This window comes from Odocoileus virginianus, chromosome 5, assembly GCF_023699985.2.
Source record: "Odocoileus virginianus isolate 20LAN1187 ecotype Illinois chromosome 5, Ovbor_1.2, whole genome shotgun sequence".
NCBI lineage: Eukaryota > Metazoa > Chordata > Mammalia > Artiodactyla > Cervidae > Odocoileus > Odocoileus virginianus.
The window spans coordinates 70,572,841-70,717,019 of record NC_069678.1 but is presented as its reverse complement, the minus strand read 5'-3'; the positions used below and the strand labels follow the sequence as shown (position 1 = coordinate 70,717,019).

Genomic DNA, 144,179 nt, shown 5'->3' with positions numbered 1-144,179 from the left:
TCAATTACAATACACAAAGCCATTAATTTGATTAATTAAATTTAAAATGCAGACATCTTTTAGCCCTAAAGTTCCTCTTCTTCTTTTTTTGGCCACACCTCACAGTGTGCAGAATCTTAGTTTCCTGACCGGGGATGAAACCCATGCCCCCTGCAGTGGAAGCATGCAGTTTAGCCACTGGATCACCAGGGAAAGCCCCTAAATTTCCTTCCCTTATCCTAAGAAAATATTAAAATCTACACAAAGATTTATGTTCTACACTGTGTATCATTTCCAAAAATTGAAAAGAATTTAAGTTTCATCAATAAGGAATTGAGGAAATGATGGTATACTCTTACAATGGAAGAGTTATATAGTCAGGAAAAAGAATACAGTAGATTTTTTATGCATTGACAGGGAAAAAATAAATATATATATATAATATTAAGTGGAAAGGTGTATCATTTAGAAATTGTGTCTAGGCACCAGTCATAGAAGACCTCATCACAGTGGCTTAAAATCACAGGGAGTTATTCTCCAAAGTTAAAGAAGCCCAGAACAGGATGATGGGGAGTGGTATGGCTATTCCTTTAAGTTATTGATGTCTCAGCTCTTCTCTTCTGGTCCCCAGTGTGCAACTTCCATCCTTAGAGTCCCTTCATGGCCCAAGATGACTATGAAACTCTACCTTCATATCTGTTTGTAGCTAAGAAGGAGTCATGCATGCAGGTCAAGAAGCAACAGTTAGAACTGGACATAGAACAACAGACTGGTTCCAAATCAGGAAAGAAGTACGTCAAGGCTGTGTATTGTCACCCTGCTTACTTAACTTATATGCAGAGTACATCATGCAAAATGCCAGGCTGGGTGAAACACAAGCTGGAATCAAGATTGCTGGGAGAAATATCAATAACCTCAGATATGCTGATGACACCACATTTATGGCAGAAAGCAAAGAGGAACTGAAGAGCCTCTTGATGAAAGTTGAAATAAGAGAGTGAAAAAGTTTGCTTAAAACTCAACATTTAGAAAACTAAGATCATGGCATCCAGTCCCAGCACTTCATGGCAAATAGATGGTGAAACAATGGAAACAGTGAGAGACTTTATTTTCTTGGGCTCCAAAATCACTGCAGATGGTGACTGCAGCCATGAAATTAAAAGACACTTGCTCCTTGGAAGAAAAGCTATGACAAACCTAGACAGCATATTAAGAAGCAGAAACATTACTTTACCAACAAAGGTCAGTCTAGTCAAAGCTATGGTTTTTGCAGTAGACATGTATGGATGTGAGAGTTGGACTATAAAGAAAGCTGAACACTGAAGAATTGATGCTTTTGAATTGTGGTGTTGGAAAAGACTCTTGAGAATCCCTCGGACTGCAAAGAGATTCAACCAGTCCATCCTAAAGGAAATCAGTGCTGAATATTCATTGGAAGGACTGATGTTGAAGCTACAATCCTTTGGCCACCTGATGCAAAGAACCAACTCACTGGAAAAGACTCTGATGCTGGGAAAGATTGAAGGCAGAAGGAGACAGAACGGGTCAACAGAGCATGACATGGTTGGATGGCATCACCGACATGATGGACATGAGTTTGAGTAGGCTCTGGGAGTTGTTGATGGACAGGGAAGCCTGGTGTGCTGCAGTCCTTGGGGTCACAAAGAGTTGAACACAACTGAGCAACTTAACTGAACTGAAAGAGTCAGGGAAAAGGCTGAAGAGACATGCCTCCCACCTGCATCAGCCTCTCTTAAGCAACCTTCTGGGTGCTGTACAACCTATCTGCTTATATGCTATTGGCTAGAACTTAATCCCCTGCACACATCTTGCTAGAACAAAAGCTGGGCAATATAGTCTTTATTCTAGGTGGAAGTGTGCTCAGCTAGAGATCAAAATTCTGCACTAGGGGTGTGTGTGTGTGTGTGTGTGTGTGTGTGTGTGTGTGTGTGTAGACTGCAACATATAGGTTTATAAGCATATAGAATAAACTCTAGAAGCATATACACACTAAAAAATGGTTATGTCTGAAAAGTCAAATTAGAGAGAATTCTTTTCCTTGCTTCTCCATATCATCCCGAATTAATAAAATTATTTTCAACCAATATTTATTATTTTTGAAATCAGGAAAGCAACCATAAATATATCTCAATTTTGAAGAAAAAAGAGATAATGACGTTAAAGTCCCATAAGGTAAACTGCAGCAAGCATTGTGTATTGGCAACAATACTGTATGCCAGGGTTTGAGTATATGCATTTATGCTCATGCAGTTGTTAAGCAGTCTTAAAACTTTCAGACCATAGTAGGTATTGAACAAAAGAAAGGCCAAATACAGAAGACATGAAAACCTCTTTTCTGATCTAAAGAAACTAGAAATCTACTGATGACACTTTTATCATGATTCAGTGAAGACTGCCTTTTACAAACATTTCATCTCCCCATGAGATTCACCCAATGAACATTAATTGAGAGCCCACCATGAGCCAGGCAATTTATTAGGCCCTTTCAACCTTTCTCATATAATCACTCACAAAAAGTCTAGCAGGCAGACACTTTTGTCCTGTTTCAGAGATGAGGAAGACAAGCCTCAGAGAGATGAAAGAAGTTGGGGTTTTTTGTTTGGTTGCTTTTTAAATGTTCACTTATTTAGTTTTTGGGCCTCAAGTTTTCTCTAGTTGCAGTGCATGGGCTTCTCCTCGCAGTGGCTTCTCCTATTGTAGAGCATGGGATCTAGGGCGCACGGGCTTCAGTAGTTGTGGCTTGCAGGCTTACAGTGCAGACTCAGTAGTTATGGTACACAGGCTTAGCTGCTCCATTGCTTTTGGGATCCTACTTCCCCGACCAGGGATCCAATCCATGTGCTCTGCATCAGCAGGTGGATTCTTAAGCACTGGACCACCAGGGAAGTTTCATTACTTTTTTTTTAATACCTGGAGACCCGTGTTTCTTGGACTGAGAATTACCATGTTGGGCGTCAGTGTTTTCTACAAGGGTTAGGTCCTGAAACTTTTGAAAGGACCATTCACCTTCCAGGCAAGCATTTCTGAACTGTAAATCACCAACCATTTCTTCTTGGATATCATTATGTTTGTTGATTGGAGCTATCCTTTAAGTTGATGCACCTCTGGATCCAGATAAAACATTAAACTGTCTTCCTTCTCCATCAAGTGTACAGTGTTTAAGCTATTATTGGCATTTCAAGTCTTCTGGAAACAGTATGGCAGCATATGCATGGCCCATAGCACAGTACAAGCTGCATCTAATAACAGTTTTCATTGCAGAATGTTTTCAGATTCTTAAATAAATTAGATCTTTGGTTGAGACCCTACTGATGATCCCTGGAAAGCCTTTCCCACCTCATCTCTGGTATTGACCATTGCTACTCAACCCTAGTTCTCCCTGACTTCTAAGCTCATCCTTTTACTACCCCACTGGAGGATGTCTCCAAGCTGGATCATCCCCAAGTCCTCCTGCAGAGGCCAAGGGATGATAAATGGCAAATATTCCTCACCCAAACTCCCTGTCCCATACCTTAGGAGCCTCAGAGTCTGAGGCTTTCTAAAATTAGGTCAATCACTTCCTTCCTTACCTCCAGCCAGTTTTAACTATAAGCTCTCTTATCCATCTTCCTTACTGGCTGAATTTTCCTCTGTACTTTCAAGCACTACCATAACTCAGCAGTAATTTTCCTATTGCCCTCTTAACTTCCCCTGGGAGTCTGACTTGTTACTCATTTTGGACCTGGTGCCTTGTGAACTTGATAATGGTCTTCCTTACCTTACTCAGCTCTGACGCAGTTTTAGTCACTCCTTAGAGATGGGGCTCTGGATGTCATGCCACCCCTCCACTGTATGTCCAGTGATTTTCCCGGATGCAGAGGGAGTGGTGGAGAGAACTTGGGCTTTGGACTGAGACAGACTTAGGTTTGAATTGTAGCTATACAATAATTCTGAGTCATGATTTCCTTATTTCTAAAATGTAGGTGATAAATGCATTTTTTCCAGACTGCATGTGAGGGTTAATCAATATAAGTATTTTGTTGCCTAGCACCTAGGAAACATTTAATAACTTGTGATTTATCTTACCTCCAGTATTCTTGATTGAAAATGCCCTAAATTCTCATCATATAACTAAAGGACACTAATATCAATTATAATTAGGCCAAGAGTTACACAGCATAACCATTAAAACATGGGCTCCAGGACAGACGGCCTGAGTGTGAATCTCAGTTTCACTGCTTAGTAACTATGTGACCTTGGGCATTTACTTAAACCCTCTGAACATCAGTTTTCTCAACTGCAAAATGAGTTTTATGATTGTACCCACTTCACGGGGCCAAATCACTTAGAATAATGCCTTGACCATTATAAGCACTTAATTTGTATGTGATATTACAGTTGTTACCATGCATTGAAATCTTGTTAAATTCCAGGCTCTATGTTAAATTCTTATTCATCCTCTAGCATTTTCACAATGACTGGTCATAGGATCCCTGCCTTTGAGCTAGGGAAACTGAGGTTCAAGTGGGAGGATGACTTACGCCCTGATTCTAGAGCGAGTAGGTGGCAGAGGCTGGATTCACGACAGGCAGTCACCACCCTTTTCACTCTGCTCTGAGGTTATCTCCCTCTGACTCCGGCTTATTCTCTAAGGAGCCCCCTTGGCTCCTTCCCAACTTCCTATCCTGATATCTCAAGGACATTTCCACATTAATCTTGGTTTCCTTTGCTATTTATGTCCTGTTACCTTTCCCAAGCTTTATCACAAGGGTTGATTAATCAGAAACTGTTTCTCAGCGGTTATGACCCTAAAGGAAATATATTAGAGCCTCTGTAACCATTCCTGATCTCAGCTCATGAATGATGGGCTGTTTATCAGAGAGCAGAAGGCAGCCCTTTGTTGGGACGTAAAGAAAAGGTGACCAGGTTAGAAGGCCTCATATAAGACATGGGTCTCTGGGACCTGCTGAGTAATCTGATGTGCCTATGGTTCTTGGTAAACAGGATATTTTCTTGGGCTCCAAAATCACTGCAGATGGTGACCCCAGCCACAAAACTAAGACACTTGCTCCTTAGAAGAAAAGTTAAAACAAACCCAGGCAGCATATTAAAAAGCAGAGACATTACTCTGAGACAAAGGCCCATATAGTCAAAGCTATGGTTTTTCCAGTAGTCATGTATGGATGTGAGAGTTCTACCATGAAGAAGACTGAGTGACAAAGAATTAATGCTTTTGAACTGGGGTGCTATAGAAGACTCTTGAGAGTCCCTTGGACAGCAAGGAGATCAAACCAGCCAATCCTAAAGAAATCAACCCTGAATATTTACTGGAAGGACCAATGCTGAAGCTGAAACTCCAATTCTTTGGCCACTTGATGCGAAGAGCTGACTTACTGGAAAAGACCCTTATGCTGGGAAAGATTGAGGGCAGAAGCAGAAGAGGATGACAGAGGATGAGATGGTTGGATGGCATCATTGACTCAATGCACGTGAGTTTGAGCAAACTCTGGAAGACAGTGAAGGACAAGGAAGCCTGCCATGCTTCAGTCCATGGGGTTGCAAAATGTTTGACATGACTTAGTCACTGAACAACAATAATCAGGATGGTGTTGGCCCAAACTGCTAATACTCATCTCTGCCATGATGTGAAAGAGGTCTTCTAAGAGCAGAGATGCATAGCCACAGAGATGGACCTGCATTCCACCTAACAACCAGTAGAAATTAGAATGGTAGCAGCTACCTCTGATTGGAGGCTTCTTGTGTACTAAAGAGCAGGTACACATACCTCCTGGGTGTCAGTGCTTACCAGGCCCTGACTTGCCCTTGAAGCTTCAAGAATCTCAAACAACCCAGAGCCCCCAAGAGGCACCATGGTAATTCTTGCCTCTTTATCCATATATTCCTTCATTGACATTTATATCCTAACTATCTATTATGGGTCTTTGGTGGGGGGAATTGTGTCCCCCTTCCCAAAATTCATATCTTAAAATCCTAACCTCCAATACCTTGGAATGTGACCTGATTTGGAAATAGGGTCATTGCAGATGTAATTAATTAAGAGGAAGTCACACTGGAATAGGATGAATTGTGTCCTTATAAACAGGGACAATTTGCACACATACACACAGGGGTAATGCCACAGGAAGATGAAGGTAGAGAACAAGGGCATATGTCTACAAGATGAGAACCACCAAAGACTGCCAGCAAACCACCAGGAGCTAGGAGAAAGACATGAAGTAGATTCTTTCTCATAGCCCTCAGAAGGAACCAAGTCTGCAGTCCCCTTGATCTCAGATCTCTAGCCTCCAAAAATGTGAGAAAATAAATTTCTGTTGCTTTAGTCACCCAGCCTATAACACCTTGTTACAGCAATACTGACAAACTAATACAGCATCAGACATGAAGTTATGGGAATCAGCACTGAGCAACTCAGATGAGGTCCCGGGCCACACTGAGTTTACCTCTCAGTAGAGAATACCCTAAGAATACAAAATCAAATACACTACAACTTCAGGTCATGATAAGTGATGTGAAGGAGACTAAAGCAGGATAAAGGGATGGACAGTGAACAAGGTGCTCAGAGAAAGTATCTGTGAGGAGGGGATATTTTGAGTAGAGGCCTGAAAGACGTGAGGGAGTAAGTCATGTGAAGTTGTGAAGATAGAATATTCTATGTTGGCCCCTTTGTCTGAATGGTGGTCCCCCTTGCCAGCACCCTCTCCTAACCCTCCCAGCACCAGCTAACTCATTCTAGTCTCAGCTTAGATGCCCTCTCTTCCAAAGAGAATTGACTGACCCCCAAGCTAAGCTAAATGCTGCCCTTCTATGGACTCCCAAACACCTAGAGTACAAGTATCCCTGAACAACTTGTTTTATAATTTTTTTTGTTAGTTTTGTGTCTTTCTACCTAAATTGTGCTTTCACAGAGGACAGGACCATGTCCTATTCATTTCTGTGTCCCCAGATGTCAGCAAAGAATCTGCTGAACGACAGGTGTGATAAGTTTGTTATACAGATGGTTGGATGGGTGGATGGATGGACTGACAGACAGATGAATGGGTAGAAGAAGTGAATGGAATTATGTTATTTATTCCTCACTACAACCTTGTGGGATAGTTATTTTTGTACCTATTATACAGATGAGGAAATCTTGGTCTCACTAAGGAGGGATCTGGGCTATTTACACTATTCATACTGACAATGTTCTAGGGCACAATTCAACTGGCCCAAATTGTTGAAGGACCCAGATGAGCAAAGTCACCCATTGGACCCAAGTTCCTTGAAGGGCACAGCCCTTTACAAATTAGTCTGACATTTCCATTTGTTCCTCCCAATAGCCTGGAAATATATAAACAGGATAACTGTCTTTATTTGACAGACAGGAAAATCCTGATTCAGGGGGGTGAACTGAATTGCCCAGGCTCTCACAGCTAGCAAGCAGAGCAAGGACTTCTGACTCCCTGTTTTTCCATTCGTGGTGCTGCTGCCCCAACTCACTGACCCTTGGAACCATAACTTAGATGCTTAGAGCTAGGAGGACCTGGACTTCATCTAGGCCAGCCTCTTATAGATGAGGAAGGAGAGGCTCAGAGCTGGCAACCCCATGCTCACCATCCTTCCTTCAGACTGACCCCATTTCACTTGCTCTAAGAAAGTACCACAGGGATGCTACTCTGTTCAAAGACAACAGGAAGCACCTGCCCTTTGTAATAAAATGAACAAAAAGCAAAACAAAGAAAGAGAAAAGGAAACCGTCATCTAGACAGAACCCTAAAACTCATTTTTCCCTGAGAATGGCAAGCTCTTCTTCAGCACCCCTTTCCCTTTAAGACCATAACTTTTCTGGAGGATTAAATTGGAGGAGGACAGAGTGATGATAAATCCACCAACCACAGCAGACCCTCCATCAGCCCTTTAATGAGAAACATGTGAAGAACTGATGCTTTTGAACTGTGGTGTTGGGGAAGACTCTTGAGAGTCCCTTGAACTGCAAGGAAATCCAACCAGTCCATCCTAAAGAAGATCAAGCCTGGGTGTTCATTGGAAGGACTTATGCTGAAGCTGAAACACCAATACTTTGGCCACCTCATGTGAAGAGTTGACTCATTGGAAAAGACCCTGATGCTGGGAAAGATTGAGGGCAGGAGGAGAAGGGGATGACAGTGGATGAGATGGTTGGATGACATCACCAACTCAATGGACATGAGTTTGGGTGGACTCCGGGAGTTGGTGATGGACAAGGAGGCCTGGCATGCTGCAGTTCATAGGGTCGCAAAGAGTTGGAAACGACTGAGCAACTGAACTGAACTGAACTGTGGAGGCAGAGGGGCATGGCGGCAGGGATGGACAGGTTTCATGGAGTTTCTCCCTCTCTGGAATGGATGGGGACGGCTGCATTTCTGCAGGGACCCAGCATTCCTAGTGGGAAATGGAGGGGAGCAGGAGCCCCACCACAGTCAGCAGTCTGCGGGGCAGCAAAGGTGACTGTGACTTCACTCCCACCATCCACATGGCCCAGCAGCCCTCTGCTCTGTCCTGGATCTCTGTGCCCAGCTCAAGGTTATGGATTACCCCCGAGAGGTCAAGGTCAGATCCAGGAGCTGCAGAATGCCCCCATTCCCCATGAACAGGGGGAAACTCAAGCATGCAACACATTTGGGGATATAATATCTCAAATCTGGTCTAAAGTTGAAGGTTTTTATGCTGGAAGCCTGCTTCCACTCCTGTGTTCCAAAAACACGAGCAATATTCACCTCTCATTCAAGGATGAAACCTCAGTCCCTTCTTTCTATCCTGGGATCATACCCACAGTCAAATGATGAGTAAGGCAGCTCACCCAACTTGAGAACTGTCTCCCCAGCATCACTGTCTCTCCACCCCTAGAGCACCTACCTCAGGTCTGACCTCATCACCTCTTGCATGACCTTCTTATTGTAGCAGACCCTCCCTCCCCTGACAACCTACCCCACCTGTTGACATGCTCTTCCTGCACAATTAACCTGATCAGGTCAGTTCCCAGCTCCAAATGCCAGGTTCCTGTTTCCCTTGTTGTTGTTGTTGTTGTTGTTGTTGTTGTTCAGTCACTAAGTCATGTCTGACTCTTTCTGACCCCATGGACTGCAGCACACCAGGCTTTCTTGTTCTTCACTATCTCCTGGAGTTTGCTCAAACTCATGTCCATTGAGTCAATGATGCCATCCAAACATCTCATCCTCTGTTGCCCCCTTCTCCTCCTGCCCTCAATCTTTCCCAGCATCAAGGTCTTTTCCAATAAGTCAGCTCTTCACATCAGGTGGACCAAGTATTTGGAGCTTCAGCATCAGTCCTTCTGATGAATATTCAAGGTTGATTTCCTTTAGGTTTGACTGGTTTGATCTCCTTGATGTCCAAGGCACTCTCAAGAGTTTCCCTTGATATATGCCCAAATTCTTCATCAGGCTCTATATAACCCAACCAGCTCCTTATCTCTTACCACCTCTGGCTCCCATTCTTCTCCCCAGCAGCTCTCAGCTGCTTGCAGTTACAGCCACATTGTGCCATGTATCATCTCCATTCACTTCCCCTTGTGATCCTTCTTCCTGGAACAACTCCCTCCCCTCGCCATCTCCCACCTCTTATTGCACTGCCCAAATGCTACTCAGTCTTTGAGACCCAGAAGAGGCATCATCTCCTGAAGAGGCTTTGCCAGATGTCCCTCATACCAGCCCAGCCACCGAGCTGGGACAGGGGCCTTCACTTTGCACCTACAGCCCTGTCTTGCTACACCCACAGTGACAGCCAGCTAACCATGTCCCTTTCTTCTGACTCCTTCTCAAGGGTCAGGGCTGTGTTTTACTCATTTCCACATCCCCAGATGCTGGTCAGATCTCTGAAAAATCATAAGAACTCCATAAGTGCCTAATGGGTGAATGAATGCATGGTTGGTGGAATTGATTTGAAGAGTCAGACACAACTGAGTGACTGAACAACAACAAACGAGGGATAGTAAAGAGTCTAGGAGAGTTCCAGGTATTGACACTTTTCATAAGACTGGAAACACACAACAAATGAAGGTTTAGGGAGCAGATGACTGCCCCATTGGGTAGAGATATCCCATAGGCAGTTAGATCTATGTACCTATATGGAGTTCAGAAAAGACTGCATCTGGATGAGGGATATCATTTGGGGAGTCACTGCAGTAGCAAAATTGCTCAGAGAAGGATCTAGAGTGAGAAAAACAGGGGCTGAAACCTGAGGAACACTGTCATTAAAGCATGGGCAAAAGAAGATAGTTCCATGTAAATAACAGAGGCTGCTGCTGCTGCTAAGTCACTTCAGTCATGTCCGACTCTGTGAGACCCCATAAATGGCAGCCCAGCAGGCTCCCCCGTCCCTGGGATTCTCCAAGCAAGAACACTGGAGTGGGTTGCCATTTCCTTCTCCAGTGCATGAAAGTGAAAAGTGAAAGTGAAGTCGCTCAGTCGTGTCCGATTCGTAGCGACCCCATGGACTGCAGCCTACCAGGCTCCTCCGTCCATGGGATTTACCAGGCAAGAGTACTGAAGTGGGGTGCCAGTGCCTTCTCTGAAATAACAGAGGCGATGTGGCCAAAGAGGTAGGAGCCACTCCATCAGAACGTGATGCCACCCAAATCAAGGGATGAGAGCACTCCAAGGGGACCAGTGTTTCCAAAGGCAGCCGTCACTTCTTTTATTTATTTGTTCACTTGGCTGTGCTGGGTCTTAGCTGTGGTATGGGAACTCTTAGTTGCAGCATGTAGGATCAGTTCCCCAACCAGGGATCGGACCTGGGCTCCCTGCATTTGGGGTGCAGAGTCTTAACCACTGGACCACCAAGAAAGTCCTCCAGCAGTCACTTCTTAAACAATGAGCAAGGCCTTTATAATCTAGTCCTTACCTAGATTTTCTACCTCATCCCCTCACACTGTAAATTTCAGCCCTTCTGCATATCTTAGGGTTCTCTCAATCTTCTGTGACATTCTACCTTTCCATTCATTTGTTCATTCATTTCCTCTCCTGTAAGGTCCACACATTCCTGTGTGGTTCCACAGAACCCACCAGAAATTGTCATCATTAATCAAATGCCATCTTGAACTTTTCCTCCAGTAAAGCTTGCCTAACCTCTTAACCACTCCTTCCTCTAGCCTTCCACTTTTCTATCAACTTGACTCTTACACATCACCTGCAAGACTATGTTTCTATTTCCATGCCTCTCTTCCCCATAAGATTGTCTTGTCTAGGGGCATAGGCTATTTATTTATCTTTACAATGTCAAGAGCAGACACATGATGTGGCATGGTCAGCAGTTTATATGTTTTATTGAATGAGAAAGAGTGAACAAAAGACTTTGCACATCAACATCACTCAGAGAACAAATCAATGGCAGTGTAAAAATCAAAATAGAGTTGAGAATTTTCCTTTGCTGGGTTTTGATTAACTGAGGTTTCCCTAGGTTAATGCCTGGATTGATACTATACAGAATACATTGAGGTTTGCCTTGGCCTATATGAGCTCCTGAATGTAGTTGCAAATGAACTAATCTGGGTGGGAGGGATCACCTTTGTATGGTTATATAGAAACATCCGTTTGTGTTGAGACTGCCAAACTGGCTTTCCTTTAGCCCCACTGCACCAAGGGTGTCTCATAAATGTTAAATAATCATAATGACCACACTCAAGGGGGTATCAGTGGTCATAAAAGCTGGCTTTTATGGATGCTTGTCTGCATCTCCTGGTAGCTGGCTACAACTTACACAGGCCTGATGGCCAGAGGGCACCACACAGGCTGCATCTGGGAGACCTCTACGCTTGGGTGGCTTGGATTCAATCACAAGTTGGGACGCCCAACCATTGATTGATTGAGGAAGGCCACCCACACTGAGCCTTCTGGAATCCATTGGTAAGTCACGGGCCAAAGGATTATGTCTTCAATATGGGCCATCAGGCCTGATACCAAAGCATTTCCTGCTTACAGCTTAGGGGAGCTGTCATTAATGAGGGTGATGACCTGTGGGTCCAAGAAATAGCCAGATGAGAGGAAAACCATAGTCATTTACACCTCATGGGACATGGCTTCCTAAGCTTTTCTGTTTGATTCTATATTCTCCAGAAAACCTCATTTTACACTCATCCTATCATTTATCCTTGTATTCATTCATTTCATGGACATTAATTGAGCATGTGGGCTAGACATTGGAAGTACAGAGATGAATAAGACACAATTCCTACCCTTTTGGGTTTATTGTAGACAAAGAAGAAACCATTCCCACGTAATGTGTTATGTATCAATGGCCATTGCATGCATGAGTGCCCAGTCACTCAGTTATGTCCAACTCTTTGCGACCCCGTGGACTGTAGCCTACCAGGATCCTCTGTCCATGGAATTTTTCAGGCAAGAACACTGGAGTGGGCTGCCTTTTCCTTCTCCAGGGGATCTTCCTGACCCAGGGATCAAACCCATGTCTCCTGCATCTCCAGCATTGGCAGGCAGATTCGTTGCCAGTGAACCACCTGGGAAGTCCCATATATGGCCATAGGGGTATGTAAAAAGGGAAGAAAGGAGACCACAGAAGTCATATTTGTACTGAGTTTTAAAGGATGAATAGGATTCCAATGGGCAAGGAAAAGGGAAGAAGAGAGGTGCTGTGTATCCAGGGGGGTGAGGAGGCATTTTAAACAACTAGATACACAGAATGCGAGGAGTGCAAAGTAGGGGGTCAAGAGCAGGATCTCTGCCTCCATAATTTCAGGGGTACCACTCACATCAGAGTCTACAAAGTCATGCAGTGCATAACCTGGTGGTTATATGCCCCTCATGGCCCTCTTTGGGAGACTTGGGTTCAATTCCTGACTCTGCTATTCACCAGCTGTATGACCTTGGGTGATGCTCTTGCTGTTCCTCATTCCCTTTAAGTGTGGAATAAAGAAACTGAACTAGATGGTATCCAAATAATCTCTTCTCCCCAGCGTCCTCTATGAGTCCAGCCAAGGTGAAATGATAAAGGAGTTAAAGCTTGTTATTTTGGGACTGAATTAGGTATTGCCCTTGGAAATAAAACCCTAATGTTCCCCCAAATTCTTGATTTATGAACACTTTTAAACATAATGTTGGTTAAACAGTGATATATAGAATGTGAGCACTAAAACAGAATTTAAAGGTCATTTAACCCAAATGGTTCAATTTTGAGAAGGTGAGACTGAGACCTAGAGACAGTAAATGATCCACCCAAAGGTACACAGTAAGTTAGGTCAAGATCAGAACTCTATCAGACGCTTTGTCCTAAGCCAAGCAGTTACCAAGTTTGACACTGACTACAATATTGCAACCTCCTTGGCCCTCATCCTATCAAGAAGCATAATGCTGCTATTGAAGGCTGCCTGTAGATCCACTCATATGCCTCCTGGACACCCTATTCCCACTCTGTTAGCTTCCAAACAGCACAGCATCCAGCTGACCAAATCTGCAAATCTCAGACCATAGCATACCTCCACCTTATATTTCTTTGAAATATAAAAACTCCAAACCCTTTTTCTCATAATTAAATTAAGTCTATATACATACACAAGTCACTTTCAATGTGGCCAAAATATCCCAAGCACCAGACATCCAAGTGAGAAACTCAAGTGTGATTCTTGCTCCTCCTCCTCTCTCCCATTCCCTCCTCCCAGTTCCAAACCACGTCCTTGTCTCCAACTCCACTGGCCTACTTTAGAGCTATACCCTTTCTTACCAGAGCTATTACAGTAGTCGCCTGACTGGTGTCCCTCCCACCCACCCATCTCCTGCCACCATGATGGTTTTGGCTCTGCCCTGCTCAAGGGCAAGCCAGGGGCACTCCCACATCTATCAGTAAAACCCAGTCTTGAGCCTGGCATCTCACACGTTTTCGATTTTCCCCCACCCACCTGCCATTGCTGGTCTCTGCCTCTGTACTCCGTAAGTAAGCGTAATCACCATTTATGCTTCCACAGGCATGTTGGGGCTTCCCAGGTGACTCAGTGGTAAAGACTCCACCTGCCGATACAGGAGACACAGGAGAGGCCAGTTCCATCCCTGGGTCGGGAAGATCCCCTGGAGGAGGAAGTGGCAACCCACTCCAGTATTCTTGCCTGGGAAATCCCATGGACAGAGGAGCCTGGTGCACTACAGCTCACGGGATCTCAAAGAGTCAGACACAACTTAGTGACTGAATACACACGCACACATGCATGCCCTGGGGACAGGTAAGCTGTGCCTTCTCAGGCCTCCACACCTTTTACTCAGCTGTTTTCTTTGCCTGGAATGCTTTCCCATCCTCAAATCCATCTCCCTTGTACATCCATCCTATACAAGTCTGCTCAGGGATACCACAGCAAAATTCCACAGACTGGGTGGTGTAAACAATGAAAATGTATTTCCTCGGAGTTCTGGAGGCTAGAATCCATGACCAAGATGTCAGCAAGCTCAGCTTCTGGTGAGAGCTCTCTTTCTGGCTTACAGACCACTGCCTTCTCTCTGAGTGTTCACATGGGCTTTGCCCTGTGTGTGCACCCTGAGAGATAGCTCTCTGCTGTCTCTTCTTCTCCTCATAAAAAGCCCCACCCTTATGAACTCCTTTAACTTTAATTGCCCCCCTAAAAGCCCTATCTCTAAATACAGTCATCACATTGAGGGTTAGAGTCTCAACATATGAATTTGAAGGGCACAATTTAGTCCATAACACCTCCATTATAGCGCTTATCTCTATGTATTACAATGTTTTCTTTTCATGTCTTTCTCCTCCATTGGCTTCTGAGTTCTCGAAGAAAACTAGAAGTCTGTGAATCCTCATGTCAGTGAAGACTGGTCCAGGTTTTGTGAAGCCCAAGGCTTATAAAATGTGAAGGGCCCTCACTAAGGAAGGGATTAAAACTTAGGTTCTAAGAGACCTGAGGAAGGGCCTATGCAAGTGAAGAGCTCTGGAGCTTCAGTTTCATAGTTTCACAGTTTACTGCCCCTGGGCTCATAATAAAAAGTTTCATTGGGTCCTACAAAGACCACTGGGCTGGGGCGCATTCAAACTTCTCATCTGATTTTGGACAGATAATTTCATTATCCACACCTCAGTGTTTATGCATGTGTAAAATGAACTTATAATACCTGCCATGAGGTTGTTTTGAAGATGTAATTAAATAACCTGAAAATATAGTAAATATTTGTTTACTTGCTATTGTCTGCTTCCAACTACAATGTAAGATCCATTAGGAAAAGAGACTGCCTTGATTGTGGCTGAATCTTTTCCATGATGGAGCCTGGAAAAGGTTGGATGCTTCATAAATATTTGTTGAGTGAAAGAATGTAGTGCCTTATAGGACCTGAAAGAATGGTGCTTGGTATCCATTGTTAAGTTCTCCCAGTTCTAACTATCGTTACTATTAATGAATCTTTAGTTACATGAATAAGGAAGAGACAGAAGATACTAACGATCAGAAGACATAAAAATCACTGTAAACTAGACTCTGGAGAGCATTATCATTCAAATCTCTTATTCTCCTAAATGTTTTGAAACTTAGAATAAGAAAATATCTGGAAGGAAGAAAGAAAGTTGAGAGAGGGAAGAAGAGAAGGAGGAGAGGAGGCAGAGAAGAAAAGAAAAAGAGATAGACAAAACATAACAAAAGAACATTGAAAACTGTCCAGGCAATGGAGAGAGGCAAAAAGGAAAGCCCCAGAAATTTGACATCGTTTCTTCGAGGACCAAGACAGCTTATTCATTATTCATTGTTCATCAGCTCCCCTTGTGCTCTCCAGCGAGGAGGGAGTGTGGCTGGGTGCAGAATGCTCTCTCATCAGCCTTCAAAAAGGGCAGACAACCTCAAGTCATGTCAGGCCCCAGTCTCTTCCATCTTGGAGCTGAAAAGCTAGTCTTCCAATTTAGCTCTGAACTCCTCACCCCAATCAATTAAGAGAAATCTCATCAAAAACCCCAAATAAGTTTAGTTGGCCTGACCTAGCTAAAGAGGCATGGTTCCTCCTGGAAGAATCTATCATGTTTAAATGGCTCACACTGATGGTTGAGGAATTCAGGGAGAGAGGCTGCAGCCCACACACAAGAGCTGAGAGAGACCCCCACACTTACAGAGGGCCCCCTTCATGACAGATGGGGAAACTGAGGTTCCAAGACAGCCAGCGACTTTGTCAAGGTCACAGAACTTTTTATTACTATTGTTAAAAGGAATCCCTGAGACAGATCTGGCTTCCTACACAGTCCATTTAATTCTCACACTTGACTGTGTCAGTAACTCTGACTTGTGGTTCAAGGTTCAAGGCTCTTATGAGCCTGACCTCAGCTTCACAGACCTTGTTTCCGCTTCTCATTTTGCTTCCTATGTGCTATGGGAACTTGGACAAGTGACAGCACCTTTCTGGGCCTCAATCTTATCCTTTGTAATCTGTCTCACATATGTGCTGTTAAGATTAAGTAAGACAGCATGTTTTTAAAAGCTGGTACTTTTTGTGCTTAATAAATGCTGATTTCCCACCTTCTCCCTTCCTCCTTCTGGCTTCACTGGTGGTTCAGGCAGTAAAGAATCTGCCTGCAATGCAGGAGACTCGAGTTCAATCCCTAGATCAGGAAGATCCCCTGGAGAAGGGAGAGGCTACCCACACCAGTATTCTTGCCTGGAGAATCCCATGGTCAGAGGAGCCTGGTAGGCTATATAGTCCATGGGCTCACAGAGTAGGACAGTAACTGAGCAACTAGCATTTTCACTTTCCAACCTCCCCGCTTCTCCCCCGGCCTTCCTTCTTTCCCTTTCCCTTCACTCCTCTTTTCTTCCTTTGTTCTTCACATAACAAAGGATGAATTCAAAGAAGTAGAACACAGGGTCCTCACTCAGAGGAAGTTCATCTCCAATCAGGCTTCTGTTCTCACTTCTGTAAGACATAAAGGTGGGGGTACACAGCTGTCAGTCCCTGGCCTCAAGGAGCTCATAGAGAAGCAGAGCTACATACAAGGGAGAGAAAACGCCACAGAAAGCATGACATTTTCAAGCATTCAAAAACACACAGAAGAAAGGAAGAGATTACCAAGTTAGGGTACAGCGATAAGGTATCAGAGGGGGAAACCCAAGAGGTAGTGAAGTTCTCTTTGTCTGATTCAGAAAGAAAAAAAAACTGGTAAAGGGAACTAGAAGTTCACCCATCAGGGCAACTATTTCTGGGCACCAGAGAATCTAAGCCCTTTGGGTCCTCTGACTAATGAACCTGGTGGGAAAAAATATGTTAAAATTACACGAAACTGAAACAAGAGGAAGAAAGTGAAAGGAGAAGGGTAAAGAAGAAGGAAGAAAGGTAGGAAATGACCACTGGTTTTCACTTATAAGTCCTAAGTCCCAGACCAGATTCCTTTATATATTCATTCTGTGAGTGAAAAAAAGAAAAGAGGAAAGGGGACAGGGCAGTGAGAAAGGGTGGAAGGAAGAAGGAATGGTGGGAAGAAAACTTGGAGATGGATACTCTCTTCTTTTTAAACAAGAGGAAACTAAAGTCAAGAGAAAAATGCCTTGCCCACAGCAACACAGTCATAAAACGCAAACTACTATTGAAAGCCAGCTATGTGTGACTGCAAAGCTCGGGGTCCCTCAGTACATCCCAGTCCCCTGATCAGAGTTCACATTATCCCCCAAAGTATAGCATCAGCGGTAAGGTATGGTCTGAAGAGCTAGGATGTCATGGGAAGAGGAATAAAAAGCACAGAGAAAAGGGCCCTTTCAGGTGCTCAGGGAATCCCACCATTCCTGTGATTATCTCTACAACATGAATTTCTCCTTGGGCTACTGACAAAGTCAACCCTGGGCAGGTCACCTAATCTCTCTGCTGCCTTATCTGTAAAATGGGTTCATAATATCATCATCATTTGATGAAAGAGACTGAATTAGCTGAAATCTTGAGCACCTGTCCAGGTTGAAGTTTTTAGATGCTACTTACACCACAGAATTTCACATCTAAAAAAAGTGTAAAACTTCATGCAAAAGAAATGGCTAGACTCTTGGTAGAGATTTCCACTTGGCCCATCTGTCCTCTTCTTTTGCATAATGACAGAATTTTTATCTAGTCACAAGACTACCCAGTTAAAGTGATTTCTTGGCCTTACTTAAAGGTAAGGGTAACCATATGATCAAATTATAGGTAGTAGAATGTGAAAAAAAGTGATATATGCAACTTCTTCCCTGAAAAAGAAATGGTTAGCTCGCCCCAGTTCCTCTTTTCCTCTTCCTGTTGGATGAAATGCACACTTGATGGCAGGAACTGCCATCCTGGATCATAGGATGGAAGGCACATGATGAGGACCATAAGGCAGCGATGGGAAGAACTTGGGTTCTTCTATCATTCTATACGGAATCTAGAAAGGTGGTACTGATGAATTAACTTGCAGGGCAGCAGTGAAGAAACATAGAGAACAGACCTATGGATGTGGTAGTGGGGGAGGGGAGGGGGAAAGGGTGAGATGTATGTGTCTGGAGAGAGCAACAAGGAAACTTACATTACCATATGCAAAATAGAGAGCCAATGGGAATTTGCTGTATGGCTCAGGAAACTCAAACAGGGGCTCTGTGACAATCTAGAAGGGTGCGATGGGGTGGGAGATGAGAGGGAGGTTTGGGAGGGAGGAGATACGGGGGTACCTATGGCTGATTCTTGTTGCTGTATGACAGATGGAAAACCGCAAAATTCTGTAAAGCAATTATCCTTCAATTAAAAAATAAATAAAGTGGGGAAAAAAAGAAGCCATCATTCTATCCCTTGATAATCTATCTGAACTTCATATGTGAGAGAGAAATAAATTCATATCTTGTTGATGCTGCTGGCCTCTAGCAAATACATCCCTTTTATGGAAAAAAAAAATCACAGATTGTCCAATTTGGGAAATATGCTGCATGGAAAGTGAAATGGGAAACATTTTAGACACATTTATGGTATTGTCACAGTCATAAATACAAAGTCAAATGGGGTCAATGAAACTTCATGTCTATGCATGGAAATAGAGGGTCCCCTAGATAATTCAAATTATCTTTATATCGAATAGAAAGAGGGTTGGATAACCATTTTCATGTATACACAAAATTGTAGAAGTTATCACAAGACTTTTTAATTGCCCTCACCCCCTACCCTGAGCCTAGAGGCCAGAAGACCCAGTTAGAATGAAAATTATATAATCCATTTATTTTTAAACCAAATTCCACTATGACCGCAGAACAATAGTGGGAGAAGTCTGTCCAGGGGGGATGAGACAGGATGAGGTGAGGTCAGCAGACCTCCAGGAACCTGCCTCAACTGCACCTTCATTTCTCTTATCTGCTTTATATACCGAGGTTCCCCAGAAAAGTTCAAATAATTCTGTGGTCAAGCCTGAGTAAGTCCAACTTCCTGGTTAATAGAGGAAAGAACTAGCACCAGAAAGGGGAATTGACTTCCCTACAGTCACACAGTGAGGGAGAGGACAAGTTCCCAGGCCTAGGAATCAGCCTCTTTCCATGAACCAGACCTATTTATTGATCAGGACAGACACAACTGCTAGCCCCAGGACAACCCTCTCTTAGCACAGAGACAGAGTTTCCCTTTGTGATTTTTAAGTGACTCTCTCATCTGCATGGGTGCTTCAGCCAGAAGGGAAAGAACCTTTGCCCACAGCAGGTGCTCACAGCCTGAGAACGAGCCAGTGAATTCCTATACTGGCCCCAGGACGTCACATGCTGTCCAGCCTGCTCAGCTGACCCACAGGGGGATGGATCTCTCCTGGTCAGAATGGGTCTTGAGAGCAGAGCAAAGGAAGGCATCACATTTCCTGTAACATCATGACCACAACCAAAGATGTCTTCTTCCCAGAAGGGAGGATCAGGTGGGTGCCAGGAACAGGTCCCCAAATCCCTGAGCACCAGTATTGGTCACTCAGATTAATATTAAAAGTGATTGGGGGGAATTCTCTGGTGATCCAGGGGTGCAGATTCAATCCCTGGTGGTAGCTAAGATCTCACATGCATCTTGGCAAAAAAAAAAAAAACATGAAATAGAAGCAATATTGTAACAAATTCAATAAAGACTTTTAATATGGGGTAGAGGGGAGAAGTGATTGGAAATTCCCTGGTAGTCCAGTGGTTAGGATTTGATGCTTTCACTGCCATGGCCTGGGTTCAATTCCTGATCAGAGAATCAGAGAACTAAGATCCTATACGGTGTACAGCACACACCAAAAAAAGAAAACATTAAAAGTGATTATGCATTGGAATGATCCGGAAGTTCCCACTTCCCAAAGGCCTTTTACATACATTATCTCAGTGGGAGGTTCTTTCAGTGCTAGAGGGGAAGTGGGTCAGAAATCAATATGACTTCCTGATACGGTCAGAGACACTGGAGGCCCATCAGGGTCTCACTAGAATGTGAATTTCCCCAGGGAAAGGGATTAGGTTGATTTTTGTCCACTATTTCCCTAGTGTTTAAATACTACACTTGAACCGATGCCCACTATTTGCTTCATAAGTGAAGAAACAGCCTCTGCCAATCTTCCCAACTTCATCTCTCTTCAACACCCCTAATAAGACACAACCCACTCAGCCTTCCAGACAGTGAAGCACAGGCAGGTCCCCAAGCTGAGGCAGCTCTCTCTCCAGCCAGCAGGGTTGGTGCATGCTCTTTCCTCAGCCTGAAACGGCCTCTGCCAACCTTTCCTCTCCAGGACCTGTCTATCTCAGTCAACATTCAGGGCTGCCGTGTTCAGATAAGCAAGTTGTTCATCAGGCAAGAATGATCTGGAAACTTAACACAATATTATAAAGTGACTACATTCCAAGATAAAATAAAAATTATATTAAAAAAAAAAAAAAGAGTGATCAGCCCAGGAGGCAACTGGGGACACAAAGATCTGCCTGGGCTCTGCTTCTCAAGCTTTACAGACAGGTTAGGGGCTGCATTTATCTAGAAAAAGGGGACAACTTTTTAAATTATCATGCAGCTTCCATAAAGGCTAGGGTCCTATTGATATCAGGTCCTCCAGGGCTCCTTGGGCCATAGCCCAGAGCAGCATAGAATCCACTCACAATCTCTGGCCTTGCTCATTTCCCCACAGAAGCCATAGGATCTTCCACTGCAGCAGCTCTCTTGTTAGAAGTTGTCTCAAGCATTACAACAGTGCCAGGCCCACAGGAGCATTTCTAGAAATGTGAATGAATAATGATGGGCTTAGAGAGGTGAATTGCCTTTCCAGGGTGACACAGTCAGCCATTGTCAGAACTGGCTCAAGCCTCCCAAACCTCCTGGGGTCTGGTCTAGAGCTTCCTTCTACAGTAGAAACCCTCCTTCCAAACACCCCTTCTGGAAGCCAGGCCCTCAGAGATACCTTATTTAGCAGTGAAGACAAGCCAGATGAGCCCATTAATTTTGAACCCTTGCATGCAGCTTGTTCACTCAGTCAGTGAAGGTTACTCATGAACAGAAATATTGGAGAAGACTGATTTTTCCACCCCCAATTCATAATTCGGTCTACTTGTCACTCTTCACTCAGATTTAAGAGGTACTAGTGAACTTCAAGTAGGCCTTATGCCTCCAGCACAACTGTCCTGACCAGGCTTTGTCCCCTGATGCTTATCCTGCAAACATAAACCAAAGGGGCTTGACCAAGTGGCTTCTGCAAAGGGTTGTGGAGCTAAAAGCATCTCACACTTTGGCATTTGGGGTATAATGTGACCCAGACCCCCTGATAACAAAGCTGTGCAAGAAAAAGTGAGGAGGAATGCAGAAAATCACCACATTGGCAGCTGGGAGAACTGGGTCACTCTCCTGTTAGCATAGTATTAATAACTCCTCATTGGAAAGTGAGATTTAACTAAAGCCACTTTGCCTAAAGAGGACAGCATTCCCAAGGCAGAGCTGCGTGGAAGATTTGAAGATGAACAAGAGACAAGGGGCTTTAACTGCTTCTCTATGCAAGACGGGGGCTGTGCTAAGAGTAGAGAACCCAGGAATGGTCTCACACTTTGGTCTTTGGGTATAATGTGATCCAGACCACTGCCTACTCCACCGCTTTATTGCTCTGTGACCTTGGGCAAGTCACTGACTGTTTCTGAACCTTGGTTCAAATCTTTTTTATCCAGAAACCTTGGATAAAAATATATACGTTGAAAGGGGTTTTTTGGGTCACACTCTTCTTTCTCTATCTGCTTATAACTACTAGAGCCTGGGCTCCTGGCTTAGACTTGCAGTGTGACTCTGAGCAAGTTACTTCTCTCAGTCTCTTTCTTTCTTGTAAAATACTGTCCACCTCAGAGTTTGTCCCAAGGCTAAAAGAAAAGAATGCATATAACATACTCATTTAGTAACTGCCAAACAAGTGTGAATAACTCTTACATTTTGTCTGACTACTAAGTTACTAATAAAAACAGACCATAGATTAGCTCAGTGGTAAAGAATCTACCTGCCAATGCAGGACATGTGGGTTTGACCTCTGGGTTGAGAAGATTCCCCTGGAGGAGATGGCAACCCACTCCAGTATTCTTGCCTGGGAAATGCCATGAATAGAGGAGCCTGGCGGGCTACAGCCTGTAGTGTCACAAAGAGTTGGACACAACTGAGCAACTAAACAACAATGACCCAGAGTTTCAGCTCCAGTTTGGGCACTCCTGTTTCCGGATCTTAAATAATTAAATACCCTCTCTGGTCCTCCACTTATTCCCTCAGTAAAATGAAGGGATGGGGCCCCCCTAAGGCCTTTCCCTCATTACATTCTGTGGGTACCCGAATCTCTGCCCCTTTGAACTCTTCAGGGTCTGAAATGTCCATTGTCCGCACGTGGAACTCCCTGCCCATCATGTAGGGCCAGGTTAAACGGACTTCCTCCAAGCATACTTCCATGACAAGCACAGAAAAAAAGCAAACAATCAAAGTAAGTCACAGTACTTTCTCTGCTTTTATTTTTCCCTCATGTTTATATAGTGACTTTATTACTATCTCCATTAATTCTGTGCCACAACCTATCATACCCCACTGTACACAGTGGCACTGAGATATAGCAATAAGTATCTTGCCCTTCATAACACATTTAGTTATGATAAAGGCAGGTCTAGTCCCAAACCCTCTTAACCCATACAATCACTGTTTCTACTGGGTCATACTGACAACATCCCGGATTACTCTCCAGTGTGAAAGGATGGGGAAAGCCGTATTGTCCAGTGTGATCTGAAGAGAAGATGAAAATCATCTTCTTTTTCCTGCTTTTAACAGTCACCTGGATTCAGCACTTCTGACTTATTCTTTTTTTTCTCTCCCACTCAGCAAACCCAGTAGCCCTGAAGAACATGGCTCCAGCAGAATAATAGATAGTACTTGGGCTTTAAAGGCAGATCTGGGCCAAACCAAATTCTGTCCCGCCCGCCTATCTAGATGATATTGATAAGTCACTTCAACTCTCTAAGACCCTACTGCCTCATCTGGAAAATGGGAGACTAATGTCGACATCACAGGCTGACAGTATTCAGTGCAGGGACCACCAAGAGCTGGGACTTGAGAATTAGAGAGAGTCACTGGAACGAGCTGGAAGTTGCCTCTCTCTTTGGAAACATCCCAAGGATGTGGCACAAAGGAAGCAGGAAATAAAGTGTTGGTGGATGGCACTCTGTGTATAAGAGAGCTGCTTGGAAGTCCAAATCGTCCAGCCGCCAGGCCTCCCGATAGATAAACTGCCGCCACAAAGAGTTAATGTTCAACTGCCCTTCTGACCCTGTGTCCTTCAAAAGGAGTACTGGCAGGAAGCCCTGGGCTGCCCCCATTGGGCCGTGCCTGCCCCCCCGAAGAAGCTGGCGGAGAAGGGGGCAAGCCAAACAAAAACCTTTAACTGTGATGTCATCACAAACTCTCCCAGATAAATGCCCAGCTACCAAAGTATCTGCATTGCATGCCAAAACGTCCAGTTGGGCAGAAAACAAGGAATCAGATCCCAGGCGGTCCGTGCAGTCCCGTCCCGGGCGCCTGCCTCTCTGACCCGGGACCTCGGGATCGCGAGAGACCAGCGGCCCAGGAAGCACCCGGGCTGGCTCTTCTCTAGGCCGCCCTCTCTGCCCCGGACGACAAGCCCCGCCCCGGTTCGCAGGGCAACCAATCAGCGCTTCCTTCTTTCCCAGACCCTGAAGGGACCGCCCCGATGCGCTGCGGCGGGAAGAAAGCCCCGGATCAAAACAAACTGAAAAGTGAGTTCCGAGATAATGCACAAGGCTGGCCAATCGGGCAACAGAAGTAACGCTGCCAGAAACCGCAACCGACTTCCTTCAAGATGTTAGAAGATATTCCACCTGTGAAAACGGCGGCAGAAGTATTGAGGAAGGAAGAGGAGAATCGGAGAGTCATTGCACTTAGGAAAAAGAAAATAAGACGGCTGACGTTTTAAAAAGAGTCCTAACTCCAAATGCATTAGTTGACCGCCCCCCCAACAGGGAATTAATAATTCATGGATTGTATCACCCGTCCTTATGCCGTCCCTTCCCTCCCGCAACTTCAAGTCCAGACCCCATCATTTTAATGACTCGGCCTCAGCTTCCTTGCCCTCTCACGCATCAGTGTGAGCACCTGCCAAACCGGTTAAATGCAGTTTTCCCGTCCGTCCTCACGTGCGACCACCCGGCTGACTCCTCTCAACAAATTCCAGAAACCAAGCAGAAGTCCTAATACACTTCCCGAGTGGACTCCATCCCACTTCTCTAAACGACCATTCGACGTCTCTCTCGTGTCATCCCCAGCACCTCTCCCCCACCCTTCCTCACAGCTGCTAATCTTGCTTCGGTTTTATTGAGGAAATAGACTGGATCCCAGCACAGCTTCCTCCAGCCACCACCTGCTCTCCGCCAGCCCGTATGGACATCCGCGCTTGCCCTTCGCGCTTCCTCTCTGCCCCCGCGACGAGGCTGCCATGTCGCTCTGCCTTGCCCTTTCAAGGGCCTCACCTCTTTTGGTGCTCCGTGCCCACCTCTTTTACTGCCTCAAACCACCTTCCGGCACCCTCACTTTTCCCTTCCTGTTGAAATCATGTTCCTCCGCGCACAGAAATTGTGCATTTTCTCTCATCTTTAGAAACAAGAGGAAACACAAATCAAGCGTCTCTTTAGGTTCCATATTTTCCTCTGGCTACCTACCCGTTTCTGAGTATCCTTTACAGTACCACTTACCAAGGACAGTCTGTGCCAGCGGTTTTCAAACTGGTTTGGTTTACATACCCACAAAAGAATTTTGAAAACTATGTACTCTAACACACATTTCAAACTGACATCTAAAATTGTTCATTGTAAGTTTCATCGTTGAAAAGAGGTAATTTATGACAATTTGTAAATACTGAAAATTTGAAATGAAGATACCAAGTCCCTCTTTTAAAAAATCTAATTCGATGTGAATTCTGATATTTACATTTACTTTAAAAGTATTAGCATATGAAAGAGGTGCTTTTAACAATCAGAAATTTGTTTCTTTTATTTCTTGAACTCATATTTTCATTCTATTTACCTCTCCTCTAAAATCTTAATCTAACACAGATTGCAAGATTGAAAATCTCTAATTGATCATGTCATCTATCTCTAACAAAATGTGTATAAATGGAAATGTAAAATGTTTTCTTTCCTCAAACCATATGGTTGTAAACATTAAAAAATTCCATCTGCATTGAGTTATCATGATTGATCAAAATAGCAAATATGGTTTTTTAGAAATAATTCCCAAACATATAAAGTGTTATAGGAAATTATCTCATAATGAGATATCTGAAATTTTTCTTTAATTAGTTTATGTGTCCATTAATATGGGCTTCCTTGGTGGCTCAGTGGTAAAAAGACATGAGTTTGATCTCTGGGTTGGGAAGATTCCCTAGAGAAGGAAATGGCAACTCATTCCAATATTCTTGCCTGGGAAATCCCATGTGCAGAGGAGCCTGGCAAGCTGCAGTTCATGGAGTCGAAAAAGAGTCAGACACGACTTAGTGACTAAACAATATGCAACATCCACTGGTATATAATATTTATTGCTACAGTGACAGAGGATTAAGCATCAATTCTAGTCCTATTTTTCTTATTTACAGATGTTAGCACTGAGAGCAATTAGTGTCAAAAATCAGTTTACTGGAAAAGAGTTTTGTTTATAGAAATATGACTTCATTCTTTGAACTCTTTTTAAGTTATATGCCAAAAATCACATAGTGAACTGTCATCAAAAGTTATTTTTAAGGGGGCTTCCCCGGTGGCTTAGTGGTGAAGAATCTGCCTGCCAATGCAGAAGACGCAGGCTTGATCCCTGGTCCAGGAAGATCCCACATGCTGCAGAACAACTAAGCCCATGAGCCACACTATTGGGCCTGTACTCTAGAGAGCAGGAACTGCAGCTACTGAAGTCTGTGTGCCCAAGAGCTGGTGCTCCACCAGAGGAGAGGCCAGTGCCCTGAGAAGCCCGAGCACTGCAGCTAGTGAGTAGCCCCCACTCACTGTACCTTGAAAAATGCCCTCATACGGCAATGAAGACCCAGCACAGCCAAAAATAAATAATATTTTAAAATATTTTTTAAAATATACTATCTGATAACTACTAAATCAGAGCTCCACATAGCTATTTGCAAGGTGCCTATTAGACTTTCATGCAGAAATGTCAAGATACATATGTCCTAGGAAAGAATAGGGGTGCCCCAGGAAGGATCAGGATGTGAGAGGTAGCTGCAGAGACTACCCCTGACTTGGGTTCTAGTGAAGGGACCAGCGCTGCTGACAGTGTGACCTGGGACAAATGATAAAACCTTTCTGAGCTTTAGTTTCCCATTGCCCCTTTCATGCATGTTCACACATTCTGAAAGCAAGAGGAACTCTCGCTAGGAACGCAGAATTTTTGAATTCTTTAACTTAGAATAACACAGATTCAGATGCAACTGAATCACTAGTCACACTCTGATTTTTACCTGTTCTATTTTTTTTTTTTAATTTTTAAGTGCAGTAAAATACAGAAAACATAAAATTTGCCATCTTAACCAGTTCTACCAGTGTACACTTCGGTAGCATTAAGTATAGTCACACTCTTGTGCAACCAATTGCCAGAACTTTTTCATCTTGCAAAACTGAAATTCTATACCCATTAAACAACTATTCATTCCCCGCTCCCTGTAGTCCCTGGCAGCCACTATTCTACTTCCTACTTTTATTTCTTTAACTATTCCAGGTACCTCATATATGTGAAGTTATGCAGTATTTGTCTTTTTGTGACTGGCTTACTTCATTTAGTAAAATGTCCTCAATATTCATCCATGTTGCAGCCTGTGTTGGAATTTCCTTCCTTGTTAGGCTGAATGAGATTCCATTTTCCATTCCATATTCACCAACTGTGAATTGTATTCCACATTGAAATGACACTTCTGTTTATTCAAAAATATTTATCGAGCACCTACTATGTTTGTGTATATACATCTGGATGTGTTGTACATGTGAGTCAAACAGATATAATGACTAGGTGACTAATACTTTCACCTTCATAGTCTAGTGTAGATGAAAGTGGATTCAGTCTCCTGTCCTACCTTTTAATCCATCAGTCAACCTTTTGGGTCAGAATAGCAAGATGGCATCATAATGCCAGTATTCTAGTTTGAGCCCTGAGACCACCTAGTTCCATCCTCCACACATGCAGCACATCTCCAGACCCTTCCTCACACCAACCCAAACCTCTGCCCCCATCTTTATTCACTCCCTTATAATAGCTGTGTAAGCGTCTGTATCTCTGATGAGATTATAAACCTGTTTGCAAATAAGAAGCAAGTAAGGTTTAGTTATGTATCCCCAGGACTTTAATGAAGTCTTTGCACATAGGAATGTTCAATAGTTTTTTTTTTTTTTAATTTACTGATAAAGCTGGAAAATCCTTTATTTGTTCTAAACTATTCAAATAATTGAAATTCAAAATAATTCAGGGATACTTGCCTGAGTCTCACTGTGGTTGCAGACTCTGGAGTGCTATTCTTGGCTGATTCTGTATAAACCCATTTTTACTGGGAAAAAAGAATTTCAAAAAGTACTGCTTGTTTGCTATGTGCCAAAGTCTGTTCCAGGAGATAGGACTATGGCAAAGAACAAGGCAAACTTTATTCACTCCTAACACATTCTGGTTAGGGAGTGAGAGAATCAACAGTGAGTGAAACACAGTGAAAGAAACAGCAGGCAAGGGCTAGGGTTTATACTGCTTTATCCTGGAGGGTCAGGGACATCTTCTCTGCAGGAGTGTTAGTGGGTCAGAGATCTGATGAGAAGAAAGAGCCCATCAGGGAAACGTCATGGGGAAGAACATTCTGGACAGAAGGAACAGAGAACGCAGAGGTCCTGAAGCAAGAAAGTAATACTGATGCAGGTTAAAGCTGTATTATTTCTAGTTTAGAGATAAGACCATCAAATCTAAGATTCAGTGACTTGTCCACCACTCACCAAAGTGGTAGCTAGACTGGAAATTAGGTACAGTCAGAAAGTAATTATGTTTAAGTGGTGTGCAGACATTTTCCAAAGCAGTTCAATCCTCTAAGCCATAGAAAAGAAATATCCTGACTTAACTTGATCCAAAATAAGCCACGCTTCTCATTTGACACTCTCCCACTGGGTCATCTATCTCGTCCACTTCTTGTGTCTTTCTCCACCTCTACCATATCCAGGTTGTTGACTCCTGAAAGTCTGCCTCCAGACCAGATGTCTGTTATGTCTATTCTGAGCTACAGATCCTTGTCCCCAACTGGAATGCAAGCTCTCCAAAACCAAAGCATTGTCTGTACCCAGCTCTCCAAAACCAAAGCATTATCTGTACCCAGCTCTCCAAAACCAAAGCATTGTCTGTACCCAGCTCTCCAAAAACCAAAGCATTGTCTTACACACAGCAGTTACTGAATAAACATTTGTTGACTGAATGAATGAGCAACTAAATGAACTGTCTATCCAGCTATTAACTGGACACATCCATCTCAACATCTCACAAACACCTGAAATTCAGCACATCCCAGGATTCCTCATCTCTGCTACTCTCTCCTCCCAACTGCCCTTTTCATGTTTCCTCCCCCACTGAGGTCAGTGACATTCCAGTGCCCAAGTCAGAAATCTGGGCACCGTGTTTGATTTCTTTTCTCTATTTTTACCCATATCTAATAGGCAATGAAGTCTTCTCAATTCTAACTCTTTATTGTTCTAGAATTTGTCCCCTACTTCTACATTCTTCCTGGGTTTGCCTTGGTTGAAAATTTTATCATTTCTCTCGTGAATTATTGTAGGAGTCAACTAATTGTCTCATTTCTTTCTGTCTCTCTTACATAAGACTCTGTTCTACAAGTGATCATTTAAAAATATATTTTAAATTGTAAAAGCTGCATTTTCATTCTAAACATATGGAAAGTACAGAAAAAACTCGAAAAAGAGAATAGAAATCACCAATAATTCCACTATGCAGAGATAACTATACTTATTTTTTGGTTTTGGTACAGTTCCTCCTGGTTTTGCTGTGCACATATTTATTTGTCTATTTTAAATCAAAACCTGAATCATGCATTCTTCTTTTGGGCTTGGCATTTTATTATTCATGTGTCCCTATACCTTGAAATATTGCCAGATGACTTGAATGCTTTAAAATATCACATCAGTTGCATATAGTATAATTTGTTTAATCATTTTCTATTTATTCAGCATTTAGATTCTTTCCAGTTTCACTAATGTGTCTTCAGTGCACATTCTTGGACATAAATTTTTTTCTTTATTTCTGATTATTCCCTTATGACAAATTCCTAGAAATAAAATTATGAGAGCAAATTATATGGCCATGCTTAAGGCTTCTAACACAAGTCAAGTTACCTTAGAGAAACTTTTTCAAAACATGAATTTAATCATGTTATTCCCTTTTGAAAATCTCTAAAGACAGTACTCAGAAATTAGTTCACACCTCTTGGGTAGATTTATAAGACTACATGGTTTGGCCTCAACTTACCTCTCTGACTTCATCCGCCACTGCTCCCACATGTAACCCCTTTATTTCAACCACAACATACTATATATTAATATCAGCTCATGAAATATGTCAGTCCTTTGGACATGGTTGTACTGTCTGCCCAGAACATCATGTTCCCTTTTCTTCATCTAGCCTTCTTCTATTTGTTGATTCAAAATTTAACTTTAAGCATCATATATATAAGATAGAAAATATCTTCCATTTAAATGCTTGCTGTGAGTCAGGCTCTAAGCTAAAGAAAAAAATTCATTTCATTTAATAGTCACAACCGTTTTATCTAAGTATTTCCAACATCAACTGAAGAAACAGGCTCGAGGAGTGACAGGCTTCTGTAGTTAAGTGGCAGAGTGGAGATTTACACCCAGGTCTATCTGACTCTAAGCCCATGTTCTTTTATCAATGTGTCTAAAATTTGTCTCTTCTCTGATCTTCCTGCCATTTCAGTTCAGTTCGGTCACTCTGTCATGTCTGATTCTTTGAGACACCATGGACTGCAGCACGCCAGGCCTCCCTGTCCATTACAAACTCCCGGAGTTTACTCAACTCATGTCCATTGAGTCAGTGATGCCATCCAACCATCTCATCCTCTGTCATCCCCTTCTCCTCCCACCTTCAATCTTTCCCAGCATCAGGGTCTTTTCCAGTGAGTCAGTGCTTCGCATCAGGTGGCCAAAGCATTGAAGTTTCAGCTTCAACATCAGTCCTTCCAATGAATATTCAGGACTGATTTCCTTTAGGGTGGACCGGTTGGGTCTCGAAGTCCAAGGGACTCTCAAGAGTCTTCTCCAACACCACAGTTCAAAAGCATCAATTCTTTGGCACTCAGCTTTCTTTATAGTCCAACTCTCATATCCATACATCACTACAGGAAAAACCATAGCTTTGACTAGATGGACCTTTGTTGGCAAAGTAATGTCTCTGCTTTTTAATATGCTGTCTAGGATGGTCATAAGTTTTCTTCTAAGGAGCAAGTGTCTTTTAATTTCATGGCTGCAGTCACCATCTACAGTGATTCTGGAGCCCCAGAAAAATAGTCTGTCACTATTTCCCCTGTTTCCCCATCCTGCCATTTAGATTCCTCTTTTATAGGTTTTCAGAATACCCTAGGCTTCCCTTTGTCTTTCTCTTTGTCCATCCAGTCAGCCTTCCTTGTTAGACTGGAAATTCCATGAGGGCAGGAACTATGTCTAATTCACAGTGTAGGAACAAAGTGAATAGTCACTGAATGAATGAGGAATGAATAAACAAACACTGGTTGTACTCTTATAACTCTGACCTCAGTTTTCCTTAATTTCCTTTGCTGTCACCGATGATGACTTTATGAGCTTGTCTCCTCGAGGGATCACCACTCATTTCCTCTGATGTCTTGATTCATGCTGGGGTTCACCAACTGAGCAGAGGTGACATCATGGTCATAGAACTCCTCTGCCAATCAAGGTGGACCCCAGACAGCATCATGTGAATCCGGCAGAAAGAGAAAGATGTCGATTGGGAGTGCCGGTAGAAAGTTTGTTTGCCCACACATGCCAGAGTAATGAGAGGAAAGGAAACAAAAAATAGAAAACAGAGGCTTAATGGGATGGAAAGAGGCTCCAGTGTGAGGCAGGAACTGCCCCTAAAAGATTGAAAAGAAAAGGAAAATTGAAAATTTGGCACAAAGCTCCAATTGGCATCAATGAGATCAGGTCCATATTATTTGTCCTCTGAGGCTGTCCCACTGATGTCAAAACTCCTCCCAACCCTTCCTCTCAAACCCATGATTTCAAAAGCAATGTAATGTTTACTTAGGTACATTGAATTCCACCCCCACCCCCATAAAAGTTACCCTCCATGGGATGAGTTTCTGAGAGCTGCTTGGACCACATATTCCACAGTTTGGTCTCCAAAGTGGCAATTATCCTTTATTTCCTCTTTCCACTGTCACCGCAAACATCTTAGCATCCCCACAAATGCCACCTAAGAGTTCGTGTCACCCAGTCAGAAGTAGCAGAGCAAATATATGCATACATGCATACACTCAGACACACATACACTTGCATGCATGTTCAGAGATACACAACCATGTGTTTGCATTTATATGTACATCCTTGCATATAATTAACACATAACCATGCTTTCACATATACTAAAAAAGGCACCCTCTAAGCATCTATTTAGTCAAAAAATCATTAATTGAGTACTTATTCTGTATTAGCCACTATGCTCCATCCTAAAGAAAAGAAAGGTAAGACTTTGTCATTGCCTGCAGGAGTTCACAGACAATAGGTAAAATAGATAGACATCTAGTCAACTGCAGAGCCACAAGACAGTGGAAGTTCAGCAAAGCCATCCTGCCCAACTCTGAGCTAAGAGTTTTTCCAGGGAGGTAGAGGCAGGTCTGATCCTTGGCAATGACTAGGAAAAGGTAGCTGCATATACAAAAGCAAAGTGACATGAGTTTGGGAGAACTGCAAGCAGAATTGCATAGCTGGATTTTAGAGGACAAGGGGAAAGATAGCTGAATCACAAAAAAAATAGGGGTAGAGGGATAGGGCAATACGAACTCATGAAAGGAATTCCATGCTGCAAATCCAAATCTAGCAACATGGCAGACTTCATTAACATAGAACTGCCGTCCCAGAAAAAAAAAAAGCACACACACAGAAATACTGAATAAAATATAATAGCTCCCTCCACTGAATACAGATCAAATGAACTCTGATGCATGGATCAGACATTCCATATATCAGAAATAAAAGGAGAGTATAAAATCAAGGTAATAAACTTCTAAGCTGAAGTTGAAGCCAAATCATGCAGTCCTACATATCCATCCAAAGAAACTGGACTATTTTCTGAAGGCTTTCTGTAGAAAGTTTAAAAAGAGAGTAATAAAATTAGATTTGCATAGCCTAGGACCCATGAACCCCCTGGGATTCCTTCCTAGCAGCACAAAGACAAAACGGCTTTCTAGAGACCAGGGTGCATGGGATTCCCACAGAAAACATAAGCCCTGCTATAGATAAGCTCACAATAAAAAAAAATATAGACTACACAAGCTTAACCTATCTGGTATGCAAAATGAAGATAAAAATTCAAAGGGATTTTACATATTCATACTTACCAGATTGTTAAAATTTAAAATTCTAACAATACCAGTTGTTGGGGGTGGAAATCAATTGCAAAATTTCATATGCTGCTATTAATAATAACGGCACAAATTTCTTACAACTACTTCTGAGAGCACGTTGGCAATAATATCTGTTAAAGTGGAGGTATAATATATTCCTACCATTTAGCATTTCCATTTCTTTGTATACTGGAACTAAAGGAAGAAATACGTAAAGGAGTCCATTTCTGCATTGTTTGTAATAGCAAACAGCTGAAAATATCTAAATGTTCACCAACTTTATAATAGATCAGTAACAACAGAATGGGAAAGACTAGAGGTCTCTTCAAGAAAATTAGAGATACCAAGGGAACATTTCATGCAAAGATGGGCTCAATAAAGGACAGAAATGCTATGGACCTAACAGAAGCAGAAGATATTAAGAAGATGCAGCAAGAATACACAGAAGAACTGTACAAAAAAGATCTTCATGACCCAGATAATCACAATGGTGTGATCACTCACCTAGAGCCAGACATCCTGGAATGTGAAGTCAAGTGGGCCTTAGAAAGCATCACTACAAACAAAGTTAGTGGAAGTGATGAAATTCCAGTTGAGCTATTTCAAATCCTGAAAGGTGATGCTGTGAAAGTGCTGCACTCAATATGCCAGTAAATTTGGAAAAGTCAGCAGTGGCCACAGGACTGGAAAAGGTCAATTTTCATTCCAATCCCAAAGAAAGGCAATGCCAAAGAATGCTCAAACTACCGCACAATTGCACTCATCTCACATGCTAGTAAAGTAATGCTCAAAATTCTCTATGCCAGGTTTCAGCAATACGTGAACCATGAACTTCCAGATATTCAAGCTGGTTTTAGAAAAGGCAGAGAAACCAGAGATCAAATTGTCAACATACACTGGATCATCAAAAAAGCAAGAGAGTTCCAGAGAAACATCTATTTCTGCTTTATTGACTATGCCAAAGCCTTTGACTGTGTGGATCACAATAAACGGTGGGAAATTCTGAAAGACATGGGAATACCACACCACCTCACCTGCCTCTTAAGAAACCTATATGCAGGTCAGGAAGCAACAGTTAGAACTGGACATGGAACAACAGACTGGTTCCAAATCGGGAAAGGAGTACACCAAGGCTGTATATTGTCACCCTGCTTATTTAACTTATATGCAGAGTACATCATGAGAAACGCTGGGCTGGAAGAAGCACAAACTGGAATCAAGATTGCCGGGAGAAATATCAATAACCTCAGATATGCCAATGACACCACCTTTATGGCAGAAAGTGAAGAGGAACTAAAAAGCCTCTTGATGAAAGTGAAAGAGGAGAGTGAAAAAGTTGGCTTCAAACTCAACATTCAGAAAACTAAGATCATGGCATCTGGTCCAATCTCTTCATGGGAAATAGATGGGGAAACAGTGGAAACAGTATCAGACTTTATTTTTTGGGGCTCCAAAATCACTGTGGATGGTGATTGCAGCCATGAAATTAAAAGATGCTTACTCTTGGAAAGAAAGTTATGACCAACCTAAACAGCATATTAAAAAGTAGAGACATTACTTTGCCAACAAAGGTCTGCCTAGTCAAGGCTATGGTTTTTCCAGTGGTCATGTATAGATGTGAGAGTTGGACTATGAAGAAAGCCGAGTGCCGAAGAATTGATGCTTTTGAACTGTGGTGTTGGAGAAGACTCTTGAGAGTCCCTTGGACTGCAAGGAGATCCAACCAGTCCATCCTAAAGGAGACCAGTCCTGAATATTCATTAGAAGAACTGATGCTGAAGCTGAAACTCCAATAATTTGGCCATCTCATGCGAAGAGTTGACTCATTGGAAAAGACCCTGATGCTGGGAGGGATTGGGGGCAGGAGGAGAAGGGGACGACAGAGGATGAAATGGCTTGATGGCATCACCGACTTGATGGGCATGAGTTTGGGTAAACTCCGGGAGTTTGTGATGGACAGGGAGGCCTGGCGTGCTGCGATTCATTGCAAAGAGTCAGACACGATTGAGTGACTGAACTAAACTGAAGGTATGGTTTACCCATACAGTGATGCTATAGCATGTTAAATGAATATTGTAGATCTATATGCCCTCAGGTATAAATTGTAAAAACACAATGTTAAGTGATCAGAACAGGTTATATAAAAAACAAACAACTTTGATACTATTTACATATATACATATTTTAAACTCACAAAATAGTTATGCAGAGTTCATGGATGTATACTTATGTTGGGTTAATAAGAAAACCTGATTCGAAAAGATACACACCAAATTCAGGATAAAGGAGAGGGACTGAGTGGAATTAAGGGACAGGGCTGAAGGTGTATCTTAACTGCTTCTTTCTTAGCAACAATATTTGATTGGAACAAATAGGGCAATATGCTAATCTCTTACAGTTGAGTGGTAGGCACATAGTTCTTGGTTATTCTCTGTATATATTACATTTTTGAAGTGAATTCAAATTTAAAAAGAAGAATAAATACTATATGAAGGATTGTATTCCCTGAGAAGGTGAGTGCCATGGTCAGATTGCTGTTTGAAAGGCTCCCTTTAGCCCTGATGCAGAAGAGTTCTTACCAGGATGTAGACTCGGGCAGGGAAAACCTGATTACCAGAGGCTATTGGAGTTGGTTAAAAGAGACTTAATGAGGGACTTCCCAGGTGGCCCAGTGGTTAAAATCCACCTTGAAATGCAGGCGATGCACAGATTCAGGGAACTAAGATCCCACATGCCACAGAGCAACTAAGCCCAGACCACAATTACTGAGCCCAAGCACTCTGGAGCCTGCACACCACAACTAGAGAGAAGACCTGGCACAGCCAAATGAATAAATAAATAATATTTTGAAGAGTTAATGAGGCCTCAAATAAAGGGAATAAAGGGGAGGGTTGAGTCTGAAAGCTATTTATGAAGTAAAAATTGCCAATATATTGTCAATTTTTTCCTTTGGTATTGAGGTTTGTTTTGTTTTGTTTTTTAATAAACTTTGCTCTTTTCCCTTTTTCACTTGAAGTATGACACAGCAAGAGACAAATACATGAATCAAAGTACACTGCTTAATAAATTTTCACAAAGTGAACAACACCCACATTAAGTCCTCTCCCAGTCAATATGTTCCTAAAGGTCATCACAAACCTGACATTTATCATTATAAATTTTCTGTGTTTGTTTAAAATATTGATTTGAATTTATTCAAGTAACAGAGGCATTTAGTTATCACGGCTTGCCAGGTGGCAGAGTGGTAAAGAATCCGCCTGCGAATGCAGGAGACGCAGGAGATGCAGGTTTGATCCTTGGGTTGGGAAGATCCCCTGGAGGAGAAAATGGCAACCCACTCCAGTATTCTTGCCTGGAGAATCCCATGGACAGAGAAACCTGGTGGGCTACAGTCCATGGGTTCACAAAGTGCTGGACACGACAGACCTCACACACACACAGTAGTTATCACACATAATGAGTCGTCTAGATGCCAGTTGGTTCCAGAGCTAATTCACCCAGGGCAATGGGTCAATGACTCTGTGAGGTTCTGACTTTTCCTTTATGGTTGGCAAGATGGCTGCCACAGCTCCAAACATCATAACCTCTCAACAAAATGTTGAAGGAAGGACGCAGCAATAACCAGGCTACTGAGACATCTCAAGTGCTTTCCTGTTTTCTCAAATACATACATTTCTCAGAGGCTGGAAATGTCAGTGATCCCCGTTTTGAGAATCTGTGATGGGAAATGAGTAGAAAAAACAAGGCTGGGTATCATTATGACAGTCAAATAATTTCCTTGGTTTCCTACCAGGCCCACTCAATACTAGGAATCAAGTAGCACAAATATTTACTTTTGGTTCAAGTGTAAAGTTTTTCTGACCAATGTGTCATCATTGCTTTGGAATTTTCTGTTCTTACATAACTCTTTGTTTTTACTTGCTTGTTTGGGGTTTTTTTCTTTTTATTCAGTTTTATTGAGATATAGTTGACATACAGCACTATATACATTTAAGGTGTAAAGTATAATGTTTGACTTACATATATTGGGAAGTGTTTACCACAATGAGTTTAGTCAATATTCATCACCTCTTGTAATACAAAAAAATAAGATTAAGAAAAATATATTTTCCTTGTGATGAGAACTCTTAGGATTTACTCTCTTAACAACTTCCATGTATACCATACAGCACCATTAACTACATCATCATGCTGTACATTACATCCTAGTTCTTATCTTGTAACTGGAAGTCTGTACCTTTTGACCACCTTCATCCAATTCCACCTCCCTACAGCCCCTGCCTCCAGTTACCACAAATCTGATCTCTTTTTCTTTGAGCTTGGTTTTTTTTTTTTAAGATAAAATCACAAGCTGTCTTAAACAAATGAACTTACAATCCCTATGGAGTTGGAGTATGCAATAAAATAAGGGTGACAGTTAAATTTAAAATTTTATATACATTTTCCAGCCAACATATTTGAGAGAGACATTATCCTTAAATCAAAATTATGTATATTAAAATCCTTGTTCCCCCTGATTTCTGCTATAAAATTTAAAATTCCCAGGATATAATAAATATCAGCAAAGAATGGGCAAGCATTAACATTTCTCTAAAGATTATCTTTTCTGGTAAAGTAGTGATAATCATTCTTAAATTTGTCATAAAATGTGAATATCATGTTGAAAGAGTCATTTTAGTTCTTGCCAAAATAACTTAGTTCTAAAAATGAAAATGTCAGTTTAACTAAACCACCTCTTAGCATCATTCTAAACCCACATTGTTTTGGTAATTTATAACTCTGTTTGTCATATATTATTTCATTTATAAAAGATGTGTATCTTAAAAATAAATTGGTTTATTGGGGCATAAAAGAAATTGAAACAAGCAAATAGCCACTCTTGAAAATGTATTTTTCAGTGACCAATGGAGGAGTCTAAACCTGAAACCCCCAGTGAAAGAAACTGACTTTTCATATAGTTTTACCATTTTCATAATTATACTAATTCCTAGATAACCCAGACTTAGAGGATATAAAATGTAAAGAAGAGGGATTAGACCTCAATATTTGGAGGGATCTTCTAGTAGGTGATGAGAGGAACTGGAGAAAGCTTATAACAATCCCTTTTTGTGTCACTCATGACATGTTTGTTCTTTTGGGATTTAGTAACCCAATCTATTTAGTTGGGCTTCACAGGTGGCACAGTGGTAAAGTACTGGCCTGCCAGTGCAGGAGATGAAAGAGACATGGGTTTGATCCCTGGGTTGGGAAGATCCTCTGTAGAAGGAAATGGCAACCCACTCCAAAATTCCTGCCTGGAAAATCCCATGGATAGAGAAACCTGGTGGGCCACAACCACAGGGTCACAAAGAGTCAGACACAACTAAGCAACTGAGCACAAACAATCTAGATTTAGTTATTTTGACTCTACTGTATTCCATTAATCACCAACCACTTATCTTGCATCATTTTCCCTCTTAGCACATAAGAGTTTGGTTTTTGTTTTTTATGTTTCACATGTAAGTGAGATCACACAACATTTGCCTTCTTCTGTCTGACTTATTTCACTTCATATAATGCCTTTCAGTTACATACACACTGTTGCAAATGTTAGAATTTCTTTTTTATACTGGAATAATACTCCATTACATGTATAATATATTCCATAACTTCTTTATCCATTCATCTGTTGATGGACACTTAGGTTATTTCCATGTCTTGGCTATTGTAAATAATGCTGTTAAAAACATGGGGGGTGCAGATATCTCAACACAAAGTTTTCACTCTCTCCAGATATATACCCAGAGGTGGAATGGCTGGATCATATAATTCTATCTTTTTTTTTGAGGAACCTCCATATTGTTTTTCCATAGTGGCTGTATCAGCTTACATACCACCACTCGCACAAGGGTTCCCTATACTTCACATTTTTACCAGCAATTATTATATCTTGTTTTTTGATATTAGTCATTCTAACAGGATGAAGTGATATCTCATTATGGTTTTGATTAGCATTCCCTAGTGATTAGTAATGTAGAGCATCTTTTCAAGTACCTGTTGGTCATCCATATACTTTGGAAAAATGTCTACTTAGGACCATTATCCATTTTTTAATTGGATTATTTGTTCTTTGCTATTGAGTTGTATGATTTCTTTATATTTTGGGGGTATTAATGCCTTATTGGATATAAAGTCTGCAGATATTTATCTTCCCTTTTAGGTAGATTGTCCTTTTGTTGATTGTTTCTTTTGCTGTGAGTTTGCTTATTTTGAACTTCATAAAAACGAACTCATACTATATGTATTTTGTTGTGCCTGTTTCCATTCACTCAATATCTTTTATGTGAAATTTACTTGTATTGTTGTGCATTGAAGGGGTTTGTTCATTTTCATTGCTAAATGCTATCCTCATGTGAATGTTTAATTTCATTATTTAATGATCGGCTCAATCGTTGATGTGGATTTGAGTTGTTTCAAGTTTTGGTGAGAATATATACATCCCTCTGTTGGGTGTATATTTGGGTAGGAGTGGAGTTTCGGGGGTATGGGGTATGCATATTATTAGCTTTAGTAGATACTCCCAACGTTTTCTAAACTGGCTGAACCAATTTACATCCCTGCTTGCAGTGAATGAGAGTTCAGTTGTTTTACCTCTTCAACAACATTTAGTACTACCAGTTTTTTTTTTTTAATTAGACAAGGGTGTCACAAGTATGAAGCAATATCTCACTGTAATTTTAATTTGCATTTTCCTATGACTAATAAAGCTGAGCACACTTCTATGTTTATCTCCCATTTGTATACCCTCTGTTCAGTTCAGTTCAGCCACTCAGTCACATCCAACTCTTTGCAGCCTCATGGACTGCAGTATGCCAGGCCTCCTTGTCCATCACAAACTCCCAGAGTTTATTCAAACTCATGTCCATTGAATTGGTGATGCCATCCAACCATCTCATCCTCTATCATCCCCTTCTCCTCCCACCTTCAATCTTTCCCAGCATCAGGGTCTTTTCAAATGAGTACGTTCTTCACATCAGGTGGCCAAAGCATTGGAGTTTCAGCTTCAGCATCAGTCCTTCCAATGAATATTCAGGACTGATTTTCTTTAGGATGGACTGGTTGGATCTCCTTGCAGTCTAAGGGACTCTCAAGAATCTTCTCCAACACCACAGTTCAAAAGCATCAATTCTTCGGCACTCAGCTTTCTTTATAGTCCAGCTCTCACATCCATACATGACCACTGGAAAAACCATAGCTTTGACTAGGCGGACCTTTGTTGGCCTAGTAATGTCTCTGCTTTTTAATATGCTCTCTAGGTTGGTCATAACTTTCCTTCCAAGGAGTAAGCATCTTTTAATTTCATGGCTGCAATCACCATCTACCGTGATTTTGGAGCCCAGAAAAATAAAGTCTGATACTGTTTCCACTGTTTCCCCATCTATTTCTCATGAAGTGATGGGACCAGATGCCATGATCTTAGTTTTCTGAATGTTGAGTTTGAAGCCAACTTCTTCACTCTCCTCTTTCACTTTCATCAAGAGGCTTTTTAGTTCCTCTTCACTGTCTGCCATAAAGGTGGTGTCATCTGCATGTCTAAGGTTATTGATATTTCTCCCAGCAATCTTGATTCCAGCTTGTGCTTCATCCAGTGCAGCATTTCTCATGATGTACTCTGCATATAAGTTAAATAAGCATGGTGACAGTATACAGCCCTGGAGCGGGGGCTGTGCGGCACTAGAGTGACTTTGAGGAGATAGCACATGTCCAAGGCCAGAGAAGCCCCACCAAGACAGTGGGCACTGGAGTGGTGGCTGGGCAGTGCTGGAGCAACTTTGAGGAGATACCCTCTGTTAGAAAGTTCTAAAAATGGATTGTCTCTCTTTTTCTTACTCATCATTCTGATATCAAAAGAAAACTACCAAAACCTCCCTGATTCTAACATTCACCTCTGATATCTTGGGCCATTCATGCCTTGTCTTCTCTTCAAAGGAGGTGAGGAGAATCAAAATGTGATGTGTGCATTCAAGTTTTCCAAAGACTACAGTGGGCTGTTGCAGGCAAAGTGAGCGTCATTGGAAGGGTTCATCCAGAAGCTGGAATTTTTTTTCTGGGTTGGATATTCTAGAATAGATGCTTACCAGAGATGGGGAGAGGGTCCACAGGGAGGACATCGAAGTCTAACTAATTCTACTCATTACGCTCCTGCAACACTTCACACAGGTTCCTCCGCCCATTAGCATACTACCATAATCTCTTACTCACTCAGTTGTCTCTTCTCCTAGACCTACATCTTGCAGAGCCCTTTCCATTCATGTCATTGGTGTGGATACTGTAAATAGGCTTTGGCCCTTGGTAGATCTCAGAAAAGCAACCATCAGACAGGATAGGTCCTCCAGCTATTATCTCTCTTAACTTCCTGTATTCTTTCTTTGTAACACTCATCTTAGTTCTTAATTACCTAGTTAAATTTGACTTTTTGCATCCTTCTCTAACTCATAAGTCTCTTGAAGCTGTGATCTTGTCCCTTTTACCCACTGTTCTTCATGGATTTACCAGTGCCTGGTACAGAGTACTTAATGAGTATTAATCAACAAATAACTGAAATAATTTGAATCTGAATCCCAGAGCTGCCCTATATTATGGTGTGGCTTCATCTTTGCTTAAGTGAACGTGTTATTCGCTCAGTCATGTCTGAGTCTTTGAAACCTCATGGAATTCTCCAGGCAAGAATGCTGGGTAGGGTAGCCATTCCCTTCTCCAGGGGATCTTCCCGACCCAGAGATCAGACCTGGGTCTCCTCCATTGCAGCAGATTCTTTACCAACTGAGCCATAAAGGAAGCCCCTCTTTCCTTAAGTACCCATGAAATGGTGCTATTTTTTATTAAGACTAGTTTAATTCATCAAGTACTATTAGATAAGTATAAGGGGAAGACAGGGAGACTAGTAGTATGCATGGACTTGATCTCCACAGCTCCTCCACTAACTTGCTGTGTATCCCTCTCCTCCTGCCAGCAAGTTATTTTATCTATCTGGACCTTTGTTCCCCTAGATTTGAAGGGAACACTTCAGACTCTGGCCTTAAGAATCTCCCTCTCTGCATTGTGGGACCCAAAGTCATGTCCACTCATAGGAAAATGCCGAGAAAATGCTGAATTAGGACAGGTATCTGAGTGGATATACCAAATGGAGTTTGCCTGGCTGGATTTTAAAATTACTTGAGACCAGTGACTCCTTTTTTCCCTTCCATTTTCTCTTTTGAATAGCAGATGACTTATCTCTTAAGTTTCACAGATTCCTAGATTCACAGATGGAGAGTAATTGTGTCTCAGGATGGATTAAACCCAGAACCTCATTCTTACCTTTCTTAGATGATGTAGTTTGGATGATGAGATTTGAGATTTTGAACTGATGTTATAAAGTGTTGAGACTTTGGGGAATGTTGGGATAGGATGAATGTACTTTGAATATAGGATGGATGTAAATCTTTGGGAGCCAGAGGTAGGCAGAATAATGGTCCCCTCAAAGATGTCCACATCCTAATCCCTAGGACCTGTGAAACATGACAAAGTGGGAATTAAGTAGCAGATGGAATTAAGGCTGCTAGTCAGCTGACTGTAACTTGGGTAGATTATCCTGGACTATCTGAGTGGATCCACTGTCATCATCAGGGCCCTAAATGTGGAAGGGGTGGCAGAAGAGAATCAGCGAGATGACAGAATGAGAAGGACTCAGCCCAACACTGCTGGCTTTGAAGAGAGGAAACAAACCAAAGAAAGTGGATGACCTCCATAAGTTGGAAAAGACCAGGAAACAGCACCTCTAGAGCCTCCAGAACTAGGAGGTAATACACTTGTGCTGTTTTAAGTCACAAGTTACTGGGTAATTTTTTACAGCAGCAATAGGAAAGGAATCCAAGTTCTGGCCTGTGGTTTACTCCTCCACAATCTTAAACATCATCTTTGCATTCCTTCATATTCCTTATTTCTCAAAATCAGAACTCCTGGAAGGATCAAAAGTGAGAAACAGGCTGTAGTGCCTGGCACACGGGTGCTTAAACGATGTCCGGCTTCCCCTGCTCCTCCAGGTTGGGGAAACACAGAGAAGAAAGTGAGTGAGTGAAATTCGCTCAGCTGTGTCCAGCTCTTTGCAACCCCATGGACTGTAGCCCACCAGGCTTCCCTGTCTGTGGCATTCTCCAGGCAAAAATACTGGAGTGGATAGCCGTTCCCTTCTCCAGGGGATCAGAGAGGAAAAGCAGGAGCCAGATGCCATTCTTAGCAGTGCACCCTCCTGCCTTTGATGTCGCTGGCTGTGTAAAGGATTGCTTCAGTGAACTTCCCAAGCACAACTTATCATCAACAGCCTGCTCCTTATCTGCCTTTGGGGGACCCACAACTCCCCCCTCCCTGGGGAAACCCCCCTTTAGAATACAAAAGCTCTTTAGAAGAGGAGAGCTCTCCGAGAGGAGAGCAGGACCAGAGCGTCACTCTGCAAACAGGCTCTTGGAGATGAAAGAGCTCAGGGCATCAGTATCTACACCACAGCCACTATATTTCCCAGGGACAGAATCCCACAGTGGTGCCCTGTGGGGGAAGGGAGCCCCTGGAGGAGTATGGCCTCCTCCCATCCCCCCAACCACCAAGACCAACCCCCCTCAACCATTCCAAGTCTCCAGCTCCCTCCTTAGTTGTTATGAGCTTTTATTTAAAAAGCACATTTAATACAAGTATAGTTTCGCAGATACAAGTTTTCACTTTGTATTCTACAAAAGTCTTTGAATATTATTCTCTTTACAAAATGGAACCTTACAAAAATACTGGCAATTTAATGTTTTTATACAATTTTCTCTAGTTGCAGTTATTTCTTTCATTGTAAAAACATCTACCACAGAACTACGGTATTTTAGTTGATATTAAAAAAAAAATTCCATGCTTTTTTAAGCAGCTAATGTAAATAACACAGGTCGAGACACAGTTTATAATCATAGTGGATATAGCTAAAATTGTTTCAGAAATAATATTTTACATAGTTAACTTTTAATGTTTTATACATTATTTATATAATATTTATATATAAAAATCATAGCTTGCTATAAGTTGAAATGACAGGACGGCTTCTGTAGTAAGGCTGTGCATGTGGTTGACCCATGTGGTTACATTTAGCCCTTTGAAAGGTGTGCATCCGAGATCTGAAAGCATTTCTTCCTTCCTCCTTTCCTCAAAGGTTCAGTAGAAGCGGTCCCTGACTGCTGCCTCAAGTGGGACCTTGCTTGGAAGGACACTTATGGAGAGAGGATGAGGAAACTCTACGGAGATTTAACCCACGTGTTCTGCCCAGCAGAACCTACCAAGAACTGCCCTAGAGATCAACCCCAAGACAATAGTGCTTTACACAGCTTAGCAAGAGCGGCTCCCCCAGAGACCCTGCCCCTGTCAACTCGGTTATCTGGAAGGGCCGCCTCTGGGATGTGAGACCGTCTGCTACTCTGGCTCATTCAGACTGTGAGTAGCCAAAGGGTTGCTTCATTTTTCATTCTGCCCCCTTCCTTCCTCCATCTCTTGCATGGAAGGCTGCTTTCCATCAGCTGATGGCAGACCACCTCTGTGCTCGTCTCCGGGCCCTCAGAGGCCATCCCGGTGGGCACCCAGCAAGGGTTTCCAGGGAGAAAGCAGTAGCCGAAGCTAATCATCACTACTTGAGTGTGCCAGTGCCCGGGTGATTGCTGTACACAACATCAGCATCCTGTAATCGACATTTCAGCATCACAGGATGGTGCGTCAAGAGAAGACACGGAAGGGCCCGAACCCTCCAGCTCTTCCAAAATTGTGCTATTTGTGAAATTCACTCATCCACAAAGAGTCACCTAATCACTATAAGTGAGGGACTGTGGTTGCTGGCCTATGGGCTGAGGAAGTGAGTGATGAGGCCTCATGACTGGGAATCTGGATTCAGGATTTGACCGCTGGACTGAGCAAACCTGCTCTTTTCTTATATTTAAAAGCAGAAACAAACAAACAAATAAGGTTCCTGAACCAAAGTCACAGTAGAGAATTGAGTGGTGTGGACAGAGACACGAGAGGGGAGCCCCCAATGGCTAGTTTGCTGATTCAGTGCTATTTCTGGCATCATGTGCTACAAGGTGAATGTGAGCTTTCCCAACAGGCCTGGGATTCCTCGGGTCACAAAGGTGACCAGCAGACTCTACTCAGATCATCTTAGTGTTTGTTCCAGAACAAGCCCGTGTTCACTAGAACATGAACACTTAAACCAACTGCATATCCAGGATTCCTGCATTTGCTGTTAGTTTGCTGTTGTTTCCATATAGGTGAACACTACCTATTTTGGAAGGCCACAAGGTAAGACTTTTTTTGTTTTTTTTTTTTTTTTTCTTTTTAAAAATCAGTCGGGCAAAAAGTTTTTCCCTACATTCTACTGTCTGATGAGATCGGAGAGCAGCAAAAACTTGCTGTCAGCAGTCATTTTCCAAAAACAGCTCAGGAGGTGGGTGACACCTACACCATGTTGTGGTGATTGTTCCTGTCGATAATGTCCACAGGTGAAAGGATGTCCTTCCTGATGGCAGAAGGAGGCAGGGAGAGTGTTGTCTTGGTCTTGAAGAGGTCAGACACGAAGAAAACCTAGAAGCATAAAATCAGAGATCCCAATCAGCCATTAGCATTTGGGCCTTGGGGACAGGCAAAGGGAAGATCCTAGGGGTGTGGACTTTAGGGAAAGGGGCCCCCAAACTTTGAATAGGGAAGGACCATGAAGACTATGGGCTTCCCCAAAGGCTACGCAGGTAAAGAATCTGCCTGCAACGCAAGAGACACAGGAGACGTGGGTTGGATCCCTGAGTCAGGACGATTCCCTGGAGGAGGAAAATGCAACCCATTCCGGTATTCTTGCCTGAAAAACCACATGGACAGAGGCAACTAGGGGGCTACAGTCCAAAGGGTTGCAAAGAGTCGGACACGACTGAGCAACTAAATACACAACAACATGGAGACCACAGAGTCCAATTCTTATTGTGCAGAGAGGGAAACTGAGGCCCAGAGAAGGGTGGTGACAGGCCCAAAGTTGCACAGCCAGGGCAGCAGCAGACCTCATATGCATGGGCTCTCAGTCCAGTGCTCCCTATCTACATGCCCCACTTCCTTATTTCTCAAGGTAAATGAGCAGCAGTGAAAGATAAGTTCTCAAACAAAGGAAGCATTAGTCACCGTCACTAGTCCTCAATACTTTCCCTTTCCTCACAAAGGAATCTAGGGTGTAACCAGAAGAGATCAGCCAATATGAATTCCTATCAGCAGGCACTGGAGCAAGGAAGCAGTCATGATCGCTTTTTCCTGAAAGCCCAGTGATGTCAACAAGCTGATGGAGGTCACGAAGCCAGGGTCTCTTGGCTGAAGGAGTCAGCAACTAACCCAGAGGAAAGGTCAATGAAAACTCTCCTATCACTCATCCACAACCTCCTTCCTCCTTCTGAGCATATGACCTCACTGAGTTGTCTTAGAATCATTGAGGAACATTTACTGAGTGCTTACTGGCAAGTGTATAAGGATGGCTCAGGCAGAGTTTCTGCCTCAATTAGCTTATCATGAAAGATTCAAGAACTTGCTCAGTTACCCAAAGAAGAGAAATCTATGCTTTGTATTAGGTGGGAAAATAAATACACAGATCCCCATTTGAGCAAGTTAGCAACAGGAGTTTGTACTAAGTAACTGTAAGAGGCAGCTGTCAGTCATGTAATTTAATAGGAAACATATGGCTGGGTTTTGAAATGGGGACTAAAACACTTCAAAGTTCCTATGTCTAACAGCTTTCTGGATGAAGAGTCTTTGTCCAGATGGTAATTCATTCACTAATAAGGACAGCCCTGTGACTTCATTCTGGACACATTACAGGCAAAAAAAAAAAAAAAATGAAGTTCTTAGTAAGACTGCACCAACACCAAGACTCTAACAGCCAAAGCCTGGCCACAGAAAGGACTTGTATCCTTTGTTGAACCGATTTCCACAGTGTTCTCTCTAGTGATACAGTCATTAGCAAAATGCAACCAAAATCACTGGACGCTGGTTACCCTGGGAGAACTCAGTGACTAGAAGGCCAAAGGAAACATTGGCTTACTAGCCACCACAAAATCCTTTGTACCTTTTGAGTTTTTGTACCCATTTCATAGATGACCTACTCAAATATCTTCTTATTACTCCTTTGTTGAAAAATAAGAAGGGCCAGGCAATTTCTAAGTTCTAAGAAAGTGGAAAAAAAATAGAAAAGTGAAATGTTAGTCAAGAAATGGAACATTTGAAAACAGTTACAGTCTGAGTGCAATTGAATGGACCCTTTGCAAAGAAAAAAAATTAAACCTTTTGTCTCATTTTCTAAGGAGGTGTGAACAGTGAGAACTGTGACACAGGAAGGTTTTTCTCATCGCCAGGGACAAGTTGAGACTCGGGAGAAAAGGTCTGTTCAGTCCTGCTAGGAGGCCCGAGGCTGCCCTGCCTGGGAACTCTTTACCAACAAGTAGGGAGTGGGTTTCAGATGCCTCAGTATAAGGAAATCTGAACAAACACAGCTAAATGTAGAGATCAACAAAACTTTTCAAGTCTTCTCTGACAGGTGCAGAACATATGTCCTCATCGCTACCTGGAAATTACCTTCTCCTTCCTCCTTTGCTCTGTCCCCAAGGAAGAGGTTTCAGTCAGTCCCTCCATTGCTGGCTCTCAACTCCACTTCCTCTAGCCCAGCAGCGAGCCCCACCAAATAAAGGCTCTTACTGATCTCATTTCTTAGAGATCTTTCTCCCAGCCTGCATGCCATCTAATGAGGGCAAAGAGAGCAGAGGACACCCTCAAACAAACATCCCTCCCTTCAAGATCCTGACACCACCTCTGTCTACTGGCTGATTTCCCAATTTAATTTCCTGAGCTCACACCCAATACATATTAAGAATTTCCGTTTCCCAACTGCGAGATAAGAATGAAATGAAGGTTAAAGGTGAGAAAGTACTTGATAAGAATTCTAAACCTATGTCTGGCACATAGTTCAATAAAAGGCGTACCTTGTTTGGGAACCAAAGTCATGTCTGGGCCTAGAGTAAGCCATGTGCTCTCGTGTCTGCAAAACTTTGCCCATCAGCCTTTCTTCTGATGGGATCAGGTCCCATCCTTCTTCTTAAGGATGGAGTCCAATTCTGATCATCCTGCATCACCTACACACTTTGCATTAAACCTTGCACATACTTGGAGCTTATAAAATGTTTGGTGTTGAAATTCTACATTTCTCTCTACTGGAAGCAGGCACTCTGGCCTTGGATCTTATCACCATGTAGAACTCTTACAGACCTCAGGGGGATCGAATCCTGCCACACCAACTGCACACAGCCCCACAGCGAGATGAAAAGTAGACTCTGGTCCAACAGGATGCCCCTGTAAGCTATATTTCACCTTCCGCGTGGCTTGAAGTAACACAAACACTTTTTGGGGATCGTGAAACATGATCCTGTTGAGACTCAAACAGGCCTCTGTCTTCTTCATGCTTGAACAGCAGAACACAAAAAGAGCTAAAAAAAACTGAAAACTTTTTTTTCCCGGAGCAATTCTATTTTCCACAAAAGATGATTTCCACCCAGAAAGAAAACCCAGAAGCCCAGGTTGTGAAGGGTCTGTACAAATTAGGTGACTACCCCAGGTATGTGGGACAAACCCCACCCCCGCCCACTCCAGCCCATAGCCTACTGCACAGAATTTCTCTGCCATGGGAAAGAACCAGCAGGCAACAGTCTCAGCAAACACAAAATCTATGTGCTCCACTAAGAGTTCTAAGATCTCTCGCCCTGAGCATGTACTTTCAATTTCTATTCTCCTCTTCTCTGCATTTCATAAATTGCCTTTTTGAAAAGCACAATCAGTAAACACTTATTGAACACTTACTGCCCTGTTCCAAGCCCTGAGATGATAAAGATAACTATACAGAAGACAGAATTCTTTGCCCTCTAAGAGCTCATAGGTCAATGAGGTCATACCTCATAGCTCAGGTAAATAGAGCAATACAATAGCGTGGTTTAGGATTATGATAGAGGGAAGCCAGGGTGTTAAAGCAGTACAGAGAACACGGCATCTAACCCAGGATGAAGGGGAGGGAAGAGGGCCTGAGAAAGCTTCCCCCAGAGGAGGTCTATTTGAGTTTAGCTTTGAAGGATAAGTAGGAGGGAGCCAGGTGGTGAATGCCAGGAATGTTGTTCTAGGCAAAGGGAGTGAGGGGGCCCAGCAAGTCCAGGAGCTGCGGGAAGCTCAGTGTGGGGAAGGCCGAGCGGCGAGGGGGGCTAGTAGGGGTGAGCCAGATCTTGAGAAGGAGGAAGACACAGCCTGAGAAACCACGGTCCAGGCTGAAGCAGGAAAGCAGCATGGTGGGGAGACCTGCTTTAAGATCACAATTATCTAAGAAGAAGGCATCAGAAAGGGAGCTGGGCGCCTGAAGGCAGGGGTGCTGGTCAGGACACTGCTGCAGAAGAGGAGACAATGAGCCCTGTGCAACCATCACGCAGTGAAGACAAAGAAGACGAGATGGGTTTCTGACAGGTTGAGGCCAGAACTGCAGTTGAGAGAGCTGTGCATATGTATGAGGGTGGATGTGTGCGCAGGGGGACCTGTGTTTCTTTCTAGTCTTGTTTTCAACTCTAGAAATCTTGCACTTGTTCCCATCAAAACTCTGTTTGGGTAATTATCCTGGGCGGGGGAGCGGAATTTATAGTTCTGCTTCCCTCTGCCTTCTAATATTCTGGCTCCCTCCGACATTGGCTTAGAGATATGGTTCTGACCTCCTGAGTCACAGAGGATCTGTAACCTGAGGGTACAGTGATCTGATTCAGGCAAGCCGTCAGGAGAATGTAGTCCTTCCATCCAGAGCAAGGCTACACACAAACATGACAACTCCAGGCTGGAGGAATCCCACTGGAGGTGATGAGATGAGAAATGTACAGGAGTCTCCTTATATAAGTGGTGACTCTTATCACTGTGCCAATGGGTCACCATCTCCCGCTCCCATCCTACACACGCAGCACCAGTGACAGGCTTTGCTCTGGGGAGTAGGGCAAAACTGTCTTCAAATTCAAGTTCTGCCACTTTCCGAAAAACACCTAAATGAGGGATACAATACCTCAGGCTTACTTAAGGAATACGTGGTGTCACAAAAGGCACACGTGGGGCTTGATAGCAAACAGCCATGATCACTGGCTTGTGTGTTCAATGCCTGCCCACATCCAGTCACCTCTTCCCCAGCCTCTTGTGTAGAAAGAAAAGAAACAAGAGAAGAAAGTAGAAAGAAGAAAAATTAGAGGGAAACAGAAATGATCAAGAATATGAACGAATAGGTGAAAGCCTGTATCGATTCAAGTGAGACACGAAGACCATATGAAATGGGAGTTTTACATAGGACACATAGGATCTGCTCTCTAAGGCCAATAATTTCTGGGGCTTTTGGGGGGAATGAGTCAGCCAATCAAAAAGAAAGCTGCTTCCAGTGTCATGTTGTCAGCATTCACCAGCTCTGATATGCCACTCCCCAAAGCACACAGCCCAACGCAGCTGAGGAGCTGCCTGCCTACAACTCACCAATCTCCAGATGATCATATGGGCTGCTAGACCTGCCATTCAATGGCTTGTGTGTCTTAGACATCTTGTAATCTCTTTGAGAGCAACTCCCCTATCTGTACACTGGGGCTCCACGAGCCCTTCCTTGAGCTGCTCTTACCCGTTCTCTTCAGTACCCATACTGAACTTTTAATGACCTTCCATATTAGTATGAGGCCTAGACTTCAGTGCAGATGCAGTGCTTTAAATGTGACATCATGATTTCCCTTTAGACAACAAGCTACTCAAGGGAATGAACTGGGCTCAGAGCCCAGCATGCATAACCCTCAGTAAATCTAGTCCACTCACTCCTCTTGTGAGGGCAGAAACCATGGGCTGTCCCTGTTGCATACCGCACCCCCACCCAATGCCTTGGTCTTGAGATATCCTTCAGGCATCCTGCTCTACCATAAGAAACAATCTCACCGATTACAGAGTAATTTTCCTTGCCTTGGGTCTTGGCTCACCCTTACACCTTAAGTCCACCTGCCAATGCAGGACACGAGAGTTTGATCCCTGGGTCCACAAGTTCCCCTGGAGGAGGAAATGGCAACCCATTCCAGTATTCTTGTTTGGAAAATCCCATGGACAGAAGAGTCTAACGGGCTACAGTCCATGGGGTCACAAAAGAGTCTGACACGACTGAGTGACTGAGCACACATGCAAAGAAGAGTCATCTTTGGCAGCCCTGTCTTTTGACTAAATAGGAGTTACTTTATTACAATACTTATTTTCTGACCTTAATAAGGCCAGTGTCAGTGACAGTTTGGCCCTGGGAAACTACCAGTGTCCATACTGAGTAATTTCCTTGTGTATCTGAGTGGGAACTTGATGAGGTAGAAAGAGTGTCACACAAGAAGTCAGGATACAGGATCTAGTCCCCAAATTGTGACTGCTGTGTGACCCAGGCCAATGCACACTCTTGTCTAGGCTTGCACTTGTGCAAGATGAAGAGGTTTGTGATTTCAGATGATGCGTCTGCCCTTCATTTGTGTGCTGTGGCTATTTAAAAATCTACCTTCCTACGGTTTATGTAAGGCTTAAATGGAAGGATTCATGTAAAAACGCTTCTTACCTATGAAAGGCTCTTCAAATACTCAGTCATCATCCTTCATGACCATCATCAATACCGAGGGTCATGAAGGAAGTTAGTCCCATGAAAAGAAGGGGGGGGGTTGGAGCAGCAGAGGAAAGTCATGGGCAATTCTGAAGGAGAACAGGCATCTGAACTCTGCAAAGAGCCTCACAGGAGGGCACTTCTCAGTTAATATGGAGGAGGGTGGCTGGTAAGGAGGACCCAGAGAGCAGACACTCGGTCACTAGGATGCTAGATCCAGCATCAGCCAGAGTTCAGGAACATGGTACCCAAGAATTATAGAGACTGGAGGAAGCAGGAGACCACTTCCAGAAATCCCACCTTTTGAAGTTGAAAGGGTAAAGGAGGCTACTATAACCGACTTCTCCCAAGCATCCCACATGTTCCATCATTTTGAAATTTTTAGGGTCACAAGTCATGCCATATACACATCCATCCCCATGTCTTTGTGTTATTCCTCCTACATGAAATGTGCTTTCTTATCTTTTGTATCTCAGAGAAAATACCCATACATTGCTCAATATTCTCCTACTCTAAGAATTCTTTCCAGACTTCCATCACCTTCAAGAAAAAGGAGCACTCCCCTTCTCTTGGCCCCACTCTCCCCAGAACAGGAGCCCATCCTAATGGCTGTGCCTGTCTATTGCACTTGTGTGTTTCATGTCCTTCCCGCTAGAGCAGCGTTTATCAAACTGTACGGTGCAAGTCATTAATAAGCTATAATATCAATTTATTAGGTGGTCACTACCAGCATTTTAAAGGTTGAATTTAAAACATTAGACTGTATCACCTACAGTAAGTGCAAGTCTTATTTTGTGAAATATTTTAGTTATGTGTCGGTACCTCTATTAGGTTTCCCAGGTGGCTCAGTGATAAAGAATCTGCCTGCCAATGAAGAAGACGAGACGTGGGTTCAACCCCCGGGTCAGGAAGATCCCCTGAAGGAGGGAATGGCTACCCACTCCAGTATTCTTGTCTGGAAAATTCCATGGACAGAAGAGCCTGGTGGGCTACAGTCCATGGGCTCACAAACAGTCAGACACACAACTGAGCATGCATGCACAGTTGCCTCTAATGGGTTATGATGCACGGTGTATTTCTTATTATGGACTGTGGTTGGGAAACCACTGAACCATAAGCTCTTTAAGTACCAACTCTTTTTAGCTTGTGAATGTTTAAAATGAAGCATCATACTTAACACGGAACACACATTCAATCAATGTGCTGCATGTGCCAAGCATGACACAACTTTAATTCATTGACTCCTCAATCCAAAGATGAGGTTGTGTGTTAAGACGTATCATCCCCACCTGATGGGATGGGAAAAGGCAACTGAGAGGAAGTAACTTGGCCAATACATCTAAGTAAGTGGTGGGAATACAACTCCCCCCTTCTGAGTCGGCCTTGCATCCATCCCATCCATCTCAGCAGGGGAACAAGAAAGGAGATTTTATCTTATGGGAAAACGTGAATGAACACATTAGCCAACCTGATAGAATGCCTCTGCAAATTGTCACGATCTACTGAGGGGCAGAGCTTACCTCTGACTCTGCTTTCTTCTCTCTCTCACACTCATGCTCCTGTCACCCCTGCCCATCTGAGAATGGGGACCCAGAGTGGCGAGGTCATCCCAGAGCTCCTGGACAAACAGCCAGGCTATTGCAGGGCCAGAGAGATTCGGGAGGTTATTTCACCCATTCCCTGTGCCTGGGCAGCAGTGGAACAAATCCAGTGGAAAGAGAGGGGAATCTCCCAGTACAGGAGGAGATCATCCCACAAATTCATGGTATAGATTGCACATGGTTGGGGTTTCCTAGTTTAATCTTATAAGATCAGATCAGGAGAGCCAGGATCTGGTTCCTACTCTGCCACCATGTGCCCTTAGGTGTGTCTCACTGTCTCTCTGCACCCCAGTTTCCTCTTGGGGGGCTGTCATCGCTGAACTCTTCTCCCATTCACAACCTCGTTTGTCTCCTCCCTCAAGGTAACCTCTCTGGGGCAGAGACAAAGAACACCCCCGCCCTTCCCTACATCCTGGAGGAAGACAGCAGCACACAAAAGAGCGACGGCTGGCTGAGCCACACCCCCACGAGAGGAAAACCAGGAAAGACTCTGCCGTGTGTTTATGACATTCACGAGCAGCTGCTTCCGCTGCTGCACCAGTGCAATGGCGGCCTGGCCCTGCCCTGACCCCTCCCAGGGCCCCGTAATTTGCCATCTGTTGGAGGGTCAGGGAGGAGGTGGCCAGATAGGCAAGTTGTCACCAGACAGGAAACAAACCCACTGTCTGTCGCTTCATCCGGGTCCCTGGGTTACTCCAAGGGTGGGAATGCTGAGCCCAGCTGTAGAGTTCAAATCTTGGGAGGGGTGACTGTGTGTGTGTGTGTGGGGGGGCGGTTATGGTGAGTATGTGCCTGTGTTTGCCTTGGCTTGTCTGTGTATCCGTGGTTCTGAGAGCTGGTGACAGAAAGAGGATGGGTGACTGTACAACTGGGTCTGACCATGTGCCTCTGTGCCATGCACCTGCATCCACATGTGTGAAGGTGTACATCAGTGTGCCTGCCCTTCGGACCCCATGTGACCGTATCTCCGTGTTGAGTCCATGATGCCGTGTAGGTTCTTTGTCTGTGTTGGGCACCATTGCCTCCCTCCTCTGGAAAGAGTTCAACTATCAAGCAGTGGGGGAGGGAACCGAACCCTCTCCTGTTTGGCATGTGATTTTTGTCTAGACACATCTTTTTGCTGTGACAGAACTTACTCTCAAGACCCAGGTCAAAGTGCTTGGCTGTCATAGCCTATTGCCGAAGGCAGTGGCTGAGCCAACATTCTGGAGTGATGTGTTGTAACCCTTGGGGACTTCTAAGATATGCCGTGGTCCCCAGAAGAGGCCACTTACATAGACATTGCAGAGAGATGGTTCTGTCTGAGAAGGCAGGTTTCTCTCTGCATGTGTGCTCAGTCATGTCCAACTCTGAGACCCCATGGACTGCAGCCCCTCAGGCTCCTTTGCCCATGAAATATTCTAGGCACGAATACTGAAGTGGGTTGCCATGGCCATTCTCCAGGGGATCTTCCTGACCCAGGGACAGAACTCACATCTCCTGCGTCTCCTGCATTGGCAAGTGGATTCTTTACCACGGAGCCACCTGGGAAGCCCCGAGAAGGCAAATCCAGCTCAGTTACTACAAAGCCCAAAGTTGGCTGAGCCTTGGAATCCCTGTGGGAGAAGGCCATGGAGCTAAAGGGCTTCCACGATCAATTCACAGATGAGGAAACTAGGCTCAGGGGGGAAGTACCTTGCCGAAAGTCACAAGCTAACATCACTCAGTCTTTAACCAAGGCTTATCAAGCAGCTATTGCATGTCAGCCGCAGCACTAGGCACTGAGAATGAACAACCGTGGGTTAAGCCATGGATTCTGCCATCAAGGTACCCATAAGGCTACCTGGGGAGACAGACATTTGAGCAATTATGAGAGAACCCGGCTGAATGTCATAGTGGAAAACATTCAAGGGGCCATGGCACCATTAGAAGAAAGTTAAGCAACTGTCTTCAGAAAAGGCAGAAGAGAAGACATGCAAACTAAACAATGCCACCCCCAACAATGCCCAGGTCCCTAATCCCCAGGACCTGCAAATACATTACCTTACATGGCAAAATGGACTTCACAGATGTGACTAAGTTAAGGATATCAAGATGGGAAGATGATCCTATATTATCCAGGTGGGCCCAATGTAATCACAGAGGCCCTCAAAAGAGGAAGGGCAGAAGACTCAGAAACACAGAAGATGTGCTGATGAGATCAGAGGCCAGAGAGTCTGAAGGAGAGATGAAGATGCTACACTGCTGGTTATGAAGATGGAGGAAGTGACCACAAACCAAAGAATGCAGGCAGCCTCTGGAAGCTGGAAATGTCAAGCAATCATTGATATTTGAGACTCTCCCCAGATCTTCCAGAAGGAATGCAGCTCTGAAACATGTCGATTTTAGCCCAGTGAGATGCACTGTGGAACTCAGAACTCAAGAACTCTTAAGAAAATTAATCTGTGCTGTTCTAAGCTACTAAGTTTGTGACAATTTGTTAGAGCAGCGACATGGGAAAGTAACACAGGTTTCATCAGCGATGGAGTGAAACTGAAACTGTGCTCCACCAAAAGGGGACAGCTGTCTAAGACAGGAGCTCAGGGTGCTGAAAAATCTGTTTCAAGTGCTGTGCCTGGAGGGGAGGGGGTGTGAGAGGAGTGGGAGATGAGGCCTTACACGAGGCTGGGATCTTCAGAGCTGGCCCTGCTGAACCACCTAGAGTCGACCCACTACTTTCTACCCTTTCTCTGTGTTACTTCATCCTTCCTTGTCCGTTTCCTCATCTCTTTAGTGAGGATAGTGAAGGGTGTAGGGTTTTTTCCGGGCACTGGAGATGATCAGTGTAAAGTGCTTAACATAGTAGCTGCGCATGAGCTTTCCATGCATGTTAGCAAATGTGATGCCATTGTCGCTGGGGGTGCATTGAAGCTTGGTTCAGGAGATTATTGCTAAGAGTGGGAAATGGCTTATACATTCCTTGGCCCCCTGTGAAGTGGCCTTGTACCTTATTGGGTTGCCTCTTCTTGGTCCTCCTAACCAGTCTCAGGTGATGCCCTGTGTCAAGATTCACTCATATCAGCCACATTCATGGGTGAGAAGAGAATATGGTTTTGCCTGGGATGTGCCTGGGCAGCCTTGTTTCTTGGGACCAAGTTCTGCTATGAGACACAGCAGGGCAGAGGCCACAGACTCCTGCCTAGGCTGCAAGCTACCTAGTACAACTCCAAGAAAGCACCTGATAAGAGGTGCGACAAAACCTAAAAGGCAGACGCCTTTCATCCACCTTCCTGTCCCCTCTTCTTAGTTCCCCAGACCCATCTCCAGCTCATCCTGGCGTCCTGAGTTTTGTTTCTGTCTTCCTCATACTTCTTATGATGGAAAATGACGCACTGCCTTCTTTTCCCCCAGTTGGGCATTCTCAAGCTCCTCGGCTGACCCCACACCTTGCTCTGGGCTCTGAGTAGCTTACATGAAATGGCTCACTCGGTGCTGGAATCCTGAGCCAGTTGGGACCATGGGCTCCTGAGGACTAAGCTGGGAGTCAGGTGCTGGGAGAAGAATGATAAATATTGAGTCCTTACCCTTGTGTGTTCAGAGCTAAGTGGGACAGGGAAAAATGCTTACAACCCTTTCCTAAGCTATCTTTACACTGTAAAACAGGCTAGCAAACCCAAAGCAGCAACTGGAGCAGCCTAAAGGTTTGGGAAGGCCCCTGACACCCTCAAATTCTGCTCTGGAAGCAGCTGTGTATGCTGGATACTTTGGCTCAGGTGACCACGCCTCCTTGCCAAGCCCAGAGGGCACAGCTTTGAGCATCCCAGGAGCTCTTATCTTGGATGACCTGAGTCATCCCTCTGAGTCTCAGTTACCTCATCTGTAAAATGGCTATAGTCTCCAGTGGCTTCATGTGCCTTAAAAGGAGCCGACGAGTAAAGAATCTAGAACAGAGCCAACACAGAGTAGGTGCTTGACAAACACTCGGACCAAATTCCTATCCAGTGCTCCAGCCTGCCAGAGCCAAACAGGATAAAAGTCAGACCCCTCATTTCCCTTCTCGAAAATAAACCCTGGTCCTCCCATACACTTTGTCCCATTGTACGTAGTACAACGTGCTCTATAAAAGACAGGAAGGCTCTCAAGGACCCCCACCCCCGATCTTTCCAATTTTTTAATTGGGGGTGCAGGAGATTTTAATTAGGGCAGTGGCGCCAAAAAGGAAACACCACAGCAGGCCCCCGTGGGCCGAGCTCCTGCCTAGAGTGACGCCCAGACAGCATGGTCAGCAGAGGGTCACCCTGTCGTGCAAACACCCATCCCCCGCTGTCACTTCACATTAAAGGGCCAGGCTGCAGGGAACAAGCTGCCCGGTGACAGCTGCTCTCATTAACGCTGTGCTCTCCCAATTTCTCTCCCTTCTGGCCTTGACTGAAAAAAAAATACTTAAGAAAGTAAAGAATAAAGCCCGCAAAACAGCCAGTCCCTAGGCTAGGGTTTCCAGGCCAAGGCTGGCTGGCAGCTCAGATGCGACTTTCTCCGTAGTGCCCACTCTGGTTGCCCTAACTCCGTGCCCCGCTTCTCACCTTGCACGCCTGCTAAAGTGCCCTGGTCAGTCTTCATGATGGCCCCTCATTCTACTGTAGTTCCTGAGCCTGGCTCAGCTATGAGCAACTGAACTGGGATTGCCTTGAAAGCAAGGACTGTGCCTTATCCATCCCCCTGCCTTCAAAACAATGTTCTCAAGAAAAAGTGGATCAACTCACGGATCCTAGCTTTGTTGATTACACACCCATTCACTTAGTCTGACCTAGCATCCCTGAGAGGTGTTGGTGACATAGGGGGAATAACATATATTGACTAGGGTTCCTGTCCAGGAGGAATAGTCTAAAGGGAGAAACATGTCCACAGTTTCAACACAGAGTGATGAATACAGAAGACAAGGTGGCTAGTGCAGGGAGATACCAGGCGTCAGCCAGCCTGAGTACCCAGGAAAGGACCAGGGGCTAGTCTAGATATCTGTACCTCATGATTCTCACCGGGAATGAACAAGGGCTAAAACTAACAACATGACCTGCGCGTGTAGTTCTTGAACACCCAGCCAGTACTCTGTTCTAGAACTACTGCTGGACCGGGGTAAGTACCCCTTAGGACAGAACAGGAAAGCATGGTGTCAGAGGAGGTGCTCAGTCATGTTGGCTGAATAAGCCCCTCAAAGGTTCCAGCACAAAATTTAATGTTGTACAGATTTTTTTTTTAAGTTTCTCTTTTTGACTCTTAAATAAAACAACTCGTTGCAGGCAAGAAAAGCAGAGAGATCTGAAGAAACAGAGGCTCAGTGGTAGAATACCTCACCCCACCCTCACCAGGAGTCAGGGAGGAGGTATGTGAAGCGGTAACCCTGCCATTTGGGGCAAATCAGAATGTGATGCATTCAAGACCATTCTCCAAGAAGCTCTACGGTTTGATGTACAAAGCCCCCAGGTTAGGAGAGGGCTGAGCCTTCGCCAAGTTGTCTCTCACCCAGCCAACACCTAGTCAAGGGTCTGACTAAGTCCAGTAAAGGTCACGGTGGTGGTGCTGGTTTAGTCACTAAGTCATGTCCAACTCTTGAGACCCCATGGACTGTAGTCTGCCAGGCTCCTCTCTTCATGGGATTCCCCAGGCAAGAATACTGGAATGTGTTGCCATTTCCTTCTCCAGGGGATCTTCCCAACCCAGGAATCAAACCCAGGTCTCCTGCATTGCAGGCAGATTCTTTACTGAGCTCCAAGGGAAGCCCAAGGTCACAGTAGGAAGGGTATAAGTTTTCAAGACACTGGGAAGTATCTCTGAATAGTAAGTCATCACCAAAGCAGCATGTGAACAACAGATGAGTCACAGACTCTTGACATGTGACTTGGGACAAGTTTCTTCCCCTCCTGAACCCTAAATGCCCTCATGAATAGAGTTAAGTGAGTAGGATACTATCTAAGATACCTTGCGATTGCGACTATGAGCCTTACCCTTCTGGAGAAGAGGATTTATAGAGTCTGCTGGATTAAAACTTCCATAGGGACTTCCCTGGAAGTCCACAGGTTAAGACTCCGTGTTTCTGATGTAGGGGGCATAAAATCCCCCTTATGTTGAGGAGATAAGGTCCCACATGCCTTGTGGGGAAAAAATCAGACGCCTGTGGCAATAGTTACACAACTCTGTAAATATACCAAAAATCACTGAATTATGCAAGTAGAGCAAGTGAATTGTATGGTAGATAAATTATAACTCAATAAAAATTTAAAAATAAAATGAAACTTCCAGGTTGGAAAGAAACAGGAATTATCCTCAGTTCATTGAAGAGGTCCTGGGGCAGGGTGGCTCCCGGGACACCAGGCAGAGAAGAGGATTGAGAGTGCCCCGGCTCTGGTCAGTGAACCAAAAACATTTAATGAGCAAGTTGTTCATGACTCTGCTCATGTGCTGAGGACCAGAGGCTACTTACTATGCAGCAGGCCACCAGGGCTCCTTGGGCAAATCCCGCCAGGACATCGCCAGGATGGTGCTTGTGGTCAGACACGCGGGACAGTCCTGTGTAAAAGGCCATCATGATCAGGGTGAACTGCAGAAGGGGTCGGAGCAGGCGGGCCCCTCGCCAGGTGAAGCGGGCCTGCAGGTACAGCTAGAGGGAGGAGACAGAAACAACAGACACCGAGTGACTGGCTGCTCACCTGCATTCTAATCCCAGGTCAATTCCCATGCATGGAATCATCCGCAAGAAAGAGCATTCAAACTGACTTGACCTCAAGGCCATTTTTTTGTTTGTTTTAACTTAAGCCTTAGTTCCTCTACTAAAAACTAGGAAAAATGGAGCTTTTCTTGGAAGCTAAGCTAGAGAGAATTGAAGCAAAAAATTCAAGATAGTGGCCTTAGCACGCTGCCTGACATTCCATAAATGGGAGTTTCCTTTTCTCATTTTTTGATTGAAACCAATTAAAGAATACTAACCAGGGTTCATAACGGTTTCTTTTTTATTTTCAGTGACAACTCATTCAATGCATGTGTGTATTTTCCTAGAGATTATGGCTACACAATTCCTTCACTTCCCACCTCTCAGAAGCATCATGGAAACTCATGCATGCTGATCAGGGGAGGTTATTATGACAGTCACAAAGCAATGCTTCTGATTCAAATGAAAGCAACTCTAACAAAGAACAAATTTCTAAGTCACCACCTGGAACTATGGATTTTGCATCACAACATGAGGAAACATATAAACCAACCAGACAATGCAAGAGATCTTTCAAACAGAGGTTGACAGAGACTGGACTGGGTGGGGTAGAAAAGTAACCTGAAGGAAAATGGAAGGAAAAAAGCCACTCTGGCCGAAGCAAAGAAGTTGCAATGACGTCAACTGGGTATTGTCCCTTGAAGTTATCTTGCTGCAGTTTCCGTTCTAACCTCTGGGCACAACCTACTTCTCAGGTTCCTGTGGGAACTTGGGAAATGAAGGGGAAGAGGCAAGAGGACGAAGGGGAACTTCCGACACAAATCAAAGCAAGGGGCTGGGAGACCAGAGAAAGGGGAAGAGAGTGGAGGGGTGGGGCGGCCTAAAGATAGACCTGGGGCAGCAGCAAGGGGGTGACTCTGCCCTTCCTGAGACAAATGGACACCTTCCTCTGGGTGGTCAGGAAAGGCAAGCCAGCAGCAAGCCTGAGAGACAGAAGAGTGGAAGATTCCAGAATCATTCTTGCCCATGTAGAAAGAATGCCTAACACTGACTCCTCAACTACTTGGAAGACAACTTCAAAAAACCCAGACCTGGAAAACAGCAGGCAACTTTATAATCATTATGAAACTACATAAATATATTTTGGGGAAATCTAAGAACAACAGATAAAAAATTTTAAAGGACAATGCACTGATGTTGTTGGCCACTAAACAAGTGATAAAAACCAGTCATTTTTCAAATATTAAAAATACCCCATTAAATATCAAAAAGAAGTAAAGCAATTGTATGCTAATTAAAAAAATAAAAAGTAATTTAAAAGAAGAGGTAAAATCATCGTAATAGCCCAGATGGTGATATAAGCAGAAATTAACTCACCAAGAACTGCATAGAGCCAGGATGAAACAAAGGACATGGAGGACAATTTGAATAGACAGAATTTTTTATTTTTAAGAACACTCAACTTATAAACTCAAAAGATAATATGTAAATTTAATCAGATTCCTTAGGAACATCCTAAAAAGGTTTAGAGAAAAAACTTTAAAAAATTATTATAAAATTAACCTAAAAGGTCAAATAAATAAACACACACGCACACACACAAATAGATCAATACATAAGCCAGGCACTATGCTAAGTGCTAAGCACACAAAAATGAGAAGTTATCATTCCTCCCCTACGAGGGGCAATATATGAAATATATTAAATATAGATGTCCATATAGTCAAGGCTATGGGTTTTCCAGTAGTCATGTATGGATGTGAGAGCTGGACAGTGAAGAAAGCTGAGCGCTGAAGAATTGATGCTTTTGAACTGTGGTATTGGAGAAGACTCTTGAGAGTCCCTTGGACTGCAAGAAGATCCAACCAGTCCATCCTAGAGGAGATCAGTCCTGGGTGTTCATTGGAAGGACTGATGTTGAAGCTGAAACTCCAATACTTTGGCCACCTCATGCGAAGAGTTGACTCATTGGAAAAGACCCTGATGCTGGGAGGGGTCGGGGGCAGGAGGAGAGGGGACAACAGAGGATGAGATGGCTGGATGGCATCACCGACTCGATGGACATGGGTTTGGGTAGACTCCGGGGGTTGGTGATGGACAGGGAGGCCTGGCATGCTGTGATTCATGGGGTCACAAAGAGTCGGACACGACTGAGTGACTGAACTGAACTGAACTGAAATATAGATGAATATATGAAAACAGGTTTAAGTGCACTTATGGATTTTATAGAAACTATGAAAGAAGCTGGGGAACCAGGGTCTTAGTAACCAGTTACTAAGGGGTATGCATACTTGATTTGAATCCTAAAGATACATAAGTACTTGCTAGGAGATAAGGGGATGTATTGAGAAGTGTGTATCCCAGGCAGCTCAATGGCTTAGAAGCCAACAGTCAGAGCTGAAAAGAACTTCTGGAAGTTCAGTAATAACAGAAAAGTATATATGTGATCAGTGGAGGTGTGGGGGTGGCAGAGTGTGAGACACAGGGCTACAGAGGCAAGAGGGGCAATTCAAGAAGGGGGTTGCCTGTCAAAGGAATGTGGCCTCTATTTAGGTCAGTCTTTCTTTCCCAAACCAGACTTCATGGAACATTCCAAAGGTATTTTTTAAAAAAAGGTTGATAAACACTTAATCCTTATTTTTATCACTTATAAGACTTATTATTTTTATAGAGTATCTACCTATTGAATCCCAACTGGGAAATATTACTGTTAGCCATGGTGAAAAAATCAAATTATTTTTAAGTAAGAGACTCATTACCCACCCCCAACCCCCAAATAATGTGCAGGTCAAAGGCCACTCCCTCATTTCTAGTGAAATAACCCAACAAACAGCAGATTCTGCAATCATGAGTCAAAGGAATCTCTTCGTTTTGAGAGTGATAATGGGAATGATGTTGGTAGCCCCAACTCAACCTGGTCCTTAAGACAATGGCAAATTCAGGGAAGAAGGACTAGTCCATACGCAGTGTGACCACCATAGTCCAGCCTTCTTCCAGCCAGTCTTGGCAAGGAACAGGGATGAAGAGGGTAGCTGAAATGGCATAGGTTTTCATCAGATAAACCTCACTGAGCCTCACTTTTCTCCCATGTAAAATAAATGTAACAACTACTTCATAGACTGCAGCACAGATTGGTGATAAATGCCTGGCACCACGTACTGCTCAAAGAAACAGATGATTTCACTCTCTAGCCACTTTTATTTTTCTTAATTTGGACATGATAACCTCAAGATTTTCTCATTTCTCCCAACTTAAAAATCTACAGGTCCTCAGGAAATGATTGTTTAAAAATCCTCCAAGTCCCCCTGCCCGACTCCATGTAGCCTTTAAGTCACCGGCCCTGGAGACAGAGGTGGAGCAGAAGAAGGGCAGGTTTCCCAACTGGATGAGGCACACATCTCCCCATCCACTGACTTGGATACTGAAAGCTAGAGCTTAATACAAGAAAAGAATAAATATGTGAGAGGAGCTTGAGGAGGGAGGAAGAGACATGTCGTCAGAATAGCTTCAGGAAGGGAGTGCTTAGGAAGGAGGGGGGGCCACCATGGGGCTAGAATCCCTTTGGCAGGCAGTCCCAGGTGGGGAAGTCGGTAAAGAATGTGCCTGTCAATGCAGGAGACATGGGTTGGATCCCTGGGTCGGGAAGATCCCCTTGGGAAAGAAATGGCAGCCCACTCCAGTATTATTGCCTGGAAAATTCCATGAACAGAGGAACCTGGTGGGCTACAGTCCATGGGATAGCAAAGAGTCAGACATGACTAAGCATACACACACACACACACACACACACACACAGACATGGAATTAGTGGGCAGATGGAAGCTTGCTCCCCTACATCCACTGGTAACTAGTACTTTTATTGAGAAATGTCTCGAGATCTCAGGATCAAGCCTGGTGTCTGCAGCTGGGGCACAGGAGTAACCAAGTGAATTCTGGGGTGAGATTACCCTGATTCCTGGAGAAGGAAATGGCAACTCACTCCAGTTTTCTTGTCTAAGAAATGCAAAGGACAAAGGAGCCTGGCGGGCTACAGTCCACAGGGTCACAAAAGAGTCAGACATGACTTAGCATCCAAACAGGCCCCTATTTCAGGCCCTTACTAACTTCGCTAAGGCTCAGTCTCCTTCTCTGTGAAACAGGAAGGGCAGGATCTTCCTCTCAGGATTGCCAGCATCAAATGAGACATCACAGGACCCTGCCTGGCAGAAGACAGGGACTGAAGCCACTCTTTAGAAATCAACACCACCCATTCGCCTTGATAGATGAGAATGACTCAAATGACTGTAGCTGATTTCACCAAAATAAGTGAATCACTGAAGAAAAAGATTGTGCAATGACCTTTAGCCCAGTGACTACTTCAGAAATGAGAAGGCAGCTGAGGGCTGCAGGCTTTGAGGTTGACTTAAGAATCTGATAACACCCTCTACCCCACCCCAATCTAAGTGCTAAACAGATTGGAGTTTGTCAGTTCAAAGCCCAGTTCACACGAGCCACTCACCCCAGGGCCAGAGGCTCAGGCCCTCTCGGAATCCGTGAGTACATTCTGGAGCGCCCTGCTCCCTTGGAAATTCCACCTGGGAATGCAATGTGGGACAGGAGGCTCCATACTCCATAGAGGCAGGTAGCCCTTATCCAGGAGACGGATTCAAACATACCAGCCACAAGGATGTAATGTCCTGTTATGGGCCAAAGAGCACAGAACCTTTCCAAGAATCAAAACTCCTGCAGGGGCCTCAGCGAAGTCCCAGGCCCCCTGAAAAGGGTGGTTTAGAAAGAGGTGAGCAGAACTGGACAAAACCAGAAAGCCTAAATCAGCCTGACCTCTTCTGGGGGTCAGCAACCCCAAGGTCCTGAGCTCTCTGTCTTTATTTCCCCACCGGTGTTAAGGCCTCTGGGCTCAGAGAACCCACTTCCTGGGCATCAGCGCGATGCCACAGAAAGTGCCTAACTTGCAAATAGAACAACCGGATTTGAATCCTTTTTTTTTTTTTTTGCTACATACCAGCTGTCTGACCTGGACAAAGCACTCCGCTTCTCTGAATTTCTGCTTTCCCATATGTAACATAGAGAGATTTTTTTCATTTAAAAAAATGTTCTAAGCATCAATTCTGTCCAAAACTCTGTGAAAGACACAGACACAAATAAAACAAATTCCTTCACACACACACAAAAGAATATAATCTTTCCGTCCTTTCCTGGGGCTAAGATTGTTCTTCCAATTGCTAAAATAAAACTGCTGATTGTAGATATGGAAACTACGGTAGAAAAGCATATGTCTGCCCCCAACCCCAAGGTACAGCAAAGTCCCCAGCACACAGAACTCACTCCAAAAACAGCTCTCTTCTTTCTGGTTCAAGCTTCAAAACTGTGGTCCTGTGGAATTCCAACAAAACCTCCTTAGAAAAGTCTGGCTGAGTTCAAGCTGGCTCGGGGCTGAACCAGCAAGTCAGACCTGGGTGAGTCTCACTGGTTCTTGCTAAGTCATTTGTGCTTCATTACATGATTTGCATACGGGTGAAACAGGTCTGTACTGTCCTCTGGCTTCATTTCCATCGCTCTTGGGAGCTCTCTGCTAAGAGTGAGAAGGAGGCTTTTGTCCTTCCTCTGTCCCTGCCCACTCTCTTCCTGGAAGTCTGTCTAGATCGCTGACATTCACAGGGAGAAACTTTCTCCCTTCTCCCATCTCCTCCAGAGCTCATACTTGACTCTCGTTCACAGAGCTGGTGAGCCTACACGGCACAGAACTGAGAAGTTACTCGACTCCATTCAGGACAAAGACGAGTTTTTAGTTGACTTTTCTCCTCCTTGAGAAGGAAAGAGGTCTTGCTTTCTGTCACTCTCGGGGGGAGAAAAAGAAACCACCAGTTTGCTCAGCATTTAGACCCTGAGCAAGGGGCCTTAAATTACATTCCCTACAATCGTTACAACCATCCTGATAAGCAGACACCATTGTACTCATTTTACAGTTGAAGAGATCAAGGCCCAAAAAGGCCATGCCACCCGCTCAAGGTAACAGTGGATCATGACTGACACTGAGTAAGAACTGCCTCTTTTAGGTGCTCTAACCACAGAACCACCTGGCTTTCCTTTGGGAATGAGTGCTCTGCGAGCCAAGTGTTGGTCTTTTGTATTGGATTTCTGTCTCTGGAGAAGCAATCTGAGGGGACTACACAGGTGTCACGGACTAAAGGACAACCTGAATGGGACATTCAGAACTCCAGGCTCCTCTAATTCACCTGTCACACCTTTTAAGTGCACATGTCTGAAAATTCTCACAGCTTCTGTAAGGGTGAGGGTACAGGAGCCTCTGACCTGATCTTAAATTCAACAGAGCCTGTGAACTGACTCAGCGCGCCTCAGAGCCCTTTCCTCTGACCTCCAAACCCTCAGTCCACCCCAATCAGAGAACTCAGCCTGCTGCTTTGCAACTATTGACTTTTCAAGCTTTCCTCACAAAACATGAGCTCTCTTGGTGTTCCCAGGTGTTGGCACAGAACATGTACTCAGAAAAGGCTGGATGGATGGATGAAGCAGAGAGGAAGAAGAGGAAAAACATCTGGTCCAGTGGTTTCTTTATTCCCCGGTGGAAACAACAACCTTGTTCCTGGCAGGGGTTAAACCAGACACTCCCAGGATCTGTGGGCATGTCTCGTGGACATACCAGACCCCACTGTCCTGGGATTCTAAACATGCTGAACAAAACCTCAATGACTAACAACCACAGGATGGAGAACATGGCCACTTCCCTGTTTCCGTGGAACCCGACAAACCCTCTGACACAGGGAACAATTCTCATGGGCACCACAGTGAAGAGCCCAAAGGTAAATACTTCAGAGGCAGCAAAGGCCTTCCCTACGTCACATGGGCCCTTCAGGATCTATAAGTCAGTGATGAGGAGGTGAACAAAATTTTGATTGGAACGGAAAGCAGCATGGCCTGGAAGTGTCAGAAGATACAGGATTCATCCATCCATCCATTCATCTAACATTCACTGCATACTTAACTGTCAGACACTACTTGGGTCCATCCATTCATTCATTCATTAAGCATTCATTGCATTCTTAACTGTCAGACAGTGGGGAAGTGAGAGACTGCAATAAATCAAGAGACAAAAACCTCTACTCCACGAAGCTTGTAAGATATCTAGTGGAGATACACAAAGGCTATATCAGATGATGAGAAACTGGGGTGGGGGGGTGGGGGGGGGGCAGATAAGGCTGCAAAGGAAGCTTGGGAGCATAAGATGGGGCAGCCAGGAAAGGCTTCTCTGACACAGTGTCCCAAGAAAGTGGAGGGGCAAGGTGCAGATTCCTGGGAGAGGAACTCAGCAGTCCAGGCAAGGCCTCACTCAAACTTGCTGCTGCCTGATCTGAGCAACAGGAGGAGGAGCTAGGGCTGATGCTCCCTGGGTCTTTTCAACTCTCAGTGTACCCTCCATGGTCTGCTTCCTATCAGCCATCAAAGCCATGCTCGACTGAACATGTGCAGACCCCATACCACCGTACTCATGTCCTTCCAGCCTCCCACCATCAAGAGATTACCCTACAGGACACCCTCTTTGGCTTCCACCCCCCTTTGCAATTTAGCGAGGGTGTCACAATTCTGAGTTTCCATAATAACCTATACATATACCCCTGTCCCTCCAGCACCATGGACCAGCCTATCGTCATTGTCCATCTGCTCCTCTAGACTGAACTCCGTGAGGGCCATGACCATGCCCTGCCCATCATGACATTCCCACCTCTAGCATGGGGCATGCATGTGTGTGTGTCCTTAGTTGCTTCAGTCATGTCCAATTCTTTGTGACCCCATGGACTATAGCCCAACCAGGCTCCTCTGACTGTTGGATTCTCCAGGTAAGAATACTGGAGTGGGTTGCCATTTCCTCCTCTAGGGAACCTTCCTGACCGAGGGATCAAACCCACATCTCTTATGTCTCCTGAATTGGCAGGCTGGTTCTTTACCACTAGCTCTACCTGGGAAGCAGTTCCTCACTAAACTGGTGCTGAATGATGAACGGTGAAAGTATAGGTGAGTTCCTTGAGGGCAGGGCCCAGGGCTGATTAATCTAGTAGCCCCAGAAGGCAGCAGCGTGCCTGGTACAACAGAGGTAACTACAAATATGCTATGCGAATTGGTGCCCCCCTGCCCTCCCCCAACTGTGTTGGCATTTTATCCAGGCAGCCAGGTCATCCTCAATCCCTGACCATGGAGGTCCAGGGCGAATCCAGATGTGATCCTCTGGAGTTTAGACCAGGGCTCAAGGGTAGGGAGCACCATTTAGGTTTATATATGCTGTGGGATTTCTCTGATTTGTATCTGCATTAATCTCCGACAAGCCTTAACCTCATCCTTAAGCTTCTGTGCCCAGAGATAATTTGGTGTTTGGAGCTATGGTTTTTCCAAGCTATCCATTTTACAAATCAAAACCTAATATGGAGCGCCCTCCAACGCCATGGGAGGCTCTAGAAGGCAGCCTGGCAAAGGCGCGGCTGGTGTTCTGGTCCGCCGCTTTCTGAACTCCATGGAAATCAGGACAAAATTGTCTCTGCCTGGTTCCCATCTTCCCTTTCAACACCTAATCCAAACTTCTTTTAAAAACAACCACATTGAGAAATCAATTAGATGGTAGACACCATCTAATTCCACTCTGACATTTGACAGCTGGGGAAAGCAGAGCCTAGAGAAGAAAAGTGGCACCAGCTTCCAAAAACAGACACGACTGTCTCCACTTGACAGAAGAATACACTGAGGTTCAAAACCTAAGAAACCAACTCACAGTTCCACGGCTAGTAATTGGCACGGCCAGAATCTCCCAGGTCTGTCTGACTCTAAAGGCGAACACTGTCAATGCCATACCCAGCCAGTCCAAATGGGAGTATTCCCACGGCTCCAAGGAAGCTGTGGAGCCCAGGTTGCCTGAACAAAATCCCACAGGGCTCTGGGGGCTGCCAGAATCTCAAGTGTCCAACTCAGGCACTTCCTGCAGCTCAACAAAAAAGCTGCAGGAGGAGCTTCTCTGATGGACTGCGGTATCTTCTACTTCCCCAGGCAGGCGACAAGAGTGTTCTTCGAACTTCCTTTGAAAGCTTTGCAAATTGGACTTTCAAAGGGTTGAGATTTCTGTGTAACATCACATAAAAAGGAGCCATGGTGAAAGACACTGTCCTCCCTACTTCTCAGCCCTTACCTTCAGAGGTTATTTTAAGACAAGATAATCTTAGAGCTAAAAAGAGAGCCCTGAGTTTGCACATTGTATATGTGGGTGCCTGTGAATTGTGAATGTGTGTGTGCAGGCGCTCCAAAGAGTGTATAAAAATATGCTGCAGAGACGAAGGATTAAGGAGGTTCTTTTCTTTCTTCCTCTTTCTTTCCTTTCATCCTTCCTTCTTGGAATATAAAGTCACTGTAGTTTTTTCCTCCCTTAAAGATGTAAATAAACACTCAGTCACGATCTATGCTTTACCTAACACCCTCGCAGAGAGCTCTCGCTATAATCATAGCTGCCAGGAGGTGATGGGTGGTGGGGGTAAGGCGACATCTCAACCATCAGAGCAGATCTGAAGAAAAGCAGGTCGCCTTCGAGTGACATTGGAATTAGCGTTGGAGCTTGTATCTGTAAGTTTATCCTCCAGAGGTTTGTTTGATTTTTTTTATCACACAGCACCGTGAAAAGAACATACAACGAGGCTCGGGTCATGAAGACCAGCCTTCAAATACCTTTCCTGCCTCTTATATTCAGATTTGTTTGTTTCTGTGTCTGAAACTGAAAATAGTGTAATCAAAACACATCTCATTGGGCTACTGAGAGAATCTCAAAGTCATAGCATGAGCACGACACAGTGCCTGGCACATAGAATGCACCAGAAACCTATCAGCACTTTTACTTTACAAAACAGTGAAATTATATTTTGTAAAATTGTTTCCAGACCTGGGTAAAATACAAATGGAGCAGGAAATGAAATATCATTGTTAAACTGTCCTTTCTCAGAGCAAAGCAAAAACAGAAACAACAGAAAAATAAAGTATGGTGGGAAGTGCTATCCATGACTTAAAAATCCATGTTTAATATTTTTAGAGGTTGGGGCCCACCTTGTAGCTCTGTATCCTAAGTAACGGGAAGCCCGGAGGCCTCCAGACTTGGAAAGGACTGGGGGAAAGAAACAAAACAAAAAAACCTCTCTGCTGTTTTTCCCAACTCTTAATTATGTTTTTTAAATACGAAAGCAAAACGCTCTTTTTCCAAACAACTTTATGCTCCTCTGAGCTATGTCTGACCTCTCAGCGCCTTTTTGCTCTAAACTCCATCAAAGCAGCCAAAAGCAGGAAGTGCCTTGGCATAGGGACCTCATTCAAAGGGAGAGGAAAGGCAGGGGGACCATATTTAACTGACAAACAGAAACAGACCAGCAGCTGTCTATCTGTGTGGCAGCCGGAGGGGAGTATGGTGCTTCACCTGCACCAACCGCCCCAGCATTTCCAGGAAGCATGGCCATGGCAAGGCCAACATGGGGCCTCAGACCATGGCTCCACCACTAGTTGAAGGCCCTCCAACACACTGTGATCCTCTGTGGGCCTTGGTCTCTAGATCTGAGCACTGGGGCTAAGGATTTCCTAGTTCATTGTGTTATCATGAGGTCACCTATGCTCATGGATGCAGAAGGATTCTGCAAAACTCAAAATCACTCTGTAGACAGATAATGACATTTAAAGCCTATCCATCAGAAGACAATGGAGGAGGATGCGGCATGGAGAACATTATGAGGAATTTGATCAGAAGGCATGGATTTGAATGATAGTTCTGGTGTCTATGTGAATTTTGGCACTTTGCTTGAATTGTCTGAGCCTTACTTAGTAACCCTTTCCCACAGTAGAGATAATATTACTTATAACAAAGTTCCTGGAAGGATCAACTGAGTTAATGGATTTTCAGAAAATGGTGCTTGTTACCACAGAATGTTATACAAGTGTCTTTATCACTTAATCATTCCAAAATGGGTGCTCAATCTTTACCAAGCAGCCATGGTAAATATTATTTTTATTTAAAAAATGGGAAATGACTTCTGCTAACGCAATGGCAGGGCTCAGAATAGAAGCTAATTCTTCTAGCCAACCTCTTTTTCAAAGATTCCTCGGTGAAGTCTGGCTCTAACCACCATGAGGGCTCTGTGTACAGACGAGATTTAAGCGGGGGTTGGACTTCACTGGAATCAGAGACAAAGTACTTACCACCAGATACAGCATAGTGTACATGGAGAAGGAGGCGTGGCCGGAGAAGAAGGACTTCCTGCAAGAGCAAAAGATGGCTGTGTCAGGGCCGTACTCACATCCCCACCGCACGCTGCTTGGTCTGCCTCCCTCCCGGGACTGTGGCCCTGAGAGGAGAACCTGTTCATCCCTGCATCTGTGTGGTGCTTTGGACACCTTGCCTGTGACGTAGCAAGCACCCATGAGTGAACAAGTAAACGAAAGAAAAAACAAATGAATGAATGGACTTACCAAAGCTCCATTGTAATTGCTTTTACGATCTATCAGTTATTTGACTGTGAGTTCCTTAAGAACAGGGGCATTGCCTTATTCATCCATCTAAACCAGGGCCCCAGCACTGAGCTTGGTACTAAGTAAGTACTCCCTGAACTGCCTGCAGCAAAGGCGTGAACCTCATGCCATGGGAGGTGGGATCTCACCTGGCTTCCTGGACTTTGCTGTCTTCGCCTCTGCATTTGTAGTTTTGAATATAGCCCACAGAGCAGTTGATTTGACTGAAATCAGGGTTGCAGACGTTCAAGAAGTGAGGACGCAGGCGCCCTATGGAGACCTTGGCAATGTCTGTGAAGGACTGGCTGATGGCACAGCCAAAGAGGAAGCAGCCCACCTGCTTGTAGAGGGCTGCCACGTAGGGATTCTGAATCGTCGAGCGGGACTTCTCCTTCAGGTAATAGATGCGGTAGAATTCCCCTGTGATGATCTGAAAGACAACGGATAGGGAAGTGAGGCAGCATCAGGACCTATTAACAAAAGTGAGGCTGCAAGGATAGTCAGTGACATAAGAAGATATTCAGGACATAGCTATAGGTTATAATCTAGAAAAATCCCAATTTTCTATTCAAGAAGTATATAAGGCACCAATGTGCATGGGAGAAAAGACTGAAGTACTAATACAGTACTAACACAGTCATTTTTTCCTTATATAAAAAGTCCTACATGGCCATATAGAACCTTTGTAAGAAGAAACATATGCAATCAAATAGTCATATGTAAATATATAACATATATATATTAAGATACAGATATCCATACGTGTGTGTGTGTGTGTGTGTGTTGGGTTGGCCAAAAGTTAGTTTGGGATTTTCCATACCATCTTACAGAAAAATCTGAATGAACTTTATAGATATCCACGTGTGTGTATGTGTGTGTGAGTGTGTGTGTGTATGTGTGTGTATCGGGTTGGCCAAAAAGTTAGTTTGGGTTTTTCCATAGGAAAAACCTGAATGAACTTTTTGGCCAACCCGTTACACACATGTGTGCACACACACACACTAACAAAGAGAAAGACAAATAAGGACTTAGCTATTGAGGAACCAAAATCATGATTAAGGCTGGCCAAGGTGGCACTAGTGGTAAAGAAGCTGACTGCCAATGCAGGAGACGTAAGAGACGTGGGTTCGATCCCTGGGTCGGGAAGACCCCCTAGAGGAGGAAATGGCAGCCCACTCCAGTATCCTTGCCTGGAGAATCCTATGGACAGAGGAGCCAGGGCTATAGTCCATAGCGTCACACAGAGTCCCACGTGACTAAAGCGACTCAACACAGCACAACAAGATGTCAGAGGGTCTGCGATTTTCCAGATTCTAGGACTGGGGGTCACGAATCACCAACTATGATCAGACTCTGCACAGGGCCTTCGACTGTGCCACACTGAGTCCTGGCTGAGGTTTCTTCATGAAAGGATGAATGCTCCCTGACTCGGTTTTGGGTTTGAATCCAGGCTTTGTCACCTACCTGGTGTCCTTCAGAAATAACTTAAACCTCTACAGAGGTACTGTCAGAAATGTGGCAACTGGTGGAAATGCCCTGGGTCACAGAAAGGGATTCTTTCATTTTACTCTTAAGAAGTAGGGCATGATGAAAAGAGTACTAGCTTACAAACCGAGAAACTTTAATACAAGGCCTTTCAGAGTTTGTGAATTCCCAAGGGTGCCTGCATTGTCTCCTCCATCCTGAAAGACAGTGAGTCAGTCTGGGTTTTCATATCCTTCCTCCATCCCACTGTGTCTACTCTTTAATGTTTAGGGGAGATTCATCACTTCTTTAAAAAGAAGAGGGAAAAAAAAAAGAGCCAGCAACGATTGATTATGAACAGCATGTCAGTCTTTATTTTTTATGTACTTTATGACACCCCCACAACTACCAGGAGATAGACTGAGACTCAGAGAAGAAAAGCACTCTAACCGAAACTGCCTGCTTTTACAGGCAGGTAAAGAATGGTGGGGGCTTGGGGCAGGGAAGGGGGGTCAGCAGACTCTCTGTAAGGTAAACACCTTAAATGCCTACACAGCCGAGGATAAGTCCTGCACTAGTGATATACCACTGCTCAGCGCGCTGCCCTTGACTTAACTCCACAGAACAGCCCTGGCCACTTCCTGGTCACAACCACAGTGCAGGGACAGCGATGTTCAACTCATCACTCACCACAAAGTCCTTTTCACACTTCCTCACAGGGAAGGCTGATGAGCCATACTTGCCCTTTCAGGAAACAGAGCATGTTCACAACCACAAGGGGAGCAATAGACTGACACATCCGGGCGCTCTTCTCATAGTCTCCCCTCATTCTTTTTTAGCTAGGGAAGGCATCCAGGCTGAGCATCTGATCCAAGTCCAGGGCTCCCAAGTCTGGAGGGGAGGATGGCCATGAAATGCCAGCTGGGCCCAGGGGCAAGCAGGTGCAGCTGTGAGAACAGCTACTAGTGCTGCTAACGTTTATACAGTGATTCTGTGTTTAAAAATGCTGGTGATTTCTCAGTGCTACCCCTCGGTTTCCTGGATCATATTGAATTTCCTAGATCATATGATTCCATTAGAGAGATGGTCAAAGGCCAGCCCTGTCTGGCATCCTGGCTGAGCCATTCTCTGGGAGAGCAGCAGGACTATTAAGTGAATAAATGAATGAAAGGGGGCAAGATGGTGGTCCATACGGTTGTTTTCATTGCAAAATTGGAAATGTCCTCTAAACATTACCAAGAGTCCTTTGACAACATGCTGCAGAGATTAAAATCTGAGAAGCCTAGCCAGTCATAAATGAAAGGGTCCATTATATACGGAAGAAACTGAAGTTCAAATTAACTCACATCTAAAGATTAGACCCAGGTGTTCTAATTCTCCACCCAGCATTCTTTCCTACCATTCATGGTCTAATTCCCCTTTTGAACCTGTTTATACTTTTACCCTGTGTAACCTTATGGGCTAATATGTTCCAGATGTTTATTACCACCATCATGTTCTCTCTTTCTTATTCTTCTTTTTTTTAAAGTCTCACTTTGACTTTAGACATGGGGGGAAATGCACTAAACTAGGAGTCAAGGAGCCAGAGTTCGAGTCCATTTGCAAAATGAAGGCCCTAGACTCCGTAATTAATTCCTTCATAACTGCAGTGGCATTTATTCCCAGCTCTCCAGTGCTGCTTTCACCAGTAGCCTCTCATCAAAGCAAAGATAATAAGCAGCAGGAAAGGAAACATACTTGCTCAGATATGACACAAGCCAAGAACAGAATCAAGGCCCCATGCATAATTCCTGCCCTAGGATGACTCCTGAGTTCCTTGAACCATCCACTGAAACAGATAAGAAACTGTTTCTAAATGGGCATGTCTTGGGTGTGATTTCCAATTTGATGCTGAAAAAGAACACGTGGGTTCCCACTGCAGATCAGCATCTCTTCCATCATTTCATGGTTGATTAGTCCCAGGGGTGTCACCTCTCGGCTTCAGTCATCTCAGGGAGAAAGGGTTTGGTTACATCTCAAGGACAATCTTTAGCTCTCATACCCTTCATTCTGAAACTTCAGTTTTCAATGCCACAGTCTTGCAAACAGCAAGCTAAGTAAAATGCTTCCTCCTCTCATGGGAAGATAAAGATAAAAAGAGAACATCTGATGGCCCCTCAAATTCCCAATAACAACTCTAATACTACTAGCAATCTTTTATATTTCTTTTGCAACTTACAGTTTCATTTAATCTGCAATCTGTGAGGACAATATACCCAGTTTACTGATGGGAATACTAGGGCGCTGAGAAATAGTGACTTATCTGAAGGATTTGAGGCTAGAAAGCTGACAGTTAAGAGTAGGGCCCAGATATTCTAACTCTCAAGCTCAAAGACCCACAGAAGACTACATCAAGATCATTTTTATTATTTCTGTTATTAAAAACAATTTCCACTATAGAATAGCAACTGTGTATTTTCAAGGACAGGATCAGGCTGAAGCCATTTAGCAGACATATGACTCCAGGACCACATGGCTTCTGGGGCAGCCCTGACAGATCTTGGAGTTAATGAGCAACAAATTATGTATTTTCTCCATCCCCTTGTACAGAAGGGTCGGGGAGTTGACAATACAGCCATAAATCATCATTATGAACTGGCCAGGTTTGGCTTCTTGTAATCCTAACCCTTAAAAGACCATTTAATGAAATTCGGGCTGCCCAAATACCTCACTTCTGCAGAAGAGGCGAAGGCTTAAATTGTTCTCCGACACGTTACACACCTAACTCTGGAGTTCCAGATTTACTGCTTTCGGACTTTATTCATTACTCGCAATGTTTTTATTCCCGGGTAATAAAATAAGCTCTTCCCTCCCCCCCTCCCCCTACAAAGGCTCTGTCCCCACTCGCAGACTCTGGCCCCTGGAGCCCTCATTTCTGCTTCAGTCAGCAAAGTTGTGATATGTAAATTTCACAGCTGAGAAAAAAGCCTTCCATCGATTCCTTTCTGAAACAGCAAGCAACAGATTCTGGGGGTGATGGCAGGCTGCCAGGCGAGCAGAGGAGAATTCTCCCCTACCTGCCTTTTAAAGCACTTGGCACAAAATCTGGAAACTAATAAAGTGGGAAAGCATTGCAATTACGCTATGAGGGGACAGAAAGGGATCAATCAGTCCTCGCCAGAGAATGGCTGAGTTTGGAGGGAGGTTGCCTCCCACTCTTAAGACAGGTCCTCTTCCAGTCTTTTCTGGTATACAAGAGCTCAGTTGCCCACATATTCACAAATATTGAGCTGCTCTGGAGAGGAAATTTGGGAAAACATTAGGAGAGACATTTTGGAAAGGAGAGATTACACGGTGGTGAAAGAAGCACTGACTTTTGGAGCCAGAAGAATCTTGATCTGTATATCCCATCTCTTACCGTGAACCTAGACAAGTGACTTCACCTCCCTGGGCTTAGGTCTCCTTGTCTATGAAATAAGAGTAATATCTTGACAAGTACATACTGCTATATTTAAAACAACCAACAAGGACCTACTGTATAGCAACAGAAATTCTGTTCAATATTCTATAATAACCTAAATGAGAAAAGAGTTTGAAAAAGAATTGATACATGTATATATATAACTGAATCACTTTTCGGTACATATGAAACTAACACAACACTGTTAATCAACTATACTCCAATATAAAACAAAAATTTTAAAGGAAAAAAAAGAAATTAAAAATTTTAAAAGGATTAAAATCTACCTGGCAAGATCCTTGCCAGGGGAATCAAGAAGATGATATATCAAATATCTGGCACCTAGCAGAAGAGCTCTGCAAACCATAATGTTTTTTTTTTCCTTCCCTTGGAAACAAAGAAACAAAAAATTAACACAGGCATACCATTTTATTGCACTTTGCAGATACTGTTGTTGTGGTTGTTGTTTTTTACAAATTGAAGGTTTGTGACCACCCCCGCATCAAGCAAGTCTATCGGCAACATTTTTCCAACAGCACTTGCTCACTTCATGTCTATGTGTACTATGTTTTGAAATTTGTAATACTTTCAATATTTCTAATTTTTCATTGTTATTATATTTGTTACAATCAATGATCAGTGGTCATTTTTTAGCAATAAAGTATTTTTTAATTCAGGCATGAACATTGTTTCTTAGACATAATGCAATTGCACACTTAACAGATTACAGTTTAGTGTAAACGTAACTTTTACATGCCCTGGGAAACCAAAAACCCATGACTCACTTTATTGCAATGATCTGAAACTGAATGGGCAATATCTCCAGGAAATGTCTATACTTGTATAAAACATCTTTTCCAAAATAGTTCTAAAAGATCCCTGGAAAAGAACATATCACACTAAAGAATTTGGAAGTACCACCTCTCCAAGGTAGAACCAGAAGAATATGAGTATGGAGATGTTGGTTTTGACCATTTCATCTAGGATATCTTTTTCAGGGGAACAAAGCAGAAAGAATATCTAAATTCCAGGCAGCAAGGGCCACCCTACTGCATTGTTCGTGTTACCTGTTAACAGTCCACTATATAGATTATCCCAAGAAAAGTAAGACTTTGCACAGAGTCCTAACGATCCCTCTTACAGAGTCTGAGAACTCATCTTCTGCTGCCAAATTCAAAGGACAAATGTCCCTGATAGTCTGGTCTGCTTCAATGATAACATCTACATAGTCGGTAACAATTTAAAAAACTTTTCCCTATCCACTGCATTACCTGCTTCTCACAACACGCTAAGAATTGCTAAATTATTCTCCACACTTTATAAATGAGTGTGATGAAGGCCAGAGAGGCCACTGCATCACCCTTGGGGACAAGGTAGTGGACAGTGTCCGTGCGCTTGCTGCAGCCTGGGCCTCCCATGTTCTGCCCAGTGGCATCTAGCTGGCTTTCTCTTAGAAGCCCTAGCAGGTGGCAGGATGGAAGTCTCCAGTGAGACAGGTATTCCCTGAACACCTAGGAAGGTCATGTCACCCTGTCAGGCACCTGTACATCCAGACCCCCATCAGCCACAGAGCATCAAGCTCCCCCTTCACATCTCAGCTCTGTGGATGAATGAACTTCTTTCAATCCAGAAGAGGTTCATTCATTCAACAAGCACTGAATGATGGAGATTAATGAAGGAAGAATCATTTTTCTCACTTGATTTCTCAGTAAGGAAAAGGGAAATGTAACATATCCAAGTCCTGCTTCTAAGGATGGAGACAGAAATGTTGCTCTATCTTCTTTGAGCTTTGCTTCATCTACTACAATGAAATGCAGTATCTTCAGTGACTAGAAATAACTGACAAGAAATTTAGTCTCCCTTTCTTCTCCCACTCAGTTGTCTTTAACCTCTTGGTAGGAGATCAGTGCCTCACAGATCAGGAAAGGCAATGGGACCCAAATCTGTCCAAGGCCACCAGTGCAGTTTCTAGGCTTTATGGGTAGGTCTAGAATATGGATAGCAAAGAAGCCAGAGAGAAGTCACAGAAGCTATTTATGGTCAAAATCAACAGTGGCCGCCCTAAGCCCTAAAGCCCAAACTTTACAAAGGAGGCATCTTGAAAGATGAAGCAGTCTATTTTCCAAAGTCAGGGATTCAAAGGCATGAGTCTCCTAGGTGATCAGCTCTGCCTATCCATGCAAGAGTTCTCTCTATAGCATTGCCCACTGCCCAGCTCTCACTCCTTTGACCTTGAATTTCCTACCATCCTTAATATCACCACTGTGCTTTTCTTCCTATTTCTCAAACACCTTTCTCTTCCCAGTGGCTCCACTTCTGGGTGCTGTTAGATAAATGTCAGTCTTCCTAGGGTTGTATCCTTGCCTTTTTTTTCTCTGTGACTTCACCTGTGAAAATATCCTTCAAAAGGGCATTTACTTTGCTCTCTAGTTTCAGCTCACCCTTTACCCCAACAGACTTACTCCAATCTTCTGCCCAATCTTCCAACTAGTTATCAAACCAGTATTATCAGCATGCCCACCTGACCAAGTCACACTCATTCCAGCTTCTGCCCCAAACTTCACTTCTCTTCCCCCCATTCCTACTCAAGATGCAACCAAACACAGAACTGCAAAGACACTAAGTCTTAGACCACACCCTCTCCTTTACGCCATTGTCATCCACTTCTGTTCATCCCATGTTTGCAAGGTGGGATGTCATTTCCATCCTATTCTCTCTCTTCTCTTTGCATTACCACCACTGCAGTTCAGACCTCATCCTTAACCTTCGTTGAACAGTTGGCCAAGTGAGCTGGAAATACTTTCATCAATCTCTAGCCTATTAATGAGAGTAAAAACTCCTCAGCACTCAAGGAGTTTCACAATCTTGCAGTCATCTCTTCCTACCTTATCTTTGTCTTCTCCCTTATACTCTAATTCTCTTGCTGAACAGGTCTGTCTGCTTGACATTTCCTGAAAAGGCCCTATTGTTTCAGTCTTGGTGAAGCCATCCCCTCTGTCTGGAACATCAGGATCTCTGATGAAAGTCTCACCTCTGTTTCAACGTAGAGCTCAAGTGCCAGCTAGGTGCACCAGGTTAGAATTTGGGCTCCTTTACTCAAAAGTCTTGGGCAACTGAGCTATATGACTCAGTCTCCTTCTATGTACAAAGGGAGATGATATGATGGCACTACCAAGAGCTCAAGGGTTGTTATGATAATTAAATGGAGTGCTCCATGAATGATGATGATAATGATGATGAAGTCTTCACCAAAGGAAACGACCTTCAGTGATCTTCCTCTCCACTCCCACAATACTTGATTTCTGCCTTAGACCATCTACAGCAGAAGTCCCCAACCTCTCGGATCTAATGCCTGATGATCTGAAGTAGAGCTGACGTAATAATAGAAGTAAAGAGCACAAGAAGTGTATTGTGCTCGAGTCATCCCAAAACTATCCCCCCCTCACCCTGGTGGGTGGAAAAAATTGTCTTCCACAAAACCCACCCCTGGTGCCAGAAAGGCTGGGGACTGCTAGTTTACAGCATTTCTCTTGTTTTGTCCTTGAAGCTCTCACCTCTCTGGGGCTTACTATCCTTCACTGCCCTGGCTATCTTCTAGCTCCCAGTTCTTTAGTCTCCTTGAGAGTCTAATGGTACAGTCAGTCATGTACTTGGCCTGTTCCATAAGCTCCAAGGACAGTATCCATGTCTTATATCTCAGCTTCTAGGCCAAGGGGAAGCCTAGGAGCTGCCTGTATGTTCTAAGGAAGGTGTCTCACTCAGAGAGGCTTTCACTTTCTGAACAAACAACTTCCTACACAACACTATCCCAGGGACTTCCCCGGTGGTCCAGTGGTTAAGACTTTGCACTTTCAATGCAGGGACTGCAGGTTCAATCCCTGGTTGGGGAATTAAGATCCCACATGCTGCACAGCAAGGCAAAAAATAAATAAATAAACACATAAAATAAAAAGAGTAATAACTAAATTAAAAGCTATTTTAAAACAAACAAAAATAAATGAAAAAAAAAAAAAGCTATTTTAAAACAAACAAAAAAATTGTTAAAAAAAAAAGAAAAGCCACTATCCCACATGTCAGTCTTGGGTAATTATCTGCCCAAGGGCCTAGATGTTTTGTCCTCCTCCATACAAAGAGCTCTTTACAACCAGGAACTACAGATTTTCTAGCTCACTAAATACAGAGCACTCTGCAAAGCCCCAAGCGCACAGTGGGTCTTCAATGTCAGCTCCTGTGCTGGGTTTTAAAGCCAGACAGCCCTGGTATCAATTCCTCCTCCCTGTTCACCAAGCAGAATAACCTCACACTGGCCACACTCCCCTTGTAAACCTTAGGACCCTCCCTCATTAGTAAAATAGGGTCAATAATACCTATCCCCTGCAGATGCTGAAGAGGATTTAAGATAAGGCATTATTAGTTTCCAGCCCATTAGATAGTGGGCCAATGGTATCTAATCCTCTATCCCATCCCCTAACACTGACTCACATGAACAGATTGCCCAGCCTCCTAAGAATTGTCACTTAAAGTGGAGAATATCATCACCTTCATATTAGATAGATTTTCCAAATAGTCCTGAGCCCCTAAGAATGATACTAACTAAGGAAGAATTGCTAGAGTGTGTGTGTGTGGTGGGGCCCGGGGTGGGGACAGGGAGAAACCTAAATCTTAATCTCCGTGCCTGAAATTTGTTACATTGCAAATAGAGCCCCTCCCCTCGCCCCCTCCTCAGGCAGTAAGGAGGTCTGAAGAACTCTGTAGCCCTCTGATCAGGGATGACACAGTTGAAGGATTAACATGATCATTCTCTGTTGGTGGTCTTGGTAATTGCACAGATATAGTGGATTGTAAACTGGGGGAACTGGGTCTCTCACCAAGGCACCGCTGGGCCAGCCTGACTTCACATTTTCTTTCAGAGTTGAAGACTAACCTTTAATGAGGAGGCAGTCTTGGGGAACCTTGTTTTCTTGGCAGTGCTCTCTCAGATAAAGGGAGTGGGGGGTGGGGAGGAAGTAATGAAGTCCAGATGTGGGCAAACTAAGCCTGATCCTGAATAAACAAGTCTTGGAGGTATAAGCTCTTCTTCTTGTCTCTCCAGCCAGAAATGTGCATATGGTGCAGAGCAGGCTCCCATGTGCATCAGAGGCCATCACCCAGATTTCAGGCTCCCATGTGCATCAGAGGCCATCACCCAGATTTCAGGCTCCCATGTGCATCAGAGGCCATCACCCAGATTTCGGGCTCCCATGTGCATCAGAGGCCATCACCCAGATTTCAGGGGGACAAATAGGACACTTGGACCTGCTTGTCTAGGTCCTCTAACATCTTTTGACCTAATGCTTGTCAGTTTCTGCTCAAAATGTATGGCCTCCTCTAAGATTTTTACAATTGTATATATTGAGTACCCAAGTTTGTGCCTTATGCTAGCAATATAAAATCAAAATCAGACTGATCCCTACTCTAGCAGAATCACCAGGAAATAGTCAAGTAAACAGACATGATAGTTTGATTCAGTGACTGCAAAGACAGAGGTGGGCCCAGGGACCTCTGGGATCTTTGGAAGGTGGGGGAGGAGGCAGTCAAAGAATGCTTCCTGGAGAAGGCAACATTGGCTTGGTGTTTATTTAGTACCTACCACGTGCAAGAGGGAAAGATCTGATCTCTGCCTTGCGGGAACCTATTAGCTACCTGGGGAGAGAAGTGGACACAAATCCCATTACAAGGTGATATATATTGAAGGTGCTATCTGTCTGCTGGAGATGGGGCAGCTTCGGGAAGTTTAGTGACAAGAGACAACACACAGCTTGTTAGGTGAAGGTTCAATCCTGGATCACCAGCACCTGCCATGCCCTGCGGACTTGATAAGTAATTGTGGAAGGGACGCAGGCTTTAGAAGGCAGCAGCGGTCTCATTTTAAAAAGCCTTGCCTTAGAATCAGAGGACTCCTGGTCTGGCCCTGCCACTCATTAATTATGGGAAAGTCACTTCATTTCTTGATCTCCAGTTCCCTTAGCCATACCAATCCACCCCCGAGAATCACAGAATCACTACCAAGTGCAGATAAGAGAATGTGTACATGAAGGACACTTTCTAAACTGTACAACACTATAGAAATGAAAAGGCCAATTCTCACTGCTGACACATGTAATGTCAGTTGATTTGACTCCCAGAACTAGCCTATGGAGTTGGTGAATTATTGTCACCAATTTACAGTAAATGTAGGTATAGTTCTTTTCCAAAGGGGTCAATGCCTTGACAGAAGTTGAAGGACAAGTCACAGAATGAAGAAGCTCAGAAGTTTTAGGCCACGAACCTCAATCAAAGCCATAATCTGAGCTTTTTCTCTAGTTAGGAATGTCATAACAGACGTTCAAAATGGATGGGATGTGAGGAAAAGGAGCATTTTTATGGCCAGAGGGAGAAGTGGATTCACTCATGACTCATCATACTTTAACTCCTAGATATTAAGAATCTTCATTAAACCCCTTTCAGGGTCTGACCAAAGCAAGCACTTGAGCCCATGTTTATTTAAAAGGAATACTAAGCATTTTTTCCATATTAAAATCTTTGCGCATAATTCTCTGCACAGCATGGTGCAAGGCAATTGGAGAGAAGGCTAGATAAAAGATGATATTTACTGTTTTTGCTCCTAATCTAACTGCTGCTAGAGTCATTAAACCCTTTGGAGGCAGGGATAGGAACCATTGCCTTCTGGATTTGGAAGGAATTCCTATTATGCTATAATTTCAAAATCTAAGCTACATCTGAAAAAGAGGTCAAAATGACCCGATTTTTCCACATCTCCTGCCATAGAAAGGTGTCTGCTTTCTCTATAACTTCTGAAATTTGCATCTTGAAACCCCACTGGTGTGCCATGCCTTTGTTGTGGGGACTATTCAGACTGGAGCAGGGGCACCCAGATCAGTCAAGGCTTCTCTTGTTGTTTTAAACAAACCTGACATTTGGCGGGAGGAGGCCAGGGCAGCAAGTAGCAGGCTGATTAGATTTCCAGCTCCGGGTCCCCCTTCACCCTCCCTGACTGTCGTTCACGCCCTCTGATCAGAAGCAGATTCTGCATGGAGCCAGCAAGGCTCTCTGGCCAGTCACAAGGGGAGAGAGGGTTGTTGTTGTTGAATTCAAGTTGTATAGCTTTTCCAGAATTGACCATATGTATTAATGGGAATTATTCACTTTTCCTCCAAGGTCTTTGCTTTTCCTCTTGTTCATGATTACTCTGGTCGTTAATGACAGATAAGTGGGTGAGCGTACCTCATTAGGAGCCCACATCTCACACACGCCTCCAGCTGAAATGCAGGGGCATCTGGATCAGGAGGCTAAAGTTTTCTTGCAAAGAGTATTGGCACGAGAGTCAAGAGACCTGAGTTCTCGTGAATAAACTACAAGGGAAGAGCGGGAGATGTGATGAGTCCAAAGGCTGGAGGGCCTTTCCTAATTCTACTTCTGCCAGGTAAAAGGTCTTGACTAAGTCACTTCATCATTATTTTTTTTACTTCATTTTTTGATGCTGTTTACTCACAATAAAAACAGTGAACATTTGCTGAAGATACTGCCTGTGTCAGGCACTGAGTTACTTTCCACACATTAGCTCATTTATTTCTGAAAACCTTCATAAGTAGACATAGTATCTCTACTTCATAGATGAGAGCAAGGAGGCTCACTAATTTTCTACACGTTCCAGAGCAGAGGAGCTTAGGGGTGAACCAGAGCCCACACTTTTAACCCCATGTGAAACTGAGACATCGGAAAACTCATGTGTGTGTGTGTGTGTGTGTGTGTGTGTGTGTGTGTGTTGGGAGGGTGCAAAAGGCTTGAACATGGCCCCAGGTTTCCATGACGCAACAGTAGCACCTGACAAAGAACGACTTTCTCAGAACCAAAGGGAAGCACCATCCAGACCTAATCTGCTGGCACTGTGGGGGTGGGGGAAACGTCCTCGTTGCCCATCCCATCACATCCCATCCCATAACCAAGGCACAGTGCATGACTCTTTCAAGGGAACCAGGGAGGTCAGGGAGCATTTTAATTAAAACTTCCACGTGACATGAGGAGAGAGGCCAGCCACAACTAAGTTCTTCGAAGCAGGCCTTTCTTAGTGAGGAAGGAAGAAGCAAGGACCCAGGAGAAGCGACATGAGCACCCTGTGTCCTCCTAGTCCACTGCAGCCAAGGATGTGCCCCCCAGGTGTGAAATCAAACAGTACTCTCGTTTTACAGATGAGGAAAATGAGGTCTAGAAAACCCAGGTGGTGGTGGTTTAGTGGCTAAATCACATCCAACTCTTGTGACCCCATGGACTGTATGGCGTCCACCAGGTTTCTCTGTCCATGGGAATTTCTCAAGCAAGAATACTGGAGAGGGTAGTCATTTCCTTCTCCGGGGAATCTTCCTGACCCAGGGATGGAAACAGGGTCTCCTGCATTGCAGGCGGATTCTTTACTGACTGAGCCAGCAGGGAAGCCCAGGGATTTACCTGATTCACATAGTCTGGGGGCCCCAGGCCTCTCTCCCCGGCACTGTGCCCAGGAGCAGTCCACTAGGAAGGCTGCTAATAAATGCATGTAAAGAGAGCAGAGGCCACATCTGTCTGAACATCCCTGTCCATGCGGTATTCTTATCTCAACAGCTCCCAAGTTAGAGCCAGCTTCTAAAAGAATTCAATTTAACTGAACTTCCAAGTGTCAGAAACACCTGTTCAAACCTAAGCACCAGATACCGTGTTAAGCATTCACCTCCCATTACAAACGCTTTTTCCAGGCAAAGCCATTCTTCCTAAAGAACTCAACCCCAACTGTAACTTTGGAGCAAAGAGTAAAATTAGATCTTGTATTTCTCAGCTTCTGAACACAAAGATCCTTAGTTCACCTTTACTACGGTTGCCAAATGGACTGTTTTTCTTTTAAAGGTTGGAAAGAATTCTACTTGCCTCCCTGCCCCCTCCCCAATGTCAAACTGTTGATTGTGTGCCTGGTTTACGATGTTATTAAAAAACAAAGAGGGGTCTCAAAGTTTATAACCCACCCCCAGAGTGGGGAAGTCAAAAGAAAAACTTCATGCAGTGCACTCTGTGGACCATCAGCTGTTTATATTTGATGCAGAGAAGGCAAGAGTAGCTAACCGCCTATCCCACTGAGCACTTGAATAGGACAGCCAACCTCCCATCCACAATCAAGTCAGCAGCACGGACAGAGGGCTTTGGAATAAACCAGGTTTAGGCTTGAACCCCAATTTTTACTTGCTTTTGACTTTGAGCATATCACTGAACCCCTCCGAGCTTCAGATTTTCCATTTGAATGATGGGAATACTAAGCCCCGATTTTACACATAGTGTTCTTAATATTGGGCTTCCCTGGTGGCTCAGAGGGTAAAGAATCCACCTGCAATGCAGGAGACCCCAGCTCAATTCCTGGGTCAGGAAGATCGGCTGGAGAAGGGATAGGCTACCCACTCCAGTATTCTTGGGCTTCCCTTGTGGCTCAGCTGGTAAAGAATCCACCTGCAATGCGGGAGACCTGGGTTGGGAAGATCCCCTGGAGAAGGAAAAAGGCTACCCATTCCAGTATTCTGGCCTGGAGAAGTCCATTAAGTTTCTCCCTTCTTGGCTTGCTAATACAGGCCAAAGATAAGCTTCTCTGTTTGGATTAACACAAAGACGACTTAAAATCTAGAAGAGAGAATTTTTGATCTTGGTAGACGTGATGCCTAGCCCTTTGCCCATGTTGCTGGGGTTCAAGGACAAAGAAAAAACTGAAAATAGCAGATATGTGGAATGGATGGCTGTGAAAATGTATGAACTACAAATTAAAAGACTGGATTCCCTCACTCTTCCCCTCCCCTGCTCTAAATGGACACATCTAAAACAAGGCTGTGATCTAAGCACAGCCCAGATAGACAGCACCCCAATTCCCATATGGCTGCCATTGCTCAAAATAATTCTGGACCTTGTCAAGCGGGTAGCACATTTTTGCACCTGCATTGAGGACTTCATCCTCTAAGGGAAGATCTGGATATAAGTCTAGACTTTACCTCCAGGTATGAGCAACCTGGTCAGCAATTAAGAGTTTACCAAGTACTTCAATATTCACGATCTCTTTTACTCCTCACTGCAAAGCTTTGAAACAAGATGGTCACCCTTGGTTTTAATGATGTACAGCTTGGCAGTGGAGGGCAAGGTCTAGAACCTAGGTCTTTGGACTGCAAGTCTCATTTACCAGGTAAGAGAATTAAACAATATGCCAGATCATGCCAGCGGCATTATCACTGTCAGAGCAGCAGCACAATAGTGTGGGAAAAATATAGAAAATGCCCAAGATATTCAGTAAGGCATTTCTCCTGTCCTCTGGGGCTCAGATTTACAGCATGGTGGCTCAGAGCTCAGACTCTGGGGTAAGGGACATGCATGTGTGCTCACTCAGTCATGTCCAACTCTTTTGTGAGCTCACGGACTGCAGCCTTGCCAGGCTTCTTGGTCCATGAGATTCTCCAGAGAATACTGAAGTGGGTTGTTGTGACCTCCTCCAAAGGATCTTCCTGACCCAGGGATCAAACCCGCATCACTTACATCTCCTGCATTGGCAGCCGGGTTCTTTACCACTTGCACCACCTGGGAAGCCTGAGGTAAGGAAGACAACTAGGTTTAAATCCCAACTCTATCACTCAGGAACCAAGTGACCTTGGGAAAATTATTTTTACTCTGTGAACCTCCATTTCTTAATTTGTAGAAGAAAGATAAGGACAATATCTACCCTTTGACTATTGTAGAGATAATGTATGCAAAGTATTTTAGAAGGTTGCTTAGCATACTTTTATAATACTTACAGTGTATATATATATATTTTTTTTATTTTAAAATATTGAGTTGGACAAAAATCCCATTTGGGTTTTGAAAACCCCAAACAAATTTTTGGCCAACACAATACTTTGAGTAATAGTATTAACTGCATGAAATAGTGTTAATCAAGTGAAATTCTACTTGATCTTCTAAGCCTCTGCTATATCAGATAGACCATGACATGCTGCCAGGGAGTCAGATAGGTTGCCCACCACAGTCTGGGCGCTTACCGCGAGGATGGCAATAACAATCCCCACAGCGCAGAGCACAGCGTCGTTGATTGTCTCCCCGGTTTTCAGCGGATACTTGATGCTCTCATCATTGCAGTAAAACCCCCGTTGGTAAGGCTTGATGGTGCTTGTCTCGATGATGATGAAAGGTAGGCCCGCTGGTCAAGATGGAACCATCATCACCATATACAGGGGAGAAAACAAGACAGAGGGAAAACATCAGTGCAAAGAGGTCAAAGAAGAAGGCCCCACAGCAAACACCACCCCAGATAACAGCATGGATAGTGATGTCAATTCCTTGCCTTTGCAGTGACCTACAGCCTTCTGCATCACTACGAACAAAGCTAGTGGATGTGATGGAATTCCAGTTGAGCTATTTCAAATCCTGAAAGATGATGCTGTGAAAGTGCCGCACTCAATATGCCAGCAAATTTGGAAAACTCAGCAGTGGCCACAGGACTGGAAGAGGTCAGTTTTCATTCCAATCCCAAAGAAAGGCAATCCCAAAGATCACTCAAACTACCGCACAATTGCACTCATCTCACACGCTAGTAAAGTAATGCTCAAAATTCTCCAGCCAGGCTCCTGCAATACATGAACTGAGAACTTCCAGATGTTCAAGCTGGTTTTAGAAAAGGCAGAGGAACCAGAGATCAATTGCCAATATCTGCTGGATCATCGAAAAAGCTAGAGAGTTCCAGAAAAACATCCATTTCTGCTTTATTGACTACACCAAAGCCTTTGACTGTGTGGATCACAATAAACTGTGGAAAATTCTGAAAGACATGGGAATACCAGACCCCCTGACCTGCCTCTTGAGAAACCTGTATGCACGTCAGGAAGCAACAGTTAGAATGGGACATGGAACAACAGACTGGTTCCAAATAGGAAAAGGAGTACGTCAAGGCTGCATATTGTCACCCTGCATATTTAACTTACATACAGAGTACATCATGAGAAACTCTGGGCTGGAAGAAGCACAAGCTGGAATCAAGATTGCTGGGAGAAATATCAATAACCTCAGATATGCCAATGACACCACCCTTATGGCAGAAAGTGAAGAGGAACTAAAAAGCCTCTTGATGAAAGTGAAAGAGAAGAGTGAAAAAGTTGGCTTAAAGCTTAACATTCAGAAAACTAAGATCATGGCATCTGGTCCCATTACCTCATGGGAGACAATGGAAATAGTGTCAGATTTTATTTTGGGTGGCTCCAAAATCACTGCAGATGGTGACTGCAGCCATGAAATTAAAAGATGCTTGCTTACTCCTTGAAAGGAAAGTGATGACCAACCTAGATAGCATATTAAAAAGCAGAGACATTACTTTGTCAACGAAGGTATGTCTAGTCAAAGGCTATGGTTTTTCCAGTGGTCATGTATGGAAGTGAGAGTTGGACTGTGAAGAATGCTGAGTGCCGAAGAATTGATGCTTTTGAACTGTGGTGTTGGAGAAGACTGTTGAGAGTCCCTTGGACTGCAAGGAGATCCAACCAGTCCATCCTAAAGGAGATAAGTCCTGGGTGTTCATTGGAAGGACTGATGCTGAAGCTGAAACTCCAATACTTTGGCCACCTCATGCGAAGAGTTGACTCATTGGAAAAGACCTTGATGCTGGAAGGAATTGGGGGCAGGAGGAGAAGGGGATGACAAAGGATGAGATGGCCGGATGGCATCACTGACTTGATGGGCATGAGTTTGAGTGGACTCCGGGAGTTGTGATGGATAGGGAGGCCTGGTGTGCTGCCATTCATGGGGTCGCAGAGTCAGACACGACTGAGCGACTGAACTGAACTGAACTGAACAGCCTTCTCTGGGGCTTCCCAGGTGGCTCAGTGGTAAAGAATCCGACTATAATGCAGGAGAGACAGGGTTCCACCCCTGGGCTGGGACGATCACCTGAAGAAGGAAATGGCAACACACTCCAGGATTCTTGCCTAGGAAATCCCATAGACAGAGAAGCCTGGCGGGCTACAGTCCATGGGTCGCCAAAGGGTCAGACAACACTGACTAAGTGACTAAACAACAACAAAACCTTCTCTACATGCACCCCCTTCCTGCCTTTACTCATGACTAAGAAGGTGTAGAATGATCCTCTTGTCTTGACCAAGAGCACAGAGGGAGACAGTGCAAGCACCAGGGCAGGAGCTTTTCCACTACTTTACATCATCCTGCTAAAGTCACAGCACAATTTATAATTATCACTAACAAAGTTCCAAATCTAATGATGTCTCATGATGCCTCCAAGTGCCTTCCTCTCTTAAGCCAACCATTTCCCCTTCAAAAAGTTCATCTCAAGGCACTCAGGCATGGAATTCTGAAGACGCTGGAGTAAGATAACCTAAATTTGAACCCCCAGATCCACCACTTCGTAGCAATGAGACTTCTGCTTCTTTCTCCATCTTCCTGAGCCTCAGTTCCCTCACAAATGAGTTGTACTGATGTCTAAAGGGGATCAAAGCATCCAAAACTCCTAGCAGAGTGCTGGCACACAGAAGCTGCTCAGTGAACGGCATTTCCGATTCTTTTCTTTCACTGTTCAACAAGTCATTGACAAGACTGAGCAGAGCTGAGCTGGGCCCTGCTGCCTGCTGACCTGGAGCAGAGCCCAAGGGCATCAGGAGCACCGCGAGGCACTCTCGCAGCTGCTGCTAGTTTATCAGCGTCCAGTTCAGATGCCATTTTCTTAAAGGTCATGGAAAATAGATTTCATCACCTGCCAGGAAAGGCCCTTATAAGCCTGACGCAAAAAGTGAAGGCCCACAATCTCTCTTGCTTGGACCTGGCAGCAGCCTCCAGATTGGTCTCCTGGCCTTCTGTGCCTCTTACACACACCCATCCGTTTACTTCCTGAGCACGAGCATGTCACGGCCATGCTCAAGGTTTGTCAATGGTTCCCCACCACACAGGACAAGATGATGTTGCTAAGTCCAACCTCCAGAGTTCCCACAACTCGAACCTCCTTGACACACACTCCAACAAAACGGGACACAGGACTTCTGTCTTGGTTCATGCTCTCCTCTTAAGCTGGAAAGACACTTCCTCCCCCAGCTCCAAGTTCAACACCAAGCACCATTGCCACCTCACCAAGATGAGGAAAAGGTTAAAACAAAGTGAAAGGTGAGCCACTGCATGTCTAGATTAAGGAAGACCATGAAAAACATCTGGTCAATGATAACAGTCACTGCTGATGTGCGCCAACAATGTATAAGACACTTTGCATCCATTTTTGCATTGAACCCTCCAACAACCCTGAGTGGTCATTTAAAAATCACATAAACACTACTATCACTCATCTCCCAGTAGAGAAAAGAGAGGCTCAGAATGACTGTTTAGCTCACTCAGAGTCTCCAAAGTGCCTAAATCCCCAATTTAACTTTACAAATTGGTTTCATCCATATAGGAATTTCATTAGTGGGGGGGGGGGGGAAAATATGATAAGCAGCCATTTAAAAGATAAGATTCCATTTTCATGTTTTTCCAAAAGAATTAAGCTCACATCATGTTGCTCAAAGGCCCAGACTGCCTTTTAAAAAAAAAAAAAGTACCACAGTTTTTCAATGACTTTGGTCCAGGCCAGCAGTGATAAAAAATGCTCACTTTCTAAAAAGTGTATTTATGTATCACTATGCATACACACATGGATTTATTTGGTTTTATTCTGTGGATTTATTTGAATTCTACAGCTATTTATTTTGTGACCCCTAACTGCTTCCTGCTAGAACAACAATTTACTTTATCAAATTCATACTGGTGCTTTGAAAAGAAAGCCCAGCCACACACCACAGCATTGTGCCTGACCTTCAGAAAGTAAACACAGAGGGGCCCTGGAAGGCAATCACCAGCAGCTCTTGAAATTCTGTCTCTGTGAGGATGGAGAAAAGGAGGAGGAAGGGGAGACAGTGAATGCACGTTCTGGCTTAGTGGTGGCAAGTGCAGTTAGCTGATCCTCTTGGGTTGGGGGTTAGGAGAGAGAAGATACCCTGTGGGCCTGAGCCATCTTCATTCCACTGCCTGAACACTTTGAAATGTGGCCAAGTTGGCTATGAAAAGGAGCTGCAAAGCCAGCAGTATGATATTAATAGTCCACTTTTAAAGTTCCACACATCGTGATCAACACTGTTAGCTTCGCATCTGAGCCTGGCCACAGCCTCTGTGGTGCCGAGGAGCCAAAGCGTTGCTAATAAACTCAGGAAGGGAACAGACCCCCAGTTCCTTACATTTGTGCTCTGCTCTTAGGCCTCCAGCTTCTATTTTTAATAGTGTTCACATGATAGGCCTGTAAAACATATGTTTCTAAGGACAATAAAACACATATAAAAGAGCTGTGGAGTCAGACTGAACCCGGTTAATGACTTCAACTCTGCTCACCACTACTTGAGCAAGTCACTTCCCATCTCATGACCCTCTTCTCATCTGCTCAATGGGAAAATGAAGACTTGCTTTGAGATTGATGGGATGGTATAATACATTAATGTATTCACTCACTCATTCAACAAGTGTTTATTGAGTCTCAAATATGCCTACGAAGTACAAGGAGTACAGAGATGACATAAGTCCTGCCCTCAGGAAGCTTATCGTCTAGTAAGGGAAGACACAGAACATGGAATGAAATCAGTACAGGCAGTTGTTTTAGTTGGAAGAAACCAGGCAAGAGCATGCGGAAGGGTCAGCACAGTCTGGTGCACACATGGACACTCAAAAATGCTGTAAGGAAGAAGGAAGGGAAAGTCCCACAGAGAAGGTTAGGGAAGAAGATCTGTCTGGTCAGTTCTGCACTCACCCTGGGAGCCATCCAAACCCTCTTCCTTCCTTCCTGCCCAAGGCTTGGGGAGGGTTTCCGGTTCCAATAACATGGATAATGACCACAAGCAGACAAGAAGTTGGATCTGAATATGGTTCGTTTTATCTTCTTGAAAGGCATGGAGACAGCATTGAGAAAGCCCAATGGCCTTTTCTGTCTCCCCTACAGACTTGTGGCATGATTGGGGGTGATGCCAGTCAAGTCTTGACTTGGCTCCAGGAAAAGAATAACCTCAGATTCCCTTCAGTTGATGGGAAAAGCGTAAATATGTCTCCCTCAATGGGGCAGCCAGTCCTCAAGTGACATAATGCCTTGCCTCTCCAGGACACAGAGATGAGGCCATTCTAATCCAAAGCAGGCTTTCCATTTCCAGTGTTGGCACTATCTTTATTACCGATCACTATATTTCCTGGATGTTTCATTCCAAGAAAATTCCTAGTGATAGGTACTGGAAATTGAGGTGAGAGTACATCAAAGTACCTGGCCTCAAGAAGCTCACGGTGTTGTAAAAAAAAGTCATGAAAACAAGTGCACTAAAATATTTTTACAGTGTGAGGACTGACAGATGTAGAAAGTACAATGAACACACAAAAGAGCACTCTACAGGGGACACTAAAGATGGTCCGGAGGGGAGGTTTAATTCGACACTTATATGAGTAGTTTTCTGGGGTCCTAATGCAGGCATGCATGCTAAGTCGCTTCAGTCATGTCTGACTCTGTGAGACCCCATGGACAGCAACCCACCAGGCTCCGCTGTCCACTGAGTTTTCTAGGCAAGAATACTGGAGTGCGTTGCTATTTCCTTCTCCCTGGGGTCCTAAATACACTCATAAAAACAGTGTAGCTTACAGATTGCAATAGGGCTTCCTAAGGTGGCACTAGTGGTAGAGAATCTGTCTACCAACGCAGGAGACTCAAGAGGCACAGCCTCCTTCCCTGGGTCAGGAAAAAGCCTCTGGAGGAGGAAATGGTAAACAGTGCCAGAATTCTTGCCTGGAAAATCCCATGGCCAGAGGAGCCTGGGAGGGCTACAATCCATGGAGTCACAAAGAGTCAGATACAGCTAAGCAACCGAGCACAGAGCACAAGGACTGCAATAGGCTATCAACAAAAGGAGGGTCACTGCTATGATGAAAACACAACTGTAAATCTGGCTACAGGGTTGGGAGAGATACACGAGGCGCAGAGGATCCCCACATAAACCGGCAAGGCAGACGAGCCTGCTGCCTTTTCTCAGTTCTCAGCACTGATGGAACTCCTGAGTTGGAGTCCCAGCCTTCCAGTGGCCCAAAGGCCAGTAGGAGAAGCAGTCATAAAAGCTAACACATTAAGTCACCCTAAGGTTCAAAGGGATTAAAGTGACTTACCAGAGTCACTGGGTCAGAAAAGCTGTGGAGGTGGACGGGCTCAAATGCTCTGGGCACGTTCTAAAGTAAATGAGTCACTTAAAATAGAGGGAAGGAAGCACCTATGAGTATTAATACATTAATTGAAGCTCAGCAAATCTCATGGTCTTTGAAGAAAGTGCTTTGTTTGGAACAGTCAAGGCAACAGCACTGGCTCCTGTTCCCTGAACATTTACTGTGTACTGCACACGTTAGTATCTAATATTATTAAAACTCTGAGGCCAATATCCTGGAATTAAATTTACCTATACTGAAAGGTACATTATAAGCTTTTTGCAAAGCAGAACAAAAATGTAAGTGAATACACACACACACACACACACACACACACCCATCTGGTGATTCTAAGACCTCGGACTCAAGCATTTCTCCTTCTTTTAATCAAGGATCAATTAACTTCCTAAACCTCCAGGGACCTCTTGGGATGTGTAGGCTGCAGGGGAGGCGAAATACGAACTCACTGACAAACACTTAATGGGCAGAAAATCAAAGCGTGAAGAAAAGCCCCTGTGTTGGGTTCAGCCTTTGAAAGTTCTTGGGCTTTGAAAAACTAACACTTGGGCAGGTTGGGCGGTTTGGGGGTGGGGTGTAAAAAAACATGGGATAAGTTTTCGTGGCCCACCCATTGATAAAGTCATGTGGGAAGTGTTACCAAAGTGACCCAACCCCAGAGCCCTGCTCCCTCCAGCCACAGCTTCAAGTTTGTGCAAAATTAAACACAGCCTCCTGTTCTCAAAGTGATTTTTAGAAAGCGTTTGTGAGGGTAGAACAGTGGGGGTGGGAGAGTGAATGAGAAATTTTTGCGCTTTTGCATGACCGAAATCAGAGGATCAGGGAGAGATTTTCCCATCACTCCTATAGACCTTTTCCAGAACTGTCCAACTTTCCACTTTATCCAAACTGTAGTTACCCTAAAATGAGCCAAGTCTAGTATCTGTGCGAGTACTAATTCAACTAATACCTGCAGAAAACCTACATATCTACTCAAAAAATAATACTGGATAAAGAGCCCATGTGAAGTCTAGTTTTTTAATGATTCTGTGACAGGAATTTATACATCTTAGCTAGGGTACAGAATTCTATCAATTTTATCGTTTTACTCCCTTTGCAAATGGAAAATTCAGGCTCAGAAAGGTTAAGAAGCTCATCTGTAGTCAAAGTGAGCAAATGGCACCAATTCAGACTAGCATAGAAGTAGAGCGCGGCAGGGGACTTCCAGTGGTAAAGAATCCACCTGTCAACTCAGGGGACACAGGATGGATCTTCGGTCCTGGAATTAAGATCCCACATGCCACGGGGCAACAAAGTGTGTGTCCTAACTACAGAGCCCATGTGCTCTGAAGCCTGCATGCCCCAACAAGAGAGAAGCCCACACACCACAATGAAAGATCCTGCTGCTACAACTAAGACCAATGCAGCCAAAACTAAATAAATATTAAGAAAAAGGAAGAAAAATACAAATGGACCACACCAGGTCTCTGATTTCAAAGAGTTTAGAACCTAATTAGGAATTAATGTATTTTAATCTCCACAACAGCTCTGAAAAGTTACAGGCTCTTATTTTCATTTCTACCCAACAGAAAACTGAAGCCAGAACTTTTATAACATGGCCAAGGTTCCCAAGTGAGTCAACTGGTCACTGGGATTTGAACTCAGGTCTGTCTTTCTTTTGGCTCATGTTTTCTTACTCCGTGACCTGACCCTCCCTTTCTTTATAAATGTCTTCCCTGTTAAAATATGACCAACTGATTTTTTTTTAATCACTTAAGGCCAGAATGGTCAACCCAACTACTACTTAGAGGTTCAAAATACAAATATTTATGTTGCTTGTAAGTGACAGGGTTTCTATTTAAAGTAATTAATTGCTACTGGTCTTAGAAGTGTGCAAACTTTCTTTGGTTTACGATATTTGTCCAGATTTTTAGACTGGACACAATCCAGATGAGACAAAACTAAGTTTACTATGAAGGCGTTTCCCACCTTTGAAAGAGGCTGCCATGAAAAACACTTGCTGTTGGCTGGTGTGAACATTCAGTATTCTGGTCTAGAGGTTCTCTTTGACAAATGCTCAATTCTTTGGTCCTGGAAAGTTCAGGCCTTTTTTTCACAAAAAGAAGATTGTCAGAACCCAGAGCAACCACATGGTAGAAATGAAGAAAGGAATGGCAGGTCCAGCCCTGGATCCTGGGTTTCTTGAGTCTAAATCCTGGGTCTTTAATTGGATTCCACAAGCACATATGGACAGTTCCTGAGCACTGGGCACTGTATGAGGTGCTCAGCGCACAACCTTGAGCACTGTTTTTGGGTTCCTTAACTTCAGAAAGTCTCAGGTTCCATGACAAAGAGACTCCTGACTTAGTATTTTTGTGGGTATGAAAAAGGACTGGTTATGAATGGACTTTCTAATTTGAAAGTGCTTAAAGTATTATAGGCCTGGCGTGCTGCGATTCATGGGGTCGCAAAGAGTCGGACACGACTGAGTGACTGAACTGAGCTGAACTGAACTGAAAGTATTATAAAAGCATCTTATCCTTTAGAATAAATATCAGCCACCTTAAACATCTCAGCTCTAGCAGTTTTGGCTTTTGCAGTTGGAATTTTAAAGGGCTGCCATATCCACCAAGAAGTAAAAAAACAGGTCAACCAACAGTCAGTGATTTATACCTCTCACTGAGAGAATTCCAGACCTCTTTTGTTGCCATTACATATTTCACAAATGGGATACTTTATTTCTACTACTACACAAAGGACTTATGATTCCTTTCCTCCAGGTAAAAAATAGGTCAAGACCTCCTTTCTCTCTTTTGATGCCTCTTTAAATAAGGGTGGGAGTCCACGTACACTCATTGGGCACTTATTGTGTGCCAGGAGGTTTGGATATATAAACTAGTTTAACTCTCAAAACAATCCTCTAAATTATCAGTTAATTACCAAAGCACAGAAGGTCAGAGATTATAATTTGCCTCAGTGTCCACTTTGCTGATAAGAGGTGTAACCAGAGTATGTAACCAAATACTTTGACTCTAAAGTTCATTCAGAGATGGGGCCAGTGTGCCTGCCCTTAAGTACACATGAACTCTATCTATGCAGATGATTAGCAAAGCTACAAAACTCTGGAAAGTGGAGGCTGACCTTGAGCAAGGGTTAAAAAGTAAAGCCTTAGATGTTGAGATGCATTTGTACAGATCCAGCTACTCTCCTATCTCAGTCTCTCTTATGAGATGTTCATTTGCAATACACTGCCCAGAACTAGGACATGGTAAGAATCACATGCATGGTTTCACAGTTCTTAGGCAAATGATCACCTCTGATCTTCCTGACAATTCTGGAAAGTAATGTTTTTAACATCTGGATTAAAGTATCACTGGCAAACTCTGATTCAAGACCTGAATATCTTTTCTACAAAGGAGCCACTTAGCCATGTAACCCACTCTGTCAGAGTTACTTTTTTCAAATTTAACCAGAAATTTTGGAATCAGGCAGACAGGATTCTACTTCTATCACCCATCATGCTTACTGTATGACCTTGGGCATGTCCCTTGACCTCTCTAAACTCCATTTCCATCATCGTGCAATAGTTCTCAACATACAGAGTGGATTGGGAGGACTAACTGAGATAATTTATACAGCATCCAGTAGTCACTTGGCTCTGTAAATGTTACTTCTTGCTTCTGTATGTGATAGAAAGCCACAGAAAGCTTTCAAGCAGGGACAAGACATGATCAGAGTTCTGTCAAGAGCCACAGCCCCCCAGCCCTTTTCCCAATGCAATCTGATCCCACGGGAAAAGCATGCTCATAAAATCCTTTAATTCCATGGACTTCTTGGGATTGTGTAAACAGAAGGGGTTAGCAGGACCTGGCATCCTGACACAGAGAAAAAATATCACAGCAGGCACCCTGCCCCACATTCTTGAAGATCACAGGAGGCTGAATGGGAGGTGTAATAAGGGTGAAAAACATTTCTTATTTTTCCAGCAGTTAAACATACATTCGTCAGCAGTGTGCTCTCATCAGAGCCATGCTATCCAGGTGTATACAAACGCCAGGTTCACGAGGTGGTACAATAAACAACATGGGGACTGGCAGGACATCAGACACATTAGAGATAGTCAGAAAGCAAGGCTGGAGCCAGATGCAGTGCCAACAATGAAGAACTGAAGCATTACTGGAGGCCTTGCAAGAACAAAAACATGCTGGCAGGTAATTCAAGGCCATCACGGCACTCCAAGCCAACTCATAAAGCTACACAGTCCTACCAAGTTCTAGGTCAAAGTCGACACAGTGGCAGCCCAAGGCCAAATCTAGCCTTTAGAGATGTTCTGTTTGGCCCACCCTGTTTTTAAGATATTTTAAAATTCATTATTAATATTTAATAACAGGAGGTCTTACGTAACACTCAAGATTTCAGCTTCTTTTATTTATTTATTTATTTATTTATGGCCTCACTGGGTCTTCATTCTGAACAAGGGTTTTCTCCAGTTGTGGTGCTCAGGCTTCTCATTGCCTTGGCTTCTCTTGTTGAGGAGCATGGGATCTAGGGGTGTGAGGGCCCAGTAGTTGTGGCTCATGGGCTTAGTTGCTCCACGGCATGTGGAAGCTTCCCCAACCAGGAACTGAACCTGTGTCCCCTGCGTTGGCCAGCAGACTCCCAACCACTGGACCACCAGGAAGTCCCAGATTTCAGCATCTTAAGCCAGCTCTACTGTCCAGTGGCAATCAGTGTAGGTAGTGGTAACTAGCTACACAGATTCTCCAAAGCACTACCATGCCCTTCTGTCTCCCTGATACCAAGGCTACATCTTGGTTCCATTCCCATTGAGTTTGTACTGTCAATCTTCCTATAACTGGTCTACTTCAGTCATTTATGTTAATAGTAATATTGGATCCCTGGAGATGTGTGGTTTTTCCATCCCTGCTCTCAAGAATATAAAGTCCTTAGTTGAACCCATAAAAATAGAAACAATGAACGCTTGATTCATCTTGATATCATCTCCTCCATGTATGTGATGGCTAAATTAGACCCATGTGGATGGGTATGTGCATGGGTATGTCAAAGACTTAACCAAAGACTGTGCCTCCTATCAATGTTTTCAAAGCCAAACATTGGGTCAAGTCACCACTCTAAGGCAGTTAATAATATCTTCATGTTAGACATAAGGAAACTGAAGTTCAGAAGCTAAGTGATTTGCCAAAGATTTCATGGTGAGTAAAAGGAATGAGGTAGGAAGCCAAAGCTTGTTGAATAACAAAGTTCTTTGCAAGTTTATTCAATGAGGGTAGCAGTGGGGTCAGAATGAATCTGCCTTACTGGCCAGTTAAACAATGTGTACATGTTAATAAATTACATGGTTATGCTTCAGAAGAAAGAAGTAAACACAACTTATACATGTCTATGTGATATACTAAGTGAAGTTATCAGAGTTCTATTTTTCAAGGTGATAGTGTTAAAAAAAAAAAAAAGAAAAAGCCTCTTTCTGATTAGAAGCTCATTCATTCTAAAAAGTAAAAGCCAAGTGAGAAGGAATTTACAAATAAAAATCCACCAAATAGTTGCTGGTAATTACAAATCTTACTCTAGTAGAGTCAGGAACATTATAGTAATATGCTGATAAAGTTTTGAACCTACAAGAGATCCGAGGCATCAGTTATTCCATTTCAGTTCAGTTCAGTCGCTCGGTCCTGTCTGACTCTTTGCGACCCCATGAATCGCAGCACACCAGACCTCCCTATCCATCACCAACTCCAGGAGTTTACAGAAACTGATGTCCATTGAGTCAGTGATGCCATCCAACCATCTAATCCTCTGTTGTCCCCTTCTCCTCCCACCCTCAATCTTTCTCAGCATCAGGGCCTTTTCAAATGAGTCAGTTCTTTGCATCAGGTGACCAAAGTATTGGAGTTTCAGCTTCAGTATCAGTCCTTCCAATGAATATTCAGGACTCATTTCCTTTAGGATGGACTGGTTGGATCTGCTTGCAGTCCAAGGTACTCTCAAGAGTCTTCTCCAATACCACCGTTCAAAAGCATCAGTTCTTCAGGGCTCGACTTTCTTTATAGTATATTCCATTTACTAGATGGGGACTACTGAGACCCACCACACCCTAGCATCATCATTACTCCTTTCTGGGAAATCTCTTCAGAAAAGGGTCCTTATTTTGTTTATCTCTGTATCCTCAGCACAAAGAATAATTCCTGGCACTTAGTGGGTGCTCAACAAACGTGTACTGAATAGATGTATAGGAAACAGACTAAAATTCAGAAGAAATGACTCCACCCCTAACACACTTTATAATCTGTGAATCCTCCCCGCCCCCCATGCTCCCTTGCTTCTGAACTTTATCTAATCTCTTTCATATCCCTAAATCCTGTTTTTTTTAACACAATCTCCCAAAGTAACACAGTACCCTCATAAAGTGCAGATGACTGTACCAGGAATAAATTATGGAGAACCTAACCAGCTTCAAGTACCAGATGGGTGATTAGACTGGATAATCTTTAAGACAATTAGTCTTTGGAGTTTCCCAGATGTTTCACGCCTTAAATAATCAGAAAATACTGGGAAGGGGTAAAGTGAGGAGGCTGCTGCTCTGGTTCAGCACCTGGCCCACTCTGCCCCGCCAGGGCTAAGGGATCAACTTCAGCACACCTCGACCTAACCCATTTGCTCTGATCTTCTTGGGAATTTCTGCCCTGAAGAAAGTTCCCAGTAAGAGGAAGAGCACAGATTTCAAGAAAGCAACAGACCTGGATTTGAAAACCAGTTTTGCTACTTATCATCTACGCAATCTTCAGCAAATTGCTTAACTTCGCTGAGGCCCAGTTATAAAAAAAGAAAAGGACGCCAAGAACCACTTTGAAGAGCCATGAGGATGAAATACCATATTTAATAAAGGTATTTATTAAATGTACCTTTGTATTTAACACAGTCCTAAAAATCTACTCTCTGGCTGTTTCCATGACACCAATTAACCAGCTTGACTGGTTTCCTCCAGAAGGTGGCCGGACTAACCTGGACAGGGCTGTGTCAGCTCAGACAAGGACTGTCACACAGGTTGCCCAAGATGACAGCAATTCCAGTGCGTGGCTGAGAAGACAGCCCTCACCCCAGGAGCACCCTCCCCACTCCTGGCCCTGTCAATGTTCCTTTTGTAAAACACAGAAACCTTCTTCAAATCTGACAGCTGCCACCTGCACAAATAATTCAAGGATGTAATTTTGTAACTGAATACAAGCCCTGAAAGCTGAAAAGTTTGAAGTCCAAAATAATCCCTTTGACCTTCTGCCTAAACACTCACTAATCACTTTTTAATTTGTAGTTTATTTCCTCTCTCTGTGCTGTCCTTCTAGGCTCTATTTTCGTTTTAGACGTATCCAGGGAGTGAATGGCATTACACGACACCTGATTAAAGTCAAGTCAAACTTCTCTCTCAGACATCTGAGGCTTGGTGCACGCCTCACTGAGTTCTCCAAATTGCACTGGGTGGCAAGAAAGTGAAGGAGAAAAAGCCTGCTTTGAAGGAGGGAACTCCTCACTGAGAGAATTATGAGCTACAGAAATTAATAAGAAGTGGTCTCTGCCCTCTAAGAAGGCATACTCTGGGGACAACTACCCGTGATGCCACGTGACGGGAACTTCCACGGAGGCATTTCTAAAATATTCAGGGAGCTTGGGAGACGCCCTTTAGCACATGACTTGGCAGCCAATAGGCATGTAATACCGGTTTATTGACTAGCCCAGTCAATGCATTTCAAAGATTCCTTGCTGTCATTCCAATGCCAATTTCGTACTTAAGGCAATACAAAAAAGAAAAGAAAAGAAAAATCCAGAACAGGAAAGCCTCTCCCACTCCCCACAAACTGCTTCAGTGTTTCACCCACATCTCCTACCCACCTTTTACCCTTGAGAAAAAAGGAGAAAAGTAATGTGAGGGAACCCACCTAATTCCTAAAACTCAGATACTGAAAAGATGCAAAAAGAGAAAAAACAGAATTAAAAATGTTATTCATTCCAGAAAAAAATTTCTTCCTTGGAGGAAAAAGGTTTCTAACTTAAACATCACTCAGTTTAGTTCAGTTCAGTCGCTCAGTCATGTCCGACTCTTTGCGACCCCATGGACTGCAGGATGCCAGACTTCCCTGTCTATCACCAACTCCCGGAGCTTACTCAAACTCATGTCCATCGAGTCAGTGATGCCATCCAACCATCTCATACTCTGTCATCCCCTTCTCCTCCTTCTCATCACTAGGATCACTATAAATTGTAGTAAGTTGAAGGTAGATCAGTATATTAGAGCCATTCAGCTTTGTGTCTGTTCTAATAAATTAGCCTACTGAGTAAATTTCATCTACTGAGCAAGGAGTCTAGAGTAGTCTGAGCTGGCTCAGCTCGACTAATATCCTGGAAGGAAAATGATCTCCACATTAGTTTTCAATTCAGTGGAGTAATGCCTAGTAGTAAAAAGACAGCACAAGTGAGTTTGGGGAATTTAAGTTTCTCTAGCTAAAGTGTTAGTCGCTTAGTTACATCCAACTCTCTGCAACCCTATGGACTATAGCCCTCCAGGTTCTTCTGTCCATGGAATTCTCTAGGCAAGAACACTGCAGTGGGTAGCCATTCCCATCTCCAGGGAATCTTCCCAACTGAGAGATCAAAACTGGGTCTCCAGTATCGCAGGTGGATTCTTTACCATTTGAGCCACAGCTAAGGCTCAAAACACCTTAAAAACAAATACTAACAAATGATAACTAACAATAAAAACTTGTATTCATCAGTACCAACTCTGCTGCTAACTGTATATCATCACACTTCAGCTCACTTGGGTTCTATTTCTTCATGGGAACTTCAACGGAGGTATTTCTAAAATATTCAGGGAGCATGGAAGATGTCCTTTAGCACATGACTTGGCAGCCAACAGGCATGCAATATCTAGTGCAAAATGAAACAGGTGGTCCTACCAGGTGTCTAATGGACCTTCCGGAGCTGTCACCTTTATCCAAGGAGTGCAAGGCATTTTTTTTTAACAAACCAAAGGCTTTGTTCCCATGGCATCCTCACAGAGCAGGGTGGGCATCACCTCCTGTCCATTATCCCAGCTGGGGTCACTGGGGACCAGACTATTTTAAGTTTGTGAAGGTTCAAAGATGCTCATTTATAAAAAACAAAGAGTCTCAGAAAACATCCCCAAATCTGCCGATCTTCAGATACAAACCAAACTCAAGATGGGCAGCTCTTGGCTCAGTAAAAGAAGTGGATATCAATAACATTTCAGTGTGGGTTAGAGGAGGGGGGAATTAGCATCAGTTACTCCTGCAAACTGGATACCATTCTGGGTAGTTTGAGCTACCTCTCATTTGTGAAAGTGAAAGTGTTAGTTGCCTAATTGTGTCCAACTATCTGCAGCCCCATGGACTGTAGCCCACCAGGCTCTTCTGTCCATGGAATTCTCCAAGAAAGAATACCGGAGTGGGTTGCCATTTCCTTCTCCAGGGGATCTTCCCAACCCAGGGATCGAACCTGAGTCCTCAGCATTGTAGGCAGATTCTTTTCTGTCTGAGCCATCTAACTCATCCAATAATTCTTTCCAGTAAACAGTATCCGCTTGAGTTTGCAAGGGCCGGAACTGAGGATGAGAAATAAGTCCACAGAGCAGCAATGCAGGAAAGCTGCCGGGTCAAGCTGGCTTTGCACAGAGCCCTGCAGCCATCATATTTCCTATGTATAGGTAACTTTGACCGGACCTCCAAAGGGGTATTTCTCATAAACTGGTCAGCCCTCCTTAGCTAGAAATCCTTGTGCTCTGGGGCCACCCTCCGCTGCTCTGGCCCCGCCCCATCTCCACCCCCACCAGGATCAGGGAAACAAAATGTGGGCATTCAGATACACGTGGGAGAGCCAGCGGCAGTAAAGAACTCCTAGGTGGCTTGCTATAGGAACCCTATTGTTCCAGAGGGAAGCTCTTGTGCCAAAACTCTCCAGGAAGCCACTGCTCCATGATGCATTTTTCAGCTGTGAAGAGAAAAGGGTAGCTCCTGGGATGTTTCTTCAACGGTTCTGGAAGCCAGGCCCTTAATCCTTGCAAAGCAGCAAGGAGCCAGCTTCTCTCAGAGGGACAGAATGTCTAGAGTCCTTCTTCCAAAGAAAAACATAAAGAACTCGTCAACGTCCCCTTTACAACCTTTCAAAATGTATGAATCAGGAAGAGGGGGAGTAGAGAGTACTGAAGCCCAAGGGGTGTGGGGCGTTCAGGCCTTCTCTGCTCCCCTCTTCTCTTCATGACCCTGCCCAGCTGACCTGTCTATTGCAGTCAATTACAAAGCCCCCGCTGTTCTCTCTGCCCATCCTCCCGCTCAGCCTGTACCCCAACACACACCCCACACCCCCTCCCACCCCACTCTACCACCCCCCACACACACACATACACTTTCCTAAAAGGGCGAAATGCCAAATAACATTATTCTCCTTCACCATGGTATTGCCACGAGAGTTGCCTGGTATGTTTGCCTGAAAAATGGAAGGTTTTCATGGAAATCTCAGCCTCCACTACAGCTCACCCTTTGTGGAAGTGGACTTGGGAAAAAAATGGAAGGAGCCCCCACGGAAACCTAATTGGGCAGACAAGAGCAGAGGGCAAGGTCCATGGAATGGCTCGAAGGCCCCAGGAATACTTGAGTGTGCCTTTGGCAGCCCGTAGGAGGCCTTCGCACTCCGGCAAAGCCCCTCTCTGTCCACTGTGCCCCTCTGCACAACATGGCTCCCTGTAAAGGCACCACGCTTCTGGGCAGGGACCCTATTCTCTAACATCAGGGGGGAGGGGAGAACTCACAGGACATATATTATCCAGGTATGCAAACAGGTATGCCTGCAGGGGCTGTAAATCGCGGAACACTTTCCTTCACTGCCCAGACTAACCAACTGAACACCAAGAAAAATAAAAAGGGTCTTCGGGCTTTGCTGTGGTCTGGTGGCAGTTTGGAGGGAGCAGACTCAGGTAGGAGTCCCACCCCTCTCTGACACATGTGGCAGTTTGACCCTGGACTCCTGAGTTCTCGGGACATCTGCGTCCTCCCTGGCAGAACAGATGAGGCAGTTCGGAAGGGCCGCTGTGAGGATTTCCTGAGATGGTGTGTCACACAGCCCGGTTCCAGCAGATGGGCTCTTAATGTTTCTTCTTCCCCATCCTGCAAGCGCACAAAGGGGAGGGGGACAGATTCCTAAGAACAGGACGGGTTCTGTGGGAAATCGTCTCTCCTATCATGCTCCAAGGACCTCAGAGCAGAGCTGTGTATGTGGGCTCTGGCCTGTCCATCAAGATGACAGAATGGGTCTTGGGGAATTAATTATTCAACAGACTCGCCCTTCACAAATCCCATCCAAAGGAATGGTTGGATGCCTTTTAGTACACGGACTATACAAAATAGTGAAAGGCCAGCGCACTTCAAAAGCCTCACAAAAAACCCAGGCCTGGGTTTGGCAGGAGTTCCTCAGCCACTGGGTTTTTCTGTGTGTGGTTTATAATAACATGCAGACCTGATGCCAAGTCCTAATCTATTAAGGGACTGCCAATTAGCAGGAGGCTTAGAGCTGCAGGTTTGAGAACTGGGGGGCAGGTCTAATTAGGCTTGCAAATCATTTCTGCCCATCGCCCCTCTTCATCTGACCCAGGCTATACTGGCCAATTGTTCTGCATACATCCTTTCCATATTCCTCTGCACACACTTCTTTGTGGGTGTGTTTGTTTGAAGGTTCCAGGCCTGAAGGTCAGTGCTTATTTTTGTGTCTGTCTTTAAGAATGACGTGGAGGATCAAACAAGATTGTCTTCTGGATAGTGACTTGATCAATCATCCAAACCATCAGGAACACTCAGTAAAAAACACATTCTGGGCACAGCCTAGAACCCACTTGATAACTCAATCAGACTTTCTGGGGGCAAGGGCCTGAAAGTTCCCCTTATTAATAGGACCTCAAGATGATTCTATCCCAAGGCAATCTGGGAATCACTACTCTAAAAAGCATAAACAAAATTTTAAACCATATCGAATATCAAAGGTTTTCTGAGCACCTGTTCTGTGCTGGGGCTGAGAAATATCACAACGAGTAAAGCAGGGTTCCTGCCCTCAATCAGCTCTCTATTTAGGGGGCCAGTAACATTCCCCAGTGTTTTTGCCTGGAGAATCCCAGGGATGGCGGAGCCTGGTGGGCTGCTGTCTCTGGGGTCGCACAGAGTCGGACACGACTGAAGCAACTTAGCAGCAGCAGCAACATTCCCATAGAAACCCTGTCTTTCCTACTAGAGCTCCTGGGAGAATCCACACCTGCAATCCTCCTCTCACATTCTCTTCTGCTGCATCATAAACCTAGCTTTCTAATGTTTTTGCTGAAATGGCTCCGAAAAAAACCCAGAATGATTTCAGACACCAAACATCAGAGGCTTATCTCAGGAGGGGAGGGGAGCAAAAAAACCTAAGAAACATATGGTTTCAAGATACAAGAGAAAATACATACTTTAGGACTGCCTGGTCTAAAGACAGAAACAGAGTGGAGAGTAATGTTAGGCGGGCTCTGTGCAGCAGAAGCAGCCCAGGGCTGGGTCTTGGGAGTCCAACATTGGATACCTCCATGACTTCAGAAAGTCCCTTTTCTTCGCCAAGCCTCCTTTTCTATTAAGGAGCGGAGGCTGCACTACTCAGTTATATCTCAAAGCATATTTGGCACAAACTGTTTTCCTTGGAGCTTTCATCAGAGTTCACTTTTGAGTTTCAACAGGGAAATGTACAACCTAGAAGAACCAGAATTCTCCAGAGCCCTCTCTAAGAAAAGCTAGCCTGAATGATCTCTAACCAGCTCCAAAATTATGTTTTGAGGGTATGGCTTTCAAATTAGACTGATTTCCTAGCCATCAGGGATGGTGTTTTTTATTTATCTTATTATTATTTTTTTAATCCTATCCTATTAGTCAGTAATGCCATTCAATCATATAGTGCGGAGTGCACTGCAGAGACTCAAAATAAGGGGATAGGTGTGGGGTAGACAGCATGGCCAGGCTGTGTCTGAGAAAGAGCACCCTGGTGGCCACAGGGAAGAGGGGTTGGAGCATAGGACTTCATATCTAAAGCTCCCTGCTTTAGACCAAGACCAAGCATCTTCCCAAGGAAAAATCTGTATTTTCTAAACACATCTCCATTAGCCCTTAAAAAGAGATACCAAAGCCTTGACACCAAGCTAGGTCCTAGACAGCACAACCCAAATAATCACTGCCTTCTCTCCAGGAGTGGCCAGGGCCATTCCCCTCTTTGTTTCCTATGCCTCTATGAAACTCACTGCTAGTATCACTCTCTCAGGTTATCTTAACACACAGCACTATTCAGGAACAAAACTAGGTATAGACAAGAAGTGTGCAGCTAAAGGGAGTGCCAATCCATCTGTTGGCTACTGAAGAACATGGCAAAGAGTAGCATGGTGTGGATTTAGGAGTCAGACACACCTTAAACACGTCAGTTAACTCTCCATAGGGATATGACATGAAAAAGATATGATATGCAAAGATGCTTCATATAATGCCAGGCACACCGAAATGCTCAATTAATATTACTGGTATCATGAATATGGGGTGGTGTGTCTTCTCTAAGAAGGAGTGAGACAAGTGTCACCTGGGCCCATTAAGAAATCCATTATGAGGACTTTGGTGGTCCAGTGCCTAATGCTCTACCCTCCCAGTGCAGGGGACCCAGGTTCAATCCCTGGTCAGGGAATTAGATCCCACAAGCTGCAAGTAAAGATCCTATGTGCCACAACAAAGACTGAAGATTCCTTGTGCTGCAACTAAGACCCAGCTCTGCTAAATTAATAAATAAATATATTTTTAAATGCATTATGTACTTCACATACAGTTACTGAACATGAATCTTAAAATCACCAAGCCTCTGGTTTTTTTATGAGATGGGGGTGGGTAACTGACAATACAGATGATCAAGAAAAGCACAGGGTTTATGGTCAAATAGATTTGAAGCCCAGCTCTGTCTCTGTTTAGTCCTGTGACACTGGATAAGCTGCTAACCTCTCTAGGGAATCTGCAAAATGGGGTCAGTAGAGGGGTTACTGTGAAGTTTGGAGGTACAGTACCATCTCAGAGTACACTCAATTCATGAAGCTACGGTTATTCCCATGGTCTCCCCACAAAATACATTAGAACAAAGAAAGATAATGAGGGTAGCCCTATGTCTCTATGTAAGAGCTTTGCTACTGCTACTGATAAGTCACTTCAGTCGTGTCCGACTCTGTGCAACCCCATCCCTGGGATTCTCCAGGCAAGAACACTGGAGTGGGTTGCCATTTCCTTCTCCAATGCATAAAAGTGAAAAATGAAAGTGAAGTCGCTCAGTCATGTCTGAGTCTTTGCGACCCCATTGACTGCAGCCTACCAGGCTCCTCCATCCATGGGATTTTCCAGGCAAGAGTACTGGAGTGGGGTGCCATTGCCTTCTCTGAGCTTTACTTTCCTTTAAAGCAGGCAAGGCCATCAGCATATGCAGAGTTTTCTAAAACATCAATGTCTTTTCAATGTTTGATTATTTCCAGCTAAAAGAAAATAATGGGATTTTCTCAGCAGTTCATGCTGGTTTGTATGGAATGTCACTTGGATCTTCCCTGGTTCACATCTATTGAGACTATGTGTTCACTTTCTTTTCAATCATTTTTGCCCAGTAAATATTTTTATGCACCTACAATGAACAAAGCACAGAAAACAGCAACTGGGGTGATGTAGTGATCATTAAGTCAAAGTGTTTGTTTGTTTGTTTTTAATTCATGTGAGGAAATTAAGAGTAGAAGTGACCTGCCTAAGTGCATTCAATGGACACAGGTGTCCATGCACTGACCAACTGCACCATGATGGGCTGATCATTGTTATGCTGGTCCTAGTTTTCTGTGGGGCCTACTTGTGTGTGTGTGTGTGTGTGTGTGTGTGTGTGTGTGTGTTCACATGTAGCTTGCCATAGTCACTAACCCAGGAGAAGGAAAATAAAAAACCTAAAAGGAATCTACAGAAAAGATAGACAAACAAGATAAAAATTGGTGATCCATATCTAATATTGATTGATTTTGCTATAAAGTGTGGTCCAATTGCCAGACAATTACTGGGATGCTATAAAGCCTACCAGTCATTGGTACTTTCAAATAAGAACAGAAGAATCTGTGTAAAGGGTTAGCAGATGCTTCAGAGCAATAAAACATTTTAACTAAGCATAATGTGCTATACTTGACTTTATTTTTAAATAACATGATTTATACAGGTTTCAACTGGTCAAACTCAGTTAAATTTATCAGTTAATAACCATCAAACTTATCTCATGATAAATAAATTCAGATAAAGGAAGATTTTTTTTTTCCCTCTTTCTTCATGATATTCTCAATTCATGGTGAGAAAACAGGATGTGATGATAGCACATGATCTCAGAGTCATTTAGGCCTAAAATCAAATCTCCAGCTACTTGGCTTGGGCCTCAATTTTCTCACATATAAATGGGAGGTGTTAGAGATTGAATTGTGCCTTCCCCTAAATTTCATATATTGGATTTCTAACCTCCCAGGATCTCCAAGTGTGGTCTTATTTGGAAAGGGGGTCTTGAGAGGTAAATCAAGTTACAATGACAACAGTAGGGTGGGTCCTAATCCAATATGATTGGTGATTTGCAGAGAAGGGATATTTGGATCCAGAGACGCACACACTGGGTACACAGGGAGAATGCCATGTGAACATGAAGACAGTCATCCACAAGCAAGAGAGAGGTTGCGAGCAGATCCCTCCTGCATGGCCCCCAGGAAGAATCCCCTGCACCACTCTGATTTTAGACTTCTATCTTCATATCTCTTGACAATATATTTCTGCTGTTTAAGGCATCCAGTGTGTGGTACTGTCACAGGCATCCAAGCAAACTGGGGGCAATAGTGCCTCCCCCAATAGAGTTTCAGTCTAGGGGAGCAGGATGAGGGAAAAAGAAAGAGGGTGAAAGAGAAATTTGTGTAATTAAAGGATGATGCTTAATTCTGAATGATTGTAAAGGGTCATACAATCAAGCAAAGACAAAACAACTTACATTATGGTGACTATTAGCAACACAGAAATAATCTAAGTAACTGAGAAAATTAAATAAAAAATGATTAAAAGGGAATATGCCCAATGGTAATAATGTTTGTGTAAGTTGGTGAATTATACATGATCTTCCCTCTTTTTCCTAAACTTTAGGTGATGTAGTTTAACATATCAATGTTGAAAGACAAATTTACCTTTAGAAAAAAAGGCTATAAAACTTATGTGAGTGTCAAACTGACTTGGGTTTTTCTATTTTGTTCAATTTTTACTGAACAACTTATATGTACAGGCCCGAGTTAGGCACTAAAAATAGAAAAGTAAGAAAAAGCAGGTCCCCGCCTCAGATTTCACTGTCAAGGTTCTACATAAACCCTCACTTATTCTTTATATCTCTCCATGTACATAGGGAAGACAGTATTTTCCCAAAATTCTAATCTACCATACAAATGCTCTGATTCAAAGAGCAAGAGAAAAGCCATGTGTGTGGTCCAGTGCCAACAAACATACCAGAAAGTTTTCTTCTAAATCTTGTTCAATCAACCAACCAGCCATTGTAACTTCCCTGATTAAGTCCAGTCATCTAAAGCACCACTTGTAGTAGGAATCAAGACATCCCTATATCACAGGACAACATCTAATATTAGGGTAACCTCTACTCAAATTCAAGGCCCTTACACTTACGAATTCAAGCATGTTCGCGTTTGTTGATCGAGCATATGTTGGTAAAACTACTGTTAAGAAACAATTAATAGTAACCTGGCACATAACATTACCAGGCAGAGACTGGGTAAGCTTGGAGACTTGATTCTTGGAAGACACATAAGCATGGGCTACGTTATCAATACGCACTTGGGGCAAAGAGTAAACATTTAAGATCGCTAATACATGAAAGGTCACCCCTTTTTGCCTTAAATCTTTGAGTCCTCTGTGTCCTCTGGAAAACTCAGTTTTCCAAATGTATAATCCAAAGTCACTGTTCTTCTACAATGATGGACAGACTCCACTGACAGCCCCTCCAGACTAAGTTCTCTTGCCAGTGGTTCTTCCAAATCCACCCCTTTTCCTTCTGTTGTTCCTACTGTTCTATTTCCACTCCCCTCCCTCCATCTTACCAAGCAGTTGACAGGTGAATTTAGACATATAAAAATGAAAAGCAATGAAAGCAAATGAAGAATAGAATCCATCAGAATTTATTTTCTCTTCCCTCATCTCCATCACTGAGCCTTCCCCTGTGCTTACAGTGCGCCTCTGCCTGGATTGGCCCCGATGGACGCCTGCTGGTCCATGTGCTGCTATCTAGAACACCTGCAAAGGTGAGTATTACAAGTTTCAACTCAGGAAAGGTCACACATAAAACCCCATTTGGGTGATGGAGGGGAGGAGAGTCATGTGTATGGAACACAGTGGGACATACTTCAAGTTTTGGTTAATTAGATGTTGAGCTTCGTGAGTAGGAATTGTGCCATTTAACTTTATAGCCCCATCAACCTAGCATGCAGCAGGTGATCAGAAAATACTGCAATTAAGTGAGTGAATGAATGAATTCATGAATGTGGTTGCTTTGGGTTTTCACAGAAAGCCACTGGCCTTTAGGTCAGGCGTCATGCTAAAATGGGAACATCCACAAGTACCTTTGAGACTCATTTCCCTTTGCTGTTCAAAGACATACCATGCTGTGAAGTCCACATTTTAAAAGCATGCGGATGAAGCTGACAGAGGAAAGATAACAGCTTCTGAAACCAACTTTCGAGGGTTTGGAAAGAAACTCTCACTGTATGGAGAAACTTTATACTTCCTCCATCGATCTCATAGTCCCTCTCCTCCTCAGCAAGTCCCAGGGCGCTTTTCCAATCCCACATTGCTCTGTGCTGAAGCCAAAGCCCAGTTTCCTGCCTCAAAAGGCCCTTTGTTTGGACTCTCTTCCCAAATCAGCGTATCCTGAGCTTGAACCCTCTTGCTTTTGAGAACTTCGATGTCTTGGCAGCAGAAGGCTTTGCCAGCAGGTTTGTGGTCCTCACAGCTTTCAAAAACCTCAATGTGAGGGCATGTCTATAGCTAAAAACTCTTTTCATGGGGGGTGGGGGAGAAGGAGTATTATTTTAAGAGTTGCAAAAACAACTTCAAATTGACTCTTTAGTCTTTAATTGCTACCAGAATACTGAGAACTTCTTGTTCCCTTGTATTTAATTAAGAAGATAGTTTTAATCAACTTTCAATCATATTGGTTCATAGGCTCTGCTCAATCTCTTGGGAAGTTTTGCCTCAGAACAGTGGAATGCATTAAAGACACATTTCCAACAGGTTCTCTCCAAATGGGAAAACACCTTCCTTCGGCAAGCACGGATGGAAAGGTAACTACATCTATGCAGCTGCTTGATGACTGCCTGGAAGGACTCCAAAGTTTTACTCTTCACAGATCAGGTAAATTGCATCTCATCCATTCTCTGCACACTACATATGCTATACATCCAGGTAACGCTATCTCGTATTCCTTGTGAAGCTTACCAACTCTGACAGATAAGAGTTTCCAAACAAAAAGATTTTAGGAAGGAGGGTAGAGATTAATGTGGAAGAGCCTACTGTCTGTATCTCCTGATCTTGGGGTGCTCTGTCAGACAGGAATTGTTCTTCCCATTTTACACATGATGAAACTGAAGTTCAGAGAGGTGACAACCCTGGCCTCCACTTATAAGCTAGCAAATGGTGGAGCCAAGATTTGAGTTCAGAACTGTCCCCAAGGACACATTCTCTTTCCATTATGTCATGGGGCCTCTGAAAGTTTAAAACTTTCTGACTTGAGTTTAAACTGTGGGAACTTCTTAGGGTGACTCTCTTCATCTCTCCTCTTATGTCGCAACCCTCTGATAGGATTCAGTAATTCAACATGGATCAAGATATCCAAGCAGGAAGCACTGTACTAAATGTGGAGTCCTTTATATTTGATGAACTCAGCAAAGCTTAAAGATCATCTCACTCACCTGTCCCATTATTTAGGAGAGAAAAGACCAATAGAACATAAGTGATTGAAGGTCACTACCGAGAGTTTCAGCTGGAAGCACTTAAATGAGGAGGTGAAAGTTCCCTAAGGTTGGACTAGTGAGGGCATGAGATGTGCAGAAACCAGCCTAGAGATGGATACTGTTTCCCATAGGCAGAGAAGAAGGGGAGGGTGCTTTAAAGAGCAAAGACATGATCCAAAACCAGAAGGCAGACATCTGTGGGGTGTGTCAAGGAAAAAAAATGAGACCAATATGGATGAAGGTGGATGCCACTGAGAATACCTGTGCATTCAAAATAAGGTTGGCAGGAACTACAAACTGTTAACAGTAATGCCTCCAGGGAATGGAATTTGGAGGGATGGTGAGAGGGTTATCTCCTTTTAACATAATCATATTTTTGGAATATTTTTACTATAAGAGTGCATTACTGTGCTTTGGGATGTTATGTTAAGGTTTGAAAGGTTTTGTAGATTATGACACATGGGACCATTATCTGATTTACAGAATAACCAAATCCATGGTATAAAGGGGTGCTTTAAAATAACGTATTTATTGGATTTAAACTTGAACCTGCACAAGGTAAGGGTTTTATTTGCTCTGGATTTTACTCATTTTCTTAAGAGAGTAAACTTCTCTGAGCCTAGTTTCCCCACCTTTGGGATGGGAGTGGGCAAAGGGAAACTCTTGATCCTTGGGCCCCTCCACGCCTGCATTCTAAAATTATTCTAGAGGATGGTCACTGTACCAGTGGTTAGAACTTAGGCAGAGGGATCACTCAGCTCAATGAAGTTCTTCAGTGCAATGCCGTTTTCAACAACAGTGCACAAGAGCATTCTCCTGAATTGACCATCCAAACAAGTGGTGATGTTACTAACCCCAGACCCCCCAGCTCAATTCTGCTGCCTCTATACAGTATCCAGGTTGAATTTCTAGAACTACTACTGCCCAGGGTCCATTCTAGAAGACTCTAGAAGACTACATCCAATTCATCATTAGATGCCGACAGCAAGCACAGTACTTGGTACATGAAAGGTGCTCAACGGATGTGGGTTGAAGTGATGCATCACCACCAATTAGTCAGGGGCTTCTAATTATAAAACTGATTGATATTATTATTAATATTAATAATGACTTACCAGCATGACAACCAAACATAGCCGATGCTGGGTTAAAATTATAGTAAGGTAGACACTGGGGTTGCTTCCTAGTACCTAACCTCTTCTCGCCTCAGTTTTATCATCTGTGAAATTCGAGTGATAATCCATTACACAAGGATATCATAAGGATTGAATAAAACACATTAGGTGCTCTGTTCTATGAGTTCCTTTCTCTTCTGAATCAGAAATGTTGGTACTTCAATATCAGCCTTCTCAGAATTATGAGAAGCAAGATTAACCCAGATAAATATCTAAAAAGGTAACCTAACATACAAATTGTGGTATCTTAGGATATTAAGAGATTGTTTTTAAAAGTTTTTCCAGTGGGTAAAAGCAATGAATCAAATACTGTTGACGTGACAGAAGAAATAAACAGAACAGTAATATGAAAAAACAGAAAAGAGTTGAAAGGAGGAAAAAAGTCTTCCCTTCCTCCTTCAATGTGAACTTCATGGTATTTTATCGAACAGAGAGAGATTTCAGAGGAAATGCCCAGAGAATTCTCCATGCCCCATTTCACAGATGAGGCAACAGAGTCACAGAGAAGGAAAGTTGCTTGGCTAAAGTGATCCAGTAAGTTAACAAGAAAGTTAGAACATAAACTCAGATTTCTTAACTTTCCGCTTGGGCATCTTTCTATGATAGGAGGCTTCTGCTCTGCTCATTCACAGAGCCTCTCCATAGGGCAGGACTAGGATGGAAAAAACCAATCATCCTAAAATATAGCCCTAGCTTTTAGGGTAACTTTGACTTTTTTTTTTTTTTTAATGGAAGCTATCATGGTTAGTACAAATTCAGTCTGTTGACCAAGTTCAAAACACTATATAAATGTAAAAATTGAACTTAAAATATCTAGCTGACTTTAGTTAAGTACATACTCCCAATCTCTCAGGTTAATTAATACTTTATTATAGGCTATTACAAACTCTAGCAAGTGAAGGCTTTTTCCATTTCATCACACTGATTTGCACAAAGTATGTATTAAGCACCCAGTGTCTAGCTTTATAATTATACTTAATAATAATTCAGCTATTTATAGAAAGAAGAGATATTGTACCAGTAGCTGCTTTAAGATTGTGTAGTATAGGCAACAAAATTGTATTTTTCTGTTTGCTTCTTGTTTATATTTACCAAAACAGCCTTTTATTGACACTTTCTTCAATGTGTTGACTTTAATAAAAATTTTCAAGCATTTGTTCTATACAAGGGAGTCATAGTCTATTAAGACAGACCTGTACTAAACTATAAAACAAACCAAAAATTTTGACATAAGAAAGGTCAATACAAAGTGCTATGATCGCCTAAAGAAGAACAAATTCTGCCCAGAGGAAATTAGAAAGGGCTTCACAGATTGGGTGGCACTTGAATTGATAATAAGAGGCCGAATAACATGTATGGAACAAACAGAAATGATTTGGTGGGAAAGTTCCTGGAATAGTCACAGAATGGAAACATCTGAGCAAAGGCATGAAGTGGGGATTGGGGAGGATGGGAAGAAAGGGAACAGCAGGTTGGTTGGGGCCAGATTCTAAACAGTCTCAAATATACTAAGAAATTTTAGTATAGTCAACTGGGGTTGGGGGCAGGGGGGCGGTGGTGGTCAAAGAAATCCCGAAGAGAAGGACCTATGTGATTAAAATTGCAGTTTTGAGAAATTATTCCTTTATAATTAATGCATAAATAATATATGGGAGAGCCTATCCCGCTAGAAATAAGACCTGTAAAGGAATGTTTTCAGATCTAGGTGTGTGAAGAAATTCATTTAAAATGGAATAGGGACTTCCCTGCTGGTTCAGTGGCTAAGACTGCACTCCCAATGCAGAGGGCACAGGTTTGATCCCTGATTGGGAAACTAGATCCCATATGGTGCAAGTAAGATCCAGAACAGCCAAATAAATATTTTTTTAATTAAAGATAAAATGGGATAGAAACAGGGAGAATAGAGGACAGCAGATTCAGACTATTGGTTGCCATTTCCTTCTCCAGGGGATCTTCCCAATCCAGGGGTTGAACTCACGTCTCCCTGTCTGAGCCAGCAGGGAAGCCACATGCATATACAATTATATCCATTGTACAAATATGATTTTACAGTTTCAAAGCATCTTCCTTATATAAACATGATACCATACTCCTGGTCTCAAGAGCTTCATGAAGTAGGCAAGGAATGAATCATCATCTCCATCCTATCACCCAACTAATACAGCAAAGTTGGGAACACAGTCCAGGATCAGCATGGAGCTGCCTCACAGACCTCCTATTTTTAAACTTTCATTTAATGATCAGCTCAAGACACCTGGTCATGTATTACCCAAGAATGAATGTGTGTCTCCCTTCTCATCTTCTTACCTACCCCTTGAGGGCAGGATCTGCCTCTTAGTATTTCTTTATTATCTCTATGTATTTATCTCAATAAATACTGAAGGATAGATAAGATAGTCAGCAGAGTCCCAGGAATGCTCTCATCTGTAGCTTCCCCCAACCACAAAGAATGGTAAATAGGCAATGATCCATTTTCCCATTGGTCCTATGAGCGCTTCCCATTCATCACCAGTTCACAGCAGTCCAACAGCCCCTGCCATGCCTCCTATGATCTGAGCTGCCTCCTGCCAGCTGCTCTGCATTCTAAGTGTGAAGGATCTGTACAAAATGGGCTTGCTCTCAGTCCTGTTTAACTTTTCCATGGCTCTGTGTTTGTCAAAGCTTCATGCCAACTCTGTCAGAAAAAGAAATGCCACAAAACTTCTTTGAGGAAAGGGAAAAAAAGACCTACTTTATACACTTGCTCTCATGCAAATCACACTCCATTCAAATCCCAGCTGAATAGGAGCCCTACAATAGCCTGGGAAATACACAGAGCCTCTAACCCAAGTGTAAGCTGCTGCACTCAAATGTTGCATTTCTTGGCCTTTTTAACTCCTTTGCAGAAGGTCGATAAGAAGAATTAACAATATCATCTGAGGTTCCTATCCCTCTGCATGAAGAAAAGTCATTCCCTTCCTATACAAAATCAGCAAAGTATTCCCCTGCCACGGCTTTTCCCCTTTTCGTCACAAGTTCTGCAGAACTGGAGTTGGGATGCTCTGTGACATATTTTCAATCAAAGTGGATACACGGTCCAAGCTACCAGCTCCAAGTAGATTCTAGCAAAGCAGTTGCCCTGGAATCTTAGTAAACAATCTCCGCTAGTGATGAACTAGCTGAATTATTAATATACCACCCACCAGAAAGAGTTGAGACAGGTAGGGCTAACCAGGTTCTGAGAAAACTGAAATGAACTCCCACACCCTCCTCCATAGGTTGCTGTGAAATTCAAGCAGGTTAACCAGCCCCTTGCATGACTGCCTGAAATGGAGATAGATATTCTTAGTTCATGCCCTTCCCACTTCCAGCCCAGAGGTTTTGAGTCTAATCTCTACCTTCCAGGAATTTACAAAGAAACAAACAATAGTAAAATGGGCAAAATGCTTTAACCCCCAAATATACTTGAATACTTCACAAGGCCTGGTCATTTCACTTTAAAACTTTCTGGCCGGCTTGCGGGCTCTTCATATGCTTATTATTGAAAATAGCAGCCAGTGCAAATCTCAATGCCAGTCTTCACCACGGGAAGAAAGAGTCCACATAGGTGTTGGTTGGTTCTTATCCCAGGCGTTCCACCATTTTCTAAATACAGGATCCCCAACAAGCTCCTCGACCTTTCCCAAGGGCAACTGCCACATCTGCAAAATCAGTTACAGTAATATCTTCCCTTCACCGTTGTAGACTTTGATGAGATATGGAAATGTGCCTGACTATAGTGGAAAGGTTCAAAAATGTTCCTTTCCCAGTCTTTTTCATGTTGACATCTGGAAAATGACCTCCTCAGTAGGGTGGTTTGGGTATATTTTTCTGTGGGCTTTACAGGGTTGGGGAGCTTAAGAGCTAGAATAAGAAAAATGAACTGAGGCAAAAAAGAATATTTACATTCAAATTATCTAATGCACACATTATCATTTGGTAGCACTATTCAGTGAAAGGTATTATTAATGAATAATAAATGTTTGGATTTCACAGCTGAGGCCAACACAACTACAAAAAAACCAATGTAAAGAAAAATTATAATTAAAGGTTCTTCAACTCCATCAGTTGGCCTTTGGAAAATTAAACCTAAAATCAAGAGGGCTTATTCTCCCCTGAGATTGAAAGCTCTGTATTTTGAATGCTTTGACCCGAGAAGTATACTTTAATTTCCCAGCCGGCCCCAGAGAAGTCTGCATTCATGCCATGCCTACAGTACAGACCATCCAAAGAGTGGGACCATCATCTCTCCTTCTGTGTCATTGAAGCCACTCTCTTTAAAGAGATTTAAATGAGAAGCCTGCTAAACACAAGATTCCAGTACAGTAGCCTTCCTATTTTGGGGGGAGACTTCTGAGACCTCTGGGGATTCCCTGGTGGCTCAGATGGTAAGGAGTCTGCTTGCGATGTAGGAGGCCCGGGTTTGATCCCTGGGTTGGGAAGATCCCCTGGAGAAGGGCATGGCAACCATGGACAGAGGAGCCTGGCGGGCTACAGTCCATAGGGTCACAAAGAGTCAGACACAACTGAAGCGACAGCACAGTCCAGTGGGTCCCTGAAACTGTGGACAGTACTGAATAATATAAGTACTATGAATTTTCCTGTATATACCTTGCTATGAGAAAGTTTAATTTATAAATTTTGCACAGGACGAGATTAACAACAATAACATAATAAAATAGAACAATTATGATAATATATTACAATAAAAGTTATGTGAATGTGGTCTCTCTCTCTCAAAATATCTGCTTGTACTGTAGACACCCTTTTTCTTGCAATTGATGTAAGATGATACAACACCTACATGATAAGATAAAGTTTGACACAGTATTAAGCTACTATTGACCTTCTCATCTTACGTCAGGAGCAGGACCATCTGCGTCGGGTGATTGTGGATCATCAAGACATAACATGAATGGCTGGAGGTCAGTAGCGGCCCATGTTGACAGCTGGGGATCCTAGCAAGAGATTTGATCACACTACTCAAACTGTGTGCAAGTTGAAACTTTTGAGTTATTTCTGGAATTTTCCACTTAATATTTTCAGACCAAGGGTAACTGAAAACATGGAAAAGGAAACAGCAGATTAAGGGAGGACTACTATAAGTTGGTGACACCTTTGGAAATATTTTAAAATCTCAGCCTGCCAGAAGTTCCTCCCTTTGATAGCAATACAAATGGCTGCTTCAAAAGAAGACACCTGGCATTTAATCAGTGTCCACTATCCACAGAGCTACCTGTCCATTCTGGAATGTTCCAACATTTTCACCACCAAAGATCCCTTGCCGTTCTTCCATGACTCTCTATGACATCTTATTTACCAGGTAAACTACATTTAAGTCATTTCTCTACTTCTGTTAATCAAAGCGTGGGAAGTGCCAATCATATCTCCTAAAGAGTGGAAATAACCAACAAGACCAGAGTGATCTGCCAGGTGTCATTCCACACTCAAATCACAAGCACAGAAAGCCAGTGCTTTGACCAGTCCAGGCAGAGGCCGATGCTCTCAGTTAACCTAGGCAAGTTAATCATTGAAAAACGTGCAGTACATGTTAGATATTTCTGAAGTTCTGAAAAAAGCACGAGATGACCTGTGATTGCCCTAGTTGACCTTGACGGGTCCAGAGAACCCAGGGTAAGGATCACAAGAATAATTCATTTGGGACAATTCTTCATGTGTTACTGACATAAAAGTTGGCAGGGAACAGTGGTGAAAACTTGAGCTTCAGAAATAGAAGAACAAAAGCAGGAGAACCTTTGTTTAAGAATGGCCTCATGAGACGGACTTCTCAGGTCTGACCCCCACTCAAACTCATCTGCTCATAACTTTTGTTAAGTTATTTCTAATATCTCTGAACCTCAATTCTGTGAATGCAGATAATAGTAATAAAGACTTCATAGGCATACTGGGAGGATTAAATAAGAGAATGCCTGCACCCTGCATAGCCCAGTGAGAGGTACATACTTGCACTCAGTAAATGTTAGCAACTGTCATTATTTAGTCAGGCTTGAGTCCAAACCCCAAGTCTAACACATATTAGTTGTGTGAACTTGGGCAAATCATTCACCCTCTCTGAGTTGCAAAACCAGTTATTGACATCTACCTTATTCTGTGATTAGAAAGATCAAGTGAAATATCATCTAAAGTTCCTAATATTAAAGGTTGAGTGCCTTTTCCTCACCCTCTTGAATTGTATGTGGTTTAATTTTTCATTAACTTATAGCTTAATCTGCACAGTAATTTTCAATTCCAACCAATTTCTAAAGATTTGTCCTTGTGTCTTATACTCTAATATCACCCAGTGTCCAGCACATAAATCTAAAAGATGGACTGTAATTTTAGTTTCTGAGAGGCAATCACATATACAGCTGTATCTCCAGTGGGGAAAGGATGGGAAAAAAGAAATCAGTCTTATCAGGACCTACAGTTCTATTTCATGGTCCTAAAAATATCATAAAGCAAATCCAAGGAATATATAGATTTCAATATTTGTACTTTTAACTGTTTTCAGGGTACTCTGAAGATCCAAGGCTGCTTTTCATTTTACTGAAGCAGGAATCTGCTTGTCACACTCTAGTTTCTGGAAGTATGTTACTCAGCGGGTGAATGGGTCTAGCTGACCACCCAGCTATTCCTCAAGCAGTTTTATTATTCTTCATTCACTCATCTTAAACCCAGTGACACTGCTAAACTGGTTGAAAACTTTCTTTGTGAAAAATTCTCTGACAAACAAAGCAACATTATAGGGTTTTCATAAATATGTTAATTCCAAAGGTCTTCAGTAAGACGTTTTCATTTTTTCCATATATATCTTAATTAATCTTAAGACACCTCTGTTGATAAAACGGTACAGCCACTATGGAAAAGAGTTTGGCAGTTCCTCAAAAAGTTAAACACAGAGTTACCGTATCATCCTGCATATCTATTCTCAGGTACATTTACCCATGAGTATTGAAATTCTGTGTCTATACAAAAATTTGTACATGAATGTTTATAACAGCACTATTCATAGTAGCCAAAAGGGGTAAATAACCCAATGCTCCAGCAACCAATAGATGTATAAACCAAATGTGGTATGTCCATATAATGGAATGTTACTTGGCAATAAAAGTAGATGAAGTACTGATACAAGCTGAACATACATGCCACTATATGGATGAACCTTGAAAATATTATGCTGAGTGAAAGGCAAAGAAATAGAAAGTTGATAAGCAGTTGCTATGGGATGAGGAAGGAGGAGGGTAAATGTGGAGTGACAGCAAACGGGTACAGTTTTTGTTTCTTGTTGCAGTGATTAAAAAAAATTTCTAAAATTTATTGTGGTGATGGTTGCTTAACTCTGTGAATATATACTAAAAGCCAGTGAATTGAACACTTTAAATGAATTAATGCTATGGTATGTAAATTGGGTCTCATTAAAACTTTTAAAACTACCATATAACCCATGGAAAACTGTTTCCCTAAACCAAGAGGATTTCTAACGGTCTATTTATTTTAAGGGGCAATTGAGAAATTTAAAAATTCCAGAGCAAATAAATAAATAAAATTATATATATATATACATGTATATATATATATAGCCTCATCTTTTTAATAAGGCTACGAATATAAAGAAGCATTTACTAATCCTATTATACTTTGGGCTTCATAAGTCTTCTACAACCACTGCATTTAAAGTGTTTGTGGAGGGAGGGACATTACCATGGTTCAGAGGCTCCCAACCAGGAGATCAGGAACCCCACCAGCATCCTCCCACCCCCTCCACCTTACCCCTCCCCAATTTCATTTAATCTCCTTCTTCACCCATCCTTCTCCTCTCTGTCCCTAGTAACTCAGATTCATCTGTCTCTCAATTGATCTCCCTCCTTGGCCTCCAGTTTCCCTCTCCTCAAATCCAAAGATCTCAAACACAAATCAGAGTAGATTCACCCCCTCTTAAAAACTGTTCATGAATATGTTAATTCCAAAGGTTGCCTGTAAAACGTTTGCAATTTTTTTTCCTTACACATTTTAACTAACCTTACAATACTTCTAAATTGATGCAGCTACTATGGAAAAGCAGTTTGGCAGGTCCTTAAAAACTTAAACATGGAGTTACCCTATGACCCAGATCCTAGGTATATACTGAATTTGGTTTCTATATGAAATTTTCCACAATAAAAAGAAAATGAAAACAAAAATATGACTTCATTTGCTGGTCCTCCAAAATAAAGTTCAAGTCCTTTAGCAGCCTGCCATTTATAACTCTCCTTCTTAATCTGGCTCCTAACCATCTCTCCAGCCTCATCCCCAACATCCTGTATTCCCCCACTCAATGCAAATACACACCACTTACATTCCATCCTGCAACCACTCACCCTTCCCAAACATGTCCCTGTTTCCAAGTCTCAGCATCCGTTGCTTCCCCTGCTACTCTCTCCCACTCTGTGTGTGCTCAGTCACTGAGTTGTGGCCAATTCTACAACCCCATGGACTGTAGCCCACCAGGCTCCTCTGTCCATGGGATTTTCCAGGCAAGAATCCTGGAGTGGGTTTTGCCATTTCCTTCTCTACTCTGTATAATGTGGGCTATTATTTCTCTAGCAAGACCCAGCTCCACGCCCTCAGGCAAATTCATTGCTTTTCCTTGTGCAGCTATAGCCCCACCCTTACCACTCCCAAGCCAGTGGCACTAAATGTGTGAAATTATGAGAAAGTCTGTACTCATTCCCAATCTGGGAATTTTTGAAGTGCAAGGAACCCTACCACCTGGCCCAAACCGAGGGGAAGAAGGGACTGAGGGGGGTTGCACATAGTGGATGCTCAGGAAACAACTGCAGAAGATAAGACATACTTGAAAGACAAGTATAAACATAAAAATTAAATAGGGTCTCTAGGAATTATACAGATTGATACCATAAACTAATTCAGGGGCCAGATATAAAGAAACCGTCAATGAGAACAGCTTCCTTCATGTCAATAATCATGTGTATTATATGCTTTAAGGACACATAAACAGGAACCAAAGCATACTGCTTATTATGACAAGGCGCTTACACTGATTTGCATTTCTCTGCAAAACTCTCTAGGCATATAATTTTGTTAATTTGTGACAAACCTCAAAAACACACTTCCCACCAATACTGATTGCAATGTATAGTTTAAAAGCACACAGAAATCATCAAGTTCCTTTCATAAGTCGCCAGTTGGATCTTATGTGTGTTGTTTGGTTCAGTTTGTTTTAAATTTGGGAATTTTAATGCAGATCATTTATAATTTAACTTGGACTTAAGGGAAGAATAGTTTTACAAGGATGTCAGAGAAACTGACCTAGCCTTCTTTTGAATGTGGGGACCATCAACTCATGCATGACCTTGAGGAAATTATTTCATCTGAGACTCAGTTTCCTCCTCAGTCAAAAGCAAACACTTTGAAAACACTGGCTTCTCTTTCTCCTTTCCTGAGACATGTCATTTGAAAAAGACAGTGCCTGTTCAAGTCCAAATCAGTCATCAGTGATCTTTGGTAATAAGCACTTTCTAGAACAAGGGCCAGTCTGAAGAAAAGTGATATATGAAAAAAAACTGCCTAGTCCTTCAAATCTGCACCACGTGTCTCTAGCCTCACTCAACTGTCATCCTCTGATTTGGATTAAAAAGTTAAACCTGTTTGTCTTGTTCCTCTTTTAATTGACCCAGGGAAGAGAAAAATGAAAGTAGAGCTCTCTGGAGAACTACCTCACAGAGGATATCAAGTTTCAAACTGACAAGGACACACCACAAAAGCAAAATGGTAAAAAGGCACTGGTTCCAGGCCCTGCTCCTTCACTGCACGACTACGACCCAGTCCAAGCCTCCAAGTCTTCCTATGTGAAGAGCACTGACTAGGACGTGGTGACAATGACAACCGCAGCTGGTGAGTGCCCAGCGCCATGCACTATACCAGGCATCACCTCGCAGGTCCACAGTGCATACTATCCCTTTCACAGGTGAGAAAGCAGAGACCTCAGAGACAGTCACAACTTGCCCAAGGGTGTACAGCTTATAACCATAAGCAAACTCCCACCTGGCTGGCTCCAGAGACTGCGCTTCCTCCTCAGATCTACCTGTCCCCTGTTCAAAGAGGTCTACTTTTCTGACTGAGACAGAAAAATGATCTCAGTATTGTTGATAATGAAATCCTCAAGGTACTTTCAAATTCTAAGGTGTCCACAAATCTAGGCACTGAAAAATTGCTCTGATGGAATTTTCTTTATGTCCACAGACAGGCTTGTCAGCATACGCCAAGCTGTTCCGCAGCTATCTCTATATAACTCTGTCCCCTTTGCTGCCCAATATGACCCTTGCATTAAGACTCATATTTGTGTCCTATATTGGGACTTCCCTGCTGGTCCAGTGGTTAAGGTTTCGCCTCCCAGCGCAGAGGGTATGGGTTCAATCCTTGGTCGGGAAGATAAGATCCCACATGCCTTCTGGTTGAAGAACTAAGACATAAAACAGAAGCAATATTGGGCCTCCAGAACACATTTGTACATATGTGGACCCAATAAAATGGACATAAATGAAATGGAATGGAATAGAAAGAGGGAGCCTTCATTGCATAAACTGCATTGGAAAATGGGCAGCAAGGTAAGCTGACAAGAGTTCTGGAAAATTTAGTGACTCCTTATTAGCTGGGTGCTCTTGTTCAAGTTACTTAACTTCTCTGAACTACAGTTTCCTCCTTTCTAAAAGTATCTAATATATATAGCACATGGTTGGGATGAACAATAAATATAATCATTATCACAGTTATTCCCTTCCTCAAGAGACATGGAGAGTGCCCTGGACGACAAGCATTTCTATTATTTTCAAACATGGCTGCTCTTTTTAGTTAGATTTCCCCCCCTCCCCTGGCTTTCAAAAGACACATGTAAGAGTTAACCCTAAAACAGGCCCTTTGAACCCTCTTACACTGTTGGTGGGAATGCACATTAGTACAGCCATTATGGAAAACAGTGTGGAGATTCCTTAAAAAGCTGGAAATAGATCTGCCATATGACCCAGCAATACCACTTCTAGGCATACACACTGAGGAAACCAGATCCGAAAGAGACACGTGCACCCCAATGTTCATCGCAGCACTGTTTATAATAGCCAGGACATGGAAGCAACCTAGATGCCCACCAGCAGACGAATGGATGAGGAAGCTGTGGTACATATACACCATGGAATATTACTCAGCCATCAAAAAGAATTCATTTGAATCAGTTCTAATGAGATGGGTGAAACTGGAACCCATTATACAGAGCGAAGTAAGCCAGAAAGATAAAGACCATTACAGTATACTAACACATATATATGGAATTTAGAAAGATGGTAACGATAACCTTATATGCAAAAAAAGAAAAAGAGACTCAGATGTATAGAACAGACTTGAGGACTCTGTGGGAGAAGGCGAGGGCGGGATGTTTCAAGAGAACAGCATCGAAACATGTATATCTAGGGTGAAACAGATCACCAGCCCAGGTTGGATGCATGAGACAAGTGCTCAGGCCTGGTGCACTGGGAAGACCCAGAGGGATGGGGTGGAGAGGGAGGTGGGAGGGGGGACCGGGATGGGGAATACATGTAAATCCATGGCTAATTCATTTCAATGTATGACAAAAACCACTGCAATGTTGTAAAGTAATTAGCCTCCAACAAATAAAAATAAATGGAAGAAAAAAAAAAAAGATGCAACAAGTTAAAAAAATAAATAAATAAAACAGGCCCTTTGTCCAAACTTCGTCCCAGCCTTCCTAAGGTGTATCTGTCTTTCGCTTAAACTGATATGGCCATGTCACTTCCAGAGGAGAAGAAAGTAACCACCAAAGGCTCTTGAGGTTCCCACACACTGACTTTCCCCAAACCTGCCACTGCTCTCCTCTGGCTAATAGAAAACATTTGTATTCCCTGTCTGGCTTTTTCTTAGATTCTCTTCACAATTGTTTCCCCTAATATATTTCAGGCAACTTTGCAACCAAAACATTAAAGAAGATTTCATAGAACCACTGAGGAGTAAGAACAGTGAGAAGGAAAGGAAAATTCTATTACTATGAATAATAATAGCCACATACTACCCAATAAAGATTTAGTGCTTTTAAACTTTTCCAAGTAGTTTCAGATTTATGATATCATCTAAGCTGCACCATACACGAGTGTCATGAGGTTTGCTTTTGTATTTTACAGATGAGGAAACTAAGGCCTGAAAGATTAAACAGTTTGTGTCCAAGTCACATGTGCAGATGACATTCTGTCAGGATTCTGTCACCCAGAGCTGTCACCCAGCTCTGGCTGAATCCAAAGCTTGCACTGTTTCTCCAGTACTCTGCCAAGATAACTTTGATTTTTTAAAGGCTCTCTTTAGAAATCTAATTCATTCATTTTACTTTTTACTCACACACAACAAACTTAAATATCTCAAAAGGAAATATTTATAGAGTTTACACTTCATTTATCCAAAGTGGTTACTTGGTCTTCAATAAGTACACTACAGAGAACTCAGTTTAAAAATAAGTAAAAATCCAAGATTCTCAGCAATTAGGAGACACCACCAAGCCCTGGATGGGGAAGATTCTCTGGATTAGGAAATGACAACCCATTCCAGTATTCTTGCTGGAGAAGCCCATGGAGAGAGGAGCCTGGTGGGCTACAGTCCATAGGGTTGCATAGACTTGGACACTTTCACATTCACCAAGTCCTTGCACTAAAAATCACAGGAGACTTTCAGGCAAGCACCCAGTGGTAATTTTTCCTTTTGAAAGAATTCTAAAAATCTTGAATATCTTTTTCTTAATTTTATTGGAGTATAGTTGATTTACAATATTGTGCTAGTTTCAGATGTAGAGCAAAGTGACTCAGTTATACATATATACATAGTCATTTTTTAGACTTGTTTCTTATATAGGTTATCACAGAATATTGAGTAGAGTTTCCTGTGCTATACAGTAGGTCCTTGTTGGTTATCTATCTTATATATTATAGTGTATGTATAGGTTCATCCCAAGCTCCTGATTTGTCCCGCCTTCTGCTGCCCAGACATTTCCCCTTTGGTAAGTTTGTTTTCAACATCTGCAAGTCTGTCTCTGTTTTGTCAAGAAGTTCATTTGTATCATTTTTTTAATTAGATTCCACATATGAGAGATATCATATGTTGTGTGGTGACTCACTTCACTTAGTATGATCATCTCTAGGTGTCTTAAACATTTTTATTGGCAAAGACAGGTGTAATGGCCACAAAGAAAAGAAAAAAAAAAATACAAACAACCTAACAATTTTAAAAGTGCCAGAACATTTAATCCTTCTCTAAGAACCAATAGCTTTTTCTGAATCACCATTAAGACACTAGCTATTAAACAATAGTGATTCTCAAATTTAGCCTGATAAGAATCACTATAAGCTTTTATGAAACACAGAATCCTAGGCTGTGATTCAGAGCATGCTGAATTTGAATCTTCTGGAAAGAAGCCTGAGAATCTATATTTCACACCAGATAGGTGTCCTTATTAGCTGAGGCTATGAAGTACTGATATAGCAGGAATCCTGACAGTTATCACTCCCCAAATAATGTGTACCATGTTGAACTGACACCCAGGGTAGCGAGTCTCCATTAATAAAACTTTTTAAACAGGGAAGTAGCCCCAGGGGGTTGGCACCATTAGCATCATGCGATGCACAACAGGGCTTGCCAGCCCAAACAACTACACGGGAAGTGGAAAAGAAAAAATCTCAAATTGACAGGAAATCAAAAGTGGAAGAGGCCACCAATTCTAACTTTAACAGTCTCCTACAAAGACAGCTATACCCCTATAGTATATATCAAGTACAAGAAAAAGGGATGAAAGAGCTAAGAGAAAAAAAAAAAAAACTAGCCAATCCAGGCAATGAAGAAATAGAGGTTTTCAACTGTCCTGGAAGAGTCAGCAGGGCTTACCGGCAAAATGAAGTCTCCCTTTTCATTCCAATCAGTGCAAGATGCTTCCTGGCTGGAAGGCTCACTAGTTACTAAGTGAAAATCTATTTCTAAATTCTTTGGTTCATGTAGTAGATTAAGTTATCAAAGTCTGCTGCATTATTAAAAACACATACTTAGTGACTATAACAGCAGAGTTAAAAAAAAAATAAAAAGGAAAAACCTGTTGGGCTTGCTTCCTTGTTTGCTTGTAATTCCTATAAATTTTAGGAAGCAGGTGAAAGGACGCATCTGGCCAGGAAAAAATCTAGCCAGTTTCTCAGCATATTGGATGAACTCTAGGAAAAGATAATGCTCTTTATCCCTCCAGAATGAACCCCAATTCAAGCTAATTGTCAGCAATACTCCTTTGATACAAAAACAAAAATTCAACTGTTGATAAATAATCTATGAGAAGCAGTTTCTGGGTTTCTACACCAGTTATCTATCAGCACAGATTCATAAAATCATTAGTGCTAGAAGGGGTCTGAGAGATGATCTAATCCCTTTCTTTTGTGATCATAATCAAGAAATCAAGCCCACAAAAGTCAAGGGAAGGTTGTCAAAGTCACACAGCAACACGGCCATAAAAGACCAGAGCTCCTATTCCTAGGCCTTTATTCTTGTGACTTCCTGAGCTAATATGCAACCAAGAGCTAAGCAGAGCACAAGTATCAGGTACCAGGTAGACATTCAATAAACCCAAGTGTCATTCTTCTCTACTAGAAATTGGTCCTGGAATGTCACAAGACAGCTTTTGACATTAGACATCATCCTGCCCAACCAGTCATTTCACTGTCGGAAAAAACTGAGACCCATTAAAAACTAACTTGCCACAACCACACAACTAGCTGCTGGCACTGGCCACCCTGGAACCTGAACTTCTGGCTCCAAGTCTCCCATCCTCTTCACTACATCACATTGCCTCCCTCTCACTATTAAAAGTGAAGAGTTTAATAATACACGATAATTTTATTTATCCCATAGACTGAACCAGTTCTAGAATTTTATTTCAGCCATTTAATTGCAAATCAAGAAGTGTCCAAAAACATTCTAGAACCACTAAGTTAAGAGCATAGTTGCTGACTATCCCAATTCTCTATTTTTACCCATTTGAGTTTCTTTCTCTTTGCCTCACTAACCATGTTTCCTGGTGAGGAATGGCAGAGGAGCCAAGCCTTTCAAACCAAACCTGCCTGAGCACCTGCTCCTTCAAAGATCTCCCACCCCCACCATAAACTCAGTTACCCCACCTTCTAGTATCAAAAGTCAAAGGAGGCACAGTCTTCACACCTCCTCCTTCAAAGATCTCCCACCCTCACCACAAACTCAGTTACCCCACCTTCTAGTATCAAAAGTCCAAGGAGGAACAGTCTTCAAACTACTGCATAACTGTACTCATTTCACCTGCTAGCAAAGTAATGCTCAAAATTATGAACCAAGAACCTTCTCTAAAGCATGATCAGAATATACTATGAAGATGTGATAGTATATCAAAATATAGTAGCTCAAAATACTGCTAAATTTTAGGGGTCATGTTCTCAGCTAAAGTTTAGATCAACAATGAATGAAAATCATCTGTCTTCAACCTACTAGGCCAGTGTGAACTTCTCCTTTTGGATGTGGATGCTTTGTGGTCTTTGCTATAATATTGTTATTGAGTTTTGTTTCATGGTCTCATCTACCTATGATTCTCAAACACAGCATATAAACGTAGCCACAAAAAGCTTCATCTAGGCGTCTGGGTTATAAATCCTTTGCATTTGCCCAAGTATTGAGAGATGACAAATAATTTTCACATCCAATATTTCCTCTGATGCTCATGGTAATGTAATGGAGTGGCTACTCTGATCATCATCTCACAGATGGGCTCACTGACCTCAGAAGATGGAGGACCTTGAACAGAGCCCTTGACAAAAAGCTATTGCTACTGCTACTGCTAAGTCACTTCAGTCGTGTCCAACTCTGTGTGACCCCATAGACGGCAGCCCACCAGACTCCCCTGTCCCTGAGATTCTCCAGGCAAGAATACTGGAGTGGGTTGCCATTTCCTTCTCCAATGCGTGAAAGTGAAAGATGAAAGTGAAGTCATTCAGTCGTGTCCGGGCTCCTCCGTCCATGGGATTTACCAGGCAAGAGTGCTGGAGTGGGATGCCATTTCCTTCTCCGTGACAAAAAGCTAGACCTAACTCTGCCCACCTATCAAAATCCAGACTGGGAGGAGGCAGTCAGTAAATACCTGAGGAAAGAGACAGGGAAGAGATGAGATGAAGCAGAGAAGCTCCACATAGATTTACCAGATTCGCACATTTGCACTACAGTTATGCACTGCTGTTTGTGCTTTCTTTGGAACCACTGTCTCATGGGGTAAAAAAGCACCCTCAAAATTTGGGAATTACTCAGTGTTAGAACAGCCCCAAATCAAAGCAATGCCTTAGGGCAACGAGACCATATCATTGACCAGAAGAGCTGACCACCTTTATGCACCTGTTTCATTGCTAATAATTAGCTGGAAAATGTGGATGGGCAGTGTGTGTGTGTGTGTGTGTGTGTGTGTGTTAGTTGCTCACTGTGTCCAACTTTTTGCAACCCCATAGACTGTAGCTCACCAGGCTCCTTCTGTCCATGAGATTTCCCACTCAAGAATACTGGAGTGGGTTGACATTTTCTTCTCCAGGGGATCTTCCCAGCCCAGGGATCAAACCCTGGTCTCCTGCATTGCAAGCAGATTCTTTATTAACTGAACCACCAGAGAAATCCTGGCTTTCTGCCAACAGACCCTTAAAATTTTTCTAATAATCTGAGCTTTAGGATTCTTCTAATGAAGGAAGAGGGGATGAACTCCATTCAAGCCCGCTGAAGATTAGGGATCAACTCAAATTGATTTGTGTGAATTTCAGTTTTCTCATTTATAAAATGGAGATAGTCTCTTCATCAGTTGCAGTGAAAAGTACATAACTAATTTACTTGACAAAGGGTCTAATAGAGCTTAGAAAGAAAAGATGCTCCTTCCTCCTTGCATAGGAATGGTCTCTGCTGCTCTCTTGTAACGTGGTACAGCAAAAGCATTGCATTAAAAAAAACAGAAGGCCATCCATATTATGCAACCAAAAGGAAAACAAAATCGATTTCAGAAAAACTACTATGCAAAGATTCATAACCATATTTATAAGCAATAATTGGCAAAGAAAGCTATTTTCTGAGATATAAACTCCCACAGGTGATTCTCTGACACCAGATTCCTTTCGCCCTCAAAGGCGAGTGGACTTCTATTGTTTCACCAAGAATTTTACATTGCAAAAAGGTAAAAGCACATATGTTGCACGTTGCCTCTTATTTTTTTCCAGACACAAGGAGGGGAATCTTAGTGTATATTCCTGTGAGAGAATAAGCAGAAAACCGTGTCTCCCTTTTTCATATATTAGGGCTTTGTAATCCGGACCACATGATCAATAGACTATACAAAAATTAAATCATGACTGACAGTCCCAGGCAAAACGTGAACCAAGTAGAAACAATTTTTTAGGACTGTGATGTGTGGAATATTAAAATCACATGTTGTGTTAATAATTTTCTTTTGGAAGTCAAAGGGAGTTCTCCTGTATAAATTTCTCAAGTAAATGTTTAACTTGCAGTGGTTCCTATTAAAGAAGGCCAAGAGGCATCAAATTAGTGATATTGTCATTTGGTCTATGCACAGGGGAGACACTTTTTAAACGACTTGGTTGACATGATATTAATGGCAAGGCATGTACCCTTAAAATGGATAGCTGTATGATACTTATGGTAAAATACAAGATCCTATTATCTTATAAACATTTTTTACAGTAAACAAAACCATTTGCTGGAACAGGCCAAGAGCGAATAAACTTAATAAACAGCTAGGTATAGAATATTAGGTTTGGAAGGGACACAGGGAGAGTCGGGGCAGATGAATAGCTGAAATGCACAAATGTACACCTTACTCACACCTTCAATGCATATCAGTATCTTGGGATTTGTGTGTCCCTGGCTAAACTATAGCTGATAGGTGTGTCTTTCTGCAAATTCCTTCACACTTTTTCCTTTGATAAGACACACCATCTCCTGGGATTGCCTTCTGAAATCAGAGTGGAAAGCGGAGGGAAGGGTAACAAAACTGTCTGAGCTCTGTTTCCCTAACCACCAAGTAGGAGACACGAGGGTACACGGCAACAGACAGTCTACAAAGAGTTCACCCTTCCACCAACAAAGCGCACCAGTGAAGACTGGAAGCCCCCAGATAAGTTTACAGCAAATAGCTTCAGTGTGTTTCTGGGTTCCAGGTACTCCCCCAGGACCAGGGAGGATCTCTTAAAAATTCAATAGCTTGGCAAGACTTTAAGCGCTAATCTCCCCACTGTGCATAAGTCAGTTGCCTTCAGGAAGGTGGGCCCCCCAGTGACAATTACTTTACATAACATCTTAATGTTGAATTTACATGAAGAGGTGAGAATGGGATTTGCCACCTGAACTACAGGCACCTTTCTTCCCTTCCACAGAGCACAACTGACCTTCAGCTGTCTCCGGGTATCTAAAGCCCATTCTTCTATTTAAACTCCAAGAATCTCTTCTTTCTTTGACTCTGAAAATTCACTATAGACAGTCAAGCCAAATCGACCTCAAGACAGATGGACCTCACTAAGGACCCTGCTACAGAGTCATGAACACAGGGACCTGGGACTCCAGCCCAAGAAGTCTCTGGTTTGCACACGCTGCGTGCACAAATCCAATTCAAAGGGGACTTGAACCTCCTGTGCAGGAGTTCTATTTTAAGGGAATGAAATTGGGAACACAGATGTTTCTTCAGTTAGCAGAGTTGGCAGAACAGCCCCTGGACCAAATCCGAGTTCTTAATGCAGGAAGGGGCCTCGGAGAGCAACTAGTTCAACCCACTCACTCAATTGATAAGAAAACTGAGGCCAAAGAGGCAGTTAGGTGGCACACTCAGCAAGTGGCAGAGTGGCCCTGTTCTGATGACAAGTCCTGCACGCTTTCCATTTCACCATGATTCGCTTAAAAAAAAAAAAAACAAAATTTAGCTGACTTCAACCTTGGAACTCCTGTAGATTCTTGTCAATATCCACCCCTCGCCCCGGGGGCAGTTCATAAATCCTCCTGACCCTCCACCCCCCACCCTATACTCCTAGCTGTAACTTCCAAATAGTTTGGAAAACAGAAGCAAGCTACTGCCTCAACTTTTCGGGAGTACCATGAACCCTGGGGGTGACTAGTTTTCCCACTGCCTCAGTTTCCTCCCTGAAATGGACCTCCTCGCTTGTACTGCACCGAGTCACAGAGAGGGCCAGTAAAAACTATCACCTGGTACACAGTAGACGCTTTCAAAGTGACTGCTGGGTCGGCACCACGCATCAAGCCCCTCGAGAGTACCCTCCCAACCCCTGGGGGGCGTTCAGGAGAGCAGCAAGTGAAAAGGCCAGGGCAGTCTCAGCGGAAGGGCTGGATGTTTACATTCGGCCCGGAGAAGGCAGCGCTCTCCAGGCGGGAGCCCGGCGCTCCAGGAGATCCATCTTACTCAGATGGATGTCCAGCCAGCTCTACGCCGGCTCCGGGTCCCGGTTCCATCGACTTCCCCTTTCCTAACGGGACGAGCCCACTCTTTTCGTGGGATTCTGCCCGGGCTTCCAACTGCGGCTCGGCTTTTAGGGCTCGGTGTCCAAGTGGCCCGCGAAAGCCTACAGCGCTCCCGACACTCCTCCACAGGCCGGGAGGCGGCGGGAACCGAGAGGGCGGGGACCCCGGGGCCGAGAGCCGCACGAAGGCTCCCCGAGAAGCCTGCAGGGGCCCCCGAGGCGGACTGCGCGGCGCGTCCGGGAGACGCCGCCCCGCGCGCAGCCCGAGTTGAGCTGGGACGCACGCCGGGCGCCGAGGGCCCGAGGGACAGTGGGGCCGGGCTCACCCATGAAGAGGCAGAAGAGGTCCAGGCAGATGAGCAGCACCCGCTTGCTGCCTCCCTTCCTCGGGTTGTTGTTGAGCGCCGGGCTGCCGCCGTTCTTGCTTTCCGCGACGATCGCCTTGTCGTACTTGTAGTTTTGCATGGCGCTGGTCAAGACGCCCGGCGACAGCAACCACACACAGACGCTCGGATCGCCTCCCGGCCGAGGCTGCTCGGGGCGCGGCGGGAGAGTGCCGTCCCGCTGCCCGCTTCCAAAGGTAGTCGGTGGTGCTTTCTGCTCCCCCTGAGGCTCCTCTGCTTTTCCTGTCTCAACCCCGAATCGTTCGAAAGTCCAGGGTGAAAAGAGCCAACTTCTCGAGGGGAAAGTTCTGCAGCCCTGCGCTGGTTGCAACGCGCAGAGCTGGCGTGTTATGCGCAAAGCCGCGAGTGGGCAGCCCGGGCGCTCCGCCACCTTCCTCCGCGCCTGGTTGCTTAATGAATGGGAGCTGCGCGGAGCGGAGCTGAGCGGAGCCCAGCCACCCCGGAGCGCTGCCGCGACTCCAACTTTTCTCCTCCTCCTCCTCTTTCTGCTGCTGCTGCTGCCGCCGCGGCTGCCGCTGTGATCACCAGGGTTTGTTTTCAGCACTTTTATTGCACGAGGTCCTTTTAAAAAAGAGAGAGGGAAAGAGAGGGACCTCCTTACTTGGCTCAGAAGGGCTTCTGAAAGCACAGCCCCTTCCTTAAGCAGCCTAAGACGTAGGATAATTAAGGCCACATTTTCCCCCACCCCCTTCCAAAAAAAAAAAAAAAAAAAAAATCCTAAAAGGAAAAGTTACTCTCAAACCAGAGAATCCGGGAGCCCCTAGCGTTCAGAAATACTGAACTGTCACAAAAGGAGAGGGGAAAAAAAGCATAAAAAGAAACATTTTCTTGCCGGCCTTGGGTCAGGCAAAAGTTTAGACTGTACAGCTCAAAAGCGCTTCTTCTCCATGACACGTTTGGGGCTTTCAAGCCTTTATTTTTATTTGAATCGTATTATCCCAAAAATATTCAAAGGAAAAAAAATTTTTTTTTTTTTTTTTTTAAATTTTTAAGATCTTGACACCCAGCACCAGATTTTTTACTGGGGTAAAATCTGAGGGTGTGTGTGTGTATGTGCGCTCAGTCGAGTCTGACGCTTTGTGACTATGGATCCCGGGACTGTAGCCGCCAGGCTCCTCTGCCCATGGAATTTTCCAGGCAGGAATACCGGAGTGGGTAGCCAGTTTCCTCCTGCAAGGGATCTCCCTGACCCAGGCATCAAACCCTCGTCTCCTGCATCGCCTGCATTGCAGGCAGGGAAGCCCAGGATTCCGAGGATAGAAACAGGAAAAGAAGTGCAGGACTCTGGAATTAGACCTGTGATTTGAAATCCTGGCCTGGCCGCGGCTCTGTGCTTCGATTTCCCGATATGTAAACTGAAGTTAATGTGTTTCTCCAAAATAGAGGAATTGTGAAGACTTAAATAGCTAATCTACCTCAGGGCCTAGAACAGTGCCAGATATACGTGTTAATTGTGATTTTTACTCCTGTTTCCAGGGTGAAGGCGTTCCAAGCCCTCCACTACATCAACTGGCCCCCCAACCTACCGTGTACCACTATGTGGGGGTGGGGGAGTTGGGGGGTGGGGGGTAGTTTGAGGGTGATCTAATACTTTGCCTTAGAGATTGTTATATGCTTTTAAATTACTTTATTTTTAATTTTACTTTAAAATTTATTTAATTCTTAATTTTTCTTCCAGGTAGAGTACAAACATTTCCAAGGCAAGGGCCTTTCCTTTTCAATTCTGTAGTGCCTATAGGAAACCTGGGCACACAGTACCATAAATAGGTATTCCTTCCAGGTGTCTTTTTTTTTGTACATCCAGAAATAGACATATTGTAGCTTTTTTATACATTATATTGATCATGTTCTTTTTTATACTGACTTGTTATGGGGTTCAGTAACCTTATATCCAGCCACCACCAGCCAGTTGCCTTTTCTCCAATTGTCATTTCCCACTCCACTCACTGTCCTTCTCCTTCTGCCTGTAATACACATCCATCTCTTCTCTAACTACCAAAATGCTTCTCCTATTTTAGGGTCTGAAGTGTCATCTTCTCTCTGAGCCCTTCCTTGACCCCTGGATAGAATTAACTTCTTCAGTACTTCACTCTTGTAGCATTTATCACAATCTGATTTGGTGCTATAGTTGGTAAAGACTAGTGCCCTCTGTAGATTATCAGCTCTGAAGCATCTCCCAGGTACCTTGCACAGAGTTTGGTGCCTGCAGAATTAAGCTCAAGTCTAGACTGCATAGCAACCAGTAAATTGGCAAAGAGAGGCAAAATCGTTGTCTTCTGAAAGAGAGAGTAATTGAATCTCCAAGAAAGTTTTGGAGCTGCGATATCTAGCTGCAGATTAGACCCAGCATTCTCCATTCAAATAGCAGCAAATAGAAGTCAGGGAAATTAAGAGAACCAATCCCTTAGATACCTTTACAGTGAGAAATGCTTCCTCCTGACGTGTTAAAATAGCAGAAACAATACAAGGTCAATTTCACCATTACTAACATTCTAAAAGGAACTCTGAGATTCTGGTGTCTACCCTTACCCACCCCATGCTCCTCGTTATGACAATCATCCTTGAAGTTCTAAGTCACCAAACTACATCTTTGGAATCCCAGATGAAAAATAAAAACAAACCTCTGAGACTTCAGCAGCCCTCTCTGATTTTTCCCTCCTCTGAGCATCAAAAGTCCTCTGAGGATCGTGAGTGCCACAGCCACTTATATCCCACTGTAGAGTCCTCTGTTCTATTATTTGAATTTTAAGTTACCTCCCTTTATATCTCCTGTCTGTTTTTCCCTCTCTATGGAATGACTTTTATTAACTTAAGAATACACATTTTGAAAAGCTAGACTTTTACTGTAGTTAAATGGTATAACTCAGCAATCGCTGTTGGGCTCTTTAAAGTTACTGAGTAAGATTGATGGTAAACTTCAGCACTACACTGAATACCAGGAACCTTTTTGGATTTAAGGTTCTCTGGATTAAATTCAGCTACTTATTAAGAAGGATAAAAATCTGTTATTCCAGGAGTCGAAAAAAGGGGAAAATAAATGAATGTTTAAATAAGAGCTTTATATTTCCATTTACAAGGCTCTGTGGGCTACTTTTTCCATAACAAAAAGATCATAGTGCTAATTGATGCATGTTGTTGGGTGCAAACAACTATTACATTTGGATAAGTCTTCAAAGGAACAGAACACTACAAATACTCATTAAAATGGGCTTGAACAAGCCATAAGCGTAGTGTCTGTATCATTCTTTAGATAATAGGATATAAAACAGCCTTCCCAGATGCATACATTTGCTTTAAATCCTAAAATTGGACAAACCAACTAGCAAGTAAAGTGCAACAGAACAGACTTGAGAGAGGTGTCATTTCAAAGTAATTACATAATTTAAATTCCTGGTAAACATAGCCTACCAAAATGCACACCTGAAAATGACATTCAGTTCACTCAACTAGTTTGGATGAAGACTATAACATCAGCGGGGATAAATGCCTTCTTAAGATTAACTTATTATGTGCGGCCACAACAGCACATCATTCTTAAATAACTAATACCTCCCAAGAGATTTAAATGGCCTTCATTTCTAAGATCTCTCGTTACCTCATAACTTTATTTCTCTCTCTTTTTAACCCCTAACATTTAATAATTAATCATTTCTTTATTTTTTGAAAAGGCATGAATTGGCTCTGGAAATATTTAAAGGAAAGGTAACTGGGTTTCTTTACATAAAATTGCGTAGTCAAAAGGTCAGAGCCCAAATTTCCCAAGTCGTTGAAATTCACTTAAGGAGACCTAAGTTTTGGCTAACAAGTACCCATTTGTCCAGGTTCTTTTAAAGTGTTACATTCCATCTCTGGTTTTTACTAAACAAAACTTGTTGGCTTGCTGCTCCTAAGTGTTGGATTCAATAGCACAAAAGCTCCCACTGGACTGGGCAGAGGCCTCCAGAGCAACACTCTGGAGGAAAGGCAGGAAGGAGCAGAGGATTTAAGGTCTGAATATCTTGGGAGTGCTGTTTGACTTGAGAAACACTCAACAACCTCTCTGAACTTTAATTTCCTCAACTTTTCAATGGAACTGACATTTTTCTCTGGTTCCAGGGACTAAAACATTAGTAATGAAATAATATTTGAAAATACCTAGCACACCACAGCAAATGGGCTTCCCAGGTGGCACAGTGGTAAAAGAATCCGCCTGCCAATGCAGGAGCCTCAAGAGACCCAGGTTCAGTCCCTGGATTAGAAAGATTCCCTGGAGTGGGAAATGGCAACCCACTCCAGTATTCTTGTCTGGAAAATTCCATGGATAGAGGATCCTGGCAGGCTACAGTCACAGAGTGGGACATGACCTAGCATGTACACGCATGCTTACATACAACAGATAGTTGACAAATGTTAATTAAATGTTACTGTCTTAAATGAGTACTTTATTTCTACAATATACCTATTTTAAATTCAGATTTTAAAAATTATCCAGTGTAGATTAAGGGTTAAAGTCTTTGTGGTTCTTGTATCAGACTGCCTAGGATGCAAATAAAGATGTGACAGGGATATTGCAATCCACTCAGCATTTTTGCCTGGAGAATTCCATAGACAGAGGAGCCTGGTGGGCTACAGTCCATAGGGTCAAAAAGAGTTGGACACAACTGAGTGACTAACACCCATCCAGTACTAACTCTGAATGTATCATTTAATTTTATTTATTTTCCCCCTAAATGAAATAACACTTTCAGCATCTCTATATCTATATGTTTTTAAATGTGCAGTTTCTTTAGAATTCGGAAGGTATTAAATCAAGCATGCTTTTACACAATTTAATTACACATGGTTTTCTTCAGGATTGTTTGTGAAACTCAAGAAAAGCTATTTGCTTAAACTAATGATCTTGTACAAGTGGGAGTACTTTCATTTTAAAAGCACTTTCACATCTATTATTTTATTCTTACAGCTCACCAGAGTAGGTGGGGTTGATATCATTAGACCATTTTATAGATGAGAAAACTGAGGCAAGCCCATTTAACTGGCTAGGAATGGTTTTCCCCGAAGGTAAAATGGAAATGATTCTAACATTAGCTCATGCTGTGTAAAATAGAGCCCTTTACAGTTTATAAAGGTATTTACATTCACTGATCTCATTTCAGGTAGGTAAGGCAGAGATCATTATCTTCATTTTAGAAATGAAGGCACTGAATTTTTGAAAGATAAGAGATTTACTTAAAGTTGGAGGTAAGGGGATTCCTGAAGCGCTAGAATTCCTGAAAGTGAAAAGTGAAAGTGAAGTCGCTTAGTCACATCCGACTCTTTTGCGACCCCATGGACTATAGCACCCCAGGCGCCTCAGTTCATGGGGTTCCTCCAGGCAAGAATACTGGAATGGGTTGCCATTTCCTTCTCTGAGGGATCTTCCGGACTCTGGGATCAAACTCAGGTCACCCGAATTTGCAGGCAGACTCTACCGGCTGAGCCACAAAGTAATCCCTAGAATTCCTGAAGCACTCTTTAATTTCTAAATCAAGATTCTTTTCTTTACACCCTCAAAGATGATCAGAAATTTCTGCTTCTCAACTATGGTTTCAGAGTACGTTAAAGGGAATGCAAAATTAGTCTCACATCTTTATTAAAAAGAACAACTAGAAAAAGTTTTACACTGTTTTGTTTTTTCTTATAGATTTGGAAAGGAACGACATTGTTGCACTTTGTGTCACTGAAAAGGAACATTTGGGTCCAGAGTTTGTCAAGCAGTTATTTGTTACCAAAAAGAAGCTTGAGAACACGAATCACTAGTATTACCGTAAAGCAGCCTCAATTCATGTCAGTATTTTTACCATTCTACCAGCAATAATCTTTTCTTTAGCTAAAACTACACAGTTAAGAACTAACTTCATAATAATTCAAACAATCAATGCTGTTCATTAAATTTTTTTTAAAAAAAATCCAGAATGGACAGAGGAACTTGCAAAATTTAAGATGTGGCAGTTTGTCTCTAGACCAAGTAAAACTGGAGCATGGCTGCTAACTCAAAAGGCGACAGATGCTGCCACCTTGTGTCATTTTAGAAAAATGCTAGGATTCCCAAAGTGAAAATTATAGCTGGTGGAATAATTGTAAGGATAATTCAGAATTTTTATATTGTACATTACATGATAATGGTCAAGAATTTTTTATATTTTCCTGATACAGTATTTATTATTCATGCAACAAGGATTTATTGAGCATCTGATACGTACCAAACATTCTTTTAGGAACTAGGGATATGGCAATGAACAAAGCAGACAAAAATTCCTCTCCTTGAGGGTGTGGAGAAAAGGGAACCCTCTTACACTGTTGGTGGGAATGCAAATTAGTACAGCCACTATGGAAAACAGTGTGGAGATTTCTTAAAAAGCTGGAAATAGAACTGCCATATGACCCAGCAATCCCACTTCTGGGCATACACACCGAGGAAACCAGATCTGAAAGAGACACGTGCACCCCAATGTTCATCGCAGCACTGTTTATAATAGCCAGGACATGGAAGCAACCCAGATGCCCATCAGCAGACGAATGGATGAGGAAGCTGTGGTACATATACACCATGGAATATTACTCAGCCATTAAAAAGAATTCATTTGAATCAGTTCTAATGAGATGGATGAAACTGGAGCCCATTATACAGAGCGAAGTAAGCCAGAAAGATAAAGACCATTACAGTATACTAACACATATATATGGAATTTAGAAAGATGGTAACGATAACCCTATATGCAAAACAGAAAAAGTGACTCAGATGTATAGAACAGACTTGTGGACTCTGGGAGAAGGCGAGGGTGGGATGTTTCAAGAGAACAGCATTGAAACATGTATATTATCTAGGGTGAAACAGATCACCAGCCCAGGTTGGGTTCATGAGACAAGTGCTCGGGCCTGGTGCACTGGGAAGACCCAGAGGGATCGGGTGGAGAGGGAGGTGGGAGGGGGGACTGGGATGGGGAATACATGTAAATCCATGGCTAATTCATTTCAATGTATGACAAAAACTACTGTAATGATGTAAAGTAATTAGCCTCCAACTAATAAAAATAAATGGAAAAAATAAATAAATAAATAAATAAATTTAAAAAATAAATAAAAATAAAAAAAATTCCTCTCCTTATTGAGCCTGTTGGCCTCTAGTTATTTTATACGTATGAACTCATTAAAAACTCTATGAGTAAAGTGTTCCCATTTTACAGATGAGGTTACTGGGGCCCAGAGAATTTAAGAAACTGGTATTTGAGATTACAAGGTGGTAGGCCCTGGACTTGAACTTGGGCCATCTGATACATGAGTCATTGAGACACTTATTATCAATCTGAATAAATTTGTCCTCTGTCTAGGTATACAAGGGAGAGATTAGAGGTTTTCCCCAGTGGTACTTCAGCTGTGTGTGTCTGGAAAAAGAATGGAATGTGTGAAGGTGTTGTGTGTGTGTGTGTGTGTGTGTGTGTGTGTATACATATGGGTTTCCCAGGTAGTGCTAGCGGTAAAGAACCCGTCTAACAATCAGGAGACTAAGGAATATGGGTTCAATCCCTGGGTCGGAAAGATCCCCTGGAGGAGGGTATGGCAACCCATTCCATTATTCTTGCCTGGAAAATGCCATGGACAGAAGAGCCTGACGACCTACAGTCCATGCGGTCAAAAGAGTCAGACACAACTGAAGCAACTTAGCACACACATATACACACAAATACACATCTGTGTGCATTATTTGCTGAATTCATATGTATACATATTCCATATATGTATTCACTGTATACTTATATGTACATTTATTCACTGTATATATATAGGTATTTATTAATTTAATCACACATTTTCATGAGCATCTATTCTATACTAGAATTCATGCTAGATGCTAGAGATAATCAAATGAAAGTCTATGGTCTCTTTCTTCGAATGACTCATTCTTAGTAGGAAAAAAAAACATAAATACTTGCAGTATTATCCTGACACTTATCATGTTTTATTGTAAAGATTTAATTGCTTTCTTCAAAAATCTATATTCTTTAGACAAAAGCTGAACTTTGTGCTTAGCATGGTACATAATAAGTCATCAAAAAGTAGGCATTGAATGAAAGGCTAGTAGAGAGATATAAGTTCCACATAGGGCTATCAGGGGAAGTTTCACAAAGCAGAAAAGGAAGGGCTATGAAAAAAACCTGGAAAAGATATGTAACTTGAGTACACAGAAACAAAAGAGAAAAAAACATTTGCAAAAATTAATCCCAGATGGATAATTGACATAAACATGAATGATAAAATATAGTTTTTAGAATAGAACAAAGAAGAATATATTCATGACCTTGGGTAGGCAAAGATTTCTTAGATGGGAATAAAAAGTAATAATGACAAAAGAAGAGATGTAATTGGAATTCATTAAAATTAAGAACTTACATTTATAAAATACACCTGAGGTCACCAAACCATGGGCTAAAATTCAGCCCACTACATGTCTTTGTACAGTCTGTGAGCTCAGAATGGTTTTTACATTTTTGCATGGTTGAAAAAACTTTGAAGAACAATAATATTTTGTGATATGTGGAATGTATATGAAATGCAAATTTTTGGTATCTGTAAATAAAGTTTTATTGGAACAACCATGCTTATTCATTTACTGTATGGCTTTCTACAGCTGCTTTGCGCTACAAAAGTGAAGTTTGGTAGTTACAACAGAGATCACATGGCCTACAAAGTCTAAAGTATTTACTATCTGGCCCTTCACAGAAAAAGTTTGCTGACAGCTAAAAAATACAAGTAAGAAAGTAAAAAGGCAATTGGGACAGATTAGGAAAACACATATATCCACAAACAGGACATATTCAGAATGTATAAATAACTATAAATCAATCAAAAATATAGACATTGCTTACAACTTTTAAAGAAGGGGAAAGTCTTAAGCAGGCATTTCACAAAAGAGGATATATGAATGACCAATAAGTATAAGACAAGGTGCTCAACATAATTAGTCATTAGGGAAACGCAAATCAACCACTATATATCTATCAGAATGGCTACAATTAAAAATCCTGACAATACTGAGTGTTGGTAGATATGGACCAAGTGAAAAATTGGTACAGCTAGCTGCTTTGAAAACCTCTTTGGCAATACTTACTTTTATTTATAATATATATATATAATATATATTATACATATATATTACATATATTATACAATTATATATATTATACAATAATTTTATATATTATATATAAAAATAATTATATATATTAGACAATATTTACTAAAATTGAATATAAATATGTATATACATACATATATATATATATATATACACATACATATATACACATACAGATAAATATAGGGCTTCCCTGGTGGCTCAGATGATAAAGCGTCTGCCTGCAGTGCGGGAGAGCCAGGTTTGACCCCTGGGTCAGGAAGATCCCCTGAAAAAGAAAATGACGACCCACTCCAGTATTCCTGCTTGGAAAACTCCATGGATGGAGGAGCCTGGTAGGCTATAGTCCATGCAAACAGTCGGACATGACTAAGCAACTTCACTTTGACTTTCACATGTATATATATATATACACATATATACACACCTCCTATGACCCAACAAAGATGAAGGCATATGTCTATCAAAAGACTTACACAAGAAAGTTCAAAGCAACTTTATTCATGATAGCTCACAAATGGAAGCAACACAAGTGACCATCAAAAATAGAATGACTAAATGAATTAGCATACATTATACAGTGGAATACTATTCAGTGATGAAAAAGAATGATCTGCATCTACACAGAGGAGAATGGATGAATCTCTCAAAGTGTTGAAAATAAAGGCTGCTCAAAGCTGCCCTAAGAAACTAATACCTTAATTTACTAAGTACATTACTTTCTTCAGTTCAAAAAATCTTTTCTTTCTTTAAACGTTAGAGGGTAGGGAAATGGGATACAGAATGGTAGAGGCAAGATAATGTGAGGCCTTTGCCCTGAGTGTTCTCTCTGTTGAAATGTTGCCCTCCTTCAGCCCTTTGCTTTATTTACCACATCTGCATCTCTGCTGATGCCATTACTTAATTTTTTTCCATAGAATTTATGCTGTTTCTTTCCTATCTTTCTCCAGTAGATTTCAAATTCTGTAAG

General features: G+C 43.1%; 1 protein-coding gene and 1 non-coding gene across 3 annotated transcripts; one reads left to right on the top strand and one right to left on the bottom strand.

Annotated features, from left to right (window-relative positions):
• Positions 1-43,738: 43,738 nt before the first annotated feature.
• Positions 43,739-134,680, bottom strand: PLPP3 (phospholipid phosphatase 3). 2 transcript variants are annotated; one of them, XM_020904128.2, is made up of 6 exons: positions 133,978-134,609; positions 87,578-87,735; positions 71,752-72,032; positions 71,294-71,351; positions 59,840-60,016; positions 43,739-45,693 (listed from the first exon to the last, which is right to left on the bottom strand). In XM_020904128.2, exons 1-6 carry the CDS (start codon positions 134,114-134,116, stop codon positions 45,568-45,570), a joined length of 939 nt encoding a protein of 312 aa, XP_020759787.1. In that variant the 5' UTR covers positions 134,117-134,609; the 3' UTR covers positions 43,739-45,567. The 2 variants fall into 2 exon arrangements, with proteins under 2 accessions (XP_020759787.1, XP_070324216.1); XM_070468115.1 differs by lacking the exon at positions 59,840-60,016 and having other exon boundaries at positions 133,978-134,680.
• TRNAE-UUC (transfer RNA glutamic acid (anticodon UUC)) lies at positions 80,323-80,395 on the top strand. The gene has a single exon. It is a non-coding gene; the product is annotated as a tRNA-Glu (tRNA).
• Positions 134,681-144,179: the final 9,499 nt, after the last annotated feature.

Bases quoted from the DNA above. Each gene is read 5' to 3' on its own strand.
- PLPP3 (XM_020904128.2), bottom strand. From the start codon at position 134,116: ATGCAAAACTACAAGTACGACAAGGCGATCGTCGCGGAAAGCAAGAAC. The intron at 87,736-133,977 runs GTGAGCCCGGCC...CATCTTGACCAG, and splicing joins CCTCTTCTGCCTCTTCATGG to CGGGCCTACCTTTCATCATC. The intron at 45,694-59,839 runs GTAAGTAGCCTC...TTATGCTTCTAG, and splicing joins CCCTGGTGGCCTGCTGCATA to GTTTTCTTCGTGTCTGACCT.